This window comes from Salmo salar, chromosome ssa09 (assembly GCF_905237065.1).
Source record: "Salmo salar chromosome ssa09, Ssal_v3.1, whole genome shotgun sequence".
Lineage (NCBI taxonomy): Eukaryota > Metazoa > Chordata > Actinopteri > Salmoniformes > Salmonidae > Salmo > Salmo salar.
In genome coordinates, this window is record NC_059450.1 from 157,058,423 (window position 1) to 157,202,601 (window position 144,179).

Consider the following 144,179-nt stretch of genomic DNA (forward strand, 5'->3'; position numbering starts at 1 on the left):
GCTGAATACAACAGGTGTAGTAGACCTCACAGTGAAATGCTGAATACAACAGGTGTAGTAGACCTCACAGTGAAATGCTGAATACAACAGGTGTAGTAGACCTCACAGTGAAATGCTGAATACAACAGGTGTAGTAGACCTTACAGTGAAATGCTGAATACAACAGGTGTAGTAGACCCCACAGTGAAATGCTGAATACAACAGGTGTAGTAGACCCCACAGTGAAATGCTGAATAAAACAGGTGTAGACCTCACAGTGAAATGCTGAATACAACAGGTGTAGTAGACCTCACAGTGAAATGCTGAATACAACAGGTGTAGTAGACCTCACAGTGAAATGCTGAATACAACAGGTGTAGTAGACCTTACAGTGAAATGCTGAATACAACAGGTGTAGTAGACCTTACAGTCAAATGCTGAATACAACAGATGTAGTAGACCTTACAGTGAAATGCTGAATACAACAGGTGTAGTAGACCTTACAGTGAAATGCTGAATACAACAGGTGTAGTAGACCTCACAGTGAAATGCTGAATACAACAGGTGTAGTAGACCTCACAGTGAAATGCTGAATACAACAGGTGTAGACCTCACAGTGAAATGCTGAATACAACAGGTGTAGTAGACCTCACAATGAAATGCTGAATACAACAGGTGTAGTAGACCTCACAGTGAAATGCTGAATACAACAGGTGTAGTAGATCTCACAGTGAAATGCTGAATACAACAGGTGTAGTAGACCTCACAGTGAAATGCTGAATACAACAGGTGTAGTAGACCTCACAGTGAAATGCTGAATACAACAGGTGTAGGTAGACCTTACAGTGAAATGCTGAATACAACAGGTGTAGACCTTACAGTGAAATGCTGAATACAACAGGTGTAGTAGACCTTACAGTGAAATGCTGAATACAACAGGTGTAGTAGACCTCACAGTGAAATGCTGAATACAACAGGTGTAGTAGACCTTACAGTGAAATGCTGAATACAACAGGTGTAGACCTTTACAGTGAAATGTTTACTTACGAGTCCCTAACCAACAATGCAGTTACAAAAAAATACAGATAAGAAATAAAAGTAACAAGTAATTAAAGAGTAGCAGTAAAATAACAATAGCGTACAGAGTCAATGTGGAGGCTATATACAGGGTGTTGTGGTACAGAGTCAATGTGGAGGCTATAATAATAATGTGAAGGCTATATACAGGGTGGTGCGGTACAGAGTCAATGTGGAGGCTATATACAGGGTGTTGTGGTACAGAGTCAATGTGGAGACTATATACAGGGTATTACGGTACAGAGTCAATGTGGAGGCTATATACAGGGTATTACGGTACAGAGTCAATGTGGAGGTTATATACAGGGGGTACCGGTACAGAGTCAATGTGGAGGCTATATACAGGGTATTATGGTACAGAGTCAATGTGGAGGCTATATACAGGGTATTACAGTACAGAGTCAATGTGGAGGCTATATACAGGGTATTACAGTACAGAGTCAATGTGGAGGCTATATACAGGGGGTACCAGTACAGAGTCAATGTGGAGGCTATATACAGGTTATTACGGTACAGAGTCAATGTGGAGGCTATATACAGGATGTTACGGTACAGAGTCAATGTGGAGGCTATATACAGGGTATTATGGTACAGAGTCAATGTGGAGGCTATATACAGGGGGTACCGGTACAGAGTCAATGTGGAGGCTATATACAGGGGGTACCGGTACAAAGTCAATGTGGAGGCTATATACAGGGGGTACCGGTACAGAGTCAATGTGGAGGCTATATACAGGGGGTACCGGTACAAAGTCAATGTGTAGGCTATATACAGGGGGTACCGGTACAGAGTCAATGTGGAGGCTATATACAGGGGGTGCCGGTACAGAGTTAATGTGGAGGCTATATACAGGGGGTACCGGTACAAAGTCAATGTGGAGGCTATATACAGGGTATTACGGTACAGAGTCAATGTGGAGGCTATATACAGGGTATTACGGTACAGAGTCAATGTGGAGGCTATATACAGGGTATTACGGTACAGAGTCAATGTGGAGGCTATATACAGGGGGTACCGGTACAGAGTCAATGTGGAGGCTATATACAGGGTATTACGGTACAGAGTCAATGTGGAGGCTATATACAGGGTATTACGGTACAGAGTCAATGTGGAGGCTATATACAGGGTATTACGGTACAGAGTAACTTCATGCAGTTACTGATAACATGACCCCTATTTTCTCCAGAACACAATACAATATGAGGCAGGATACTTGTCCACATGATTTAGCATTTATTTAATGTTGTAAAAATGACAATTAACTCATTTTCGACCAAATGAGCAGTTACTGCCTTGTTTTTTGCTTGGTAGAGCAGAATACATAGTTGTCTTCGTCACAATGTTCTGCTGTGTCTGGCTCTAGGCATCGCTGCCTTCTACCTGTCTCAAAATGTACGTACACTACATGACCAAAAGTATGTGGACATCTCATTCCAAAATCATGGGCATTAATATGGAGTTGGTCCCCCCCTTTGCTGCTATAACAGCCTCCACTCTTCTGGGAAGGCTTTCCACTAGATGTTGGAACATTGCTGCGGGGGACTTGCTTCCATTCAGCCACAAGAGCATTAGTGAGGTCGGGCACTGATGTTGGGCGATTAGACCTGGCTCGCAGTCGGCGTTCCAATTCATCCCAAAGGTGTTCGATGGGGTTGAGGTCAGGGCTATGTGCAGGCCAGTCAAGTTCTTCCATACCGATCTCGACAAACCATTTCTGTATGGACCTTTGTGCACGGGGGCATTGTCATGCTGAAACAGGAAAGGGCCTTCCCCAAACTGTTGCCACAAAGTTGGGACAGAATTGTCTCGAATGTCATTGTATGCTGTAGCGTTAAGATTTCCCTTCACTGGAACTAAAGGAGCCCGAACCATGAAAAACAGCCCCAGACCATTATTCCTCATCCACCAAACTTTACAGTTGTCACTATGCATCTGGGCAGGTAGCGTTCTCCTGGCATCCGCCAAAATCAGATTTGTCTGAGGTACAGGTACAGACTCTCTCACGTAAATCTCTCCACACAAAACCCCGATGGTTATTGGGTCGATAGTCAGTCTCACTGAAGGACACTAGAACATTCTGTGTGTTTTACTTTGAGCCTTCTCTCTCTCCTCTAGTGTCACGCGGAGTTTAAGAGAAAGGTTGTTACATCTGTGAATTTCCATACTGCGTTTTAGTCACCCAGTGTTCAGGCAGAGTAGAGGACATTACCATCTGGTCACCCAGTGTTCAGACAGAGTAGAGGACATTACCATCTGGTCACCCAGTGTTCAGGCAGAGTAGAGGACATTACCATCTAGTCACCCAGTGTTCAGGCAGAGTAGAGGACATTACCATCTAGTCACCCAGTGTTCAGGCAGAGTAGAGGACATTACCATCTAGTCACCCAGTGTTCAGACAGAGTAGAGGACATTACCATCTAGTCACCCAGTGTTCAGACAGAGTAGAGGACATTACCATCTAGTCACCCAGTGTTCAGGCAGAGTAGAGGACATTACCATCTAGTCACCCAGTGTTCAGACAGAGTAGAGGACATTACCATCTAGTCACCCAGTGTTCAGGCAGAGTAGAGGACATTACCATCTAGTCACCCAGTGTTCAGGCAGAGTAGAGGACATTACCATCTAGTCACCCAGTGTTCAGACAGAGTAGAGGACATTACCATCTAGTCACCCGGGGTCAGTGTTCAGACAGAGTAGAGGACATTACCATCTGGTCACCCAGTGTTCAGGCAGAGTAGAGGACATTACCATCTAGTCACCCAGTGTTCAGGCAGAGTAGAGGACATTACCATCTGGTCACCCAGTGTTCAGACAGAGTAGAGGACATTACCATCTGGTCACCCAGTGTTCAGGCAGAGTAGAGGACATTACCATCTAGTCACCCAGTGTTCAGGCAGAGTAGAGGACATTACCATCTAGTCACCCAGTGTTCAGACAGAGTAGAGGACATTACCATCTAGTCACCCAGTGTTCAGACAGAGTAGAGGACATTACCATCTAGTCACCCAGTGTTCAGGCAGAGTAGAGGACATTACCATCTAGTCACCCAGTGTTCAGACAGAGTAGAGGACATTACCATCTAGTCACCCAGTGTTCAGGCAGAGTAGAGGACATTACCATCTAGTCACCCAGTGTTCAGGCAGAGTAGAGGACATTACCATCTAGTCACCCAGTGTTCAGACAGAGTAGAGGACATTACCATCTAGTCACCCAGTGTTCAGACAGAGTAGAGGACATTACCATCTGGTCACCCAGTGTTCAGACAGAGTAGAGGACATTACCATCTGGTCACCCAGTGTTCAGGCAGAGTAGAGGACATTACCATCTAGTCACCCAGTGTTCAGGCAGAGTAGAGGACATTACCATCTGGTCACCCAGTGTTCAGACAGAGTAGAGGACATTACCATCTGGTCACCCAGTGTTCAGGCAGAGTAGAGGACATTACCATCTGGTCACCCAGTGTTCAGACAGAGTAGAGGACATTACCATCTAGTCACCCAGTGTTCAGGCAGAGTAGAGGACATTACCATCTGGTCACCCAGTGTTCAGGCAGAGTAGAGGACATTACCATCTGGTCACCCAGTGTTCAGGCAGAGTAGAGGACATTACCATCTAGTCACCCAGTGTTCAGACAGAGTAGAGGACATTACCATCTAGTCACCCAGTGTTCAGGCAGAGTAGAGGACATTACCATCTAGTCACCCAGTGTTCAGACAGAGTAGAGGACATTACCATCTGGTCACCCAGTGTTCAGGCAGAGTAGAGGACATTACCATCTGGTCACCCAGTGTTCAGGCAGAGTAGAGGACATTACCATCTAGTCACCCAGTGTTCAGACAGAGTAGAGGACATTACCATCTAGTCACCCAGTGTTCAGGCAGAGTAGAGGACATTACCATCTAGTCACCCAGTGTTCAGGCAGAGTAGAGGACATTACCATCTGGTCACCCAGTGTTCAGGCAGAGTAGAGGACATTACCATCTGGTCACCCAGTGTTCAGACAGAGTAGAGGACATTACCATCTGGTCACCCAGTGTTCAGGCAGAGTAGAGGACATTACCATCTAGTCACCCAGTGTTCAGGCAGAGTAGAGGACATTACCATCTAGTCACCCAGTGTTCAGACAGAGTAGAGGACATTACCATCTAGTCACCCAGTGTTCAGACAGAGTAGAGGACATTACCATCTAGTCACCCAGTGTTCAGGCAGAGTAGAGGACATTACCATCTAGTCACCCAGTGTTCAGACAGAGTAGAGGACATTACCATCTAGTCACCCAGTGTTCAGGCAGAGTAGAGGACATTACCATCTGGTCACCCAGTGTTCAGACAGAGTAGAGGACATTACCATCTGGTCACCCAGTGTTCAGACAGAGTAGAGGACATTACCATCTAGTCACCCAGTGTTCAGGCAGAGTAGAGGACATTACCATCTAGTCACCCAGTGTTCAGACAGAGTAGAGGACATTACCATCTAGTCACCCAGTGTTCAGGCAGAGTAGAGGACATTACCATCTAGTCACCCAGTGTTCAGACAGAGTAGAGGACATTACCATCTAGTCACCCAGTGTTCAGACAGAGTAGAGGACATTACCATCTGGTCACCCAGTGTTCAGACAGAGTAGAGGACATTACCATCTAGTCACCCAGTGTTCAGACAGAGTAGAGGACATTACCATCTGGTCACCCAGTGTTCAGACAGAGTAGAGGACATTACCATCTGGTCACCCAGTGTTCAGGCAGAGTAGAGGACATTACCATCTGGTCACCCAGTGTTCAGGCAGAGTAGAGGACATTACCATCTAGTCACCCAGTGTTCAGACAGAGTAGAGGACATTACCATCTAGTCACCCAGTGTTCAGGCAGAGTAGAGGACATTACCATCTAGTCACCCAGTGTTCAGGCAGAGTAGAGGACATTACCATCTAGTCACCCAGTGTTCAGACAGAGTAGAGGACATTACCATCTAGTCACCCGGGGTCAGTGTTCAGACAGAGTAGAGGACATTACCATCTGGTCACCCAGTGTTCAGGCAGAGTAGAGGACATTACCATCTAGTCACCCAGTGTTCAGGCAGAGTAGAGGACATTACCATCTAGTCACCCAGTGTTCAGACAGGGTAGAGGACATTACCATCTGGTCACCCGGGCAGTGTTCAGGCAGAGTAGAGGACATTACCATCTAGTCACCCAGTGTTCAGGCAGAGTAGAGGACATTACCATCTGGTCACCCAGTGTTCAGACAGAGTAGAGGACATTACCATCTAGTCACCCAGTGTTCAGGCAGAGTAGAGGACATTACCATCTGGTCACCCAGTGTTCAGACAGAGTAGAGGACATTACCATCTAGTCACCCAGTGTTCAGGCAGAGTAGAGGACATTACCATCTAGTCACCCAGTGTTCAGGCAGAGTAGAAGATCCATCTAGTCAGCGTTAACTAACCATTGAGCAGGGTTCTACACCCCACCTTGACTTGGGCCTTTAACTTTGAAGTGTTATTCACCATTAGCGCGGTGTGTGTGTGTGTGTGTGTGTGTGTGTGTGTGTGTGTGTGTGTGTGTGTGTGTGTGTGATTCTGTGTGTGTGTGTGAGAGAGTGTGTGTGATTCTGTGTGTGTGTGTGTGTGTGTGTGTGTGTGTGTGTGTGTGTGATTTTGTGTGTGTGTGTGTGTGTGTGTGAGAGAGTGTGTGTGATTCTGTGTGTGTGTGTGTGTGTGTGTGTGTGTGGCGCGCGTGCATGTGTGTGTGTGTGTGTGTGTGAGAGCGTGTGTGATTCTGTTGTGTGTGTGTGTGTGTGTGTGTGTGTGTGTGTTAGAGCTAACCAGCAGCGAGGCTCAGGCAGTGCACCGATCAATGGCCTTCATTAGGCTTTCATTACACTCATAACAAGCAGCCCATGCACATAGATTTCCAATAGTGTTGAGAGCATACCTGGAATGGGGGTCACTGGGGAAGGGCTCTGGATGGAGGAGGAGGAGGAGGAGGAGGAGGGGGGCTCTGGATGGAGGAGGAGGAGGAGGAGGAGGATGAGGAGGGTAGTAGGAGAGGGGGAGGAGGAGGAGGAGGAGGGTAGTAGGAGAGGGGGAGGAGGAGGGGGAGGAGGGGGGAGGGGGGAGGGGGGCTCTGGATGGAGGAGGAGGAGGAGGAGGGAGGGGATGAGGAGGAGGAGGAGGAGGAGGGGGCTCTGGATGGAGGAGGAGGAGGAGGGGGGAGGGCTCTGGATGGAGGAGGAGGAGGAGGAGGAGGAGGGGGCTCTGGATGGAGGAGGAGGAGGAGGAGTGGGGAAGGGCTCTGGATGGAGGGATGGGGAGGAGGGGGGAAGGGCTCTGGATGGAGCGATGGGGAGGAGGGGGAGGGGAAGAGAAGAAACAGAATGTGATGAATGAGCCATGAGCAGTGGGAGTGTCAGAGAAAAGAGATGAATCCAGCGTGTGAATAGTCATCCTGCATCCTGTGTATCAGTCACGTTGTGTTTGTTCAATACAGGGTAGGATAAAATAAAAGACCAAATATTATATATTTTTACATTTTGTAATTGCATAACAGTATGATTGAAAATTGAAGGACTGGATGCAGGGAGAGAGGACAGAGAGAGAAAGAGAGAGAGAGAGAGACAGACAGACAGACAGACAGACGACAGACAGACAGACAGACAGACAGACAGACAGACAGACAGACAGACAGACAGAGCGAGAAAGAGAGAGAGAGGACAGACAGAGAGCGAGACGAGAGAGAGAGGACAGACAGAGAGCGAGAAAGAGAGAGAGAGGACAGACAGACAGACAGACAGACAGACAGACAGACAGACAGACAGACAGACAGACAGACAGACAGACAGACAGACAGACAGACAGACAGACAGACAGACAGAGAGCGAGAAAGAGAGAGAGAGGACAGAGAGACAGGGATAGTGTACATGTTTTTCTCTTTTCTATTCTGACCATCTCTCTGTTCTCTGTCCCTCTCTTCTCTCTGTGTTTTCAGACCAACAAGGCGTCGGCTCAGGGGGACTTCCAGGGAGCGAGTGCAGCTTCCCGCCAAGCCCTGTGGCTCTCGGTCCTTTCAATGGTGTTTGGGATCATCACGTACATCTGTGCTATCGCTGCTCTCATCTCCTATCTGTCTGGGAAACCACCGTAGTCCCTGGCTGGACACACACACACACACACACACACACACACACAAATACACACACACACACACACACACACAAATAGTATATACATACTTTTAGACAAGGGTGGCTCTAATCCTTGACACTGATTGGTTAAAAGCGCATTCCAGCCGGTGTTTATTCCACAGTTTACCACCGGTTAAATCTATGACGTTAAAATGCCTATTTACTCTGTTCCATCTGACTGCTGCAATCCACCGTCTCATCAGCCCAGCCAGGCAATTTATAAACTTGATCTCCACTATAAAAAGCATTTCAGACGTTATTTCACATTTGTTTTAGACTAACAACTACAGTTGAAGTCAGAAGTTTCCAAAAACCTTAGCCAAATACATTTAAACTCAGTTTTTCACAATTCCTGACATTTAGTCCTAGTAAAAACTCTGTTTCATTTAGGTCAGTTAGGATCACCACTTTATTTTAAGAATGTGAAATGTCAGAATAATAGTAGAGAGAATTATTTATTTCAGCTTTTATTTCTTTCATCACATTCCCAGTGGGTCAGAAGTTTACATACACTCAATTAGCTTTTGGTAGCATTGCCTTTAAATTGTTTAACTTGGGTCAAATGTTTTGGGTAGCCTTCCACAAGCTTCCCACAATAAGTTGGGTGAATTTTGGCCCATTCCTCCTGACAGAGCTGGTGTAACTGAGTCAGGTTTGTAGGCCTCCTTGCTTGCACACACGTTTTCAGTTCTGCCCACAAATGTTCTATAGGATTGAGGTCAGGGCTTTGTGATGGCCGTTCCAATACCTTGACTTTGTTGTCCTTAAGCCATTTTACCACAACTGTGGAAGTATGCTTGGGGTCATTGTCCATTTGGAAGACCCATTTGCGACCAAGCTTTAACTTCCTGACTGATGTGGCTTCAATATATCCACATAATTGTCCTGCTTCATGATGCCATCTATTTTGTGAAGTGCACCAGTCCCTCCTGCAGCAAAGCACCCACACAACATGATGCTGCCTCCTCCGTGCTTCGCGGTTGGGATGGTTCTTCAGCTAGCAAGCATCCCCCTTTTTCCTCCAAACATAACGATGGTCATTATGGCCAAACAGTTCTATTTTTGTTTAATCAGACCAGAGGACATTTCTCCAAAAGTACGATCTTTGTCCCCATGTGCAGTTGCAAACCGTAGTCTGGCTTTTTAATGGCGGTTTTGGAGCAGTGGCTTCTTCCTTGCTGAGCGGCCTTTCAGGTTATGTCGATATAGGACTCGTTTTACTGTGGATATAGATACTTTTGTACCTGTTGTTTCCTCCAGCATCTTTACAAGGTCCTTTGCTGTTGTTCTGGGATTGATTTGCACTTTTCACACCAAAGTACGTTCATCTCTAGGAGACAGAACTCGTCTCCTTCCTGAGCGGTATGATGACCGCGTGGTCCCATGGTGTTTATACTTGCGTACTATTGTTTGTACCGATGACCGTGGTACCTTCAGGCATTTGGAAATTGCTCCCAAGGATGAACCAGACTTGTGGAGGTCTACAATTTCTTTTGATTTTCCCATGATGTCAAGCAAAGAGGCACTGAGTTTGAAGGTAGGCCTTGAAATACATCCACAGGTACACCTCCAATTGACTCAAATTATGTCAATTAGCCTATCAGAAGCTTCTAAAGCCATGACTTCATTTTCTTGAATTTTGTAAGCTTTTTAAAAAGGTACAGTCAACTTAGTGCATTTAAACTTCAGGAATTGTGACAGAGTGAATTATAAGTGAAATAATCTGTCTGTAAACAATTGTTAGAAAAATTACTTGTGTCATGCACAAAGTAGATGTCCTAACCGACTTGCAAAAACTATAGTTTGTTAACAAGAAATTTGTGGAGTGGTTGAAAAACGAGTATGTCAATTAGATGATGTCAATTAGCCTATCAGAAGCTTCTAAAGCCATGACATCATTTTCGGGAATTTTCCAAGCTGTTTAAAGGCACAGTCAACTGAGTGTATGTAAACTTCTGACACAGTGAATTATAAGTGAAATAATCTGTCTGTAAACAATTGTTGGAAAAATTACTTGTGTAGATGTCCTAATCGACTTGCCAAAACTATAGCTTGTTAACAAGAAATTTGTTTTAATGAGTTTTAATGACTCCAACCTAAGTGTATGTAAACTTCAACTGTAGTTTTTAACAGCGGAGATTTGTATAAACCTTGCTGTCTGTCTCGCCGACATTTACAACATTGTTTCAATATTTAAATTAGATCGCCAGCTGTCTCATAATAATGTGTATGGGTCGGGCGTCGGGACGAGACCGGCAGGCAGCGAGTCAGACCGGCAGGCAGGCAGCGAGTCAGACCGGCAGGCAGGCAGCGAGTCAGACCGACAGGCAGGCAGCGAGTCAGACCGACAGGCAGGCAGCGAGTCAGACCGACAGGCAGGCAGCGAGTCAGACCGGCAGGCATGCAGCGAGTCAGACCGGCAGGCAGGCAGCGAGTCAGACCGGCAGGCAGGCAGCAAGTCAGACCGGCAGGCAGGCAGCGAGTCAGACTGGCAGGCAGCGAGTCAGACCGGCAGGCGTCAGACCGGCAGGCAGCGAGTCAGACCGGCAGGCAGCGAGTCAGACCAGCAGGCGTCAGACCGGCAGGCAGCGAGTCAGACCGGCAGGCAGCGAGTCTCAGCCAGTTGGAATCAGCTGGCATCATTTTTATGGATATCTACAAAAAAAATGTAAATTGAAATAATTTCTAATGAAACAGAGTGCAGCTAGTTAGTCTTTCCAGCTTCAGTTTGAAGTGATTGTGTTAGCTGTGTTGTTAGCTGTGTTGTTGGCTAGCTCCTCTGAACAACAATGTCCTGATGAGTGAGCACATTTTTCTACACCAGGTGAAAAGCTACTTCTGGCTGCACTTTTTGATGTGACAGTAAGTTCGCCCTAGTTGGCTAGGCTAGCAAGCAACTAGCAAGCAAGGGATAAGAACATTACCAGCCATTATGGCAGTGGAACACTTAGATTAAAACGACTGGGTCGCGTCCATTGATACAGAACAAAAAGACTGAACGACTGGGTCGCGTCCATTGATACAGAACTAAAAGACTGAACGACTGGGTCGCGTCCATAGATAGAGAACCAAAAGACTGAACGACTGGGTCGCGTCCATTGATACAGAACCAAAAGACTGAACGACTGGGTCGTCCATTGATACAGAACCAAAAGACTGAACGACTGGGTTGCGTCTCTGCAACCGAACCGATAGAACGAACGATCATCCGGCTTCGGTAGAAACCATAGATTTGTATCAGGACCATATCTTGTGGAAGGATGAAATAGTATCAATAATAAATTAATCTTAACAACGTTTTTAATATAAATACAGTACCAGTAAAAATGTTGGACACATCTACTCATTCCAGGGTTTTCCCTTATTTTTGTTATTTTCTACATTGTAGAATAATAGTGAAGACATCAAAACTATAATATAACACATATGGAATCATGTAGTAACCAAAAAAGTGTTAAACAAATCAAAACATAATTGAGATTCTTCAAAGTAGCCACCCTTTCTTTGCCTTGATGATAGCTTTGCACACTCTTGGCATTCTCGCAACCAGTTCATGAGGAATGCTTTTCCAACAGTCTTGAAGGAGTTCCCACATATGCTGAGCACTTGTTGGCTGCTTTTCCTTCACTCTGCGGTCCAACTCATCCCAAACCATCTCAATTGGGTTGAAGCCGGGTGATTGTGGAGGCCAGGTCATCTGATGCAGCACTCCATCACTCTCCTTCTTGGTCAAATAGCCCTTACACAGCCTGGATGTGTGTTGGGTCATTGTCCTGTTGAAAACAAATGGATAGTCCCACTAAGCACAAACCAGATGGGATGGCGTATCGCTGCAGAATGCTGTGGTAGCCATGCTGGTTAAGTGAGCCTTGAAATCTAAATAAATCACTGACAGTGTCACCAACAAAGGACCCCCACACCACAACACCTCCTCCTCCATGCTTCACGGTGGGAAATACACATGTGGAGATCAGCCGTTCACCTACTCTGCATCTCACAAAGACACAGTGGTTGGAACCAAAAATCTCAAATTTGGACTCATCAGAACAAGGACAGATTGCCACCGGTCTAACGTCCATTGCTCGTGTTTCTTGACCCAAGCAAGTCTCTTCTTCTTATTGGTGTCCTTTAGTAGTGGTTTCTTTGCAGCAGTTTGACCATGAAGGCCTGATTCACGCAGTCTCACCTGAACAGTTGATGTTGAGATGTGTCTGTTGCTTGAACTCTGTGATTTATTTGGGCTGCAATTTCTGAGGCTGGTAACTCTGGGTCTTCCTTTCCCGTAGCGGTCCTCATGAGAGCCAGTTTCATCATAGCGCTTGATGGTTTTTGTGACTGCACTTGAAGAAACGTTCAAAGTTCTTGAAATTTTCCAGATTCACTGACCTTCATGTCTTAAAGTAACGATGGACTGTCGTTTCTCTGTTCTTGCCATAATTATGGACTTGGTCTTTTGGCTATCTTCTGTATACCACCCCTACCTTGTCACAACACAACTGATTGGCTCAAACGCATTAAGAAGGAAAGTTAACAAATTAACAAGGCACACCTGTTAATTGAAATGCATTCCAGGTGACTACCTCATGAAGCTGGTTGAGAGAATGCCAAGAGTGTGCAAAGCTGTCATCAATGCAAAGAAAGGGTGGCTACTCTGAAAAATCAAAAATATATTTTGATTTGTTTATTAACACTTTTTTGGTTACTACATGACTCCATATGTGTTATTTCATAGTTTTGATGTCTTCACTATTATTCTACAATGTAGAAAATAGTAAAAATAAAGAAAAACCCTTGAATAAGTAGGTGTGTCCAAACTTTTGACTGGTACTGTACATATGAACACACACACACACACACACCTGGATTTACGTTGGAAATCAGTCACCCTCTGACCTTAGCATGAAGGAGCGATCATAGACATGATGACTGAGGAAACGTCACATTATGTAAATATCACCATGGTGACTGAGGAAACATCACATTATGTACAATATCACCATGGTGACTGAGGAAACATCACGTTATGTACAATATCACCATGGTGACTGAGGAAACATCACATTATGTAAATATCACCATGGTGACTGAGGAAACATCACATTATGTAAATATCACCATGGTGACTGAGGAAACATCACATTATGTAAAGAATATTCATCACAGAAAAGTACAATATATTTCTGTTACGTACACTACACTACACATTTGTTCACGAGAGATGACATGGGGACATACTGTAGAGTAGCCTGTCTATGGCACTCTCTGTGGTCCTCTGGGTGGGATGGTCTGGGAGTGACCCGACAGGGGGGACGGAGTCCCGTAGAGTCCGTGTGAAGGTCGTGACAAGGACACGAAAGGGAGGTAGTAGGAATCCTAACGGCCATGACAGACTGTAGGGGACAACGCAGGAGCAGGAGAGACTGTAGGGGACAACGCAGGAGCAGGACAGGCTGTAGGGGACAACACAGGAGCAGGACAGGCTGTAGGGGACAACGCAGGAGCAGGACAGACTGTAGGGGACAACACAGGAGCAGGACAGGCTGTAGGGGACAACACAGGAGCAGGACAGGCTGTAGGGGACAACACAGGAGCAGGACAGACTGTAGGGGACAACACAGGAGCAGGACAGACTGTAGGGGACAACACAGGAGCAGGACAGGCTGTAGGGGACAACGCAGGAGCAGGACAGGCTGTAGGGGACAACACAGGAGCAGGACAGGCTGTAGGGGACAACACAGGAGCAGGACAGGCTGTAGGGGACAACACAGGAGCAGGACAGGCTGTAGGGGACAACACAGGAGCAGGACAGACTGTAGGGGACAACACAGGAGCAGGACAGGCTGTAGGGGACAACACAGGAGCAGGACAGACTGTAGGGGACAACACAGGAGCAGGACAGGCTGCAGGGGACAACACAGGAGCAGGACAGGCCAAGAGACATTCACAATTACAGGACGCCTACAGAGCAGTGCTGCCTCCAATGCAGATACACCAATCAGAGTCAATCCCTGTCCTCTGGATGTATCCATCAATCTAAACTACAGCAGCCCTACCTTCAGAGAGGGACGGCTGCTCTCTCTGGGGATCTAACTACAGCAGCCTTACCTTCAGAGAGGGACGGCTGCTCTCTCTGGGGATCTAACTACAGCAGCTTGCCTTCAGAGAGGGACGGCTGCTCTCTCTGGGGATCTAACTACAGCAGCCCTACCTTCAGAGAGGGACGGCTGCTCTCTCTGGGGATCTAACTACAGCAGCCCTACCTTCAGAGAGGGACGGCTGCTCTCTCTGGGAATCTAACTACAGCAGCTTGCCTTCAGAGAGGGACGGCTGCTCTCTCTGGGGATCTAACTACAGCAGCCCTACCTTCAGAGAGGGACGGCTGCTCTCTCTGGGGATCTAACTACAGCAGCCCTACCTTCAGAGAGGGACGGCTGCTCTCTCTGGGGATCTAACTACAGCAGCTCTACCTTCAGAGAGGGACGGCTGCTCTCTCTGGGGATCTAACTACAGCAGCCCTACCTTCAGAGAGGGACGGCTGCTCTCTCTGGGAATCTAACTACAGCAGCTCTACCTTCAGAGAGGGACGGCTGCTCTCTCTGGGGATCTAACTACAGCAGCCCTACCTTCAGAGAGGGACGGCTGCTCTCTCTGGGGATCTAACTACAGCAGCTTGCCTTCACAGAGGGACGGCTGCTCTCTCTGGGGATCTAACTACAGCAGCTTGCCTTCACAGAGGGACGGCTGCTCAATCTGGGGATCTAACTACAGCAGCTTGCCTTCACAGAGGGACGGCTGCTCTCTCTGGGGATCTAATAGAAATGGCACAGAAAGAAAAGAGAAATGGAGAGTCACTCATAAAAGAGGGGTGTAGAGAGATAGAGAGGGATGTAGAGAGGTGTAGAGAGGGTGAGAGTGGTGTAGAGAGGATGAGGGGTGTAGAGAGGTGTAGAGAGAGAGGGGAGAGGTGTAGAGAGATAGAGAGGGATGTAGAGAGGTGTAGAGAGGGTGAGAGTGGTGTAGAGAGGATGAGGGGTGTAGAGAGGTGTAGAGAGAGAGGGGAGAGGTGTAGAGAGATAGAGAGGGATGTAGAGGGGTGTAGAGAGGGTGAGAGTGGTGTAGAGAGGATGAGGGGTGTAGAGAGGTGTAGAGAGAGAGGAGATAGGTGTAGAGAGATAGAGAGGGATGTAGAGGGGTGTAGAGAGGGTGAGAGTGGTGTAGAGAGGATGAGGGGTGTAGAGAGGTGTAGAGAGAGAGGGGAGAGGTGTAGAGAGGGTGAGGGGTGTAAAGGGGGTGAGAGGCAGCAGAGAGGGGTGTAGAGAGGGTGAGAGGGGTATAGAGAGGGGTGTAGAGAGAGAGAGGCGTGTAGAGAGGGAGAGAGGGGTGTAGAAAGGGGTGTGGAGAGGGTGAGAGTGGTGTAGAGGAAGAGAGGGAGAGAGGGGTGTAGAGAGATAGAGAGGGGTGTAGAGGGGGTGAGAGGGGTGTAGAGGGGTGAGAGGGGTGTAGAGAGGGAGAGAGGGGTGTAGAGAGGGGAGAGAGGGGTGTAGAGAGGGAGAGAGGGGTGTAGAGATAGAGAGGGAGAGAGGGGTGTAGAGAGATAGAGAGGGGTGTAGAGGGGGTGAGAGGGGTGTAGAGGGTGAGAGGGGTGTAGAGAGGGAGAGAGGGGTGTAGAGAGGGAGAGAGGGGTGTAGAGAGGGAGAGAGGGGTGTAGCGAGAGAGAGAGGGGTGTAGAGTGAGAGGGGGTGAGAGGGGTGTAGAGAGGGAGAGAGGGGTGTAGAGAGGGAGAGAGGGGTGTAGAGAGGGAGAGAGGGGTGTAGAGAGATAGAGAGGGGTGTAGAGGGGGTGAGAGGGGTGTAGAGAGGGAGAGAGTGGTGTAGAGGGGGAGAGAGGGGTGTAGAGAGATAGAGAGGGGTGTAGAGAGGGAGAGAGGGGTGTAGAGAGGGAGAGAGGGGTGTAGAGAGGGAGAGAGTGGTGTAGAGAGGGAGAGAGGGGTGTAGAGAGGGAGAGAGTGGTGTAGAGAGGGAGAGCGGAGTGTAGAGAGGGTGAAGAGAGGGTGAGAGAGGGGCTAGACCCTGCTGCCTGCGTGGCAGCGATGACTCATCCCACTAAGAGAAGCTACTCCTGCAGGACACCGTCCGCTCCCCGTTGACCAAATATAGACAGGCTATTTTCTCCTCCGTCTGCAGCCACTTAGGGGGATTGCCATGTACCTACGAGACTCTCTCTCTCTCTCATAGACAGGATGGGAATGTTTAAACAACCATGCCATCATAACATAAAGCAATTCTTCATTGAAAGCGGTGACGGACTCCATATTCAGCCGATGTCACCATTTGTCCTTTCGTGTTGGGAGAGAAAGCTGAAGGGTATATACAGTCTGTTACAAACCACAACATGTCACAGCAACCTGGTATGTGCTGTTATGGACATTCTGATCTACATGCTGAGACAGGAATACCGGGCACCGCCTGCTGTTATGGACATTCTGATCTACATGCTGAGACAGGAATACCGGGCACCGCCTGCTGTCATGGACATTCTGATCTACATGCTGAGACAGGAATACTGGGCACCGCCTGCTGTTATGGACATTCTGATCTACATGCTGAGACAGGAATACCGGGCACCGCCTGCTGTTATGGACATTCTGATCTACATGCTGAGACAGGAATACCGGGCACCGCCTGCTGTCATGGACATTCTGATCTACATGCTGAGACAGGAATACCGGGCACCGCCTGCTGTTATGGACATTCTGATCTACATGCTGAGACAGGAATACCGGGCACCGCCTGCTGTTATGGACATTCTGATCTACATGCTGAGACAGGAATACCGGGCACCGCCTGCTGTCATGGACATTCTGATCTACATGCTGAGACAGGAATACCGGGCACCGCCTGCTGTTATGGACATTCTGATCTACATGCTGAGACAGGAATACCGGGCACCGCCTGCTGTTATACTAACTAACTCAATGCCAAGTATGCATCTTTTCCTTCTTTACTTAAAAAGGTAGACTCAGCGATATGACGTAGAAAGTAAACAGCGAGTCAATTTCCACAACAACTAAGAGCCTTGAAGTGCGAGTCTCAACTTCTCAGCCGTTTTGGTTCCGTGACTTCCACGCTGTAAACACGGTCCCGTGGCTTCCACGCTGTAAACACGGTCCCGTGGCTACCACGCTGTAAACACGGTCCCGTGGCTTCCACGCTGTAAAAACGGTCCCGTGGCTTCCACGCTGTAAACACGGTCCCGTGGCTTCCACGCTATAAACACGGTCCCGTGGCTACCACGCTGTAAACACGGTCCCGTGGCTTCCACGCTGTAAACACGGTCCCGTGACTTCCACGCTGTAAAAACGGTCCCGTGGCTACCACGCTGTAAAAACGGTCCCGTGGCTACCACGCTGTAAACACGGTCCTGTGGCTACCACGCTGTAAACACGGTCCCGTGGCTACCACGCTGTAAAAACGGTCCCGTGGCTACCACGCTGTAAACACGGTCCCGTGGCTACCACGCTGTAAACACGGTCCCGTGGCTACCACGCGTTAAAATGTATGAAGCAAACCATTGAACAGATACCGTCTGACAGTGTACATTTTTTTTTGCAACTGCTGATCGCAACTACGTCGTTTTTGCGGAGTCAACCTGCATGGTGAATTAGCACTTTGACATGTTTCTCTTGCTCAGTTCTTCAATACCCCTCTCTCTCTGTCTGGAATGATCCTAACAATGACAAAATGTCTAGCTACTTCAGTGCTCAGTTCTTCAGGAGCTCAGTGTGCCATAAGGGAAACTGCTGGGTCGATTTAAAAAGAGAGAGTTTGTGAAACAATGAAGAGACAGACTAAACATACTGATATTTTGTAATTACATATTTAGGTTTTCGAGATCAAGTCGGTTGTTCCTTTCGAACGAAAGGATTGGTTTTTCAGAGAATCAGTGTTGTATCAAGACTGAGTTTGATTTAATGAAGAACACCGGAATAATACTTGAAGAAAAGCACTTCAGAAACCATAACTAAATGTGACTGCCAGTACTGGTGTTATACTACGGCACTAAATATGACACCTGTACAGACCACACGCTACTGAGGTCCGTCGACACGCTGACGAGGACCGTCGACACGCTACTGACGAGGTCCGTCGACACGCTACTGACAAGGTCCGTCGACACGCTACTGACGAGGACCGTCCACACGCTACTGACGAGGTCCGTCGACACACTACTGAGGTCCGTCGACACGCTACTGAGAGGGTCCGTCGACACGCTACTGACGAGGTCCGTCGACACGCTACTGACGAGGTCCGTCGACACGCTACTGACGAGGTCCGTCGACACGCTACTGACGAGGTCCGTCGACACGCTACGACGAGGTCCGTCGACACGCTACTGACGAGGTCCGTCGACACGCGACTGACGAGGACCGTCGACACACTACTGAGGTCCGTCGACACGCTACTGACGAGGTCCGTCGACACGCTACTGAGAAGGACCGTCGACACGCTACTGAGAAGGACCGTCGACACGCTACTGACGAGGTCTGTCAACACTGGCCGGGGTTAGACGGAGAAAACAAAGTACTTTTGAGATTCAGCCCATGTGTTGATCACTCAGTCTAGTCTGAGGTGAAAGGTCAGGTGAACGAGCGTGAGCTGATCAGGTGTACCTGTACTGTTCACAACCCCTTGTGTTATGATGAAATGTACATAGAAAGAGGCCACCAATGTAATAAAAAGACACATGACTTAAACATGTCGCTTTACTTTCCATGTTTGACAATATCATTCATATTCCGCTTCATTTTGTGGTGTTCGTTTCATTAAGCCAATATCAAAAAAAAAATAAAAATATTATATATATATACACACACATATATATACACACATATATATACACACACACATATATACATATTTTTTTTTAAACCAATTCCAAATATTTTATAAAAAAACAACAATGGTTTGGTCTGTAAATTATTTATTTTTTTAAAACAAAAGATGCAACAAAAAAGGATAATCAGAGCGTCTTGGATAATCAGAGCGTCTTGGATAATCAGAGCGTCTTGGATAATCAGAGCGTCTTGGAATATCTTCGTCTGACAGAATCTCTGTAGAACTGGAAAATCTTGTCTGATGCTTTCTGACTGACAGCTATGCACTGCTGCAGCTGTAGGGACAAAGACAGGGGTACAGTCATTGGGGACAAAGACACAGGGGTACAGTCATTGGGGACACACAGACAGGGGTACAGTCATTGGGGACAAAGACAGGGGTACAGTCATTGGGGACACACAGACAGGGGAACAGTCATTGGGGACACACAGACAGGGGAACAGTCATTGGGGACACACAGACAGGGGAACAGTCATTGGGGACACACAGACAGGGGAACAGTCATTGGGGACACAAGACAGGGGAACCAGTCATTGGGGACACACAGACAGGAGAACAGTCATTGGGGACACACAGACAGGGGTACAGTCATTGGGGACAAAGACAGGGGTACAGTCATTGGGGACACACAGACAGGGGAACAGTCATTGGGGACACACAGACAGGAGAACAGTCATTGGGGACACACAGACAGGAGAACAGTCATTGGGGACACACAGACAGGGGAACAGTCATTGGGGACACAAAGACAGGGGAACAGTCATTGGGGACACACAGACAGGAGAACAGTCATTGGGGACACAGACAGGGGAACAGTCATTGGGGACACACAGACAGGAGAACAGTCATTGGGGACACAAAGACAGGGAGAACAGTCATTGGGGACACAAAGACAGGGGTACAGGGGAATAGTCATTGGCTATTGATATTTGTAGTACACTTTTAAGGGAGCTCCAGCATTCCACTGCCCCGTTTATACCTGCTGAAAAACTGTGTAGCCCACATAAAAATAAATACTAGTTTACTACGGGATATTATAGTATTCTGTAGTAAACTGCAGAATGCCATACTGCACACTGTAATATCGTGTAGCGCTTACTATCTAATTTTGTAGTATACTGTAGAATGCTATACACTAGTATCCCTCGATCATGTATTTCTTACTATAGAATTGTGTAGTATACTATACTCCACACTATAGTATCCTTTGATAACGGTGTGCTTATTTTAGAATGTTGTAGTATACTGAATAATTCTATAATACACTTTGTAGTATCCCTCAATCGTGTGTAGTATACTATAGAATATTAAAATAAAGTATTATACCCCCCCAAAAAAACAGTATTGTCTGCAAAAATATTACAGTAATTAGTATAGTATATACTACTTTTTACTACAGTATTTAGTATATAGTAGTTTTTACTACAGTATTTAGTATATAGTAGTTTTTTACTACAGTATTTAGTATATACTACTTTTTACTACACTAATTAGTATAGTATATACTACTTTTTACTACAGTATATAGTTAGCATATACTCCACCCATTTCCATATCCCTGTGTGTACCAACCATGAGTGAGAAACGTACATGCCAAGTATAGACCATATATATTGGGTTCCCTACAGGTTATATAGATAAAGAGCAGAAACTCTGAACTTTTCGTTCGGGGTCCAGTCCTGCCTACCTACCTACAGGTTATGGAAAATCTGCTCTTTAGTATTTCTCCAGTAGGTTTCCTCAAGGAGAAAGCCCCAACTTCTATGTCAAAGATGATAAAACACTATAGTAAATACTACAAAACACTACAGTAATTATATACAGTATACTAGTCATGTCCATAAATGTTCAATCTTTTTTTAAATACTACAGTAAATACTACAGTATACTAGTCATGTCCGTAAAAACATACAGTAAATACTACAGTATACTTCCACAAAAAACATTCCAGTGAATACTATAGTATATAAATACTACAGTATTTAGAGCATAGTATACTACAGGATGCATTTCATACAGGAGGTGATGACTAAACTTTGATTTGATCAATAGCATTAATTTAAATGTTTAATTCTATGTGACATCACCATAGGCTAATTCATTTATTATTAATTAAGCGGGTGATTATAGTTATTTATATAGTTGTCCTATTTCACACATGTACAAGTATGTATTAAAACGCATGTGTGAATTGGAAATCCTTTAAAAATATATTTTTATACCCCCCCCTCTCCCTGAGACACCCTCGGAGAGTGGGGTCACAGCCAGGTCAGCCATTATCAACCCCTACTGGCCATTATCAGCCACTATCTGCCACTATCGGCCACTACCGGCCACTACCGGCCACTACTGACCATTATCAACCCCTACTAGCCATTATCAACCACTATCAACCCCTACTAGCCATTATTAACCACTACCAGCCACTACCAGCCACTACCAACCACTACCAACCACTACCAACCACTACCAACCACTACTGGCCATTATCAACCACTATTAGCCATTATCAACCACTATTAGCCATTATCAACCATTATCAACCACTACTTGCCACTATCAGCCACTATCAGCAACTAATGACCATTATCAGCCACTATCAACCACTACTAGCCATTATCAACACCTATCGACCCCTATCGACCCCTATCGACTGCGACCCTGGAACAGGGTTAAGTGCTATGGCACATAGACATATTTTTCAGCTCGGGGATTCGAACTAGCGACCTTTCGGTTACTGGCCCAATGCTCTAATGGCTAGGCTACCTGCTGGTTACTGGCCCAATGCTCTAATGGCTAGGCTACCTGCTGGTTACTGGCTCAACGCTCTAATGGCTAGGCTACCTGCTGGTTACTGGCCCAACGCTCTAATGGCTAGAATACCTGCTGGTTACTGGCCCAACGCTCTAATGACTAGAATACCTGCTGGTTACTGGCCCAATGCTCTAATGGCTAGGCTATCTGCTGGTTACTGGCCCAACGCTCTAATGACTAGAATACCTGCTGGTTACTGGCCCAATGCTCTAATGGCTAGGCTACCTGCTGGTTACTGGCCCAACGCTCTAATGACTAGGCTACCTGCTGGTTACTGGCCCAACGCTCTAATGACTAGGCTACCTGCTGGTTACTGGCCCAACGCTCTAATGACTAGGCTACCTGCTGGTTACTGGCCCAACGCTCTAATGACTAGGCTACCTGCCCCTACTGGCCCAATGCTCTAATGGCTAGGCTACCTGCTGGTTACTGGCCCAATGCTCTAATGGCTAGGCTATCTGCTGGTTACTGGCCCAATGCTCTAATGACTAGGCTACCTGCTGGTTACTGGCTCAACGCTCTAATGGCTAGAATACCTGCTGGTTACTGGCCCAACGCTCTAATGGCTAGGCTACCTGCTGGTTACTGGCTCAACGCTCTAAGGGCTAGGCTACCTGCTGGTTACTGGCCCAACGCTCTAATGACTAGGCTACCTGCTGGTTACTGGCTCAACGCTCTAATGGCTAGGCTACCTGCTGGTTACTGGCCCAATGCTCTAATGGCTAGGCTACCTGCTGGTTACTGGCTCAACGCTCTAATGGCTAGGCTACCTGCTGGTTACTGGCCCAATGCTCTAATGGCTAGGCTACCTGCTGGTTACTGGCCCAACGCTCTAATGACTAGGCTACCTGCTGGTTACTGGCCCAACGCTCTAATGACTAGGCTACCTGCTGGTTACTGGCCCAACGCTCTAATGACTAGGCTACCTGCCCCTACTGGCCCAATGCTCTAATGGCTAGGCTACCTGCTGGTTACTGGCCCAATGCTCTAATGACTAGGCTACCTGCTGGTTACTGGCCCAACGCTCTAATGACTAGGCTACCTGCCCCTACTGGCCCAATGCTCTAATGGCTAGGCTACCTGCTGGTTACTGGCCCAATGCTCTAATGGCTAGGCTACCTGCTGGTTACTGGCCCAACGCTCTAATGACTAGGCTACCTGCCCCTACTGGCCCAACGCTCTAATGACTAGGCTACCTGCTGGTTACTGGCTCAACGCTCTAATGGCTAGGCTACCTGCTGGTTACTGGCCCAATGCTCTAATGGCTAGGCTACCTGCTGGTTACTGGCTCAACGCTCTAATGGCTAGGCTACCTGCTGGTTACTGGCCCAATGCTCTAATGGCTAGGCTACCTGCTGGTTACTGGCCCAACGCTCTAATGACTAGGCTACCTGCTGGTTACTGGCCCAACGCTCTAATGACTAGGCTACCTGCTGGTTACTGGCCCAATGCTCTAATGGCTAGGCTCCCTGCTGGTTACTGGCCCAACGCTCTAATGACTAGGCTACCTGCTGGTTACTGGCTCAACGCTCTAATGGCTAGGCTACCTGCTGGTTACTGGCCCAATGCTCTAATGGCTAGGCTACCTGCTGGTTACTGGCTCAACGCTCTAATGGCTAGGCTCCCTGCTGGTTACTGGCCCAACGCTCTAATGACTAGGCTACCTGCTGGTTACTGGCTCAACGCTCTAATGGCTAGGCTACCTGCTGGTTACTGGCCCAACGCTCTAATGGCTAGGCTACCTGCTGGTTACTGGCTCAACGCTCTAATGGCTAGGCTACCTGCTGGTTACTGGCCCAATGCTCTAATGGCTAGGCTACCTGCTGGTTACTGGCTCAACGCTCTAATGGCTAGGCTCCCTGCTGGTTACTGGCCCAACGCTCTAATGACTAGGCTACCTGCTGGTTACTGGCTCAACGCTCTAATGGCTAGGCTACCTGCTGGTTACTGGCCCAATGCTCTAATGGCTAGGCTACCTGCTGGTTACTGGCCCAATGCTCTAATGGCTAGGCTACCTGCTGGTTACTGGCCCAACGCTCTAATGACTAGGCTACCTGCTGGTTACTGGCTCAACGCTCTAATGGCTAGGCTACCTGCTGGTTACTGGCCCAATGCTGTAATGGCTCGAATACCTGCCGGCTTTAGGCAAAGTCACTTTGTTTAGAGCAGTTATCAACACTGCTGGTGCTTCGGTGATTAATACAATTATACCATTCTTCCAAACACCACTGAATAGAAACGTGTGATTTAAGAGGTGGAAATTTACTGACCTCATGAACTGTAAAAGATCCTCTGGTGGATGACATCATCACTCTGCGCTCGGTACTGTCAATAGCGAAGGTCATCAAAGCTCGACTTTCCTGAGAGAGGAAACACAAACCAGTAGGTTCAGGCTCAATTAGGGCGTACTACTTCCCCGATGTGCTGCAGTTCTTAGAACGTGACACATAGCTTTTCTATTCATACCTTTCTATCTTCTAGAATGTGGAATAAAAGGAAATTAATGTAATGTCAAAAGCAAAAAGCTCATTTGAATTTAAAAAAACTGAGTTATCCTGTGTTAATAGCCATGCTTTTCTGCTAGAACAATCATCTACCTTCTCCTGTGCTGCGTTGGGGTCGGTAATAACCTGGCCATCTGTATCGATGGCACAGGTGACCCCAGCGAAGAGACAGCTCATAGGCAGGCCGGCGTCCATCAGGGCCATACAGGCTGAGTTCAGAAAGCAGGACAACAGCTGTGGGTGGGGGGGTAAGGAACAACAATACTGACACACAATAATAATAATAATAATAATAATAATAATACAGCATCTACTGTCCCGTCCTCTGTACCTTCTCCACAGAACTGAAGTCTACGGTCTCTGAATGAATTCTGTTCGCAACCAAACTCCCTCAAAGTAGGACTCCAAGATCCACACACATCCGTCGTGCAAAGACAAAACCAGAAGACTGTCGCTGGGGACTTGACGTAGCTTATTTTTATTTTGGGTCTCTGAACGAGTGTGAATTCAGGGAGTGCAAGGTGTCCCAGGATGTTGTGTGTGAGGGGGACTGAGGAAGCCCACTTCACAGGCTGAAGAAAACACCTGACTGCAGGCTAACACTCAACACACACACTCAACACAGACAGGCATGATATTTCACTAAAGGATACTGAACCGTCATCATGGACCACTTGGAGGACGAGAGTGAGGGAGGAGCGTGGATGAAGGGTGGAGAGAAGAGATGCTTTGCATGTTTCCCTCACACACTGTTCTCTGGCTCGCTCTCTGACAGCTGAGGAAGAATGAAAATGAGGTCTGACACTGCCATCTTGTGGTGTTCTGTGGAAGTGTACTGTGTATGTCCTTTAGGTGTAATATAATAAGTGACTTCGTCTCGGGCCTAACAACACCAGTTCCATTTACCCTCCAAACACCAGCTGCTCTGCCATTATCTCTTAAATATTTGATTCCTCACTCAAAAAGGGAGTGGGATGCTAGTTGTAAGGGGAGGTAATGTTACTGCGTGCATCGGTCAGTAAAGGAAGAGGTGTAGAGTATGGGATGTAGGAGAGAGGAAGTTGTGTAGGGTAGACTACAGTTTGGAATGTCACGTCAGGAAACAGGTCTGTGTGACAAGTGTTTAGTGGAGGAAACGGTAGACCATGTGTTGATATTTTGTGAACTGTATGACGTAGATGAGGAGAGATTATATAAGAGGGTTAGAGAGCCTGGACTGAGTTGGTGTTTGGGTGGTGTAGTGGGGGGAGGAAAGGGAAGTGGTGTCTAGGGCTCTAGAGGGTTAGAGGCTAGAGGGGGTTTGGGTGGTGTAGTGGGGGGAGGAAAGGGAAGTGGTGTCTAGGGCTCTAGAGGGGGTTTGGGTGGTGTAGTGGGGGGAGGAAAGGGAAGTGGTGTCTAGGGCTCTAGAGGGGGTTTGGGTGGTGTAGTGGGGGGAGGAAAGGGAAGTGGTGTCTAGGGCTCTAGAGGGGGTTTGGGTGGTGTAGTGGTGGGAGGAAAGGGAAGTGGTGTCCAGGGCTCTAGAGGGGGTTTGGGTGGTGTAGTGGGGGGAGGAAAGGGAAGTGGTGTCTAGGGCTCTAGAGGGGGTTTGGGTGGTGTAGTGGGGGAGGAAAGGGAAGTGGTGTCTAGGGCTCTAGAGGGGGTTTGGGTGGTGTAGTGGTGGGAGGAAAGGGAAGTGGTGTCTAGGGCTCTAGAGGGGGTTTGGGTGGTGTAGTGGGGGGAGGAAAGGGAAGTGGTGTCCAGGGCTCTAGAGGGGGTTTGGGTGGTGTAGTGGGGGGAGGAAAGGGAAGTGGTGTCTAGGGCTCTATTTCACTCTCTTAGAGGAACAGGACTAATGCAGATCATTTATTGTAGGTAGGCCGTGACCGGCCTCACACTCCAGTACAGTAGGTGGCGGTGTAAGCACCTTAAAAAGTTGCTATCTGCCAACCTAATCCCAAATAAGAAGATTCCTTACTCACTTGGTAGTCCCACTTTGGGCTGCATCACCACCTCCAGGGTAGCTCTGTCATAGATCTCCTTACTGACCTTCACCTCGGCCGGGCCATACACTCCAGCTAACACACTGGTGTCTCCTGCAGGAAAGACAGACCCAATGAAACATACATTAACATAATCCATATCTGAGACAAAGCGATGTAACGCAGCACAGCTTGGATGAGTATAGTTAGGTCACTTCTGTCTTGTTGGTCAATGGGGGGGAGAAGCAACGGTATAGTTCGATACATTTCCTTTCAACGATATCTTGTTCTGATATACTGCTAACATACCTTGGACGAAGGACGACGATCCATCAGGTCGTGATAGTAAATTCTGTTCGCAGCCAAACTCCCTCAAAGTAGGACTCGATGATCCACACACTTCCATCACGATGCCAAGAGAAAACCAGAAGACTGTCGCGGGGAATTGACGTCGCTTATTTTTATTTTGGGCGCTCAGTGATGACGGCATTAACCCCCAGTTAACCCCTGTTTTATCTGTATCGCAGATCTCAAAGAAATTGTTAGGTGTAAGCAATAAAAACCTTAAGCCAGATTAGCGGTTTCAATGGAGCTGCTGAGACCAACACAATCATTTCAGATCTACTAGAGTTGAGGGGAAGTGATTATTGGTTTAAACGCGCTGCTAGCTACTGTAATCTGCAGCTAGCCGAGGTAGCTAACGAGCTAAACAGAGCACAAGATGGCGACGCTAAGCGCTGTTAACAAAATGTCTTGGATCTGTTCTCATGTCATCCGTCAAACCACTGGATTCAGAGCAGCAAAGCTCATTCAGCAGAGGGCGTTCAGAGTCAATGTGAGTTAATAACACATTGTTTTATATAATAGCTAACCCGTTAGTTAAGGTGAGGAATTGTTGCTTGACATTTCACAAGTTAGCTAACGTTACTTGTGGCTAGTATGGCTAACAAGCTAAACGTCATTTAGCGAACATGAATTAATTGAATATATTCAAGGCACATCCATCCAAATGTACATTTCAAATAACATTGTTGTTTTGCATGTTTTCATTACTCTACATAACTAGTAAGTAAACTAGCCAACTTGGTAACACGTTTGTTTAGCACCCACTGGAACAAATAGTTAGCTAACATGCTAATGTATGATTAACTTGCTAGTCTGGAAACCCTAGTGTTGTCTTCATTATGAATGACTTATCTAACGTTAGTTACTTTGATATTACATACAGGTAGATATCAGTAGAAGATCACTGCTAAATAGTAACGCTTCATTATGAATGACTTATCTAACGTTAGTTACTTTGATATATGTGTTTTGATATTACATACAGATAGATATCAGTAGAAGATCACTGCTAAATAGTAACGCTTCATTATGAATGACTTATCTAACGTTAGTTACTTTGATATATGTATTTGATATTACATACAGGTAGAGATCAGTAGTAGATCACTGCTAAATAGTAACGCTTCATTTCCCTGCATCCTGATTGGTCGATTGTGGGGCGTGGAGAACTGCAGACGTCACTTGTGATCGACGCAAAAGTCGAACTTCTGCGTCACTATCAATACTTTTTGAGTGGTGATGATGATGATGATGATGATCATACACCAATGTTTCAGAAGATAAAGTGAGAGCCTTCTATTTGACCTGTCTAATGTTGCTAGCTGTGTAGAGCGGTGGTCTGATTTTCAAACCTTCACAAAGCAAACACATGACCTCTAGGAACAGCTGGAAGGTCAGTTTAAAAACAGAAGAAGCTCCGGGTAGACTGTGTTGTGTGTTGTGTGTGTAGCTGCGGTTTGTGATACCTGTAGTAAACAGTGCCTAATAACTGTGTCACTAAACCCTTCCTAAGTGACCCGTCAGACTGCAGGCTGTGTGTGTGTGTGTGTGTGTGTGTGTGTGTGTGTGTGTGTGTGTGGTTAAATAAAGGTATATTTTTTTATATTGCCAAAGCAACAATGTATACAATATAGATTGTAATAAAATAATGAAGAATAATAATACAAAATGGTAGTAAATATTAATTCAAATCAATAAATAATATAAATAAAATTGTAACAGTCAATAGATGAAATATAATACATATAAAAGGCTTAACATAGAAAATGAAACTATATGTAACTGTCACCCTGACCATTACATCAGTACTACAGATACCACCATCATTACTACAAATACCATCATCATTACTACTACCATTATTACTACCATCAGTACTACAGATACCACCATCATTACTACTACCATCATTACTACAAATACCACCATCATTACTACTACCATCATTACTACAGATACCATCATCATTACTACCACTACCATCAGTACTACCATCATCATTACTACCACTACCATCAGTACTACCATTATTACTACTACCACCACCAGTACTACAAATACCATCATCAGTACTACTACCATCATTACTACAGATACCACCATCATTTCTACTACCATCATTACTACAGATACCACCATCATTTCTACTACCATCAGTACTACACATACCATCATCATTACTACTACCATCATCATTACTACCACTACCATCAGTACTACCATCATTACTACCACTACCATCAGTACTACCATCATCATTACTACTACCATTATTACTACCATCAGTACTACAGATACCACCATCATTACTACTACCATCATTACTACAAATACCACCATCATTATTACTACCATCAGTACTACAGATACCATCATCATTACTACCACCACCATCAGTACTACCATCATCATTACTACCACTACCATCATTACTACCACCAGTACTACCATCATTACTACTACCACCACCAGTACTACAAATACCATCATCAGTACTACTACCATCATTACTACCATCAGTACTACAAATACCATCATCATTACTACTACCATCATTACTACTACTATTACCATCAGTACCACCATCATTACTACCATCATCATTACTACTACTACTACCATCAGTACTACAAATACCATCATCATCAATATTCAATTGTTATAATTACCATCACCCCATACCACTACTATTTAGAATAATAATCACAATAATAATAGCAATAATAGTAATAATAAGTAAGTTACTGTTTACTATGCAGATGTTATTATCAGTGTCCCTCAGGCTGTGGAAGGCAAATACATATTTGGCTGCAAGAGGAGCCATTGCTCCTTCGCCCATGAGTATTTTAGTTTTTCCTCTGGGTTTAATAAGTAGAAATTTGGAATAAGTGTAGTAATTTCTGTGAATAATGAATCTCTTGCTGAGGAATATTTCTCACAGTAAAGGAGAAAGTGCATCTCTGTCTCTACCTGTCGTGCAGTGACCACATACATGCTCCTCTTTGGGTAGCCATGTCTTTTTATGTCTGCTGGTTTCTATTGCCAATTGATGGTCACTCAGCCTGTACTTGGTAAGGATCTGTCTCTGCTTCGTATCTCTGATAGAGTAGAGATAATCAGCCAATTCATTTTTATTGCATACAATGCTCTGCGGGCTTTTTTCTTTGAGTGCATTCACAGCCATATTAAAGTTTCCCGATGCAGATATGGTCAGACCAAGGTATAAGGCATTTCTACTGTGTTCAATTATGGTGTTGTTCAATGTGAAATTATATTTGTGTTTCTGACATCTGGGTTTTCTCTCTCTCTCTTCCTTCCTTCCTTCCTTCCTTCCTTCCTTCCTTCCTTCCTTCCTTCCTTCTCTCTCTGTCTCTCTCTTTCTCTGTCTCTCTCCCCCCGTCTCTCTCTCTCTCTTGTCTCTCTCTGTCACTCTCTGTCACTCTGTCTCCCTGATCTGTCTCTCTCCCTGATCTGTCTCTCTGTCTCTCTCCCTGATCTGTCTCTCTGTCTCTCCCCCTGATCTGTCTCTCCCCCTGATCTGTCTCTCTGTCTCTCTCCCTGATCTGTCTCTCTCCCTGATCTGTCTCTCTGTCTCTCTCCCTGATCTGTCTCTCCTCTGTCTCTCTCTCTCCCTGATCTGTCTCTCTCTCTCCCTGATCTGTCTCTCTGTCTGTCTCTCTCCCTGATCTGTCTCTCTGTCTGTCTCTCTCCCTGATCTGTCTCTCTCTCTGTCTCTCTCCCTGATCTGTCTCTCTCTCTGTCTCTCTCCCTGATCTGTCTCTCTCTCTGTCTCTCGCCCTGATCTGTCTCTCTCTCTGTCTCTCTCCCTGATCTGTCTCTCTCTCTGTCTCTCTCCCTGATCTGTCTCTCTCTCTGTCTCTCTCCCTGATCTGTCTCTCTCTCTGTCTCTCTCCCTGATCTGTCTCTCTCTCTCTCTCTCTCTCTCTGTCTCTCTCTCTGTCTCTCTCTGTCTCTCTCTCTCTCTCCGTCTCTCTCTCTCTCTCGTCTCTCTCTCTCTCTCTGTCTCTCTCTGTCTCTCTCTCTCTCTCCGTCTCTCTCTCTCTCCGTCTCTCTCTCTCTCTCTGTGTCTCTCTCTCTCTCTGTCTCTCTCTCTCTCCGTCTCTCTCTCTCTCCGTCTCTCTCTCTCTCTCTGTCTCTCTCTCTCTCCGTCTCTCTCTCTCTCCGTCTCTCTCTCTCTCCGTCTCTCTCCCCCTGTCTCTCTCTCCGTCTCTCTCTCTCTCTCTCTCTCTCTCTCTCCCTCTCTCTCTCTCTCTCTCTCTCTCTCTCTCTCTCTCTCTCTCTCTCTCTCTCTCTCTCTCTCTCTCTCTCTCTCTCTCTCTCTCTCTCTCTCTCTCTCTCTCTCTCTCTCTCTCCGTCTCTCTCTCTCTCTCTCTCTCTCCGTCTCTCTCTCTCTCCGTCTCTCTCTCTCTCTCTCTCTCTCTCTCTCTCTCTCTCTCCGTCTCTCTCTCTCCGTCTCTCTCTCTCTCCCGTCTCTCTCTCTCTCTCCCCCGTCTCTCTCTCTCCGTCTCTCTCTCTCCCCGTCTCTCTCGCTCTCCGTCTCTCTCCCCCTGTCTCTCTCTCTCTCTCTCTCTCTCTCCGTCTCTCCCCCTCTCTCTCTCTCTCCGTCTCTCCCCCCGTCTCTCTCTCTCTCCGTCTCTCCCCCGTCTCTCTCTCTCTCCGTCTCTCTCCCCCCCGTCTCTCTCTCTCTGTCTCTCTCTCCCCCGTCTCTCCCTCCGTCTCTCTCTCTCCGTCTCTCTCTCCCCCCGTCTCTCTCTCTCTCTCTCTCTCCGTCTCTCCCCCCGTCTCTCTCTCTCTCCGTCTCTCTCTCTCCCCGTCTCTCTCCCCCTGTCTCTCTCTCTCTCCGTCTCTCCCCGTCTCTCTCTCTCTCCGTCTCTCTCTCTCTCTCTCCGTCTCTCTCCCTCTGTCTCTCTCTCTCTCCGTCTCTCCCCCCGTCTCTCTCTCTCCGTCTCTCCCCGTCTCTCTCTCTCTCCGTCTCTCCCCCCGTCTCTCTCTCTCCGTCTCTCCCCCCGTCTCTCTCTCTCTCCGTCTCTCTCTCCCCCCGTCTCTCTCTCTCTGTCTCTCTCTCCCCGTCTCTCCCTCCGTCTCTCTCTCTCTCCGTCTCTCTCTCTCCCCCGTCTCTCTCTCTCTGTCCTCTCTCCCCCCGTCTCTCCCTCCGTCTCTCTCTCTCTCCGTCTCTCTCTCTCCCCGTCTCTCTCTCTCTCTCTCTCTCCGTCTCTCCCCCGTCTCTCTCTCTCTCTCCGTCTCTCTCTCTCCCCCGTCTCTCTCTCTCTCTCAGGGAGCTGTCAGGCAGCAGCCGTTTGACTCCTCAGAGGAGAAGCCCCAGTTTCCGGGAGCATCAGCGGAGTTTATTGATCACCTGGAGTTCATCCAACCTAACGTGATCTCTGGCATCCCCGTCTACAGGGTTATGGACCGGGCCGGGCAGATCATTAACCCCTCAGAGGACCCACAGGTACACACTTTACTAGTTCATACTTCACAGGTCATTAACCCCTCAGAGGACCCACAGGCTACCACTGCAGGTGGCAGTACAGTATACAACATAATACCCAAGGTGTACACAGTTTACAGCACCTTGTCCAAGGGCCCAGATAATCTCTATCTCTACTACGGTATTATACAGCACCTTGTCCAATAGAGTTAGAATCTCTACCACAGTATTATACAGCACCTTGTCCAATAGAGTTAGAATCTCTATCTCTACCACAGTATTATACAGCACCTTGTCCAATAGAGTTAGAATCTCTACCACAGTATTATACAGCACCTTGTCCAATAGAGTTAGAATCTCTATCTCTACCACAGTATTATACAGCACCTTGTCCAATAGAGTTAGAATTCATCTCTACCACAGTATTATACAGCACCTTGTCCAATAGAGTTAGAATCTCTACCACAGTATTATACAGCACCTTGTCCAATAGAGTTAGAATCTCTATCTCTACCACAGTATTATACAGCACCTTGTCCAATAGAGTTAGAATCTCTATCTCTACCACAGTATTATACAGCACCTTGTCCAAGGGCCCAGATAATCTCTATCTCTACTACAGTATTATACAGCACCTTGTCCAATAGAGTTAGAATCTCTACCACAGTATTATACAGCACCTTGTCCAATGGAGTTAGAATCTCTATCTCTACCACAGTATTATACAGCACCTTGTCCAATAGAGTTAGAATCTCTATCTCTACCACAGTATTATACAGCACCTTGTCCAATAGAGTTAGAATCTCTACCACAGTATTATACAGCACCTTGTCCAATAGAGTTAGAATTTCTCTACCACAGTATTATACAGCACCTTGTCCAATAGAGTTATAATCTCTATCTCTACCACAGTATTATACAGCACCTTGTCCAATAGAGTTAGAATATCTCTACCACAGTATTATACAGCACCTTGTCCAATAGAGTTAGAATCTCTACTACAGTATTATACAGCACCTTGTCCAATAGAGTTAGAATCTCTATCTCTACCACAGTATTATACAGCACCTTGTCCAATAGAGTTAGAATCTCTATCTCTACCACAGTATTATACAGCACCTTGTCCAATAGAGTTAGACATCTCTACCACAGTATTATACAGCACCTTGTCCAATAGAGTTAGAATCTCTATCTCTACCACAGTATTATACAGCACCTTGTCCAATAGAGTTAGAATCTCTATCTCTACCACAGTATTATACAGCACCTTGTCCAATAGAGTTAGATCATCTCTACCACAGTATTATACAGCACCTTGTCCAATAGAGTTAGACATCTCTACCACAGTATTATACAGCACCTTGTCCAATAGAGTTAGAATCTCTATCTCTACCACAGTATTATACAGCACCTTGTCCAATAGAGTTAGGTAATCTCTATCTCTACCACAGTATTATACAGCACCTTGTCCAATAGAGTTATAATCTCTATCTCTACCACAGTATTATACAGCACCTTGTCCAATAGAGTTAGAATCTCTATCTCTACCACAGTATTATACAGCACCTTGTCCAATAGAGTTAGAATTCTCTACCACAGTATTATACAGCACCTTGTCCAATAGCGTTAGAATCTCTATCTCTACCACAGTATTATACAGCACCTTGTCCAATAGAGTTAGAATCTCTACTACAGTATTATACAGCACCTTGTCCAATAGAGTTAGAATCTCTACTACAGTATTATACAGCACCTTGTCCAATAGAGTTAGAATCTCTATCTCTACCACAGTATTATACAGCACCTTGTCCAATAGAGTTAGAATCTCTATCTCTACCACAGTATTATACAGCACCTTGTCCAATAGAGTTAGAATCTCTACCACAGTATTATACAGCACCTTGTCCAATAGAGTTAGAATCTCTACTACAGTATTATACAGCACCTTGTCCAATAGAGTTAGAATCTCTATCTCTACCACAGTATTATACAGCACCTTGTCCAATAGAGTTAGAATCTCTATCTCTACTACAGTATTATACAGCACCTTGTCCAATAGAGTTAGAATCTCTACCACAGTATTATACAGCACCTTGTCCAATAGAGTTAGAATCTCTATCTCTACCACAGTATTATACAGCACCTTGTCCAATAGAGTTAAAATCTCTATCTCTACCACAGTATTATACAGCACCTTGTCCAATAGAGTTATAATCTCTATCTCTACCACAGTATTATACAGCACCTTGTCCAATAGAGTTAGAATCTCTCTCTACCACAGTATTATACAGCACCTTGTCCAATAGCGTTAGAATCTCTATCTCTACTACAGTATTATACAGCACCTTGTCCAATAGAGTTAGAATCTCTACCACAGTATTATACAGCACCTTGTCCAATAGAGTTAGAATCTCTACTACAGTATTATACAGCACCTTGTCCAATAGAGTTAGAATCTCTACCACAGTATTATACAGCACCTTGTCCAATAGAGTTAGAATCTCTATCTCTACCACAGTATTATACAGCACCTTGTCCAATAGAGTTATAATCTCTATCTCTACCACAGTATTATACAGCACCTTGTCCAATAGAGTTAGAATCTCTCTCTACCACAGTATTATACAGCACCTTGTCCAATAGCGTTAGAATCTCTATCTCTACCACAGTATTATACAGCACCTTGTCCAATGGAGTTAGAATCTCTATCTCTACCACAGTATTATACAGCACCTTGTCCAATAGAGTTAGAATCTCTATCTCTACCACAGTATTATACAGCACCTTGTCCAATAGAGTTAGAATATTAAATGTAAATGTAAATGTAATGTAATCTCTATCTCTACTACAGTATTATACAGCACCTTGTCCAATAGAGTTAGAATCTCTATCTCTACCACAGTATTATACAGCACCTTGTCCAATAGAGTTAGAATCTCTATCTCTACCACAGTATTATACAGCACCTTGTCCAATAGAGTTATAATCTCTATCTCTACCACAGTATTATACAGCACCTTGTCCAATAGCGTTAGAATCTCTACTACAGTATTATACAGCACCTTGTCCAATAGAGTTAGAATCTCTACTACAGTATTATACAGCACCTTGTCCAATAGAGTTAGAATCTCTATCTCTACCACAGTATTATACAGCACCTTGTCCAATAGAGTTAGAATCTCTACTACAGTATTATACAGCACCTTGTCCAATAGAGTTAGAATCTCTATCTCTACCACAGTATTATACAGCACCTTGTCCAATAGAGTTAGAATCTCTATCTCTACCACAGTATTATACAGCACCTTGTCCAATAGAGTTAGAATCTCTATCTCTACCACAGTATTATACAGCACCTTGTCCAATAGAGTTAGAATCTCTATCTCTACCACAGTATTATACAGCACCTTGTCCAATAGAGTTAGAATCTCTACCACAGTATTATACAGCACCTTGTCCAATAGAGTTAGAATCTCTATCTCTACCACAGTATTATACAGCACCTTGTCCAATAGAGTTAGAATCTCTCTCTACCACAGTATTATACAGCACCTTGTCCAATAGCGTTAGAATCTCTATCTCTACCACAGTATTATACAGCACCTTGTCCAATAGAGTTAGAATCTCTACCACAGTATTATACAGCACCTTGTCCAATAGAGTTAGAATCTCTATCTCACAGTATTATACAGCACCTTGTCCAATAGAGTTAGAATCTCTACCACAGTATTATACAGCACCTTGTCCAATAGAGTTAGAATCTCTATCTCTACCACAGTATTATACAGCACCTTGTCCAATAGAGTTAGAATCTCTATCTCTACCACAGTATTATACAGCACCTTGTCCAATAGAGTTATAATCTCTATCTCTACCACAGTATTATACAGCACCTTGTCCAATAGAGTTAGAATCTCTATCTCTACCACAGTATTATACAGCACCTTGTCCAATAGAGTTAGAATCTCTATCTCTACCACAGTATTATACAGCACCTTGTCCAATAGAGTTAGAATCTCTACCACAGTATTATACAGCACCTTGTCCAATAGAGTTAGAATCTCTATCTCTACCACAGTATTATACAGCACCTTGTCCAATAGAGTTAGAATCTCTATCTCTACCACAGTATTATACAGCACCTTGTCCAATAGAGTTAGAATCTCTACTACAGTATTATACAGCACCTTGTCCAATAGAGTTAGAATCTCTACTACAGTATTATACAGCACCTTGTCCAATAGAGTTAGAATCTCTATCTCTACCACAGTATTATACAGCACCTTGTCCAATAGAGTTAGAATCTCTCTCTACCACAGTATTATACAGCACCTTGTCCAATAGAGTTAGAATCTCTATCTCTACTACAGTATTATACAGCACCTTGTCCAATAGAGTTAGAACATCTCTACCACAGTATTATACAGCACCTTGTCCAATAGAGTTATAATCTCTATCTCTACCACAGTATTATACAGCACCTTGTCCAATAGAGTTAGAATTCTCTACCACAGTATTATACAGCACCTTGTCCAATAGAGTTAGAATCTCTATCTCTACCACAGTATTATACAGCACCTTGTCCAATAGAGTTAGAATCTCTACCACAGTATTATACAGCACCTTGTCCAATAGAGTTAGAATCTCTACTACAGTATTATACAGCACCTTGTCCAATAGAGTTAGAATCTCTATCTCTACCACAGTATTATACAGCACCTTGTCCAATAGAGTTAGAATCTCTACCACAGTATTATACAGCACCTTGTCCAATAGAGTTAGAATCTCTATCTCTACCACAGTATTATACAGCACCTTGTCCAATAGAGTTAGAATCTCTACCACAGTATTATACAGCACCTTGTCCAATAGAGTTAGAATCTCTACTACAGTATTATACAGCACCTTGTCCAATAGAGTTAGAATCTCTATCTCTACCACAGTATTATACAGCACCTTGTCCAATAGAGTTAGAATCTCTATCTCTACCACAGTATTATACAGCACCTTGTCCAATAGAGTTATAATCTCTATCTCTACCACAGTATTATACAGCACCTTGTCCAATAGCGTTAGAATCTCTACTACAGTATTATACAGCACCTTGTCCAATAGAGTTAGAATCTCTACTACAGTATTATACAGCACCTTGTCCAATAGAGTTAGAATCTCTATCTCTACCACAGTATTATACAGCACCTTGTCCAATAGAGTTAGAATCTCTACCACAGTATTATACAGCACCTTGTCCAATAGAGTTATAATCTCTATCTCTACTACAGTATTATACAGCACCTTGTCCAATAGAGTTAGAATCTCTACTACAGTATTATACAGCACCTTGTCCAATAGAGTTAGAATCTCTCTCTACCACAGTATTATACAGCACCTTGTCCAATAGAGTTAGAATCTCTATCTCTACTACAGTATTATACAGCACCTTGTCCAATAGAGTTAGAATCTCTACCACAGTATTATACAGCACCTTGTCCAATAGAGTTAGAATCTCTACCACAGTATTATACAGCACCTTGTCCAATAGAGTTAGAATCTCTATCTCTACCACAGTATTATACAGCACCTTGTCCAATAGAGTTAGAATCTCTACCACAGTATTATACAGCACCTTGTCCAATAGAGTTAGAATCTCTACTACAGTATTATACAGCACCTTGTCCAATAGAGTTAGAATCTCTACCACAGTATTATACAGCACCTTGTCCAATAGCGTTAGGATCTCTATCTCTGTGACTGCCCTCCCTGTCTGATTGGCTGATTGTGTTTGCCCTTCCTTCCTCAGCTCTCCAAGGAACAAGTGTTGAACTTCTACCAGAAGATGACCCTTCTGAACACAATGGACCGCATCCTCTATGAGTCTCAGAGACAGGTGAGAGAGAGAGAGAGAGCTACCACCTGGGTCCGTCGTGAGGTCTGCCTACCAAATGGCACCCTATTCCCTACAGGGCAGTACTTGGACCAGGGCCCTATGGCACCCTATTCCCTACAGGGCAGTACTTGGACCAGGGCCCATAGGCAATAGGGTGGTACGACTCTAGACAGGACTCTAATGACGTGTGTGTGTGTGTGTGTGTGTGTGTGTGTGTGTGTGTGTGTGTGTGTGTGTGTGTGTGTGTGTGTGTGTGTGTGTGTTTTAGGGTCGTATATCCTTCTACATGACTAACTATGGAGAAGAGGGAACCCATATCGGCAGCGCTGCGGCTCTCGACCCAAGGGACTTGGTCTTCGGCCAGTACAGAGAAGCAGGTGAAGGAGGAGGAAGACCTGTTGACATCTCACCTCTGTTTTAAGGATCTTCTGAGTCGACATTCATGTAATAAACGAGGAATTCCCCTCGACCAATCCCCACAAAAACGAGGGAAAACAAACATTCTTTCCATTCACCCCTAGTGTAGAAGAGCCAACTTTGTCAGAAATAACAAAACGTAACAAAAACAAAAAGCTGCTGTATGTAAGTAGGTCAACAACAAACAAAAAATCGCGATTTTATGGTTCACAATGCCTCCACGGTGGGGAAAAAGAGCTTGCCAGAAGAGCCCTGTGGCTTCAGGCTTCAGGCTACGCCGCGTGGGGAAATCGTGGGGTTACATGTAACTAGAGCAAGGTGTGTCACAGGTAAGACATTTCACTTGTTTAGTAATAGTTCGTTTTATAACTCTGTTCCCTACTTGTAGCTCTATAGTCCAGTTTATAACTCTGTTCCCTACTTGTAGCTCTATAGTCCAGTGTATAACTCTGTTCCCTACTTGTAGCTCTATAGTCCAGTTTATAACTCTGTTCTCTACTTGTAGCTCTATAGTCCAGTTTATAACTCTGTTCCCTACTTGTAGCTCTGTAGTCAGTGTATAACTCTGTTCCCTACTTGTAGCTCTGTAGTCAGTGTATAACTCTGTTCCCTACTTGTAGCTCTGTAGTCCGTTTTATAACTCTGTTCCCTACTTGTAGCTCTGTAGTCAGTGTATAACTCTGTTCCCTACTTGTAGCTCTGTAGTCAGTTTATAACTCTGTTCCCTACTTGTAGCTCTATAGTCAGTTTATAACTCTGTTCCCTACTTGTAGCTCTATAGTCAGTTTATAACTCTGTTCCCTACTTGTAGCTCTATAGTCCAGTTTATAACTCTGTTCCCTACTTGTAGCTCTATAGTCCAGTTTATAACTCTGTTCCCTACTTGTAGCTCTGTAGTCAGTTTATAACTCTGTTCCCTACTTGTAGCTCTGTAGTCAGTTTATAACTCTGTTCCCTACTTGTAGCTCTATAGTCCATTTTATAACTCTGTTCCCTACTTGTAGCTCTATAGTCCAGTTTATAACTCTGTTCCCTACTTGTAGCTCTATAGTCCAGTTTATAACTCTGTTCCCTACTTGTAGCTCTATAGTCCATTTTATAACTCTGTTCCCTACTTGTAGCTCTATAGTCCAGTGTATAACTCTGTTCCCTACTTGTAGCTCTATAGTCAGTGTATAACTCTGTTCCCTACTTGTAGCTCTATAGTCCAGTTTATAACTCTGTTCCCTACTTGTAGCTCTGTAGTCCAGTTTATAACTCTGTTCCCTACTTGTAGCTCTGTAGTCAGTGTATAACTCTGTTCCCTACTTGTAGCTCTGTAGTCAGTGTATAACTCTGTTCCCTACTTGTAGCTCTGTAGTCAGTGTATAACTCTGTTCACTACTTGTAGCTCTGTAGTCAGTTTATAACTCTGTTCTCTACTTGTAGCTCTGTAGTCAGTTTATAACTCTGTTCACTACTTGTAGCTCTGTAGTCAGTTTATAACTCTGTTCTCTACTTGTAGCTCTGTAGTCAGTTTATAACTCTGTTCCCTACTTGTAGCTCTGTAGTCAGTTTATAACTCTGTTCCCTACTTGTAGCTCTGTAGTCAGTTTATAACTCTGTTCCCTACTTGTAGCTCTGTAGTCAGTTTATAACTCTGTTCACTACTTGTAGCTGTATCGTCTATAGTTTGTTTGTGTTGTTGGTCTTGGCTAGCTTAATGTTGCTGTCGTTAGCTAGCTAGCACTCACTCACGTGGCTGCCAGCATCGTCATGAGAAGAGGCACGAGGGAAGCCCTACAATATGCCATGTTTTTTAAGTAGTGAGAACGCCCTGGCAGTGTTGAAAAGTCACCTTTAGACATGTACTTCTCTTAAATGTAGTTTTGTAATTGACTTTTAAAGGTCAAGTGTTTGCTGTGAGCCAATGTGGTAACCTGGGTAACCACGTGTTGTTTTCCCCGCGGGCGGGCGTGCGGGCGGCCGGACCGGTCTATCTAATACCGACTGGGACTATTCAGCGGGGTTTAGTGAGAGAACAAACCGTTTCACATCTCATCACCGTTCCGCCTCACTGGTTGGACTGTAATTTGATAGTTTTGCTTCAAAGCGAAGTGAAACACTGATGAAACTAAATAATGCATTAACTCAGCCAATAACAAACCATTCATTAGAGGTAATCCCTCCCCGTTTAAATCCTTTTTTTATTCTGATGTCCCGTCTGTCTAGTGAATACGACCACATCATCAAAGTATTCATTAACAGATGGTGCTAATTCTGATTCTTAATAAAACATTGACTCTCATTCAATGTTTAACAACCCATTGTGTCCTATAGAGGTTAACAGTCCCTCTGTGTGTCTGTAGGTAGGAGTGCTGATGTCCTATAGAGGTTAACAGCCCCTCTGTGTGTCTGTAGGTAGGAGTGCTGATGTCCTATAGAGGTTAACAGTCCCTCTGTGTGTCTGTAGGTAGGAGTGCTGATGTCCTATAGAGGTTAACAGCCCCTCTGTGTGTCTGTAGGTAGGAGTGCTGATGTCCTATAGAGGTTAACAGTCCCTCTGTGTGTCTGTCGGTAGGAGTGCTGATGTCCTATAGAGGTTAACAGTCCCTCTGTGTGTCTGTAGGTAGGAGTGCTGATGTCCTATAGAGGTTAACAGCCCCTCTGTGTGTCTGTAGGTAGGAGTGCTGATGTCCTATAGAGGTTAACAGTCCCTCTGTGTGTCTGTAGGTAGGAGTGCTGATGTCCTATAGAGGTTAACAGTCCCTCTGTGTGTCTGTAGGTAGGAGTGCTGATGTCCTATAGAGGTTAACAGCCCCTCTGTGTGTCTGTCGGTAGGAGTGCTGATGTCCTATAGAGGTTAACGGTCCCTCTGTGTGTCTGTAGGTAGGAGTGCTGATGTCCTATAGAGGTTAACAGTCCCTCTGTGTGTCTGTAGGTAGGAGTGCTGATGTCCTATAGAGGTTAACAGCCCCTCTGTGTGTCTGTAGGTAGGAGTGCTGATGTCCTATAGAGGTTAACAGCCCCTCTGTGTGTCTGTCGGTAGGAGTGCTGATGTCCTATAGAGGTTAACAGTCCCTCTGTGTGTCTGTAGGTAGGAGTGCTGATGTCCTATAGAGGTTAACAGCCCCTCTGTGTGTCTGTCGGTAGGAGTGCGGATGTCCTATAGAGGTTAACGGTCCCTCTGTGTGTCTGTAGGTAGGAGTGCTGATGTCCTATAGAGGTTAACAGTCCTCTGTGTGTCTGTAGGTAGGAGTGCTGATGTCCTATAGAGGTTAACAGCCCCTCTGTGTGTCTGTAGGTAGGAGTGCTGATGTCCTATAGAGGTTAACAGCCCCTCTGTGTGTCTGTAGGTAGGAGTGCTGATGTCCTATAGAGGTTAACAGTCCTCTGTGTGTCTGTAGGTAGGAGTGCTGATGTCCTATAGAGGTTAACAGTCCTCTGTGTGTCTGTAGGTAGGAGTGCTGATGTCCTATAGAGGTTAACAGCCCCTCTGTGTGTCTGTAGGTAGGAGTGCTGATGTCCTATAGAGGTTAACAGTCCCTCTGTGTGTCTGTAGGTAGGAGTGCTGATGTCCTATAGAGGTTAACAGTCCCTCTGTGTGTCTGTAGGTAGGAGTGCTGATGTCCTATAGAGGTTAACAGTCCCTCTGTGTGTCTGTAGGTAGGAGTGCTGATGTCCTATAGAGGTTAACAGTCCCTCTGTGTGTCTGTCTTTAGGAGTGCTGATGTCCTATAGAGGTTAACAGTCCCTCTGTGTGTTTTGTCGGTAGGAGTGCTGATGTCCTATAGAGGTTAACAGCCCCTCTGTGTGTCTGTAGGTAGGAGTGCTGATGTCCTATAGAGGTTAACAGTCCCTCTGTGTGTCTGTAGGTAGGAGTGCTGATGTCCTATAGAGGTTAACAGCCCCTCTGTGTGTTTTGTCGGTAGGAGTGCTGATGTCCTATAGAGGTTAACAGCCCCTCTGTGTGTTTTGTCGGTAGGAGTGCTGATGTACCGTGGCTTCCCCCTGGACCTGTTCATGGCACAGTGCTATGCCAACGTTGATGACCTGGGAAAAGGTCGCCAGATGCCCGTTCACTACGGCAGCAAAGACCTCAACTTCGTCACCATCTCCTCTCCTCTGGCCACTCAGATCCCACAAGGTCAGCCCCTTTTCTCAGATCATGGTTGGGATTAACTCGCATATCGATTCCAGTCGATTCAGAATGTAAACCAAATTCTAAATTCAAATGTTCCTGATTTTTTTTTAATTTATTTTTTAAACGGTTTAGAGAATTTAAATTCCAATCTCGGTCTTTGTGAGTTGAAACCCTTCTCCTGAGCATGTGACCTAGCTAGGAAACACTCCGGGCCCCATTTAGCTACTGGCTATAACTGGGCCCAGAGTTTGTTCCTAAAGTGGCTTGCGAAAGTATTCACCCTCCTTGCCAGTTTTCCTATTTTGTTGCCTTACAACCTGGAATAAAATGTTTTTTTGGTGGTTTGTATCATTTGATTTACACAACATGCCTACCACTTTGAAGATGCAAAAAATAAGACCAAAAAAACAGAGAACTTGAGCGTCCATAACTATTCACCCCCCCCCCCAAAGTCAATACTTTATAGAGCCACCTTTTGCAGCATTTACAGCTGCAAGTCTCTTGGGGTATGTCTCTATAAACTTGGCACATCTAGCCACTGGGATTTTTGCCCATTCTTCAAGACAATACTGCTCCAGCTCCTTCAAGTTGGATGTGTTCCGCTGGTGTACAGCAGTCTTTAAGTCATACCACAGATTCTCAATTGGATTGAGGTCTGGGCTTTGACTAGGCCATTCCAAGACATTTAAATGTTTCCCCTTAAACCACTCGAGGGTTGCTTTAGCAGTATGCTTAGGGTCATTGTCCTGCTGGAAGGTGAACCTCCGTCCCAGTCTCAAATCTCTGAAAGACTGAAACAGGTTTCCCTCAAGAATTTCCCTGTATTTAGTACCATTCATCATTCCTTCAATTCTGATCAGTCTCCCAGTCCCTGCTGATGAAAAACAAACCCACAGCATGATGCTGCCACCACCATGCTTCACTGTGGGGATGGTGTTCTCAGGGTGATGAGAGGTGTTGGGTTTGCGCCAGACATAACGTTTTCCTTGATGGCCAAAAAGCTCAATTTTAGTCTCATCTGACCAGAGTACCTTCTTCCATATGTTTGGAGAGTCTCCCACATGCCTTTTGACGAACACTAAACATGTATGCTAATTTAAATACATATCCACGCACCACTTTTCCGTTTTGAATTTTTTGAAACAAGTTATATTTTTTTCATTTCACTTCACCAATTTGGACTATTTTGTGTATGTCCATTACATGAAATCCAAATAAAAATCCATTTTAAATTACAGGTTGTGATGCAACAAAATAGGGGGAAAAAACGCCAAGGGAAATGAATACTTTTGCAAGGCACTGTATTTAGCTACTGGCTATAACTGGGCCCAGAGTTTGTTCCTGGTCTACTTCCTGATTTTTCAGTCCATTTAACTTTACTGGCCCTTATTCAGAAACTGGTCTCGAATCTTAAGCTCTAGAGTTAAGACATTTTATAGATTACACTGGTATTAATGATACATCTGGGACCTGGTAGTGCTTACTTCAGTATATACTAACCCCGCCATCGATAAGAAACAATACTGTCTGTCTGTCTGTCTGTCTGTCTGTCTGTCTGTCTGTCTGTCTGTCTGTCTGTCTGTCTGTCTGTCTGTCTGTGTACTAACCCCTGTCTGTCTGTCTGTCTGTGTACTAACCCCTGTCTGTCTGTCTGTCTGTCTGTCTGTCTGTCTGTCTGTGTACTAACCCCTGTCTGTCTGTCTGTCTGTGTACTAACCCCTGTCTGTCTGTCTGTCTGTCTGTCTGTCTGTCTGTCTGTCTGTCTGTCTGTCTGTCTGTCTGTCTGTCTGTCTGTCTGTCTGTCTGTCTGTCTGTCTGTCTGTGTACTAACTCCTCCTCTGTGTACTAACTCCTCCTCTGTGTACTAACTCCTCCTCTGTGTACTAACCCCTCCTCTGTGTACTAACCCCTCCTCCTCTGTGTACTAACCCCTCCTCCTCTGTGTACTAACCCCTCCTCCTCTGTGTACTAACCCCTCCTCCTCTGTGTACTAACCCCTCCTCCTCTGTGTACTAACTCCCCCTCCTCTGTGTACTAACTCCCCCTCCTCTGTGTACTAACTCCCCCTCCTCTGTGTACTAACTCCCCCTCCTCTGTGTACTAACTCCCCCTCCTCTGTGTACTAACTCCCCCTCCTCTGTGTACTAACTCCCCCTCCTCTGTGTACTAACTCCCCCTCCTCTGTGTACTAACTCCCCCTCCTCTGTGTACTAACTCCCCCTCCTCTGTGTACTAACTCCCCCTCCTCTGTGTACTAACTCCCCCCTCCTCTGTGTACTAACCCCTCCTCTGTGTACTAACCCCCTCCTCTGTGTACTAACCCCCTCCTCTGTGTACTAACCCCTCCTCCTCTGTGTACTAACCCCTCCTCCTCTGCGTACTAAACCCCTCCTCTGCGTACTAACCCCTCCTCTGCGTACTACCCCCCCTCCTCTGCGTACTACCCCCCCTCCTCTGCGTACTACCCCCCCTCCTCTGCGTACTAACCCCCCCTCTGCGTACTAACTCCCTCCTCTGTGTACTAACTCCCTCCTCTGTGTACTAACTCCCTCCTCTGTGTACTAACTCCCTCCTCTGTGTACTAACTCCCTCCTCTGTGTACTAACTCCCTCCTCTGTGTACTACACTCCCTCCTCTGTGTACTAACTCCCTCCTCTGTGTACTAACTCCCCCTCCTCTGTGTACTAACTCCCCTCCTCTGTGTACTAACTCCCCCTCCTCTGTGTACTAACTCCCCCTCCTCTGTGTACTAACTCCCTCCTCTGTGTACTAACCCCTCCTCCTCTGTGTACTAACCCCTCCTCCTCTGTGTACTAACTCCCCTCCTCTGTGTACTAACTCCCCCTCCTCTGTGTACTAACTCCCCCTCCTCTGTGTACTAACTCCCCCTCCTCTGTGTACTAACTCCCCCTCCTCTGTGTACTAACTCCCCTCCTCTGTGTACTAACTCCCCCTCCTCTGTGTACTAACTCCCCCTCCTCTGTGTACTAACTCCCCCTCCTCTGTGTACTAACTCCCCCTCCTCTGTGTACTAACTCCCCCTCCTCTGTGTACTAACTCCCCCTCCTCTGTGTACTAACTCCCCTCCTCTGTGTACTAACTCCCCCTCCTCTGTGTACTAACTCCCCCCTCCTCTGTGTACTAACCCCCCTCCTCTGTGTACTAACCCCCTCCTCTGTGTACTAACCCCCTCCTCTGTGTACTAACCCCTCCTCCTCTGCGTACTAAACCCCTCCTCTGCGTACTAACCCCTCCTCTGCGTACTACCCCCCCCTCCTCTGCGTACTACCCCCCCTCCTCTGCGTACTAACCCCCTCTGTGTACTAACTCCCTCCTCTGTGTACTAACTCCCCCTCCTCTGTGTACTAACTCCCCTCCTCTGTGTACTAACCCCTCCTCTGTGTACTAACCCCTCCTCCTCTGTGTACTAACCCCTCCTCCTCTGTGTACTAACCCCTCCTCCTCTGTGTACTAACTCCCCCTCCTCTGTGTACTAACTCCCCCTCCTCTGTGTACTAACTCCCCCTCCTCTGTGTACTAACTCCCCCTCCTCTGTGTACTAACTCCCCCTCCTCTGCGTACTAACTCCCCCTCCTCTGCGTACTAACTCCCCCTCCTCTGCGTACTAACCCCCCTCCTCTGCGTACTACCCCCCCTCCTCTGCGTACTACCCCCCCTCCTCTGCGTACTAACCCCCCCTCTGTGTACTAACTCCCTCCTCTGTGTACTAACTCCCTCCTCTGTGTACTAACTCCCTCCTCTGTGTACTAACTCCCTCCTCTGTGTACTACACTCCCTCCTCTGTGTACTAACTCCCTCCTCTGTGTACTAACTCCCCTCCTCTGTGTACTAACTCCCCCCCTCTGTGTACTAACTCCCCCCCTCTGTGTACTAACTCCCCCCCTCTGTGTACTAACTCCCCCCCTCTGTGTACTAACTCCCCCTCCTCTGTGTACTAACTCCCTCCTCTGTGTACTAACTCCCCCTCCTCTGTGTACTAACTCCCCCTCCTCTGTGTACTAACTCCCCTCCTCTGTGTACTAACTCCCCCTCCTCTGTGTACTAACTCCCCCTCCTCTGTGTACTAACTCCCCTCCTCTGTGTACTAACTCCCCCTCCTCTGTGTACTAACTCCCCCTCCTCTGTGTACTAACTCCCCCTCCTCTGTGTACTAACTCCCCCTCCTCTGTGTACTAACTCCCCCTCCTCTGTGTACTAACCCCCTCCTCTGTGTACTAACCCCCTCCTCTGTGTACTAACCCCCCTCCTCTGCGTACTAACCCCTCCTCCTCTGCGTACTAAACCCCTCCTCTGCGTACTAACCCTCCTCCTCTGCGTACTACCCCCCCTCCTCTGCGTACTACCCCCCCCTCCTCTGCGTACTACCCCCCTCCTCTGTGTACTAACTCCCTCCTCTGCGTACTAACTCCCTCCTCTGTGTACTAACTCCCTCCTCTGTGTACTAACTCCCTCCTCTGTGTACTAACTCCCTCCTCTGTGTACTAACTCCCTCCTCTGTGTACTAACTCCCTCCTCTGTGTACTAACTCCCTCCTCTGTGTACTAACTCCCCCCTCTGTGTACTAACTCCCCCCCTCTGTGTACTAACTCCCCTCCTCTGTGTACTAACTCCCCCCCCTCTGTGTACTAACTCCCCCCCCTCTGTGTACTAACTCCCCCTCCTCTGTGTACTAACTCCCCCTCCTCTGTGTACTAACTCCCCTCCTCTGTGTACTACCCCTCCTCTGTGTACTAACTACCCCTCCTCTGTGTACTAACTACCCCTCCTCTGTGTACTAACTACCCCTCCTCTGTGTACTAACTACCCCTCCTCTGTGTACTAAACCCCCTCCTCTGTGTACTAAACCCCCTCCTCTGTGTACTAACCCCCTCCTCTGTGTACTAACCCTCCTCCTCTGTGTACTAACCCCCTCCTCTGTGTACTAACCCCTCCTCCTCTGTGTACTAACCCCCTCCTCTGCGTACTAACCCCCTCCTCTGCGTACTACCCCCTCCTCTGTGTACTACCCCCCCTCCTCTGTGTACTAACTCCCCCTCCTCTGTGTACTAACTCCCCTCCTCTGTGTACTAACTCCCTCCTCTGTGTACTAACTCCCTCCTCTGTGTACTAACTCCCTCCTCTGTGTACTAACTCCCTCCTCTGTGTACTAACTCCCTCCTCTGTGTACTAACTCCCTCCTCTGTGTACTAGCTGCGGGGGCAGCGTACGCAGCCAAGAGAGAGAACACCAACCGTGCTGTGATCTGTTACTTCGGAGAGGGCGCGGCCAGCGAGGGCGACGCTCACGCCGGATTCAACTTCTCTGCGACCCTGGAGTGCCCGCTCATCTTCTTCTGCCGTAACAACGGCTACGCCATCTCCACGCCGACCAACGAGCAGTACCGGGGAGACGGGATCGGTAAGACGGGCAGCACGTTGTTCTGTTTGTGTTCCAGGCAGCATGTTGTTCTGTTTGTGTTCCAGGCAGCACGTTGTTCTGTTTGTGTTCCAGGCAGCACGTTGTTCTGTTTGTGTTCCAGGCAGCATGTTGTTCTGTTTGTGTTCCAGGCAGCACGTTGTTCTGTTTGTGTTCCAGGCAGCACGTTGTTCTGTTTGTGTTCCAGGCAGCATGTTGTTCTGTTTGTGTTCCAGGCAGCACGTTGTTCTGTTTGTGTTCCAGGCAGCACGTTGTTCTGTTTGTGTTCCAGGCAGCATGTTGTTCTGTTTGTGTTCCAGGCAGCACGTTGTTCTGTTTGTGTTCCAGGCAGCACGTTGTTCTGTTTGTGTTCCAGGCAGCATGTTGTTCTGTTTGTGTTCCAGGCAGCACGTTGTTCTGTTTGTGTTCCAGGCAGCACGTTGTTCTGTTTGTGTTCCAGGCAGCACGTTGTTCTGTTTGTGTTCCAGGCAGCATGTTGTTCTGTTTGTGTTCCAGGCAGCACGTTGTTCTGTTTGTGTTCCAGGCAGCACGTTGTTCTGTTTGTGTTCCAGGCAGCATGTTGTTCTGTTTGTGTTCCAGGCAGCACGTTGTTCTGTTTGTGTTCCAGGCAGCATGTTGTTCTGTTTGTGTTCCAGGCAGCACGTTGTTCTGTTTGTGTTCCAGGCAGCACGTTGTTCTGTTTGTGTTCCAGGCAGCACGTTGTTCTGTTTGTGTTCCAGGCAGCACGTTGTTCTGTTTGTGTTCCAGGCAGCATGTTGTTTAACTTGAACAACAGCTAGTCTTCCTGAGGTCTAGTACAAAACAGACACAGAGACGACAAGATATTCGATGTCTGAAGAAGGTTTTACTGTAATATGTGGTTGTCTTATTGTAAGTGGTTCTGGATCAGAGAGTCTGCTAAATGACTCACTACTGTAGTGGATCAGAGAGTCTGCTAAATGACTCCCTACTGTAGTGGATCAGAGAGTCTGCTAAATGACTCCCTACTGTAGTGGATCAGAGAGTCTGCTAAATGACTCCCCACTGTAGTGGATCAGAGAGTCTGCTAAATGACTCACTACTGTAGTGGATCAGAGAGTCTGCTAAATGGCTCCCTACTGTAGTGGATCAGAGAGTCTGCTAAATGGCTCCCCACTGTAGTGGATCAGAGAGTCTGCTAAATGACTCCCTACTGTAGTGGATCAGAGAGTCTGCTAAATGACTCCCTACTGTAGTGGTTCTGGATCAGAGAGTCTGCTAAATGACTCCCTACTATAGTGGATCAGAGAGTCTGCTAAATGGCTCCCTACTGTAGTGGATCAGAGAGTCTGCTAAATGACTCCCCACTGTAGTGGATCAGAGAGTCTGCTAAATGACTCACTACTGTAGTGGATCAGAGAGTCTGCTAAATGACTCCCTACTGTAGTGGATCAGAGAGTCTGCTAAATGACTCCCTACTGTAGTGGATCAGAGAGTCTGCTAAATGGCTCCCTACTGTAGTGGATCAGAGAGTCTGCTAAATGACTCCCTACTGTAGTGGATCAGAGAGTCTGCTAAATGACTCCCCACTGTAGTGGATCAGAGAGTCTGCTAAATGACTCCCCACTGTAGTGGATCAGAGAGTCTGCTAAATGACTCCCCACTGTAGTGGATCAGAGAGTCTGCTAAATGACTCCCTACTGTAGTGGATCAGAGAGTCTGCTAAATGACTCCCTACTGTAGTGGATCAGAGAGTCTGCTAAATGGCTCCCCACTGTAGTGGATCAGAGAGTCTGCTAAATGACTCCCTACTGTAGTGGATCAGAGAGTCTGCTAAATGACTCCCTACTGTAGTGGCTCTGGATCAGAGAGTCTGCTAAATGACTCACTACTGTAGTGGATCAGAGAGTCTGCTAAATGACTCCCCACTGTAGTGGATCAGAGAGTCTGCTAAATGACTCTCTACTGTAGTGGATCAGAGAGTCTGCTAAATGACTCACTACTGTAGTGGATCAGAGAGTCTGCAAAATGACTCCCCACTGTAGTGGATCAGAGAGTCTGCTAAATGACTCACTACTGTAGTGGATCAGAGAGTCTGCTAAATGACTCCCTACTGTAGTGGATCAGAGAGTCTGCTAAATGGCTCCCCACTGTAGTGGATCAGAGAGTCTGCTAAATGACTCCCTACTGTAGTGGATCAGAGAGTCTGCTAAATGACTCCCCACTGTAGTGGATCAGAGAGTCTGCTAAATGACTCCCCACTGTAGTGGTTCTGGATCAGAGAGTCTGCTAAATGACTCCCTACTGTAGTGGATCAGAGAGTCTGCTAAATGACTCCCTACTGTAGTGGATCAGAGAGTCTGCTAAATGGCTCCCCACTGTAGTGGATCAGAGAGTCTGCTAAATGACTCCCTACTGTAGTGGATCAGAGAGTCTGCTAAATGACTCCCTACTGTAGTGGATCAGAGAGTCTGCTAAATGACTCCCTACTGTAGTGGATCAGAGAGTCTGCTAAATGACTCCCTACTGTAGTGGATCAGAGAGTCTGCTAAATGACTCCCTACTGTAGTGGATCAGAGAGTCTGCTAAATGACTCCCTACTGTAGTGGCTCTGGATCAGAGAGTCTGCTAAATGACTCCCCACTGTAGTGGTTCTGGATCAGAGAGTCTGCTAAATGACTCCCTACTGTAGTGGATCAGAGAGTCTGCTAAATGACTCCCCACTGTAGTGGATCAGAGAGTCTGCTAAATGACTCCCCTACTGTAGTGGATCAGAGAGTCTGCTAAATGACTCCCCTACTGTAGTGGATCAGAGAGTCTGCTAAATGACTCCCTACTGTAGTGGATCAGAGAGTCTGCTAAATGACTCCCTACTGTAGTGGATCAGAGAGTCTGCTAAATGACTCCCTACTGTAGTGGATCAGAGAGTCTGCTAAATGACTCCCCACTGTAGTGGATCAGAGAGTCTGCTAAATGACTCCCTACTGTAGTGGATCAGAGAGTCTGCTAAATGACTCCCTACTGTAGTGGATCAGAGAGTCTGCTAAATGACTCCCTACTGTAGTGGATCAGAGAGTCTGCTAAATGACTCCCTACTGTAGTGGATCAGAGAGTCTGCTAAATGACTCCCCACTGTAGTGGATCAGAGAGTCTGCTAAATGACTCCCTACTGTAGTGGATCAGAGAGTCTGCTAAATGACTCCCTACTGTAGTGGATCAGAGAGTCTGCTAAATGACTCCCCACTGTAGTGGATCAGAGAGTCTGCTAAATGACTCACTACTGTAGTGGATCAGAGAGTCTGCTAAATGACTCCCTACTGTAGTGGATCAGAGAGTCTGCTAAATGACTCCCTACTGTAGTGGATCAGAGAGTCTGCTAAATGACTCCCTACTGTAGTGGATCAGAGAGTCTGCTAAATGGAGAAAGGTTTACTGTTTGTTGATGATTTTCTTTCCAGTTATGAGTATCTGTGTGTCATGTTGTGTACAGTGAACCAATACTGTGTTGTTCTGGTCCTCCCAGCCGCCCGCGGTCCAGGCTACGGTATGATGTCCATCAGAGTGGACGGTAACGATGTGTTCGCTGTGTACAACGCTACCAAGGAAGCTCGCCGTAGGGCCGTGGCCGAGAACCAGCCCTTCCTCATCGAGGCCATGACCTACAGGTACACTACCTGTCTGTACCTGTACACTACCTGTCTGTACCTGTCTGTACCTGTACACTACCTGTCTGTACCTGTACACTACCTGTCTGTACCTGTACACTACCTGTACACTACCTGTCTGTACCTGTACACTACCTGTCTGTACCTGTACACTACCTGTCTGTACCTGTACACTACCTGTCTGTACCTGTACACTACCTATCACTACCTGTACACTACCCATCAGCACCTGTACACTACCTATCACTACCTATCACTACCTATCACTACCTGTACACTACCTGTACACTACCTATCACTACCTGTACACTACCCATCAGCACCTGTACACTACCTATCACTACCTGTACACTACCTATCGCTACCTGTACACTACCTATCGCTACCTGTACACTACCTATCGCTACCTGTACACTACCTATCACTACCTGTACACTACCTATCGCTACCTGTAGACTACCTATGGCTACCTGTACACTACCTGTACACTACCTGTACAATACCTATCACTACCTGTACACTACCTGTACACTACCTGTACACTACCTATCACTACCTGTACACTACCTATCGCTACCTGTACACTACCTATCGCTACCTGTACACTACCTATCGCTACCTGTACACTACCTATCGCTACCTGTACACTACCTATCGCTACCTGTAGACTACCTATGACTACCTGTATACTACCTGTACACTACCTGTACAATACCTATCACTACCTATCACTACCTGTACACTACCTGTAGACTACCTATCACTACCTGTATACTACCTATCACTACCTGTATACTACCTATCACTACCTGTAGACTACCTATCACTACCTGTACACTACCTGTACACTACCTATCACTACCTGTAGACTACCTATCACTGCCTGTCTGTACCTGTACACTACCTGTACACTACCTGTACACTACCTATCACTACCTGTACACTACCTATTACTACCTGTACACTACCTATCACTACCTGTACACTACCTATCACTACCTGTACACTACCTATCACTACCTGTACACTACCTATCACTACCTGTACACTACCTATCGCTACCTGTACACTACCTATCGCTACCTGCACACTACCTGTCGCTACCTGTACACTACCTGTAGACTACCTGTACACTACCTATCACTACCTGTACACTACCTATCACTACCTGTACACTACCTATCACTACCTGTACACTACCTATCACTACCTGTACACTACCTGTACACTACCTATCACTACCTGTACACTACCTATCACTACCTGTACACTACCTATCACTACCTGTACACTACCTGTAGACTACCTATCACTACCTATCTGTACCTGTACACTACCTATCACTACCTGTACACCACCTATCACTACCTGTACACTACCTATCACTACCTGTACACTACCCTATCGCTACCTGTACACTACCCTATCGCTACCTGTACACTACCTATCGCTACCTGTACACTACCTATCGCTACCTGTACACTACCTATCGCTACCTGTACACTACCTATCGCTACCTGTACACTACCTGTCGCTACCTGTACACTACCTGTAGACTACCTGTAGACTACCTATCACTACCTGTACACTACCTATCGCTACCTATCGCTACCTGTAGACTACCTGTAGACTACCTGTACACTACCTATCGCTACCTGTACACTACCTATCGCTACCTGTACACTACCTATCGCTACCTGTAGACTACCTATCACTACCTGTACACTACCTATCACTACCTGTATACTACCTGTACACTACCTGTACAATACCTATCACTACCTATCACTACCTGTACACTACCTATCACTACCTGTATACTACCTATCACTACCTGTATACTACCTATCACTACCTGTATACTACCTGTACACTACCTGTACAATACCTATCACTACCTGTACACTACCTATCACTACCTGTACACTACCTATCACTACCTGTATACTACCTATCACTACCTGTACACTACCTGTATACTACCTATCACTACCTGTACACTACCTATCACTACCTGTACACTACCTATCGCTACCTGTCACTACCTGTAGACTACCTATCACTACCTGTACACTACCTGTAGACTACCTATCACTACCTATCACTGCCTGTCTGTACCTGTACACTACCTATCACTACCTGTACACTACCTGTACACTACCTATCACTACCTGTCTGTACCTGTACACTACCTATCACTACCTGTACACTACCTATCACTACCTGTACACTACCTATCACTACCTGTACACTACCTATCACTACCTGTACACTACCTATCGCTACCTGTACACTACCTATCGCTACCTGTACACTACCTATCGCTACCTGTACACTACCTATCGCTACCTGTACACTACCTGTCGCTACCTATCACTACCTGTACACTACCTGTAGACTACCTTACACTACCTATCACTACCTGTACACTACCTATCACTACCTGTACACTACCTATCACTACCTGTACACTACCTATCACTACCTGTACACTACCTGTAGACTACCCTGTACACTACCTGTAGACTACCCATCACTACCTATCACTACCTGTACACTACCTATCACTACCTGTACACCACCCATCACTACCCGTACACTACCTATCACTACCTGTACACTACCTATCGCTACCTGTACACTACCTGTCACTACCTATCACTACCTGTACACTACCTATCGCTACCTGTACACTACCTGTCACTACCTGTACACTACCTGTACACTACCTATCACTACCTGTACACTACCTATCACTACCTGTACACTACCTGTACACTACCTATCACTACCTGTACACTACCTATCACTACCTGTACACTACCTGTACACTACCTATCACTACCTGTACACTACCTATCACTACCTGTACACTACCTATCGCTACCTGTACACTACCTATCACTACCTGTACACTACCTATCACTACCTGTACACTACCTATCGCTACCTGTACACTACCTATCGCTACCTGCACACTACCTGTCGCTACCTGTACACTACCTGTAGACTACCTGTACACTACCTATCACTACCTGTACACTACCTGTAGACTACCTATCACTACCTATCTGTACCTGTACACTACCTATCACTACCTGTACACTACCTATCACTACCTGTACACTACCTATCACTACCTGTACACTACCTATCGCTACCTGTACACTACCTATCGCTACCTGTACACTACCTATCGCTACCTGTACACTACCTATCGCTACCTGTACACTACCTATCGCTACCTGTACACTACCTATCGCTACCTGTACACTACCTGTAGACTACCTGTAGACTACCTATCACTACCTGTACACTACCTATCGCTACCTATCGCTACCTGTAGACTACCTGTAGACTACCTGTACACTACCTATCGCTACCTGTACACTACCTATCGCTACCTGTACACTACCTATCGCTACCTGTACACTACCTATCGCTACCTGTAGACTACCTATCACTACCTGTACACTACCTATCACTACCTGTATACTACCTGTACACTACCTGTACAATACCTATCACTACCTATCACTACCTGTAGACTACCTATCACTACCTGTACACTACCTATCACTACCTGTATACTACCTATCACTACCTGTATACTACCTATCACTACCTGTATACTACCTGTACACTACCTGTACAATACCTATCACTACCTATCACTACCTGTACACTACCTATCACTACCTGTACACTACCTATCACTACCTGTACACTACCTATCGCTACCTGTAGACTACCTATCACTACCTGTACACTACCTATCACTACCTGTACACTACCTATCGCTACCTGTACACTACCTATCGCTACCTGTAGACTACCTATCACTACCTGTACACTACCTATCACTACCTGTACACTACCTATCACTACCTGTACACTACCTATCACTACCTGTATACTACCTATCACTACCTGTACACTACCTGTATACTACCTATCACTACCTGTACACTACCTATCACTACCTGTACACTACCTATCGCTACCTGTCACTACCTGTAGACTACCTATCACTACCTTCACACTACCTGTACACTACCTATCACTACCTATCACTGCCTGTCTGTACCTGTACACTACCTATCACTACCTGTACACTACCTGTACACTACCTATCACTACCTGTCTGTACCTGTACACTACCTATCACTACCTGTACACTACCTATCACTACATGTACACTACCTATCACTACCTGTACACTACCTATCACTACATGTACACTACCTATCACTACCTGTACACTACCTATCACTACCTGTACACTACCTATCACTACCTGTACACTACCTATCGCTACCTGTACACTACCTATCGCTACCTGTACACTACCTATCGCTACCTGTACACTACCTATCGCTACCTGTACACTACCTGTCGCTACCTATCACTACCTGTACACTACCTATCACTACCTGTACACTACCTGTAGACTACCTTACACTACCTATCACTACCTGTACACTACCTATCACTACCTGTACACTACCTATCACTACCTGTACACTACCTATCACTACCTGTACACTACCTGTAGACTACCTGTACACTACCTGTAGACTACCTATCACTACCTTACACTACCTATCTGTACCTGTACACTACCTATCACTACCTGTACACTACCTATCACTACCTGTACACCACCTATCACTACCTGTACACCACCTATCACTACCTGTACACTACCCATCGCTACCTGTACACTACCTGTCACTACCTATCACTACCTGTACACTACCTATCACTACCTGTACACTACCTGTACACTACCTATCACTACCTGTACACTACCTATCACTACCTGTACACCACCTATCACTACCTGTACACTACCTATCACTACCTGTACACTACCCATCACTACCTGTACACCACCTATCACTACCTGTACACTACCTGTACACTACCTATCACTACCTGTAGACTACCTATCACTACCTATCTGTACCTGTACACTACCATCACTACCTGTACACTACCTATCGCTACCTGTACACTACCTATCGCTACCTGTACACTACCTATCGCTACCTGTACACTACCCTATCGCTACCTGTACACTACCTATCGCTACCTGTACACTACCTGTCGCTACCTGCACACTACCTGTCGCTACCTGTACACCACCCATCGCTACCTGTACACTACCTATCGCTACCTGTACACTACCTATCGCTACCTGTACACTCCCTATCGCTACCTGTACACTACCCTATCGCTACCTGTACACTACCTATCGCTACCTGTAGACTACCATCGCTACCTGTAGACTACCTATCGCTACCTGTACACTACCCATCGCTACCTGTACACCACCCTATCGCTACCTGTACACTACCTGTCGCCACCTATCACTACCTGTACACTACCTATCACTACCTGTACACTACCTGTAGACTACCTTACACTACCTTACACTACCTGTACACTACCTATCACTCCCTGTACACTACCTGTACACTACCTATCACTACCTGTACACTACCTATCACTACCTGTACACTACCTATCACTACCTGTACACTACCTGTAGACTACCTGTACACTACCTGTAGACTACCCATCACTACCTATCTGTACCTGTACACTACCTATCACTACCTGTACACTACCTATCACTACCTGTACACTACCTATCGCTACCTGTACACTACCTATCGCTACCTGTACACTACCTGTCACTACCTATCACTACCTGTACACTACCTGTAGACTACCTACACCACCTATCACTACCTGTACACCACCCATCACTACCTGTACACTACCTATCACTACCTGTACACTACCCATCACTACCTGTACACTACCTGTAGACTACCTGTACACTACCTGTAGACTACCTATCACCACCTGTACACTACCTATCTGTACCTGTACACTACCTATCACTACCTGTACACTACCCTATCACTACCTGTACACTACCTATCACTACCTGTACACTACCTATCGCTACCTGTACACTACCTGTCACTACCTATCACTACCTGTACACTACCTATCACTACCTGTACACTACCTGTACACTACCTATCACTACCTGTACACTACCTATCACTACCTGTACACCACCTGTACACTACCTATCACTACCTGTAGACTACCTATCACTACCTATCTGTACCTGTACACTACCTATCACTACCTGTACACTACCTATCGCTACCTGTACACTACCTATCGCTACCTGTACACTACCTATCGCTACCTGTACACTACCTATCGCTACCTGTACACTACCTATCGCTACCTGTACACTACCTGTCGCTACCCTGCACACTACCTGTCGCTACCTGTACACTACCCATCGCTACCTGTACACTACCTATCGCTACCTGTACACCACCTATCGCTACCTGTACACTACCCATCGCTACCTGTACACTACCTATCGCTACCTGTACACTACCCTATCGCTACCTGTAGACTACCTATCGCTACCTGTAGACTACCCTATCGCTACCTGTATACTACCTATCGCTACCTGTACACTACCTATCGCTACCTGTACACTACCTGTCGCTACCTATCACTACCTGTACACTACCTATCACTACCTGTACACTACCTGTAGACTCACCTTACACTACCTGTACACTACCTATCACTACCTGTACACTACCTGTACACCACCCATCACTACCTATCACTACCTGTACACTACCTATCACTACCTGTACACTACCTGTAGACTACCTGTACACTACCTGTAGACTACCTATCACTACCTATCTGTACCTGTACACTACCTATCACTACCTGTACACTACCTATCACTACCTGTACACTACCTATCACTACCTGTACACTACCCATCGCTACCTGTACACCACCTGTCACTACCTGTACACTACCTGTACACCACCTATCACTACCCGTACACTACCTATCACTACCTGTACACTACCTGTACACTACCTATCACTACCTGTACACTACCTATCACTACCTGTACACTACCTATCACTACCTGTACACTACCCTGTACACTACCTGTACACTACCTATCACTACCTGTACACTACCTGTACACTACCTATCACTACCTGTAGACTACCTATCACTACCTATCTGTACCTGTACACTACCTATCGCTACCTGTACACTACCTATCGCTACCTGTACACTACCTATCGCTACCTGTACACTACCTATCGCTACCTGTACACTACCTATCGCTACCTGTACACTACCTATCGCTACCTGTACACTACCTGTCGCTACCTGCACACTACCCTGTCGCCACCTGTACACTACCTGTCGCTACCTGTACACTACCTATCGCTACCTGTACACTACCTATCGCCACCTGTACACTACCTATCGCTACCTGTACACTACCATCGCTACCTGTACACCACCCATCGCTACCTGTAGACTACCTATCGCTACCTGTAGACCACCTATCGCTACCTGTATACTACCTATCGCTACCTGTATACTACCTATCGCTACCTGTACACTACCTATCGCTACCTGTACACTACCTATCGCTACCTGTACACTACCTATCGCTACCTGTACACTACCTATCGCTACCTGTACACTACCTATCGCTACCTGTACACTACCTATCGCTACCTGTACACTACCTATCGCTACCTGTACACTACCTGTCGCTACCTGTACACTACCTGTCGCTACCTGTACACTACCTATCGCTACCTGTACACTACCTATCGCTACCTGTACACTACCTATCGACTACCTGTACACTACCTATCGCTACCTGTACACTACCTATCGCTACCTGTACACTACCTATCGCTACCTGTAGACTACCTATCGCTACCTGTAGACTACCTATCGCTACCTGTACACTACCTATCGCTACCTGTACACTACCTATCGCTACCTGTACACTACCTGTCGCTACCTATCACTACCTGTACACTACCTATCACTACCTGTACACTACCTGTAGACTACCTTACACTACCTTACACTACCTGTACACTACCTATCACTCCCTGTACACTACCTGTACACTACCTATCACTACCTGTACACTACCTATCACTACCTGTACACTACCTATCACTACCTGTACACTACCTGTAGACTACCTGTACACTACCTGTAGACTACCTATCACTACCTATCTGTACCTGTACACTACCTATCACTACCTGTACACTACCTATCACTACCTGTACACTACCTATCGCTACCTGTACACTACCTATCGCTACCTGTACACTACCTGTCACTACCTATCACTACCTGTACACTACCTGTAGACTACCTTACACTACCTATCACTACCTGTACACTACCTATCACTACCTGTACACTACCTATCACTACCTGTACACTACCTATCACTACCTGTACACTACCTGTAGACTACCTGTACACTACCTGTAGACTACCTATCACTACCTTACACTACCTATCTGTACCTGTACACTACCTATCACTACCTGTACACTACCTATCACTACCTGTACACTACCTATCACTACCTGTACACTACCTATCGCTACCTGTACACTACCTGTCACTACCTATCACTACCTGTACACTACCTATCACTACCTGTACACTACCTGTACACTACCTATCACTACCTGTACACTACCTATCACTACCTGTACACTACCTGTACACTACCTATCACTACCTGTAGACTACCTATCACTACCTATCTGTACCTGTACACTACCTATCACTACCTGTACACTACCTATCGCTACCTGTACACTACCTATCGCTACCTGTACACTACCTATCGCTACCTGTACACTACCTATCGCTACCTGTACACTACCTATCGCTACCTGTACACTACCTGTCGCTACCTGCACACTACCTGTCGCTACCTGTACACTACCTATCGCTACCTGTACACTACCTATCGCTACCTGTACACTACCTATCGCTACCTGTACACTACCTATCGCTACCTGTACACTACCTATCGCTACCTGTACACTACCTATCGCTACCTGTAGACTACCTATCGCTACCTGTAGACTACCTATCGCTACCTGTATACTACCTATCGCTACCTGTACACTACCTATCGCTACCTGTACACTACCTGTCGCTACCTATCACTACCTGTACACTACCTATCACTACCTGTACACTACCTGTAGACTACCTTACACTACCTGTACACTACCTATCACTACCTGTACACTACCTGTACACTACCTATCACTACCTATCACTACCTGTACACTACCTATCACTACCTGTACACTACCTGTAGACTACCTGTACACTACCTGTAGACTACCTATCACTACCTATCTGTACCTGTACACTACCTATCACTACCTGTACACTACCTATCACTACCTGTACACTACCTATCACTACCTGTACACTACCTATCGCTACCTGTACACTACCTGTCACTACCTGTACACTACCTGTACACTACCTATCACTACCTGTACACTACCTATCACTACCTGTACACTACCTGTACACTACCTATCACTACCTGTACACTACCTATCACTACCTGTACACTACCTATCACTACCTGTACACTACCTGTACACTACCTGTACACTACCTATCACTACCTGTACACTACCTGTACACTACCTATCACTACCTGTAGACTACCTATCACTACCTATCTGTACCTGTACACTACCTATCGCTACCTGTACACTACCTATCGCTACCTGTACACTACCTATCGCTACCTGTACACTACCTATCGCTACCTGTACACTACCTATCGCTACCTGTACACTACCTATCGCTACCTGTACACTACCTGTCGCTACCTGCACACTACCTGTCGCTACCTGTACACTACCTGTCGCTACCTGTACACTACCTATCGCTACCTGTACACTACCTATCGCTACCTGTACACTACCTATCGCTACCTGTACACTACCTATCGCTACCTGTACACTACCTATCGCTACCTGTAGACTACCTATCGCTACCTGTAGACTACCTATCGCTACCTGTATACTACCTATCGCTACCTGTATACTACCTATCGCTACCTGTACACTACCTATCGCTACCTGTAGACTACCTATCGCTACCTGTAGACTACCTATCGCTACCTGTAGACTACCTATCGCTACCTGTACACTACCTATCGCTACCTGTATACTACCTATCACTACCTATAGACTACCTATCGCTACCTGTACACTACCTATCGCTACCTTTCGGCTGACCAGCGTGAGATTAATACCGTTTTAACTAGACCTGCCAAGACACTGTCCTCTCCTCCACGTGTTCTGATGAATGTGTTATGTGTTGAATACAATAGTAGTTGAACTGAAACCATAAAATCAGCAGCATTCAAGGACCAGAAGGCGTGTTCGATGGAAACATTTACCTGACCCTAACCCTTTCCCACTGACATTCTCCTTCCGTCCTATCCCCTCAGGATTGGGCACCACAGCACCAGTGACGACAGCTCGGCCTACCGTTCCGTAGATGAGGTGAACTACTGGGACAAACAGGACCACCCAATCTCTCGGCTGCGTCACTACATGACGGCCCGCTCCTGGTGGTCCGAGGAAGACGAGAGGAGCTGGAGGAAACAGAGCCGTAAGATGGTGATGGAAGCTTTTGAGAAGGCTGAGAAGAGACACAAACCCCACCCTGATTTGATGTTCTCTGACGTGTATGAAGAGATGACCCCTAACCTGGTCAAGCAGAAGGAAGCCATGTGGAGACACATCCAGCAGTATAAAGAGCACTACCCCCTGGATGCTTACGCCAAGTAAACACTACAAAGCAGGATCAAATGAGTTAGCCGGCTGGCTAGTTAGCTGGCTAGTTAGCTGGCTAGTTAGCTGGCTAGTTAGCTGGCTAGTTAGCTGGGTTACTCGTTGGTCCTGCTGGTATTATAGTATTGCCTTTCGGTTCTGGCAGAGTACCACATGGTTACCAATTCCCTACTCTAGATGGCACCCTATTCCCTACTCTAGATGGCACCCTATTCCCTACTCTAGATGGCACCCTATTCCCTACTCTAGATGGCACCCTATTCCCTACTCTAGATGGCACCCTATTTCCTACTCTAGATGGCACCCTATTCCCTACTCTAGATGGCACCCTATTCCCTACTCTAGATGGCACCCTATTCCCTACTCTAGATGGCACCCTATTCCCTACTCTAGATGGCACCCTATTCCCTACTCTAGATGGCACCCTATTCCCTACTCTAGATGGCACCCTATTCCCTACTCTAGATGGCACCCTATTCCCTACTCTAGATGGCACTCTATTCCCTACTCTAGATGGAACCCTATTCCCTACTCTAGATGGCACCCTATTCCCTACTCTAGATGGCACCCTATTCCCTACTCTAGATGGCACCCTATTCCCTACTCTAGATGGCACCCTATTCCCTACTCTAGATGGCACCCTATTCCCTACTCTAGATGGCACCCTATTCCCTACTCTAGATGGCACCCTATTCCCTACTCTAGATGGCACCCTATTCCCTACTCTAGATGGCACCCTATTCCCTACTCTAGATGGCACCCTATTCCCTACTCTAGATGGCACCCTATTCCCTACTCTAGATGGCACCCTATTCCCTACTCTAGATGGCACCCTATTCCCTACTCTAGGCTCTGGACAGAAGTAGTGCAGTCTATATGGAATAGGGTGCCATTTGGTGTGTACACTCAGTCTGCATGGAAACACTGTACAGTGTTGCAGGTAGAAATGTCACAAATAGAACTGACTCGAATCCTTTTGCTTCATGTCAGAGAGGCATGTTTGTTCTATATAAAATATTTCTATCTGAACGTTCCGCAACATTGTGTCATGTTGAATGTGGCCTAGGCTGGAGCAGGGTCGAGAGGAGAGGAGAGAGGGTTAGATGGGACTGTTGCTGTACACTTTGTATTCTACTGTTCTGCATAGAGTTATAGTTCTGGTATTCTGACCAGGCTAGAATTCACTTTCTGGTATTCTGACCAGGCTAGAATGTACTTTCTGGTATTCTGGCGACACCCAGCCTTTATCAGCCTATCTTAACTATTCCAGAGCTAACAAACAGACATGATTACCAAGCCCTTGATAAGGTGAGGCCGTGAGCTAGTCCAGGGCTATAACAGCATCTGGGTGTCCCAGGGGAGAGGTCGATTCTAGTAGGCAGAGCGTATTTAAACAAAACACCTGTGTTAAGATTTTCCTGTTCGCTCAACAACTGAGTAGTTGAATAATCTTCATGACTCTTTATCAGTCTATAGGAGTCCACCCCAATGAGCCAAAAGGCATTAAAACCAGTTTTGCTCACTGGTTAGTCATACATGAGTGAAATAAGACTGAAAATGACGTAACCAGCTACCTATAAGTGGTGTTGTCATGCGTACCTAGGACTCCTCCTTTCTCAAAAGGTTATTAGGTTAGACTTGAACTCGTTTCGTATGCATAGTTTTCTAGCTGTTTGGTATCGGGGGGGGGAGGTTCTATGGCTGAGGTGTTTTAGAGTTTCTTTGTTTGAGTTTATTAAAAGTACACTCCTAAAACGTGTCCAGGTTTGTGTGTGTTACTGAATAAAACATCTAGAAATCAGATGACTGATCATTTTTTTTTTGTGTGGGGGGGGGGGGTTGATTCCAACCTGCTGTGGAGACGAGCAGTTTGACAATACATGGTGGTGCTGTATAGTATACCTGTATAAAAACCCTGCCATGGTGGTGCTGTATAGTATACGTGTATAAAAACCCAGCCATGGTGGTGCTGTATAGTATACCTGTATAAAAACCCAGCCATGGTGGTGCTGTATAGTATACCTGTAAAACCCAGCCATGGTGGTGCTGTATAGTATACCTGTATAAAAACCCAGCCATGGTGGTGCTGTATAGTATACCTGTATAAAAACCCAGCCATGGTGGTGCTGTATAGTATACCTGTATAAAAACCCAGCCATGGTGGTGCTGTATAGTATATCTGTATAAAAACCCAGCCATGGTGGTGCTGTATAGTATACCTGTATAAAAACCCAGCCATGGTGGTGCTGTATAGTATACCTGTAAAACCCAGCCATGGTGGTGCTGTATAGTATACCTGTATAAAAACCCAGCCATGGTGGTGCTGTATAGTATACCTGTATAAAAACCCAGCCATGGTGGTGCTGTATAGTATACCTGTAAAACCCAGCCATGGTGGTGCTGTATAGTATACCTGTATAAAAACCCAGCCATGGTGGTGCTGTATAGTATACCTGTATAAAAAACCCAGCCATGGTGGTGCTGTATAGTATATCTGTATAAAAAACCCAGCCATGGTGGTGCTGTATAGTATACCTGTATAAAAACCCAGCCATGGTGGTGCTGTATAGTATACCTGTATAAAAACCCAGCCATGGTGGTGCTGTATAGTATACCTGTAAAACCCAGCCATGGTGGTGCTGTATAGTATACCTGTATAAAAACCCAGCCATGGTGGTGCTGTATAGTATACCTGTATAAAAAACCCAGCCATGGTGGTGCTGTATAGTATACCTGTATAAAAAACCCAGCCATGGTGGTGCTGTATAGTATACCTGTATAAAAACCCAGCCATGGTGGTGCTGTATAGTATACCTGTATAAAAACCCAGCCATGGTGGTGCTGTATAGTATACCTGTATAAAAACCCAGCCATGGTGGTGCTGTATAAAAACCCAGCCACGAACCTCAATCTGGCATCGTGATTTAATTTGAAACTTTCTTGTGAATTTTAACCACCTTTTTCCTCCCTAAGTGATAGTTACGATCCAGTTTTTTTTATTTTTTTTATAAAAAACGCTGCACTCGTGCATATGATCCGCTCAGTTTATTACATCCTAGTTAAATAAATCGCCTCCCCCGTCGCCTCCCCCGTAACACACAATGAAAAGTTTCAAATTAAATGACTGCAAGATATATATTTTTTTTTTGCCACATTCAAGACAACTGAACTCGAACGCTCATGAAGTCAGATTTCCAAGACCACTGGAAAAAATATTTTAAAGTCATTTCACTTGGGGGGGGGGGGAATTCATTCTAGAGCTCCGACCTGAAGATCACTGACATTTGACCTAGTTGTTTTGAAAGCATCAATGAGTTTAACAGTATTTTATTACATTTTTGCACAATGAAAAAGAACAGTCCTAATCCCCTGAGGAGAATAACAAGACGATCTGTTACATCTTTACGTAATGTCACTTTTTATCCACCTCCCCACAAAAAAAAAAAAGTTAACATCTATTTTAATAATTTACAACACAAAGTATGCAACATTTTATTGTCCTCAGTCACTAAGTCTGAACCTCAGGCAGAATAGGCAGCAGGCAATAAAACACATCCTGGATGCAATTTAGAACAGCGGTTTCCCCAGCTCCAGTCCTCAAGTACACCCCCCCACCTGATTAGTTGAGTCAGGTGTGCTTGTCCGGGGCTACAACAACAAAAGGTGTGCAGGTGAAGTTACTCGAGGGCTTGAGTTGGGGGATAAACTATCTAGAACAGTATGCAGACACACAAATTCACCAATAACAGATCAACAGGTACTTAATGGAAAACCTTTTATATCCTGTGAATTCAGTTAAAAAAAAAAAAAATGAAACTACAAAAAAATGAAAATCACCTCAAGCATTGTCCAACATATTTACATATAAACCTTTTAACTGGTAATCCAGTATGGCTGCAGAAACGGAAGGGTTGAGCACGTCTGCAGAAACAGTTCCAGTACATCGTTGTTCAGCCAGAGTGTCGCGCCTCGGGCTGCAAAAAATCCCCTTGTTCCTAGAAACAAGGAGCGAATAAAACAGGAAATCTGGAATCCTCCAACCAGGATTTCTAGAAAAACATTTACATTTTGGGAAAGTTCATGGATTTTTGCAACCGTCGTCGTGGAAAACATCCCTGAGTGAGTGAAGCTAAAAAAAGGTAGACATGGCCCTCGGATCAGATCTTAACCATTAGGGGGTGGAAAGACATCTGGCTCAAATCAGGCCATTCAGCATATGAACAGGGCTTGTGTGGTCAGCTGCAAAAATCCAGTTGCCAAAACCTAAATAAATTCCCTGGTTTTCAAGGAATCCCAGTTTAGCAGATTACCGCAAACCAGGAAGGAATAAGCAGGAAATCCAGGGACCCTCCAACCAGGTTCTGGAAAACGAGGGAATTTGAGAGTTCCCAAAAATGTGCAGCCATAGTTCAGCATATGAATAGAGGAAATTGGTTATTCAACATCTAGGACCCTGTGTCAGTGGTGAAGGGGGGGTCAACATCTACCAGCAAGGCTTAGTGAGACCCTAGCCCTTCAACATATGAGCACGGGGTTGTGTATGCTCCTCCACAGACGAATGATCTGCCGAGGGCTCCGTCGGTGCACCAGCAGTAGATCCTTATGAACGCACGGGTTCTCCCGGTCCTGCTCACGAATGTCAAACGTCTGAAAGCCATTGTGTGCCTCTGGAAGTATTCCTAGTGCGTTGAAGCACATCCCAGAGTAAACGTCGTCGATGGGGTAGAAAGGGAGGAACTTGGAGACGCCGTAAAGCCGTCTGATCAACGACCCCGAGAAGAGGTAGCCTCCTCCCCCGGCGTACGCAGGGTAAGGCCCGTCGTAGAAGGTCGGTGGGATGTAGTACTTGCTCTTAGAGTCGCGGAGGGGACTAGCAGTGGAGATGATCTGGCCCAGGTAGAGCGTCGAGGTCTTGCTAGGCGCCAGGGACTGCAGGTAGCCCAGTATGGCCTCCGTGTTGGCCAAGACGTCGTCGTCCCCTTTAAAGACAAAGGAGACTTTAGGACAGCGGCTCAGGACCCACCTGTAAAACACATGCTCCTTCAGTGTGAGGTTGAAGAACGAGTCGTGGAAGTCCCATTGGAGGAGGTCGCCGTGGTGACGCGCCTCAAACACCAGTTGCTGGCTCAGGTCGGGCTCGTCCAATGATGAGGATCCCAGCAGGAACACTATACGAACTCTGACCCCTCCTCCATACACCGCTTCTCGACCCCACGTCTCCCGTACCACCTGTCTCTGCTCAAAGTTCCCCGGGGTCGACTTGATGGCGAAGAGGAGGAATGTTTCTCCATCTTCCGAGGTGCACTTCTCTGGTTGGTCAATCAGTATAGGAGGGTTTCTACACTCCATCCCAAGCAGGAAGTCCTGGTGGAGTTCCGGATAGGAAGTAAAGTCATGAATGTTTGTCCGCAGCTGCTCGAGGTTGTGTCGGCAACGGGACCAGTCCAGTCCTTCGTTTCTTGTTGAGTTCCCCCCCTTTTCCAGTCGTCCAATGCCAGAGTAAAAAACGCGGTTCCAATAAGCTGTGTTCTGAGGTATAGCCTTCTTGATGGCGGCAAAGACAGCAGCTTGGTGGAGATCGGGAGGAGGCGTAACAGTGAACTGAATAGGAACACTTTTTATACCGTCCTCAGTGGAGGTCAGTCTGGGGTAAGTTGGGACCTGCTTGGTGGACAGTGTTTCAAAGCTGACCTCACGCCTGGAGTCGTCTGAGACCTCCAGTAGAGCTCTGTGTCTGTGGGCCAGATGGAGATTGAGTGAGGAGTACAAGAAGATGAGGCAGAGGCTGCACAGGAAGGCCATGACCATGAGGGCCTGGACACGTCTCATTGTCTGGGTCCTGGATGGGGTTCGCCTGCAGTACGGAATGGGAGGTTTCTAGAATGGAGGCAGGGTTCTAGGAACAGAACCATCCAGATATTCCAGACAATCCTGTTTGTGATCATCCAGTTTGATTCTTCAGTGCCTGCTATCTTGTGTTTGCCTGGTGACGAGAAAGAAAACAAATCTTTAAAAAAAAAGGTCAGTGTTCCTTTTGTCTAGTTGTAGAGGCACTCATATTTCACAGCTTAGTAAAGAATCCAAACTATCTGCCATCGAACTGTCTTTTAAAAAGTATTCTATTCCTCTGTTTGGCTATAGGCTAGTCTCAGTCCTATGTTCCAAAGCCTTAGCTGGCTACAATGACTTCTGTCAAAGGGAAAAGCGGTGGACACAAAAAGGAAAACTAAAATGAGTTGGCTGATTTGCAGAAACTAAAGTCGAACAGGAAGACAGTCAAGTGGAGAGTGTAGAGGTTTTCCTGTGGTTTGTACTGTGGTCTAAATGTGTCATGAGAGAGAACTGCTGTGTGCTGATAAAGACTAAAACAAATCCAACATAATAACCCAGAAAGTGTTGAACGTGAGGACAGTAGAGGTTTAAGATGAGGCTTGTCAATTATGGAGTAATACTTAATCTGGAATAGGGGGGAGCTCAAACTGGACAGTTAACATTTTATTGGCACAAATATACTTATTTGCGTAGGAGATTCCAATTCCATTTTCAAAATGTAACCAGCAAGCCACACTGGACAGGCCGCTGGAGAGAGAGCAAAATGTAACCAGCAAGCCACACTGGACAGGCCGCTGGAGAGAGGGCAAAATGTAACCAGCAAGCCACACTGGACAGGCCGCTGGAGAGAGGGCAAAATGTAACCAGCAAGCCACACTGGACAGGCCGCTGGAGAGAGGGCAAAATGTTACCGGCAAGCCACACTGGACAGGCCGCTGGAGAGAGGGCAAAATGTAACCAGCAAGCCACACTGGACAGGCCGCTGGAGAGAGAGCAAAATGTAACCAGCAAGCCACACTGGACAGGCCGCTGGAGAGAGAGCAAAATGTTACCGGCAAGCCACACTGGACAGGCCGCTGGAGAGAGGGCAAAATGTAACCAGCAAGCCACACTGGACAGGCCGCTGGAGAGAGGGAAAAATGTACAGTGCATTCGGAAAGTATTCAGGCCCCTTCCCTTTGCCACATTACAGCCTTATTCTAAAATGTATACACTTTTTTATAAATTTGTCAATCTTGCAACATGCATACATACCCAAGATGTTGACAAACATCCCTGTTGGGTTCTGAGAATATGAAATGTACTGTAATGACCCTGGGTATATAATACTTTACATACTTATGTCACTGAGGGAGAGAGGGTAATGTACAGTTGAAGTCGGAAGTTTAAATACACCTTAGCCAAATACATTTAAAAACGCAGTTCCTGACATTTAATCCTACTTAAAATTCCCTGTCTTAGGTCAGTTAGGATCACCACTTTATTGTAAGAATGTGAAATGTCAGAATAATAGTAGAGAATTATTTCTTTCATCACATTCCCAGTGGGTCAGAAGTTTACATGCACTCAATTAGCATTTGGTAGCATTGCCTTTAAATTGTTTAACTTGAGTCAAATGTTTTGAGTAGCCTTCCACAAGCTTCCCACAATATGTTGGGTGGATTTTGGCTCATTCCTCCTGACAGAGCTGGAGTAACTGAGTCAGGTTTGTAGGCCTTCTTGATCACACACGCTTTTTCAGGTCTGCCCACAAATTTATTGGATTGAGGTCAGGGCTTTGATGGCCACTCCAATACCTTGACTTTGTTGTCCTTAAGCCATTTTGCCACAACTTTGGAAGTATGCTTGGGGTCATTGTCCATTTGGAAGACCCATTTGCGACCAAGCTTTAACTTCCTGACTGATGTGGCTTCAATATATCCACATAATTGTCCTGCTTCATGATGCCATCTATTTTGTGAAGTGCACCAGTCCCTCCTGCAGCAAAGCACCCCCACAACATGATGCTGCCACCCCCGTGCTTCACGGTTGGGATGGTGTTCTTCAGCTAGCAAGCCTCCCCCTTTTTCCTCCAAACATAACGATGGTCATTATGGCCAAACAGTTCTATTTTTGTTTCATCAGACCAGAGGACATTTCTCCAAAAGTACGATCTTTGTCCCCATGTGCAGTTGCAAACCGTAGTCTGGCTTTTTTATGGCGGTTTGGAGCAGTGGCTTCTTCCTTGCTGAGCGGCCTTTCAGGTTATGTCGATATAGGACTCGTTTTACTGTGGATATAGATACTTTTGTACCTGTTTCCTCCAGCATCTTTACAAGGTCCTTTGCTGTTGTTCTGGGATGGATTTGCACTTTTTGCACCAAAGTACGTTCATCTCTAGGAGACAGAACGCATCTCCTTCCTGAGCGGTATGACGGCTGCGTGGTCCCATGGTGTTTACACTTGCGTACTAGATACCTGAAACCCCACCTCTTTAAGGAATACCTGGGATAGGATAAAGTAATCCTTCTAACCCCCCCCTAAAAAGATATAGATGTACTATTGTAAAGTGGTTGTTCCACTGGATATCATAAGGTGAATGCACCAATTTGTAAGTCGATCTGGATAAGAGCGTCTGCTAAATGACTTAAATGTAAATGTTGTACAGATGACCGTGGTACCTTCAGGCATTTTGGAAATTGCTCCCAAGGATGAACCAGACTTGTGGAGGTCTACAATTTATTTTCTGAGGTCTTGGCTGATTTCTTTTGATTTTCCCATGATGTCAAGCAAAGAGGCACTGAGTTTGAAGGTAGGCCTTGAAATACATCCACGGGTACACCTCCAATTGACTCAAATTATGTCAATTAGCCTATCAGAAGCTTCTAAAGCCATGACTTCATTTTCTTGAATTTTGTAAGCTTTTTAAAAAGGTACAGTCAACTTAGTGCATTTAAACTTCAGGAATTGTGATTGAATTATAAGTGAAATAATCTGTCTGTAAACAATTGTTAGAAAAATTACTTGTGTCATGCACAAAGTAGATGTCCTAACCGACTTGCCAAAACTATAGTTTGTTAACAAGAAATTTGTGGAGTGGTTGAAAAACGAGTTTTAATGACTCCAACCTAAAGTGTATGTAAACTTCCTGACTTCAACTGTATACAACATCTCAGAGTGCTGTCTATTCCTATACTAATGATATAGCATGGTCCAGAGGGTTTTCAGACCTCTCCCTGGGGACCCCCCTTAGCCCTTCCCACTTCAACTGTATAACATTTACGTTACGTCAGGATATTTTATTGTTAGCCATTAAGGATCCCATGAGAGGGATCCTCTGGGAGGAGAAGAGACACAGTCTAGGTACCAGTCACCATGACAGCCGTGAGTTGGGGAGGAGTGAGCACTTTGGGGCAGAGAAGTCAGGTTAGATGAAGTGAGGAAGAACAGATATCATTAAGGTTCTGTCTAGCAACAGAGATGCATTTGGCTGTTCGGATGTGGAGGAGGAGACTCAGGAGAAAAAATATCAGTGCTTGTGTGAATATCGATTCAGCTGCTCGAATCCTTTGGAAGAATAAAAGTTTAAGCGTTGAGTTCTTACTCTAATAATTAGAACCTATTAAGCCCATAATGACATAAACGAAAACAGGTTTTTATAAATGTATTCAGACCCTTTCGCTATGAGACTCAAAATAGAGCTCAGGTTCATCCTGTTTCCATTGATCATCTTTGAGATGTTTCTACAACTTGGATTGGAGTCCACCTGTGGTAAATTCAATTGATTTGGACATGATTTGGAAAGGCACACACCTGTCTATATAAAAGTCCCACAGTTGACAGTGCATGTCAGAGCAAAAAACTAGCCATGAGGTCGAAGGAATTGTCCGTAGAGCTCCGAGACAGGATTGTGTCGAGACACAGATCTGGGGAATGGTACCAAAACATTTCTGCAGCATTGAAGGTCCCCAAGATCTGACGCTCGTCGGATGTGGCAGAGCTTGCAAACCATCACAGACCACAAAGGGAAGCACAGCCGACAGCTGCCCAGTGACACGAGCCTACCAGACGAGCTAAACTACTTCTATGCTCGCTTCGAGGCAAGACTGATCACGCTCTCTGCAGAAGATGTGAGTAAGACCTTTAAACAGGTCAACATTCACAAGGCCGCAGGGCCAGACGGATAACCAGGACGTGTGCTCCGGGCATGTGCTGACCAACTGGCAGATGTCTTCACTGACATTTTCAAGATGTAATACAGAATGAGTCTGTAATACCAACATGTTTCAAGCAGACCACCGTAGTGCCTGTCACCAAGAACACTAAGGTAACCTGCCTAATCGACTACCGACCCGTAGCACTCACATCTGTAGCCATGAAGTGCTTTGAAAGGCTGGTCATGGCTCACATCAACACCATTATCCTAGAAACCCTAGACCCACTCCAATTTGCATACCGCCCAAACAGGTCCACAGATGACGCAATCTCTATTGCACTCCACACTGCCCTTTCCCACCTGGACAAAAGGAACACCTATGTGAGAATGCTATTCATTGACTACAGCTTAGCGTTCAACACCATAGTGCCCTCAAAGCTCATCAATTAGCTAAGGACCCTGGGACTAAACACCTCCCTCTGCAACTGGATCCTGGACTTCCTGACGGGCCGCCCCCCAGGTGGTGAGGGTAGGTAACAACACATCCGCCACGCTGATCCTCAACACGGGGCCCCTCAGGGGTGCGTGCTCAGCCCCCTCCTGTACTCCCTGTTCACCCACGACTGCGTGGCCAGGCACGACTCCAACACCATCATTAAGTTTGCCGATGACACAACACTGGTAGGCCTGATCACCGACAACAACGAGCAGCCTATAGGGAGGAGGTCAGAGACCTGGCCGTGTGGTGCCAGGACAGCAACCTCCCTCAACGTGATCAAGACAAAGGAGATGATTGTGGACTACAGGAAAATGAGGACCGAGCACGCCCCCCATTCTCATCGACGGGGCTGTAGTGGAGCAGGTTGAGAGCTTCAAGTTCCTTGGTGTCCATATCAACAACAAACTAGAACGGTCCAAACACACCAAGACAGTCGTGAAGAGGGCACGACAAAACTTATTCCCCCTCAGGAGTCTGGAAAGATTTGTCATGGGTCCTCAGATCCTCAAAAGGTTCTACAGCTGCAACATCGAGAGCATCCTGACTGGTTGCATCACTGCCTGGTATGTCAACTGCTCAGCCTCCGACCGCAAGGCACTACAGAGGGTAGTGCGAACGGCCCAGTACATCAGTGGGGCTAAGCTGCCTGCCATCCAGGACCTCTATACCAGGCGGTGTCAGAGGAAGGCCCTAAAAATCGTCAAAGACCCCAGCAACCCCAGTCATAGACTGTTCTCTCTGCTACCGCACGGCAAGCGGTACCAGAGCACCAAGTCTAGGACCAAGAGGTTTCTAAACAGCTTCTACCCCCCCCCAAGCCATAAGACTCCTGAACATCTAATCAAATGGCTACCCAGACTATTTGCATTGCCCCCCCCACCCCTCTTTTATACTGCTGCTACTCTGTTGTAATCATCTATGCATAGTCACTTTAATAACTCTACCTACATGTACATATTACCTCAACTAACCGGTACCCCCACACATTGACTCTGTACCGTAATACCCTGTATATAGCCTCCACATTGACTCTGTACCGTAATACCCTGTATATAGCCTCCACATTGACTCTGTACCGTAATAACCTGTATATAGCCTCCACATTGACTCTATAGAGGGGGGGTACCAGTACATAGCCTCTATCGTTATTTTACTGTTACTTGTTACTTTTATTTCTTATTTATATTTTTTCAAACTGCATTGTTGGTTAGGGGCTCGTAAGTAAGCATTTAACTTAAAGGTCTACACCTGTTGTATTCAGCACATGTGACTAATACAATTTGATTTGAACACAGTGGCCTCCATCATTCATAAAATGGAAGAAGTTTGGAACCAGCAAGACTCTTCCTAGAGCTGGCCGCCCGGCCAAACTGAGCAATCGGGGGACAAGGGCCTTGGTCAGGGAGGTGACCAAGAACCCGATGGTCACTCTGACAGAGTTCCTCTGGAGATGGGAGAACCTTCCAGAAGGACAACCATCTCTGCAGCACTCCACCAATAAGGCCTTTATGGTAGAGTGGCCAGATGGAAGCCACTCCTCAGTGAAAGGCACATAACAGCCCACTTGGAGTTTGCCAAAAGACTCTCAGACCATGAGAAACAAGATTCTCTGGTCTGATGAAACCAAGATTGAACTCTTTGGTCTGAATGCCAAGCCTGGAGGAAACCAGGCACCATCCCAATTGTGAAGCATGGTGGGTGGCAGCATCATACTGTGGGGATGTTTTTCAGCAGCAGGGACTGGGAGACTAGTCGGGATCGAGGGAAAGATGAACGAAGCAAAGTACAGAGAAATCCTTGATGAAAACCTGCTCCAGAGCACTCAGGACCTCAGACTGGGGTGAAGGTTTACCTTCCAACAGGACAATGACCCTAAGCACACAGCCAAGACAACACAGGAGTGGCTTCGAGACAAGTCTCTGAATGTCTCGAGTGGCCCAGCCAGAGCCCGGACTTGAATCCGATCTAACATCTCTGGAGAGACCTGAAAATAGCTGTGCAGCGACGCTCCCCATCCAACCTGACAGAGCTTGAGAGGATCTACAGAGAAGAATGGGAGAAACTCCCCAAATACAGGTATGCCAAGCTTGTAGCATCATACCCAAGAAGACTCCAGGCTGTAATCGCTGCCAAAGGTGCTTCAACAAAGTACTGAGTAAAGGGTCTGAATACTTATGCAAATATGATATTTTAAAAAATGTAAAAAGTGAATTGCTTTGTCATTATGGGGTATTGTGTGTAGATTGATGAGGGGAGAAAAACAATTATCAATTTTAGATTAAGGCTGTAACATAAAATGTGGAAAAAAATAAAAGGTGTGTGAATACTTTCCAAATGCACCGTAAATATCAAGAATTTATTCATGTAAATTAAAAAAAGGTGGTTAAACAGTTAGAATATCTAGAGAGGACTGCACCATGGGTAGTCTACACTCACCTGTGATTCATTAGGAATATCTAGAGAGAACTGCACCATGGGTAGTCTACACTCACCTGTGATTCATTAGGAATATCTGGAGAGAACTGCACCATGGGTAGTCTACACTCACCTGTGATTCATTAGGAATATCTAGAGAGGACTGCACCATGGGTAGTCTACACTCACCTGTGATTCATTAGGAATATCTGGAGAGAACTGCACCATGGGTAGTCTACACTCACCTGTGATTCATTAGGAATATCTGGAGAGAACTGCACCATGGGTAGTCTACACTCACCTGTGATTCATTAGGAATATCTGGAGAGAACTGCACCATGGGTAGTCTACACTCACCTGTGATTCATTAGGAATATCTGGAGAGAACTGCACCATGGGTAGTCTACACTCACCTGTGATTCATTAGGAATATCTAGAGAGAACTGCACCATGGGTAGTCTACACTCACCTGTGATTCATTAGGAACGACTACAGGCAGAGCGAGGGGCCAGCTAGAGTCAACACCTAGAGAACATGGTAGGCTTGCATCCTACATGGCACCCTATTCCCTACACGAATGCACTACCTGGCACCCTATTTAGTGCACTACTTTTGACCAGGGTTTTGGGACGCATCCAGGACCTTGTTTGTTATTGTGAAAGAGGAGGAGGAGGAGGAGGGAATACCTCGTGACTGTCATTAAGGGAAATGCACTACCCACTTGACCAGATTAAAAAGATTTGGATATGTAAAATGTGGATAATGATAGTTGTATAGCATCCATATAACACAGATTTAAAAAAACAAATAACCCACTGCCAGGCACATATAATGACACAGATCAAACTAACTCACTGCCAACACAGGTGTGCTACAACAGGTGCCACTGCCAGGCAGAGTGAGACATTGGACCGACAAAACGAAGAACTTTTCTCTAAAGGGGTTTACTTCTGGCTTTTCTTCAGGGTAACTGTGAGTTGTATTTTAATTCAGTCTTTATAAAAATAGCTTATTGATGTGATTGGTTAAATTATTAACCAATATTTCCTCCAAGGGGAGTGGCAAAATAAAGAAACAGCATTTCATCAAAGTCCTACCGACAATAACCTCGTTTAAAAAAAATAATCATCTCAAAAGTTGGCTAAATGACCGAACAGTGAAACACTGGTTTTGTAACTGTACATGTAAACTAGGAACCGTGCACTGAAATAAGTGAAATCTCGGTCACGTTTTTAAAAGGAAAGTATGTAGGACTGTGAATATGTCAGTCCGCCCGAGCGACCAATCGTAGACGAATCCGTCTTTGTAACCTTGAATTAAATATGTTAGAATTTAAAAAGATTTTATGGGGGGGGAATGGATTGAAATTGTTCACTAGCCCCAACTTGATTATAATGGTGTTTTTTGCGATAAATGTGTTTAGTCCTAATAGTTGATTGCATAGTTAAAATGTAATATTTTATAATAATTCTATAACATAATTAGTATACAACGGTTACAATTCACAGAAAGGTGGGTTGGAAAAAAAAACGTTACTTACGGTACGGGAACTTTTCCTCGAGCTCCTTCCTTTGCAGTGTCGGCTAATTACTCAGACGATCATGTTCTTACGGTGTCACAAACGTTTTATCAACTGCAGGACTGACAAGCAAAGAAGACTAACCATAATTATCTCAAGGAGTGGCAACAGCATATTTCCCGGCAAGCTCACACAGGCACAGAAGCCGCGACCTGCCCATAGAGAATGATAGAGGCCTCTAGTGGCCTAAAAGCTATTTTACCATGGGCACTGCCATTGAGGGCTTTTCACCATGCTGCAGCTATTTTAAAGTAGTCAAGTTAGTGGGAATTCCTATGTGTTGTAGCCTCAGTGGCGCTGCCCATGCTGTCACAGATGCTATAGTGGCACAGATGTAAAGATGAGTCTTCTATCTACCTCTACGGCGCTGCCCTCTGCAGTGTGTGGGATCTTACTGGGCGGGGTGGCTACATTAATTAACATGTCCAAACAACTGCCTATCACACTGAAAGGATCTCAATTGCCTACTCCTCAAAACCCATTTGAGGCACAGGCTAGAGGGACAGACCTCTGTCTTTCCCATCCAATGGGTTGAGGAGAGAGGACACCAGGAGTACGAAATTGAAATTCTCCTATTGAATATTCAGCAATGGAGGCTGGTGGGAGGAGCTATAGGAGGACAGGTGTAACAGTTTAGCTTCCGTCCCTCTCCTCACCCCTACCTGGGCTCGAACCAGGTACACATCGACAACAGACACCACCTCGAAGCATCGTTACCCATCGCTCCACAAAAGGGGGAACAACTACTTCAAGGTCTCAGAGCGAGTGACGTCACCCGATTGAAACGCTATTAGCCGCGCACCACCGCTAACCCAGCTAGCCATTTCACACCGGTTACACAGGCTCATTGTAATGTCTGGAATGGAATAGATGGAACGGAGTCAAACGCGTGGTTTCCATATGTTCGATATGTTCCATTTAATCCATTCCAGCCATTACAATGAGCCCCGTCCTCCTATAGCTCCTCCCACCAGCCCCCTCTGATATTGCAGGTAACCAACGGATACAGACACTCCTCGACTTCCACGATCTGCCGCTCTTGCTCTCTCACTTTCGTACATTTTAAGTAGCCTATAGAATAACATTGGTATGAGTCATAATACCCATAAAACCTAGCGGTCAAAAGAGGGAAATGATTCCATCCATTTTTCCCATAGGTTTTTTTTTTAGAAACACTTCAAAATAAGGGCTGTGTAGTCGCTCTGGATAAGAGCGTCTGCTAAATGACGTAAATGTAAAATGTGATTTACCCAGGAATGTTGTTTTGATAACCGTGTACATTTCTCCAGGAAATGGGGATTAAAAATAATTTCCATTTGACCGCAAGGTGTTATGGGTATTATGACACCTCCACTGTGGGACTCCATTAAATTTGCACAAATAAATTGCAGAAGAGGAAGTTTTTTATTTATTTATTTCACCTTTATTTAACTAGGTAGGCTAGTTGAGAACTAGTACTCATTTGCAACTGCAACCTGGCCAAGATAAAGCAAAGCAGTTCGACACAAACAACAACACAGAGTTACACATGGAGTAAAACATGTGCAAATGAGGTAGGATAAGAGAGGTAAGGCAATAAATATGCCATGGTGGCAAAGTAATTACATTATAGCAAATAAACACTGTAATGGTTGGATGTGCTGAAGATGAATGTGCAAGTAGAGATACTGGGGTGCAAAGGAGCAAGATAAATAAATAAATACAGTATGGGGATGAGGTAGTTGGTGAGGCGTGTGCTGCGGGTGGGTGCTGCTATGGTGACCAGTGAGCTGAGGTAAGGCGGGGCTTCACCTAGTAGAGACTTGTAGATGACCTGGAGCCAGTGGGTTTGGTGACGAGTATGAAGCGAGGGCCAGCCAACACAGAAGTCAAGACACTCCACTCGTAAGATGTTTTGGTGCGGGCCGCGATTGAGTCTGTAATACCAACATGTTTCAAGCAGACCACCATAGTCCCTGTGCCCAAGAACACAAAGGTAACCTGCCTAAATGACTACCGACCCGTAGCACTCACGTCTGTAGCCATGAAGTGCTTTGAAAGGCTGGTCATGGCTCACATCGACACCATTATCCCAGAAACCCTAGACCCACTCCAATTTCCATACCGCCCGAACAGGTCCACAGATTATGCATCTCTATTGCACCAAGACAGTCGTGAAGAGGGCACGACAAAGCCTAGTCCCCCTCAGGAAACTAAAAAGATTTGGCATGGGTCCTCAGATCCTCAAAAGGTTCTACAGCTGCAACACCGAAAGCATTCTGACTGGTTGCATCACTGCCTGGTACGGCAACTGCTCGGCCTTCCGACCGCAAGGCACTACAGAGGGTAGTGCGAACGGCCCAGTACATCACTGGGGCTAAGCTGCCTGCCATCCAGGACCTCTACACCAGGCGGTGTCAGAGGAAGGCCCTAAAAATCGTCAAAGACCCCAGCAACCCCAGTCATAGACTGTTCTTTCTACTACCGCAGAGCGGTACCAGAGTGCCAAGTCTAGGACAAAAAGGCTTCTCAACATTTTTTACCCCCAAGCCATAAGACTCCTGAACAGGTAATCAAATGGCTACCTGGACTATTTGCATTGTGTGCCCCCCCCCCCCAACCCCTATTTTACACTGCTGCTACTCTCTGATTATCATATATGCATAGTCACTATAACTATACATTCATGTACATACTACCTCAATTGGGCCGACCAACCAGTGCCCCCGCACATTGGCTAACCGGGCTATCTGCATTATGTCCCACCACCCACCAACCCCTCTTTTACTCTACTGCTACTCTCTGTTCATCATATAACAAGTGTCTCCCGTCCCCTCCTGTCTCAGCCTCCAGTATTTATGCTGCAGTAGTTTATGTGTCGGGGGGCTAGGGTCAGTCTGTTACATCTGGAGTATTTCTCCTGTCTTATCCGGTGTCCTGTGTGAATTTATGTATGCTCTCTCTAATTCTCTCTTGCTTTCTTTCTCTCTCTCGGAGGACCTGAGCCCTAGGACCATGCCTCAAGACTACCTGGCATGATGACTCCTTGCTGTCCCCAGTCCACCTGGCCATGCTGCTGCTCCAGTTTCAACTATTCTGCCTGCGGCTATGGAACCCTGATCTGTTCACCGGACGTGCTACCTGTCCCAGACCTGCTGTTTTCAACTCTCTAGAGACAGCAGGAGCGGTAGAGATACTCTGAATGATCGGCTATGAAAAAGCCAACTGACACTTACTCTTGTGTTACTGACTTGTTGCACCCTCGACAACTACTGTGATTATTATTATTTGACCCTGCTGGTCATTTATGAACATTTTAACATCTTGACCATGTTCTGTTATATCCACCCTGCACAGCCAGAAGAGGACTGGCCACCCCTCATAGCCTGGTTCCTCTCTAGGTTTCTTCCTAGGTTTTGGCCTTTCTAGGGAGTTTTTCCTAGCCACCGTGCTTCTACACCTGCATTGCTTGCTGTTTGGGGTTTTAGGCTGGGTTTCTGTACAGCACTTTGAGATATCAGCTGATCTAAGAAGGGCTATATAAATACATTTGATTTGATATATGCATAGTCACTTTAACCATATCTACATGTACATACTACCTCAATCAGCCTGACTAACTGGTGTCTGTATATAGCCTCTCTACTGTATATAGCCTCTCTACAGTATATAGCCTCTTTACTGTATATATCCTCTCTACTGTATATAGCCTCTCTACTGTATATAACCTCTCTACAGTATATAGCCTCTCTACTGTATATAGCCTGTCTACTGTATATAGCCTGTCTACTGTATATAGCCTCTCTACTGTATATAGCCTCTCTACTGTATATAACCTCTCTACTGTATATAGCCTCACTACTGTATATAGCCTCTCTACTGTATATAGCCTCTCTACTGTATATAACCTGTCTACTGTATATAGCCTGTCTACTGTATATAGCCTCTCTACTGCATATAGCCTCTCTACTGTATATAGCCTCACTACTGTATATAGCCTGTCTACTGTATATAACCTCTCTACTGTATATAGCCTGTCTTTTTACTGTTTTATTTCTTTACTTACCTATTGTTCACCTAATACCTTTTTTGCACTATTGGTTAGAGCCTGTAAGTAAGCATTTCACTGTGAGGTCTACTACACCTGCTGTATTCAGCATTTCACTGTGAGGTCTACTACACCTGTTGTATTCAGCATTTCACTGTAAGGTCTACACCTGTTGTATTCAGCATTTCACTGTGAGGTCTACACCTGTTGTATTCAGCATTTCACTGTGAGGTCTACTACACCTGCTGTATTCAGCATTTCACTGTAAGGTCTACACCTGTTGTATTCAGCATTTCACTGTGAGGTCTACACCTGTTGTATTCAGCATTTCACTGAGGTCTACTACACCTGTTGTATTCAGCATTTCACCGTGAGGTCTACTACACCTGTTGTATTCAGCATTTCACCGTGAGGTCTACTACACCTGTTGTATTCAGCATTTCACTGTGAGGTCTACTACACCTGTTGTATTCAGCATTTCACTAAGGTCTACTACACCTGTTGTATTCAGCATTTCACTGTAAGGTCTACTACACCTGTTGTATTCAGCATTTCACTGTAAGGTCTACAACACCTGTTGTATTCAGCATTTCACTGTAAGGTCTACTACACCTGTTGTATTCAGCATTTCACTGTGAGGTCTACTACACCTGTTGTATTCAGCATTTCACTGTAAGGTCTACTACACCTGTTGTATTCAGCATTTCACTGTAAGGTCTACTACACCTGTTGTATTCAGCATTTCACTGTGAGGTCTACACCTGTTGTATTCAGCATTTCACTGTGAGGTCGACTACACCAATTGTAGTCAGCATTTCACTGTGAGGTCTACTACACCTGTTGTATTCAGCATTTCACTGTGAGGTCTACTACACCTGTTGTATTCAGCATTTCACTGTGAGGTCTACTACACCTGTTGTATTCAGCATTTCACTGTGAGGTCTACCTACACCTGTTGTATTCAGCATTTCACTGTGAGGTCTACTACACCTGTTGTATTCAGCATTTCACTGTAAGGTCTACACCTGTTGTATTCAGCATTTCACTGTGAGGTCTACTACACCTGTTGTATTCAGCATTTCACTGTGAGGTCTACTACACCTGTTGTATTCAGCATTTCACTGTGAGGTCTACTACACCTGTTGTATTCAGCATTTCACTGTGAGGTCTACTACACCTGTTGTATTCAGCATTTCACTGTAAGGTCTACACCTGTTGTATTCAGCATTTCACTGTGAGGTCTACTACACCTGTTGTATTCAGCATTTCACTGTGAGGTCTACTACACCTGTTGTATTCAGCATTTCACTGTGAGGTCTACTACACCTGTTGTATTCAGCATTTCACTGTGAGGTCTACTACACCTGCTGTATTCAGCATTTCACTGTGAGGTCTACTACACCTGTTGTATTCAGCATTTCACTGTAAGGTCTACTACACCTGTTGTATTCAGCATTTCACTGTGAGGTCTACTACACCTGTTGTATTCAGCATTTCACTGTGAGGTCTACACCTGTTGTATTCAGCATTTCACTGTGAGGTCTACACCTGTTGTATTCAGCATTTCACTGTAAGGTCTACTACACCTGTTGTATTCAGCATTTCACTGTGAGGTCTACTACACCTGTTGTATTCAGCATTTCACTGTGAGGTCTACTACACCTGTTGTATTCAGCATTTCACTGTAAGGTCTACTACACCTGTTGTATTCAGCATTTCACTGTAAAGGTCTACTACACCTGTTGTATTCAGCATTTCACTGTAAGGTCTACCTACACCTGTTGTATTCAGCATTTCACTGTGAGGTCTACTACACCTGTTGTATTCAGCATTTCACTGTGAGGTCTACTACACCTGTTGTATTCAGCATTTCACTGTGAGGTCTACTACACCTGTTGTATTCAGCATTTCACTGTAAGGTCTACACCTGTTGTATTCAGCATTTCACTGTGAGGTCTACTACACCTGTTGTATTCAGCATTTCACTGTGAGGTCTACTACACCTGTTGTATTCAGCATTTCACTGTGAGGTCTACTACACCTGTTGTATTCAGCATTTCACTGTGAGGTCTACTACACCTGCTGTATTCAGCATTTCACTGTGAGGTCTACTACACCTGTTGTATTCAGCATTTCACTGTAAGGTCTACTACACCTGTTGTATTCAGCATTTCACTGTGAGGTCTACTACACCTGTTGTATTCAGCATTTCACTGTGAGGTCTACTACACCTGTTGTATTCAGCATTTCACTGTGAGGTCTACACCTGTTGTATTCAGCATTTCACTGTGAGGTCTACACCTGTTGTATTCAGCATTTCACTGTAAGGTCTACTACACCTGTTGTATTCAGCATTTCACTGTAAGGTCTACTACACCTGTTGTATTCAGCATTTCACTGTGAGGTCTACTACACCTGTTGTATTCAGCATTTCACTGTGAGGTCTACTACACCTGTTGTATTCAGCATTTCACTGTAAGGTCTACTACACCTGTTGTATTCAGCATTTCACTGTAAAGGTCTACTACACCTGTTGTATTCAGCATTTCACTGTAAGGTCTACCTACACCTGTTGTATTCAGCATTTCACTGTAACCTGTTGTATTCAGCATTTCACTGTAAGGTCTACTACACCTGTTGTATTCAGCATTTCACTGTGAGGTCTACTACACCTGTTGTATTCAGCATTTCACTGTAAAGGTCTACTACACCTGTTGTATTCAGCATTTCACTGTAACCTGTTGTATTCGGTCTGCTTATTATCCCCGCCCCACAGAGGTTCCTTTGCCAACATGAGGAGGACGTTACATGTTGTCATGGCAACAGAACCACCTTCGGCAGGGCGGGGGGCAATAAGCAGACCAGATCGCAGCCCCACCTCACCATCATTGGCTCAAGTAGACCCCCCCCCCCCCAATTGCTAAAGGCCTGTATGAACTCTGCATAGAGAATGATAGAGGCCTGTATGAACTCTGCATAGAGAATGATAGAGGCCTGTATGAACTCTGCATAGAGAATGATAGAGGCCTGTATGAACTCTGCATAGAGAATGATAGAGGCCTGTATGAACTATGCATAGAGAATGATAGAGGCCTGTATGAACTATGCATAGAGAATGATAGAGGCCTGTATGAACTATGCATAGAGAATGATAGAGGCCTGTATGAACTATGCATAGAGAATGATAGAGGCCTGTATGAACTATGCATAGAGAATGATAGAGGCCTGTATGAACTATGCATAGAGAATGATAGAGGCCTGTATGAACTATGCATAGAGAATGATAGAGGCCTGTATGAACTATGCATAGAGAATGATAGAGGCCTGTATGAACTATGCATAGAGAATGATAGAGGCCTGTATGAACTATGCATAGAGAATGATAGAGGCCTGTATGAACTATGCATAGAGAATGATAGAGGCCTGTATGAACTATGCATAGAGAATGATAGAAGCCTGTATGAACTATGCATAGAGAATGATAGAGGCCTGTATGAACTATGCATAGAGAATGATAGAGGCCTGTATGAACTATGCATAGAGAATGATAGAGGCCTGTATGAACTATGCATAGAGAATGATAGAGGCCTGTATGAACTATGCATAGAGAATGATAGAGGCCTGTATGAACTATGCATAGAGAATGATAGAAGCCTCTAGTGGCCAAAAGCATGGGCAGTGCCATTGAGGGCTTCCACCATTTTTAATGTAGTCAACTGGGTGGGATTTCCAACTTCATTGGCTGATCCCTCCTGGTGGCCATGTTGGAGTCATGTCCAACCGAGTCATCAGGAGGGATCAGCCAATCGTAAAGAAGAACATGTACAACTTCAAAATGGAGATAGAGAGCCTCAATGACACTGCCCATGCTGTCACAGACTCTATGACGGCACAGCTACAAAGATAGCCCCATAGAGATAGGGTGATTCTGTATTTATCTGATCTATTTGTTATTAATGGTTAACAATTAATATTGAACTAATAGTAAGACATTTCTGTCCTACTAGTGTCTGTGTTTGTTAAGGTCTCCACTCTAGTTCCCTGCAGCTAATCTGGACATATGGTCACCAGAGATGGCTTGAGCTGACAAAATGAGTTAAAGACTGAATTACATAGACAAGAATGTGTTTTACTAGAGATAGTTTAGGGGGTAGAACAATCCCTCATTGTCTCTAAAATCGTCCTTGCATCTGGGAAACTAAGCCAGGGTGGGGTTAAGACAACCCAGGTAAAGATAGGATGAACCCAGAGTGGATTATGATGCTTCTTGGTCTCCATGACTAAGCATTCTTAGTGTCAGCTATATAAAGAACTCTGCATTTGTGTAAAGGTTAGGTTACTCGGTCCAACACTCAAGGGTTATTATTATTGCAATAATTAATCAATATGAAATAAACAGATGATTGAAGAAATGACTGACTCTCTCTCTCTGTCTCTGTATGAATTTCCATGACAATAGCGAATAGCGAACTCATTTTCCTTATCCACCATCTTTATAAGCTGCATATGTTGCTTAGCTACCCATAGTCCTCGCTTCCGGTCAAACGCTACACCCTCTGACATTAGTTTCTTAAGGGTCAACGCTATTTACAATTCTTCAGATGTCTTTACCCTAAACCCCTACTGCTTAACTAAACCTTTTTACATTTCAACTTCAAATGGGGGTAAGATACATTGATATAGCACGGACGGTTTAGCACGGACGGTTTAGATAAGAGCAGCTGAAGAATTCACTTTGTCGTCGTCAAACAACATGATCATACGTTTTATTTTCCACAACAATTTAATAATTTTCTTCTAATTACAGAGAGTCACAACCTTCTCTCTGTACAGGTTCATTAATCTTTGCTCGTCTGTAGGGAAGAGAAAGAGTCAGAATCCTTACACACGGACTAAAACAACATCCTTTATATCAAAATCAAAAGCTTGTCCATCTTTACATGTCAAAAGAAGTTGAAATCAACAGCTTTCCAATAAAAATAAGCTTTTTTTTTTTATTTACGTGTAGTAAGCTAGTATAGAGGAGTAACACAAAGTAGAGAGGAGGTGAGTGGACATAAAACACAAGCATCATTGAAGGAAAATAAAAGAATTGGAATAGAATGTAACACTGCAAAAAAAAAAATCATTTAAAACCTTAACTAGGTTTATATCTGTATGGGCAATTTATTCATTTATAAATCATTGCTATGGTGCTTCTCTGTAATCTTGTCTTAAAATACTTTATAAATTACATTTTATTATCAATATTAGGTCTTTCCAAGGCCACTGTGTGAATAAATGTATTTCTAAAATCGGATTCAGCAGTCCAGCGTTCCTGAGGTGTCCCAAAGCAGGAAGAGTACAGAGTTTAAATCAAGGATATTCACCTTCCGATTGGCTCTGCACTTCGTAGTGTGCAGTCCACAGAACATTATGATTGGCTGGTTTCATTCTGAAGGCACTCTGCAGTAACTCTCCCACTACGGTACAAGTTAGTGTTCATTAGCGTCTGCAGTGGAACAGATCACCACAGATATCACTGCCGGTGGTACAGTTTTGCACCACGTTCAGCAGAACAGGAGAGGCTAGCTCTGTAAAACACCGACGGTGGACTAGCGTTGATGACTGATCAACACCGGGGTGACGAGAGGAGATACACTGCAAAGGCGAGATGAGCTTTCTGCTGTAAAAAAAAAAGGCACAAGAGTAAGGAGAAGAGCAGAAGCCAGGGTGTAGGGCCTGAGGCTACCAGGGTGTAGGGCCTGAGGCTACCAGGGTGCAGGGCCTGAGGCTACCAGGGTGCAGGGCCTGAGGCTACCAGGGTGTAGGGCCTGAGGCTACCGGGCCTGAGGCAACCAGGGTGTAGGGCCTGAGGCTACCAGGGTGCAGGGCCTGAGGCTACCAGGGTGCAGGGCCTGAGGCTACCGGGCCTGAGGCAACCAGGGTGTAGGGCCTGAGGCTGCCGGGCCTGAGGCAACCAGGGTGTAGGGCCTGAGGCTGCCGGGCCTGAGGCTACCAGGGTGAAGGGCCTGAGGCTACCAGGGTATAGGGCCTGAGGCAACCAGGGTGTAGGGCCTGAGGCTACCAGGGTGCAGGGCCTGAGGCTACCAGGGTGCCGGGCCTGAGCCAACCAGGGTGCCGGGCCTGAGCCAACCAGGGTGCCGGGCCTGAGCCAACCAGGGTGCCGGGCCTGAGCCAACCAGGGTGCCGGGCCTGAGCCAACCAGGGTGCCGGGCCTGAGCCAACCAGGCCCTGACACTAAACAGCACATTCAAAATATTTAAAGCTGAATGCTTAGTTTGTTATTTAAAAAATAAATAAAAAAATCAGCTGTGTAGTGTGAAAAACCAAAACATGCACCCCTTGTGGTCCAGAGGACTGAGTTTGGGAAACCCTGGGGAAGGGCTGTGACGGGTGGTACATTTTGTCAACTGGTAACTGTCATGGAAATAACTGCGGGTCTCACGCTAAACTGAGCGTTAATGAACATGAACACACTAAGCATCTCCGGGCCGACACGCCACTGAACCAGGACCATCGTTGTCGTGCTTCTATTGGAACGTCCACGTTTTAAAAAGTCTCATAAATCCGTTTAATATAATTTTTATATAATAATAATTATTATTATTTTGATATCATTCCCAAGTGATAATATTTTCACACATCAGACTATTTTCCGTTTAATTTGGTCTTTACAAATACTAAATAACGTGTGTGAAATGAGTTCTGATTTTTAGAATGGGCCGTTATCAGAATGGGCCGTTATCATAGCCCATTCATCGTCTGAACGGGCAATTTTTGTTTAATAAAAAAAAAAGTCATCTGTATGCATGTATTCAACGGCGAATGGAGGACGCTTTTCCCTTTTCATGACAGCCAGGTACGCTACTCTGGTTGTAAGGCAAAGCAATGTGCTTAAATATTAGGAAAGTTGAGAAATAAATATAGTAGGCCTCGCCTATAGAAAGTTGATAGGATCCTCCTCTTTTTAATAGAGGCCATCAAAACGGTTTTCTCACGCAATTGCATAGCTTAGGCTGTAGAAATGTTGCCCCAACAGAGCACATATTTAACTCCATGCATCAATCAGCTATGAGGAGCTGGCTCTCGCTGGCTCTAGCTGGCTCTCGCTGGCTCTAGCTGGCTCTCGCTGGCTCTAGCTGGCTCTCGCTGGCTCTAGCTGGCTCTCGCTGGCTCTAGCTGGCTCTCGCTGGCTCTAGCTGGCTCTCGCTGCTCAACAGGTGATCCTATTAAGCTCAAACTCTGAATGCCAGGGCTCTCAGGAAGTGTTTGATTTGATTCTCCACTGTATTTGCATTGAGTGATTACAGGGACAATAGAGCGCCGAGCACCAATTACCTCGACTCATGTGGGATTTGACTGCTGGGGAGGTGGTAATACACAGTCGCCTTAACAGCCCTAGGTGTGGATGAGGTTTGGGTCTGAGGGGGGGTTTAGGGGGTCTGAGGGGGGTATGGGGGTATAGGGGGTCTGAGGGGGGTCTGAGGGGGGATATAGGGGGTCTGAGGGGGGGTTTAGGGGGTCTGAGGGGGGGTTTAGGGGGTCTGAGGGGGGGTTTAGGGGGTGTTTAGGGGGTCTGGGGGGGGGTCTAGTGACATCAAGACCATTAACGCAGGTCACTCTCATCTTCCTCTATGGTCTTCTTGATGCGGAGGAGCATAGTTGTCAGCCACTGGTCCAACCTGGAGATAGTGTCATATTCCTTCACCTGAGAGAGAGATGGAGGAGGAGGGGAGATGGAGACAGATAGACAGAGAGGAAGAGTGATGAGAAGACGGATGGGGAGGGAGAGAGGCGAGACGGATGGGGAGGGAGAGAGGCGGAGACGGATGGGGAGGGAGAGAGGCGGAGACGGATGGGGAGGGAGAGAGGCGAGACGGATGGGGAGGGAGAGAGGCGAGACGGATGGGGAGGGAGAGAGGCGGAGACGGATGGGGAGGGAGAGAGACGAGACGGATGGGGAGGGAGAGAGGCGGAGACGGATGGGGAGGGAGAGAGGCGGAGACGGATGGGGAGGGAGAGAGGCGGAGACGGATGGGGAGGGAGAGAGGCGGAGACGGATGGGGAGGGAGAGAGGCGAGACGGATGGGGAGGGAGAGCGGCGAGACGGATGGGGAGGGAGAGAGACGGAGACGGATGGGGAGGGAGAGAGGCGGAGACGGATGGGGAGGGAGAGAGGCGGAGACGGATGGGGAGGGAGAGAGGCGGAGACGGATGGGGAGGGAGAGAGGCGGAGACGGATGGGGAGGGAGAGAGGCGGAGACGGATGGGGAGGGAGAGAGGTGAGACGGATGGGGAGGGAGAGAGGCGGAGACGGATGGGGAGGGAGAGAGGCGGAGACGGATGGGGAGGGAGAGAGGCGGAGACGGATGGGGAGGGAGAGAGGCGGAGACGGATGGGGAGGGAGAGAGGCGAGACGGATGGGGAGGGAGAGAGACGAGACGGATGGGGAGGGAGAGAGGCGGAGACGGATGGGGAGGGAGAGAGGCGGAGACGGATGGGGAGGGAGAGAGGCGGAGACGGATGGGGAGGGAGAGAGGCGAGACGGATGGGGAGGGAGAGAGGCGAGACGGATGGGGAGGGAGAGAGGCGAGACGGATGGGGAGGGAGAGAGGCGAGACGGATGGGGAGGGAGAGAGACGAGACGGATGGGGAGGGAGAGAGGCGGAGACGGATGGGGGAGGGAGAGAGGCGGAGACGGATGGGGAGGGAGAGAGGCGGAGACGGATGGGGAGGGAGAGAGGCGAGACGGATGGGGAGGGAGAGAGGTGAGACGGATGGGGAGGGAGAGAGGTGAGACGGATGGGGAGGGAGAGAGGCGAGACGGATGGGGAGGGAGAGAGGCGAGACGGATGGGGAGGGAGAGAGGCGAGACGGATGGGGAGGGAGAGAGGTGAGACGGATGGGGAGGGAGAGAGGCGAGACGGATGGGGAGGGAGAGAGGTGAGACGGATGGGGAGGGAGAGAGGCGAGACGGATGGGGAGGGAGAGAGGTGAGACGGATGGGGAGGGAGAGAGGCGAGACGGATGGGGAGGGAGAGAGGCGGAGACGGATGGGGAGGGAGAGAGGTGAGACGGATGGGGAGGGAGAGAGGTGAGACGGATGGGGAGGGAGAGAGGCGAGACAAGAAAACAAGTTAACTTCCAGTTTCTAGTAATTGATATCAGTTTCTTGTTCAAAATGATTCCAGTTTTAGCTCATGTCGGACTTCCTCTGTGAGTTCCAGTTTTAGCTCATGTCAGACTTCCTCTGTGAGTTCCAGTTTTAGCTCATGTCGGACTTCCTCTGTGAGTTCCAGTTTTAGCTCATGTCGGACTTCCTTAGTGACGGTTCAGCGTTTGCTATCTTTTCATGACATCAGTAAAATGACTTCCTCATTCACAAATAAAGACAAAACAAGACTTTGAGAGTACTACTCACCGCATCAGTATATACATCAACATTCTGTTCCTCACACGCATCTAGAAGTTTCTGCAGAGAATTAAAGACATTTATTGTATTAGAAAACATATATTTTGGAGTTGAAAGGCTTAGAGAAAAGAGAAAAAAGTTGAATCCGCTTGGTAAAGATGAAGGGGTTAGAAAAGACTAAGCGGAGGCCATATCAGAAACAACCTACTTCCTTACCTTCAGCAGTTTACATTCACGAGAATCTGAGAAGGCAGGGAACATTTCTTCATACTTCTGCAAGGCCAGCTAGATAGCAGGAGATAGAGCAGTTTAGTCAGACAGGAAACCTAGAAACCTCATGGAGGATTTCAAAACAGACAGAAGTCAGTTTTAGGGCTTACTTTGGCATTGAGCATGTCCACACAGAAATGGCAGAGAGCTGCCTTGAAGAAGTAGTCCTTAGCGCTGTACTTTAGCAGTGTGCTGTCCATCGCATTGGTCCCAACCTTAAAAAAAAATAAAAATAACACACACACACAGACCGAAACAGGATTGTTAACAGTCGATAACAATTACAAGGAACTGCCTCCTGCAACAGTGTTTAGTCAGCCGTCACCTGTTCATAGATCTCTATGGCCTTCTGGTACTGCTCCAGCTGAGCTGCATAGACAGCCACCTTCAGAAGGCACTTGTTGGCAGAGCTGAGAGGACAAGAGAGAGAGAGAGAGAGAGAGAGAGAGAGAGAGAGAGAGAGAGAGAGAGAGACAGAGACAGAGAGAGAGAGAGAGGACAAGAGAGAGAGAGAGAGAGAGAGAGGACAAGAGAGAGAGAGAGAGAGAGAGAGGACAAGAGAGAGAGAGAGAGAGGACAAGAGAGAGAGAGAGAGAAAGGACAAGAGAGAGAGAGAGAGAAAGGACAAGAGAGAGAGAGAAAGGACAAGAGAGAGAGAGAGAGAGAGAGAGAGAGAGAGAGAAAGGACAAGAGAGAGAAAGGACAAGAGAGAGAGAGAGAGAGAGAAAGAGAGAGAAAGGACAAGAGAGAGAAAGGACAAGAGAGAGAGAGAGAGAGAGAAATTATGACAACCAGTCACAAAAAAAATACTGTCAAATCAAACAGGGTCTGATTCAGCAGGACAGAACCCAAATCAAACAGGGTCTCAATAAACTCACGTGGGCTCGCAGTAAGGGGTCATGTGGGGTCACGTGGGCTCGCAGTAAGGGGTCACGCCGGCTCGCAGTAAGGGGTCACGCCGGCTCGCAGTAAGGGGTCACGCCGGCTCGCAGTAAGGGGTCACATTAAGGGGTCACATTAAGGGGCCACAGTAAGGGGTCACGCCGGCTCGCAGTAAGGGGTCACGCCGGCTCGCAGTAAGGGGTCACGCCGGCTCGCAGTAAGGGGTCACGCCGGCTCGCAGTAAGGGGTCACAGTAAGGGGCCACAGTAAGGGGTCACAGTAAGGGGCCACAGTAAGGGGTCACAGGGTCACGCCGGCTCTATTCATTACATTTCTGTCTCCATAGCTCCCACCATAGATATAAACCCCATAGAGCTGATGTTTGGACCAGCGGTAGAAGCCGCTGACCCCGGGACACGTATGTCAGAGTGGGTTGGAATCCGGGCCACTGCCCTTTGACCCCACCAACACTATTCCAGCTCTTTAATGAAGCCAGCCGGTTAAGGAGTGGTAATGCACTACTCACCAGAAAATGGATATATTGTCTACGGTTCCTACCTTGTGGACTCTTCTCCTTTGTAGTAGTCTGCCGCCTGTTCATAGTGAGCTATAGCCTGCAGACAGACACAACATTTAGACACACCTGACCTTCACACTCCCCCCCTCACGCCTGACCCTCACAGTCACCACCCCTTCACACCTGACCCTCACAGCCCCCCCTCACAGTCCCCCCCCTCTCACAGTCCCCCCCCCACACGCCTGACCCTCACAGTCACCACCCCTTCACACCTGACCCTCACAGCCCCCCCTCTCACAGTCCCCCTCCCCCACCACACGCCTGACCCTCACAGTCCCCCCCACACGCCTGACCCTCACAGTCCCCCCTCACAGTCCCCACCCTCACCCTCACAGTCCCCCCCACACGCCTGACCCTCACAGTCCCCACCCTCACGCCTGACCCTCACAGTCCCCCCCACAGTCCCCACCCTCACGCCTGACCCTCACAGTCCCCCCCACACGCCTGACCCTCACAGTCCCCCCCACACAGTCCCCACCCTCACGCCTGACCCTCACAGTCCCCCCCCACACGCCTGACCCTCACAGTCCCCCCCCACACAGTCCCCACCCTCACGCCTGACCCTCACAGTCCCCCCACAGTCCCCACCCTCACGCCTGACCCTCACAGTCCCCCCCACACGCCTGACCCTCACAGTCCCCCCCACACAGTCCCCACCCTCACGCCTGACCCTCACAGTTCCCCCCCCCAACACAACATTCAGATACACCCGACCAACGGTTTAATAATCAATTTGAATTGAATCACTTTTAGACAGCATCCTTACATTACATTACATTACTTACAAACAGGGTTCTTTTTATTAATATTTTTTTTAAATATATTTTCTTTTACCTTTAACGTCAGTTATGTAAAACAACGTTTAAACTTTTGATTTTTTTCAGATTCACATGTTATATAGCTTAGCCCCTACTTTTTTTTTACATAATCTGAGGTTTTTTGTGTTGTACCTCCATTGGTTGAAACACAACATGCTCTTGATTACAGAGTGGGAATCATTTCATTAATAAAAACTACCACTTTGTGTCATTAGCAAATATAATGGTGTTGGAGCAGTCATGGATCAACAAGGAGTATAGGGGGGGACGAAGTACGCACCCCTGAGGGCCCCCCGTTGGACTGTGAGGGTCAGGTGTGAGGGGGGGACTGTGAGGGTCAGGTGTGAGGGGGGGACTGTGAGGGTCAGGTGTGAGGGGGGACTGTGAGGGTCAGGTGTGAGGGGGGACTGTGAGGGTCAGGTGTGAGGGGGGGACTGTGAGGGTCAGGTGTGAGGGGGGGACTGTGGGTCAGGTGTGAGGGGGGACTGTGAGGGGGGGACTGTGAGGGTCAGGTGTGAGGGGGGGACTGTGAGGGTCAGGTGTGAGGGGGGACTGTGAGGGTCAGGTGTGAGGGGGGACTGTGAGGGTCAGGTGTGAGGGGGGGACTGTGAGGGGGGACTGTGAGGGTCAGGTGTGAGGGGGGGACTGTGAGGGTCAGGTGTGAGGGGGGGGGGACTGTGAGGGTCAGGTGTGAGGGGGGGACTGTGAGGGGGGGACTGTGAGGGTCAGGTGTGAGGGGGGGGCTGTGAGGGTCATGTTGAGGACCAACGTGGCAGAGGTGTTGCCTACCCTCACCACCTGGGGTTGCGGCCCGTCAGGAAGTCCAGGATCCAGTTGTATAATATGTATGGAAGATTTAATTCAAATTAAAAAAATAAAACGGTGCTGTGAAAAAGTGAAGTCACCCTCAGACAAGCATCTGGAAAGATACATCTGAACCAGACGAGTTCTTCCTGGTACACCCGGCTATGGATGCAAATGTGCTTTTATATCTGACCACATGAACCACAGCTTTATTCATAGGGGGTTGATTCTCCCAGTCTAGTTCAGAGCTATACAGGACAGTAGTGACTATCCCAGGCTAGCTGGAGGACTGATACAGGCCGTGTCCTCCTCAATCCCTAAATAAATGCCCTACTTTAGACCAGGGCCCATAGGTCTGACCGTATCGATGTCCACCAGCTCCGTCTCGTAGATCTCTGCGATGGAGATGTGATGTTTGGCTGCGATGGTGAACCGTCCCTAATGGGGGGACGGGGGGGGGGGGGAACAGAGGAAGCAGAAAGAGGAGGGGGCAAACAGGAAGTAGAAAGAGGAGCAGGAAAACAGGAAGTAGAAAGAGGAGCAGGAAAACAGGGGAAGCAGAAAGAGGAGCAGGAAAACAGGAAGTAGAAAGAGAGCAGGAAAACAGAGGAAGCAGAAAGAGGAGCAGGAAAACAGGGGAAGCAGAAAGAGGAGGGAGAAAACAGGAAGTAGAAAGAGGAGCAGGAAAACAGGAAGTAGAAAGAGGAGCAGGGAAACAGAGGAAGCAGAAAGAGGAGCAGGAAAACAGAGGAAGCAGAAAGAGGAGCAGGAAAACAGGAAGTAGAAAGAGGAGCAGGCAAACAGGAAGTAGAAAGAGGAGCAGGGAAACAGAGGAAGCAGAAAGAGGAGGGGGAAAACAGGAAGTAGAAAGAGGAGCAGGCAAACAGGAAGTAGAAAGAGGAGCAGGGAAACAGAGGAAGCAGAAAGAGGAGCAGGAAAACAGGAAGTAGAAAGAGGAGCAGGAAAACAGAGGAAGCAGAAAGAGGAGCAGGAAAACAGGAAGTAGAAAGAGGAGCAGGAAAACAGAGGAAGTAGAAAGAGGAGCAGGAAAACAGGAAGTAGAAAGAGGAGCAGGAAAACAGAGGAAGCAGAAAGAGGAGCAGGAAAACAGGAAGCAGAAAGAGGAGCAGGAAAACAGAGGAAGCAGAAAGAGGAGCAGGAAAACAGGGGAAGCAGAAAGAGGAGCAGGAAAACAGGGGAAGCAGAAAGAGGAGCAGGAAAACAGGAAGTAGAAAGAGGAGCAGGAAAACAGGAAGTAGAAAGAGGAGCAGGAAAACAGGAAGCAGAAAGAGGAGCAGGAAAACAGAGGAAGCAGAAAGAGGAGCAGGAAAACAGGAAGCAGAAAGAGGAGCAGGAAAACAGGAAGTAGAAAGAGGAGCAGGAAAACAGGAAGTAGAAAGAGGAGCAGGAAAACAGGAAGTAGAAAGGGGAAAACAAAAAGAAGGATGAGAGAAGCAACAGAACACCAGACAAGCTCATATCAGCTCTCTGTTACTGGTGAAATACTTCAGATACACGCTGCCCATTGTTTTAGTGTGTTGAACCAATAGGTACAGTCGAAGAGGAGGGTATCAGGCCTCTATCCATACGAACACTTCTCACCATGTCTGTGTAGATCTCGATGGCTCGGTTCAGACAGTTGATAGCCTCTGTAGAGAGGATACAAATCAGATGCATTAACAACTCACAGAGACCCTTTAAATTCACTCTGATCTGCAGGAAAATACCAAGGTAATGTTTCACTTCTTTGGAGAAACATTACCTGTTATTTTTAGCGTTTGGTTGAGTGTCTACAGTGGTAGGAGGATGGGGGATAATGTTTAATTTGTTGGGGGGGGGAACATTAACCAAACGCTGAAAGAACAGTTGAGTGTCAACAGTGGTCGGGTAAAGACAGCTCTAATATGGGAGGAGGCAATGGTTGTAAAGTCCATGGTGAGATACAGAGACAGAGACACAGAGAGACAGAGACACAGAGAGAGAGACAGAGAGAGAGAGAGACAGAGAGAGAGACAGAGACAGAGAGACAGAGAGACAGAGAGACAGAGAGAGAGAGACAGAGAGAGAGAGAGAGACAGAGAGACAGAGAGACAGAGAGACAGAGAGACAGAGATACAGAGAGAGACAGAGAGAGACAGAGAGAGACAGAGAGAGACAGAGAGAGACAGAGAGAGACAGAGAGATACAGAGAGATACAGAGAGACAGAGAGAGACAGAGAGAGACAGAGATACAGAGAGAGACAGAGAGAGACAGAGATACAGAGAGAGACAGAGAGAGACAGAGATACAGAGAGAGAGACAGACAGGAACAGAGAGAGAGACAGAGAGAGAGAGAGAGAGGGGAATACCTTGTGGGTCAGCTTTTTTGAAGGCGTTTCCAGCGTCTATGAAGTTTGTAGCAGCATCGTGTTTACTCTGCATCTGCAGGTGGAGCCGGGCCGCCTGGGAGAACGCATTACCTGCAGCTGAAAAGACAGCCGTATTATCCATCTATCACAATACAGCCCTATTACCCTACTATCACAACCATCTATCACAATACAGCCCTATTACCCTACTATCACAACCAACTATCACAATACAGCCATATTATCCATCTATCACAATACAGCCGTATTATCCACCTATCACAATACAGCCATATTATCCATCTATCACAACACAGCCGTATTATCCATCTATCACAATACAGCCGTATTATCCATCTATCACAACCAACTATCACAATACAGCCGTATTATCCATCTATCACAACCAACTATCACAATACAGCCATATTATCCATCTATCAGAATACAGCCGTATTATCCATCTATCACAATACAGCCGTATTATCCATCTATCACAACCAACTATCACAATACAGCCCTATTACCCTACTATCACAACCAACTATCACAATACAGCCATATTATCCATCTATCACAATACAGCCGTATTATCCACCTATCACAATACAGCCATATTATCCATCTATCACAATACAGCCATATTATCCATCTATCAGAATACAGCCGTATTATCCATCTATCACAATACAGCCGTATTATCCATCTATCACAATACAGCCGTATTATCCATCTATCACAACCAACTATCACAATACAGCCATATTATCCATCTATCACAACCAACTATCACAATACAGCCATATTATCCATCTATCAGAATACAGCCGTATTATCCATCTATCACAATACAGCCGTATTATCCACCTATCACAATACAGCCATATTATCCATCTATCACAACACAGCCGTATTATCCATCTATCACAATACAGCCGTATTATCCATCTATCACAACCAACTATCACAATACAGCCATATTATCCATCTATCACAACCAACTATCACAATACAGCCATATTATCCATCTATCAGAATACAGCCGTATTATCCATCTATCACAATACAGCCATATTATCCATCTATCACAACCAACTATCGCAATACAGCCATATTATCCATCTATCGCAATACAGCCATATTATCCATCTATCACAATACAGCCATATTATCCATCTATCACAACCAACTATCGCAATACAGCCATAGTATCCTACTATCGCAATACAGCCATAGTATCCTACTATCGCAATACAGCCATAGTATCCTACTATCGCAATACAGCCATAGTATCCTACTATCGCAATACAGCCATAGTATCCTACTATCGCAATACAGCCATAGTATCCTACTATCGCAATACAGCCATAGTATCCTACTATCGCAATACAGCCATAGTATCCTACTATCGCAATACAGCCATAGTATCCTACTATCGCAATACAGCCATAGTATCCTACTATCACAATACAGCCATAGTATCCTACTATCGCAATACAGCCATATTATCCTACTATCACAACCAACTATCACAATACAGCCATATTATCCTACTATCACAATACAGACATATTATCCATCTATCGCAATACAGCCATATTATCCTACTATCACAATACAGCCATATTATCCTACTATCACAACCAACTATCACAATACAGCCATATTATCCTACTATCACAATACAGCCATATTATCCATCTATCACAATACAAGCCGTATTATCCTACTATCACAATACAGACAAAGTGCATTCGGAAAGTATTCACACCACTTGACTTTTTTCCACATTTTGTTACATTACAACCTTATATAACGAATTAAAACTAAATTCCTCATCAATCTACACACAATAATGACAAAGTGAAAACAGGTTTAGAAATGTATTACAAATAAAAAAATACCTTATTTACATAAGTATTCAGACCCTTTGCTATGAGACTCAAAATTGATCTCAGGTGCATCATGTTTCCATTGATCATCCTTGAGATGTTTCTACAACTTGATTGGAGTCCACCTGTGGTAAATTCAATTGATTGGACATGATTTAAAAAGGTACACACCTGTCTATATAAGGTCCCACAGTTGACAGTGCATGTCGACGCAAAAACCAAGCCATGAGGTCGAAGGAATTGTCCGTAGAGCTTCGATACAGGATTGTGTCGAGGCACAGATCTGGGGAAGGGTACCAAAACATTTCTGCAGCATTGAAGGTCCCCAAGAACACAGTGGCCTCCATCATTATTAAATGGAAGAAGTTTGGAACAACCAAGACTCTTCCTAGAGCTGGCCGCCCGGCCAAACTGAGCAATCAGGGGAGAAGGGCCTTGGTCAGGGAGGTGACCAAGAACCCGATGGTCACTCTGACAGAGTTCCTCTGGAGATGGGAGAACCTTCCAGAAGGACAACCATCTCTGCAGCACTCCACCAACCAGGCCTTTATGGTAGAGTGGCCAGACGGAAGCCACTCCTCAGTAAAAGGCACCTAAAAGACTCTCAGACCATGAGAAACAAGATTCTCTGGTCTGATGAAACCAAGATTGAACTATTTGGCCTGAATGCCAAGCATCACGTCTGGAGGAAACCTGGTAGCATCATGTTGTGGGGATGTTTTTCCAAAGGTAGGGACTGGGAGACAAGTCAGATCGAGGCAAAGATGAACAGAGAACACAGCCAAGACAACGCAAGGGTGGCTTCAGGACAAGTCTCTGAATGTCCTTGAGTGGCCCAGCCAGAGCCTGGACCTGAACCTGATCCAACATCTCTAGAGAGACCTGAAAATAGCTGTACAGCGACGCCCCCCATCCAACCTGACAGAGCTTGAGAGGATCTGCAGAGAAGAATGGGAGAAACTCCCCAAATACAGGTGTTGCCAAGCTTGTAGCGTCATACCCAAGAAGACTCAAGGCTGTAATCGCTGCCAAAGGTTCTTCAACAAAGTACGGAGTAAAGGGTCTGAATACTTACGTAAAAATTATGGGGTATTGTGTGTAGATTGAGGGGGGGGGGAAAAACAATTCAATCAATTTTAGAATTAGGCTGCAATGTAACAAATTTGGGAAAAGCCAAGGGGTCTGAATACTTTGAATGCACTGTATCCACTATCACAACGCAGCCATAACACTGAAAACGTGCTAAAATACTGCCATACCACTTGAAGATCCTTCTTTGGCACCAAAATCGACGTTGTCGTTAAAACTAGCAGCACTCACACATTCTGCACTACGACGGAGCTACGGCGAGGCGACGCCCGTTCTCTCCTCACCAGCATCTCTTATCCGAATTCAAATCGTGCAGCCCCCTAGAAGTAGTTCATTTTCAAGTTTAGAAGAAGTGACTGCTAAAAACGCTAACTCCTTTTCGTATAAAGTGGTAGCATAGCTAGCATAAATAAATAAAATTGGGGTGGTGGTAGTCAGTCATTTTTAACTGCAGTTGATTGGTGACGATGACACCCATACATGCATTATATTCTGATTGGTACCTCAACACAGTGTATTTTACACTGAGACAATAACCTAAATGTAGGCTAATTTTGCTGGCGGCGGCGGGGGATGGCAGTGAGGAGATTCCTAATCTTTCCAACACGCGTTTCATTCCCGTTGTTTTGGTGGAATTCCATTGGCCTCATTACAGCATCTATATGGATAAAAGAAAAGCTGTGTTCTCACCAAAAGGGTTTTATATGGATGCAGTCTATCACAGTGCCATCCGTTTTGTCACCAACGCCCCCATATACTACCCACCACTGCGACCTGTTATGCTCTCGTTGGCTGGCCCTCGCTTCATATTCGTCGCCAAACCCACTGGCTCCAGGTCATCTACAAGTATTTGCTAGGTAAAGCCCCGCCCCGCCTTGTCTCAGCTCACTGGTCACCATAGCAGCACCCACCCGTAGCACGCGCTCCAGCAGGTATATCTCACTGGTCACCATAGCAGCACCCACCCGTAGCACGCGCTCCAGCAGGTATATCTCACTGGTCACCATAGCAGCACCCACCCGTAGCACGCGCTCCAGCAGGTATATCTCACTGGTCACCATAGCAGCACCCACCCGTAGCACGCGCTCCAGCAGGTATATCTCACTGGTCACCATAGCAGCACCCACCCGTAGCACGCGCTCCAGCAGGTATATCTCACTGGTCACCATAGCAGCACCCACCCGTAGCACGCGCTCCAGCAGGTATATCTCACTGGTCACCATAGCAGCACCCACCCGTAGCACGCGCTCCAGCAGGTATATCTCACTGGTCACCATAGCAGCACCCACCCGTAGCACGCGCTCCAGCAGGTATATCTCACTGGTCACCATAGCAGCACCCACCCGTAGCACGCGCTCCAGCAGGTATATCTCACTGGTCACCATAGCAGCACCCACCCGTAGCACGCGCTCCAGCAGGTATATCTCACTGGTCACCATAGCAGCACCCACCCGTAGCACGCGCTCCAGCAGGTATATCTCACTGGTCACCATAGCAGCACCCACCCGTAGCACGCGCTCCAGCAGGTATATCTCACTGGTCACCATAGCAGCACCCACCCGTAGCACGCGCTCCAGCAGGTATATCTCACTGGTCACCATAGCAGCACCCACCCGTAGCACGCGCTCCAGCAGGTATATCTCACTGGTCACCATAGCAGCACCCACCCGTAGCACGCGCTCCAGCAGGTATATCTCACTGGTCACCATAGCAGCACCCACCCGTAGCACGCGCTCCAGCAGGTATATCTCACTGGTCACCATAGCAGCACCCACCCGTAGCACGCGCTCCAGCAGGTATATCTCACTGGTCACCATAGCAGCACCCACCCGTAGCACGCGCTCCAGCAGGTATATCTCACTGGTCACCATAGCAGCACCCACCCGTAGCACGCGCTCCAGCAGGTATATCTCACTGGTCACCATAGCAGCACCCACCCGTAGCACGCGCTCCAGCAGGTCTGGCCACCTTTCCTTCCTGTTCAGTATGCAAATCTACCTAAAAAATGACCCATTTAAATTCTAGTTGTGCTGTGTGTGCGTGTTTGGTCGTTGAACTTGGTGACATGGAAACCCCACCCCCTTGATCCTGCTACAAAGGCTACAAGACAGTGTTCTCCATGGCTACAAGACAGTGTTCTCCATGGCTACAAGACAGTGTTCTCCATGGCTACAAGACAGTGTTCTCCATGGCTACAAGACAGTGTTCTCCATGGCTACAAGACAGTGTTCTCCATGGCTACAAGACAGTGTTCTCCATGGCTACAAGACAGTGTTCTCCATGGCTACAAGACAGTGTTCTCCATGGCTACAAGACAGTGTTCTCCATGGCTACAAGACAGTGTTCTCCATGGCTACAAGACAGTGTTCTCCATGGCTACAAGACAGTGTTCTCCATGGTTACAAGACAGTGTTCTCCATGGTTACAAGACAGTGTTCTCCATGGTTACAAGACAGTGTTCTCCATGGTTACAAGACAGTGTTCTCCATGGTTACAAGACAGTGTTCTCCATGGTTACAAGACAGTGTTCCCCCCACACCTGTTCTCCATGGTTACAAGACAGTGTTCTATATGGTTACAAGACAGTGTTCTCACCACACCAGTTCTATATGGTTACAAGACAGTGTTCTCCATGGTTACAAGACAGTGTTCTCCATGGTTACAAGACAGTGTTCTATATGGTTACAAGACAGTGTTCCCCCCACACCTGTTCTCCATGGTTACAAGACAGTGTTCTATATGGTTACAAGACAGTGTTCTCACCACACCTGTTCTATATGGTTACAAGACAGTGTTCTATATGGTTACAAGACAGTGTTCTCACCACACCAGTTCTATATGGTTACAAGACAGTGTTCTCACCACACCAGTTCTATATGGTTACAAGACAGTGTTCTCACCACACCAGTTCTATATGGTTACAAGACAGTGTTCTCACCACACCTGTTCTATATGGTTACAAGACAGTGTTCCCCCCACACCTGTTCTATATGGTTACAAGACAGTGTTCTATATGGTTACAAGACAGTGTTCTCACCACACCAGTTCTATATGGTTACAAGACAGTGTTCTATATGGTTACAAGACAGTGTTCTCACCACACCAGTTCTTTGCCATCTTGTACATGTTGGCTGCCCTGGCGTACATATCACAGGCCTCCTCCATCTTGGATGAGCCACTGCATCAACAGAAGAAGAGTAGCAGTGAGCCAGTGGCACTAAACAGGTGCTATCATCAGGACTAGTAACACAAGTGTAGGCTTTAAAATATTTAAAATATTGTCAAGTATATCACTGACTGTATTGGCACAAACAAAAAAAAAACTACTGTCAGAATAGCAGATGAAATGTGTGCATGAGATGAGACAATTACCATTAGACCTGTTAACTAAATCAACCCGTGGCAGTCACATGATTGAGAAACGTGACGGAGTAAACAGTCAGCGTTGCTGTTTACAATAAAGTGTGAAGACAAAATGGCGTTCAGTAGTGAATCGGGGAACAGAATGTAACAACCAGACCGTAACATAGACAGACATTTTGAAATCAGCTGATGATGGACAGGCTGTGAAGTTATTTAACGATAGTAGAATATTATGCTGGCTGCACAAATCGGAGACTATTTTATTTATTTATTTTCGTTTCAAAATAAAAAAAAAAGAGTCCACATGTAAAGACTTCCTAACTTTGGGAATATCACATATTTTTGCAGTGTAGCACTGGGGGGGGGGGGGGGGGGGGTAATTTAATGCCTTTTTGTTTTGCATATTGTATTATTACATTTTACATATTTTTTTATTTTTTTTTAGTCATTTAGCAGACGCTCTTATCCAGAGCGACTTACAGTAGTGAATGCATACATTTCATACAATTTCATACATTTTTTTTGCTGGCCCCCCGTGGGAATCGAACCCACAACCCTGGCGTTGCAAACACCATGCTCTACCACCTGAGCTACAGGGAAGGCTATTCATACCAGCGTTTCTTTGAAAGTTTACACAAATACTGGTATGCTGAAAGCTAATTGTGTAGGACAGGCTATATTGAAAATAAATGTACATTTTATTTTAAATTACTCAATAGAGTCTGCAAAACTTAAATGGGTCTCTTGAGCTGGGCAACTGGTTTAATACAGAGTACTGATGACTCCTTATTCCACCCACTGCACTGCAATACAGGGTACATGGGAAACGTATTGGCTTGTAGAGAGAACATTTCTACCCGTCTCAGCTAAAGTGGGGTGGGAAATACTCAGTAGGGTCTCTACTAACCAAGTATGGATCGTTTTGGAGAGGGACTGTGTCGCACGGCTTGCTGCTGGCTTTTCACTCCACCCTCTCCATAACCCCCCTCATGCAATACACTGTACATGGGACAGCCATCATGGGACAGCCATCATGGGACAGCCATCATGGGACAGCCATCATATTGGCTTGTAGAGCGAGAACCTTTAGTTCTGGGCACATTTGGTGTAACCTCTCTGCTGTCACAAAACAGACTATGTAATTCCTGACTCTCCAAAAAAATAACAAATAATAATACACAAGGGACATTAACAGACTATTCCTTAAGGATGTACTGTTCCACCGTTTCTTCTGGTAAAAATACCAGATAGAAAGACTTCTTCAGAAGTTATTGGAACCGTCTAAGGTAAAGCCCAGACTTGATTTTGATACTTGAGTGCAGTCGATATAGCAGAGCTTGTCATGTAGTGTGTTCGATATCAATTAATGAGCAATTAACTGAAAATGCAATAATACTAGAGAATTCTAAAGATGTGTTTGTTATATCTGCAGGATAGATTCTACCTCTTCTTTAAACAGCCCTCTGCTGGCCTGTCTACTGTACCTTCACAAGTAATATAAGGAACATGGATTACATTAAAGCTTGACAACTGAAAGCTATTAGCAGTATTACATGTTTTACAAATCTACTTGTTTTCTTGTGATGCTTGCAGTGTGAAATTAATGATTTGACGCCTCTTTCTCAAATATGACTTGTTTCAACACTTCGTTTTATATTACCCTGGTTATACATGGCTTTCCTGCAACGACTGCAATTTGGGGAGTTTAAAGTGTAAATGTGGAGGAGAACATTGGATAATAAAATGTTCAGGTAGCGTTTCCTTCACAAAATAATTTATAATGTCACACATATCGCTGTGTTGAGGAAATGGCTGTGTAGTCTGTCCTGTTTTCACTGCATGCCAACTGTGGAATGACTTTGCTGAATTGCTGATTTGGACTCGTACGTTTTTTTTTTTGCTTTAAGTAATCTTCTGTGACATTCTTTGAAAAGTGGATATTTTCTTCAGAAATGTCAAAAACAGGAAAGGCTTTACCCTCAAGATGATTGGGGAAATAGTTACATGTTGGAATACCGGAACTCATTACATTTTTTTCATAAAACTATATAACTCCTGCTGGGTCCTCAATGTTTGTAGGTGATATAGAGATGATGGTTATCAGCCGTAATAATTAAGAGTCAAATATAAGACGGGTTCACTGGTGTCCTTTTTTTTGCTGTTTATCCCTGAATGACAGATTCCTGAGCTCAATCAGTAGGTCAACCTCTCATTGCCAACTGCTGGAAGATCATTAAAGTGAGATGGGGATACAGGATTTCACATTACAATGGTGACTTTTCATCTTCCACGAGAAACAGGAAGTTCAAGAATATCTGGAGATCTGGTCCAAATGGTTGGTCTGCTGAGCACTGCTGCACATTTACTGCTTGTCACTTTGTAATAATTTGCTTTAAAATAACATCAAGCCTTTTATGTTTAGAAGTGGAACGCTAAACATTGACGTTTCTAAAAGGACAAGTAATAATCACTTGTATTTTCTCACAAATTACAATTTGGAGAGATGGGCTGCGCGGCAGCGTAGCCTAGTGGTTAGAGCGTTGGACTAGTAACCAAAAGGTTGCAAGATCGAACCCCCGAGTTGACAAGGTACAAAATCTGTTGTTCTGCCCCTGAACAAGGCAGTTTAACCCGCTGTTCCTAGGCCGTCATTGTGAATAAGAATTTGTTCTTAACTGACTTGCTTGGTTTAAATAAAAGGTTTTTAAAAAAGATAAATCCATGAATCAATCCAAGAGGCCAACTTTTGGATTAAATTGTGACCAAGCTGTGTTTAAGAAAGTTGTTGGAAGGCTATGTATAATTAGGGTGATATAAACCTATAGCGGGGAAGAAATTGTATGAAATGTATGCATTCACTACTGTAAGTCGCTCTGGATAAGAGCGTCTGCTAAATGACTAAAATGTAAAATGTAAATAGCAACATGATTTTACGAGGATACTAGCTCAACAATTTTCTTTGTGGGTCAGACCACTAGCTCAACAAATTTCTTTGTGGGTCAGACCATGCAATTGACCTGATGCATTTTTTGGGCACATGTCAAGGCTGGCCTTGTGAACAAGTATAGATCATCATCATTATGTTAATCTAGGTTAACAGGTATGCCAGTGCATCATTGTGTCTTTTGTTGACATCTCTCTACAAGCCAATATGAGGGTTATCCCATGTACAGTGTATTGCATTAGGAGCTATGTAGGTCGTGGAGAACAACATGCTGCTGGGTGACAGTCCCCCCCCTCCAAAACTAACCCTATTTGGTTAGTAGAGACCCTGCTGAGTATTTCCAACCCACTTCAGCTGAGACAGGTAGAAATGTTCTCTACAGTCCAATATTCCAGTATCACTGTCTTTAAAAAAAAAAATTAGCCTTAGAAGAAATCTAAGCATCTTTCCTATTTGTTTTCATAAAAAAAAATACTTAAGATTTTCCTCTTTTTTTTTTGCACGATAAAAGTGGATATTGATTAAAATTCCAATATCTTTTTGAACGAGTTATCCACAATGCAGAGTTTTATTTTAAACATGTCGTCATTACCGTACCAACGGTGACGTCATCGTTCGTACTGCTAGGCAGAATACCAGTAAACAAGGAGCCAAATAATAAAATAGAAATAAATATACGTTTGCTTTACTTTTTACTCTCATGTGTTACCAGCTAATATAGAAATAAAACTTAGTCCACGTCAACAAAAAAAAAAAACGCCTAATTTCAACAGTTTGAGTATTTTTTTTGTTGTTTTGTCCAACAGGCTAAAGTTAGCTAGTTAAATTACTTTGTTGACTTGTTGACTAGCTAAGCTAACTGCTGTTAGCTGGATGAGGAAATTGCACTTAACGTTAGTAGACCAATACTAGATTACTTTTTTTTCTTCGACAAAAACAAACGTTAAATTGTAGTTGGTAACTAATAGCTAACAGTTAAGATAATTAGCAAACAGTACCTATAACTTTACTCACTGTACCATTTGCGATTATTAGCTTAAGTACCGGGGCTAGCTAGCTAGCTAGCTGGAATGCTCACCCAAACAACGCCCCAAAAAACGACTGAGACGATTTCAGTTTCTTTTCAGCCTCAGCAATCAGAGCCGAGGCTTCCTTCTCTTTTCCAGAGTTGTCCATGTTTGTAACAACTAGGTAGGTATACTTTAGATATTTAGTAAAACAGCAGTTCTCTTCTTTTTTTTTTCTTCTTCGTATTCTTCTTCTGTGGATAGTTTTTTTTTTTATGGTAGTAGGAAACCAACTTTAAGGTGTAGCACCGCCACCAACTGGACTGGGGTGTAGACCAGAGACAGGGACGGTTTAACTCCTAAACAATATTCTTGTCTCGCTAAGGAAACGAAATACATAATTAAATACTACATTCCCTGGTGATTTCTACCAGCAGTTCACTTAATCCGAGGCTGTTAAGTTTACTCTCATTACTCCACAAATCTAATAACAATCGCTCCCTTTCCCTCACATATTTCTGGCGCTGAAATAGAACTTGTTCCACTGTCTCCATCTCCTCCTGACAATGATCACGCCTCCCAGTCGGATGTTTCACCACCAATTTAACTGTACTATTGAGCTTTGTGTGTCACAGTTTCAACCTTGTGATTACACTTTCCTTCCTTCTCTCTCGGCTTGATGACCGCCCGACCCCCAACCTTTTCCTGAATCTTATTAAGGTGTCTTCCTTTTGCCTCCCTGTTCCACAACTCTTGCTGTTTGTTTTTAACCACTGTAACCTAATGATGACGATCCATACTTGTTAACAGCGACACAGAGTTACACATGGAATAAACAAGCGTACAGTCAATAACACAATAGGAAAAAAGAAAGTCTATATACAGTGTGTGCAAATGGCGTGAGGATGTAAGGCAATAAATAGGCCATAGTAGCGAAGTAATTACAATTCAGCAAATTAACACTGGAGTGATAGATGAGCAGATGATGATGTGCAAGTAGAAATACTGGTGTGCAAAAAGAGCAGAAAAGTAAATAAAAACAGTATGGGGATGAGGTAGGTAGATTGGGTGGGCTATTTACAGATGGGCTATGTACAGCTGCAGCGATCGGTTAGCTGCTCAGATAGCTGATGTTTAAAGTTAGTGAAGGAAATTTAAGTCTCCAGCTTCAGCGATATTTGCAATTTGTTCCAGTCATTGGCAGTATGAATATAGGTCTATAACAGTTTGGGTCTAGAGTGTCCCCCCCCTTTGAAGAGGGGGATGACCGCGGCAGCTTTCCAATCTTTTGGGATCTCAGACGATACGAAAGAGAGGTTGAACAGACTGGTAATAGGTGTTGCAACAATGGCAGCGGATAATTTTAGAAAGAGAGGGTCCAGATTGTCTAGCCCAGCTGATTTGTATGGGTCCAGGTTTTGCAGCTCTTTCAGAACATCTGCTGTCTGGATTTGAATGAAGGAGAAGCTGGGGGAGGCTTGGGCAAGTAGCAGCGGGGGGTGCGGAGCTGTTGGCCGGAGTTGGGGTAGTCAGGAGGAAAGCATGGCCAGCCGTAGAGAAATGCTTGTTGAAATTCTCGATTATCGTGGATTTATCGGTGGTGACAGTGTTACCTATCCTCAGAGCAGTGGGCAGCTGGGAGGAGGTGTTCAAGTTCTCCATGGACTTTACAGTGTCCCAAAACGTTTTGGAGTTAGAGCTACAGGATGCAAATTTCTGTTTGAAAAAGCTAGCCTTTGCTTTCCTGACTGACTGCTTGTATTGGTTCCTGACTTCCCTGAAAAGTTGCATATCGCGGGGACTATTCGATGCTGGTGCTGGTCCGCCACAGGATCTGTCCTGCATATATAACAAACACGTCTTAGAATTCTGTGGTATTATAGAATTTTCATATAATTACATTTGTGATATCGTACACACTACATGACAAGTTCTGGTATATCGACTGCACTCAAGTATCAAAATATTACTTACCTTTATTTCAACAGGGAAGTCACATTCAAATCAAATCAAATGTATTTATAAAGCCCTTCTTACATCAGCTGATATTTCAAAGTGCTATACAGAAACCCAGCCTAAAACCGCAAACAACAAGCAATGCAGGTGTAGAAGCACGGTGGCTAGGAAAAACTCCCAAGAAAGGCCAAAACCTAGGAAGAAACCTAGAGAGGAACCAGGCTATGAGGGGTGGCCAGTCCTCTTCTGGCTGTGCCAGGTGGAGATTATAACAGAACATGGCCAAGATGTTCAAATGTTTATAAATGACCAGCAGGGTCAAATAATAATAATTACAGTGGTTGTCGAGGGTGCAACAGGTCAGCACCTCAGGAGTAAATGTCAGTTGGCTTTTTCATAGCCGATCATTCAGAGTATCTCTACTGCTCCTGCTGTCTCTAGAGAGTTGAAAACAGCAGGTCTGGGACAGGTAGCACGTCCGGTGAACAGGTCAGGGTTCCATAGCCGCAGGCAGAACAGTTGAAACTGGAGCAGCAGCATGGCCAGGTGGACTGGGGACAGCAAGGAGTCATCATGCCAGGTAGTCCTGAGGCCTGGTCCTAGGGCTCAGGTCCTCCGAGAGAGAGAGAGAAAGAAAGAAAGAAAGAAAGAAAGAAAGAGAGGAAGAGAATTAGAGAGAGCATACTTAAATTCACACAGGACACCGGATAAGACAGGAGAAATACTCCAGATATAACAGACTGACCCTAGCCCCCCGACACATAAACTACTGCAGCATAAATACTGGAGGCTGAGACAGGAGGGGTCAGGAGACACTGTGGCCCCATCCGACGATACCCCCAGACAGGGCCAAACAGGCAAGATATAACCCCACCCACTTTGCCAAAGCACAGCCCCCACACCACTAGAGGGATATCTTCAACCACCAACTTACCATCCTGAGACAAGGCCTGAGACAAGGCCGAGTATAGCCCACAAAGATCTCTGCCACGGCACAACCCAAGGGGGTGCGCCAACCCAGACAGAAAGACCACGTCAGTGACTCAACCCACTCAATTGACGCACCCCTCCTAGGGACGGCATGGAAGAACACCAGTAAGCCAGTGACTCAGCCCCTGTAATAAGGTTAGAGGCAGAGAATCCCAGTGGAGAGAGGGGAACCGGCCAGGCAGAGACAGCAAGGGCGGTTCGTTGCTCCAGAGCCTTTCCGTTCACCTTCACACTCCTTAGGCCAGACTACACTCAATCATATGACCTATTGAAGATATTGAGACTAAAGTCTTTTTTTTACAAATGAGCCCAGCCCAGCACAATACAAAAACAAGCACATATACAACAGGCAAGTATAGATAAACATAAATATAGACAATATACACATTAAGATACAAAACAGTCAATTAAAACAAACACAGTCTTCATGATAAAAAAAAATCCTCTTTCAGCTGTATGAATTGCCCTAGGGTCTTCAAAGCATCCAATTAAAACATATTTTGTAGATTTTTCAATCACGACTCAGGATATGACCCAGATGCAGATAGTACAGTTCTCAGATGATTAATTAGAAACACGGGGCAGGCAAAGGACAGGTCGAGGACAGGCAGAGGTTCGTAATCGGGGCAGAGTCAGTCAGGTACAGGACGACAGACAGGCTCGGGGTCAGGGTCAGGGCAGGCAGAATGGTCAGAACCGGGAAAAACTAGGAAACAGAACTAGAGAAACAGGAAAGCGGGAAAGAACGCTAATAAGACCTGACAAAGACGAACTGGCAACAGACAAACAGAGAACACAGGTATAAATACACAGGGGATAATGGGGAAGATGGGCGACACCTGGAGCGGGGTGGAGACAAGCACAAAGACACTTGAAACAGATCAGGGTGTGACGTAATCCAAACATAGGGTGCAAGGGAGTTAGCCTAACTCTGTAGACGCCAAAGGAGTTTTCAACTTTAACCTGTGAACGGGTTTGATAACATGTTAAATCTTAACAATGATGTTAGGTAAGTCTATAAGTCCTGCTTATGGAGCAGGGCTTTGTAAACAAACATAATGTAATGATGTGATTGATCTGCATGACTTTAAAAGAGGTAGGTAAAGAATGCAGTCATAAAACTGTCTCCTGTGATAAAACGAAGGGAGCTCATAAACGGCATCCAGGGGTTTAAGACTATGTATTACCATAATCAAGAACAGATAGAAAGGTTGACTGCACAATGTGCTTCCTGCTGACTAGAGAGAGGCAAGATCTTTCTATTAAAAAAAAAAGGCTACTTAGCGTCTTAACAAGTTAAATCATTGTCAATCCAAACACTAAAATGTTATGAGGTCACAGTCCACTTCCCAGAGCTCCGTACTAAAAAGAGTCTGACAGCAATATTCAGGAATTTCACAGGATCAAGGTCAATGTGTAATTCAATTGTTAAAATGCTTAGTATATGATATAACGACGAACAACAGTATCATCAATGCAAGGAAAGAAAGACAGCGTTTTATGTCACACGATATTTTCCAAATCTGTGAAGACTCCAAGCACGAGAAAGGCTTTAAACACAGGTTTTGATTCGACTCATTAATTATATTGAATGTATCTATGTTCCCCCTTTAACATCTTACTCTTCTACATTTGCACACACTGTATATAGACTTTCTCTATTGTGTTATTGACTGTACGTTTGTTTATTCCATGTGTAACCCTGTGTTGTTGTTTGTGTCGAACTGCTTTGCTTTATCTTGGCCAGGTCGCAGTTGTAAATGATAACTTTTTCTCAGCTGGCCTACCTGGTTAAATAAAGGTGAAATATATATTTTTATTAAATAAAAATGATGAACTACTGTTACTGTAATTGTTTAGCTGACAGATATAGCCTAGCTACCTAGCTAACCATAATCATCTTATGAAATGATGATACACAGCAAAAACCAACACTATACATTTTAGTCATTTAGCAGACGCTCTTATCCAGTGAATGCATACATTTCATACATCTTTTTTTCCCCCCGTACTGGTCCCCCGTGGGAATCGAACCCACAACCCTGGCGTTGCAAACACCATGCTCTACCAACTGAGCCACACTAGATTAGAGATATGCCCTAGCTATAGAGTACGACAGTATGAGTCATAATACCCATAACATCTAGCAGTCAAACAAGGAAATGGTTCCAATAGTTTTTCCACCATTCATTTCTGTCCCATAGGGGAATTTGGAAGTGCTTAAAATAATGGCTGTGTTGTGTGTAGGCTTACCGTGGCACGACGTTTTGATAACCTTGTAAATCTCGTTAGGACAAGGTGACTTTCATCAATATATTTAGATGTATTTATTTACCTCCCCCCTCGAAAATGTGATGCTAATTAGCTGCTAATGTGGCTATCATAAAGAACTACAAATACCAAGATGATCTGGACGAAACTGCCGAATCGAGACAAAGGTAAGAATCTCTGGATTAACTATCTAATGTTAGCTCAATGTAGTAATGAATAAATTGGCTATGTTTCTTTAAATTTACAATTCTGTGAACTGTCTTGTGCACGTTTTAAATTGACACAATACCTGTTAGCGAAGGTGTCAGCTAGAGATCAGGTGCAGGAGCATGCTGGGATTTGTAGTTTTACACGATGTCTACTTTGACGCTAATTACCATGTTTCATATCTGAGAGTAAATAGAGCCGAATATATTGACAAAAATCACCTTGTCCTCCAGAGATTTACATGGTTATCAAAATGTCAGACCAGGGTAACCCAGGGTAAGCCTACACGAAACACAGCTCTTATTTTAAGCGTTTCTAAAACTGGGGAAAAAATCATGGTGGGAAAATGATTGGAACCATTTCCCTTTTTGACCACTAGGTTTTTATCGGCATTATGACACCTCCACTACGGGGCTCTATGGTTAGCCAGTGGTTGCACATCTAACTAGCTGGAAAGAAGCAAGGGTGTGAATAGTAGACATGTAAATTTAGCCATTCACTGTTTACAGCAGGTCTCCAGCTACCCAGACCTGTCTGATCAGCCTGATAGGGTGTTGTAGCTGTGTCCTGTGAAAATCTATGTGTGTGTGTATAGCAATGGAATGAAGGGTTGTGGGGTCCTGTCCAGAAACAACCCCTAGCCCCTACTGTCCAGAAACAACCCCTAGCCCCTACTGTCCAGAAACAACCCCTAGCCCCTACTGTCCAGAAACAACCCCTAGCCCCTACTGTCCAGAAACAACCCCTAGCCCCTACTGTCCAGAAACAACCCCTAGCCCCTACTGTCCAGAAACAACCCCTAGCCCCTACTGTCCAGAAACAACCCCTAGCCCTTACTGTCCAGAAACAACCCCTAGCCCCTACTGTCCAGAAACAACCCCTAGCCCTTACTGTCCAGAAACAACCCCTAGCCCTTACTGTCCAGAAACAACCCCTAGCCCTTACTGTCCAGAAACAACCCCTAGCCCCTACTGTCCAGAAACAACCCCTAGCCCCTACTGTCCAGAAACAACCCTTAATCCCTGACCCCTAGACACTTGTGGAGATCTGAGAGACTTAGACAGGTGTATAGCAATACTGCCAAAATTCCCCCAAGCCTATCAGAGGGTAAGGTGGAGCTCTCACCATGTCACCACCCATCAATCCCTCACAGATCTCAACAAGTGTCTAGACTCTGGACAGCAAGGGCTAGGGGTTGTTTCTGGACAGTAGGGGCTAGGGGTTGTTTCTGGACAGTAGGGGCTAGGGGTTGTTTCTGGTCAGTAGGGGCCAGGGGTTGTTTCTGGACAGTAAGGGCTAGGGGTTGTTTCTGGACAGTAAGGGCTAGGGGTTGTTTCTGGACAGTAGGGGCTAGGGGTTGTTTCTGGACAGTAAGGGCTAGGGGTTGTTTCTGGACAGTAGGGGCTAGGGTTGTTTCTGGACAGTAGGGGCTGGGGGTGTTTCTGGACAGCAGGGGCTAGGGTTTTTCTGGACAGTAAGGGCTAGGGGTTGTTTCTGGACAGCAGGGGCTAGGGGTTGTTTCTGGACAGTAGGGGCTAGGGGTTGTTTCTGGACAGTAGGGGATAGGGGTTGTTTCTGGACAGTAGGGGCTAGGGGTTGTTTCTGGACAGTAGGGACTAGGTGTTGTTTCTGGACAGTAGGGGCTGGGGTTGTTTCTGGACAGTAGGGGCTAGGGGTTGTTTCTGGACAGTAGGAGCTGGGGGTTGTTTCTGGACAGTAGGGGCTGGGGGTTGTTTCTGGACAGGCCATGGGGCTAGGGGTTGTTTCTGGACAGTAGGGACTAGGGGTTGTTTCTGGACAGTAGGGGCTAGGGGTTGTTTCTGGACAGTAGGGACTAGGGGTTGTTTCTGGACAGTAGGGGCTAGGGGTTGTTTCTGGACAGTAGGGGCTAGGGGTTGTTTCTGGACAGTAGGGGCTGGGGTTGTTTCTGGACAGTAGGGGCTGGGGGTTGTTTCTGGACAGTAGGGGCTAGGGGTTGTTTCTGGACAGTAGGGGCTAGGGGTTGTTTCTGGACAGTAGGGGCTAGGGGTTGTTTCTGGACAGTAAGGGCTAGGGGTTGTTTCTGGACAGTAGGGGCTGGGGGTTGTTTCTGGACAGTAGGGGCTAGGGGTTGTTTCTGGACAGTAGGGGCTAGGGGTTGTTTCTGGACAGTAGAGACTAGGTGTTGTTTCTGGACAGTAGGGGCAGGGGTTGTTTCTGGACAGTAGGGGCTAGGGGTTGTTTCTGGACAGTAGGAGCTGGGGGTTGTTTCTGGACAGTAGGGGTTGGGGGTTGATTCTGGACAGGCCATGGGGCTAGGGGTTGTTTCTGGACAGTAAAGGCTAGGGGTTGGTTCTGGACAGTAAGTGCTAGGGGTTGTTTCTGGACAGTAAGGGCTAAGGGTTGTTTCTGAACAGTAAGGGCTAGGGGTTGTTTCTGGACAGTAGGTGCTAGGGGTTGTTTCTGGACAGTAGGGGCTAGGGGTTGTTTCTGGACAGTAGGGCTAGGGGTTGTTTCTGGACAGTAGGGGCTAGGGGTTGTTTCTGGAGAGTAGGGGTAGAGGTTGTTTCTGGACAGTAGGGTCTAGGGGTTGTTTCTGGACAGTAGGGGCTAGGGGTTGTTTCTGGACAGTAGGGGCTGGGGGTTGTTTCTGGACAGTAAGGGCTAGGGGTTGTTTCTGGACAGTAAGGGCTAGGGTTTTTTTCTGGACAGTAAGAGCTAGGGGTTGTTTCTGGACAGGCCATGGGGCTAGGGGTTGTTTCTGGACAGTAGGGACTAGGGGTTGTTTCTGGACAGTAGGGGCTAGGGGTTGTTTCTGGACAGTAGGGACTAGGGGTTGTTTCTGGACAGTAGGGACTAGGGGTTGTTTCTGGACAGTAGGGGCTAGGGGTTGTTTCTGGACAGTAGGGACTAGGTGTTGTTTCTGGACAGTAGGTGCTAGGGGTTGTTTCTGGACAGTAGGGGCTGGGGTTGTTTCTGGACAGTAGGGGCTGGGGGTTGTTTCTGGACAGTAGGGGCTAGGGGTTGTTTCTGGACAGTAGGGTCTAGGGGTTGTTTCTGGACAGTAGGGGCTAGGGGTTGTTTCTGGACAGTAGGGGCTGAGGGTTGTTTCTGGACAGTAAGGGCTAGGGGTTGTTTCTGGACAGTAGGGGCTGGGGGTTGTTTCTGGACAGTAAGGGCTAGGGGTTGTTTCTGGACAGTAGGGGCTGGGGGTTGTTTCTGGACAGTAGGGGCTAGGGGTTGTTTCTGGACAGTAGGGGCTAGAGGTTGTTTCTGGACAGTAGGGACTAGGTGTTGTTTCTGGACAGTAGGGGCTGGGGTTGTTTCTGGACAGTAGGGGCTAGGGGTTGTTTCTGGACAGTAGGAGCTGGGGGTTGTTTCTGGACAGTAGGGGCTGGGGGTTGTTTCTGGACAGGCCATGGGGCTAGGGGTTGTTTCTGGACAGTAAAGGCTAGGGGTTGGTTCTGGACAGTAAGTGCTAGGGGTTGTTTCTGGACAGTAGGGGCTAGGGGTTGTTTCTGAACAGTAAGGGCTAGGGGTTGTTTCTGGAAAGTAGGTGCTAGGGGTTGTTTCTGGAGAGTAGGGGTAGAGGTTGTTTCTGGACAGCAGGGTCTAGGGGTTGTTTCTGGACAGTAGGGGCTAGGGGTTGTTTCTGGACAGTAGGGGCTGAGGGTTGTTTCTGGACAGTAAGGGCTAGGGGTTGTTTCTGGACAGTAGGGGCTGGGGGTTGTTTCTGGACAGTAAGGGCTAGGGGTTGTTTCTGGACAGTAAGGGCTAGGGTTTTTTTCTGGACAGTAAGGGCTAGGGGTTGTTTCTGGACAGTCGGGGCTAGGGGTTGTTTCTGGACAGTAGGGGCTAGGGGTTGTTTCTGGACAGTAGGGGCTAGGGGTTGTTTCTGGACAGTAGGGGCTAGGGGTTGTTTCTGGACAGTAGGGGCTAGGGGTTGTTTCTGGACAGTAGGGACTAGGTGTTGTTTCTGGACAGTAGGTGCTAGGGGTTGTTTCTGGACAGTAGGGGCTGGGGTTGTTTCTGGACAGTAGGGGCTGGGGGTTGTTTCTGGACAGTAGGGGCTAGGGGTTGTTTCTGGACAGTAGGGGCTAGAGGTTGTTTCTGGACAGTAGGGACTAGGTGTTGTTTCTGGACAGTAGGGGCTGGGGTTGTTTCTGGACAGTAGGGACTAGGTGTTGTTTCTGGACAGTAGGAGCTGGGGGTTGTTTCTGGACAGTAGGGGCTGGGGGTTGTTTCTGGACAGGCCATGGGGCTAGGGGTTGTTTCTGGACAGTAAAGGCTAGGGGTTGGTTCTGGACAGTAAGTGCTAGGGGTTGTTTCTGGACAGTAGGGGCTAGGGGTTGTTTCTGAACAGTAAGGGCTAGGGGTTGTTTCTGGAAAGTAGGTGCTAGGGGTTGTTTCTGGAGAGTAGGGGTAGAGGTTGTTTCTGGACAGCAGGGTCTAGGGGTTGTTTCTGGACAGTAGGGGCTAGGGGTTGTTTCTGGACAGTAGGGGCTGAGGGTTGTTTCTGGACAGTAAGGGCTAGGGGTTGTTTCTGGACAGTAGGGGCTGGGGGTTGTTTCTGGACAGTAAGGGCTAGGGGTTGTTTCTGGACAGTAAGGGCTAGGGTTTTTTTCTGGACAGTAAGGGCTAGGGGTTGTTTCTGGACAGTCGGGGCTAGGGGTTGTTTCTGGACAGTAGGGGCTAGGGGTTGTTTCTGGACAGTAGGGGCTAGGGGTTGTTTCTGGACAGTAAGGGCTAGGGTTTTTTTCTGGACAGTACAGACTAGGTGTTGTTTCTGGACAGTAGGGGCAGGGGTTGTTTCTGGACAGTAGGGGCTAGGGGTTGTTTCTGGACAGTAGGAGCTGGGGGTTGTTTCTGGACAGTAGGGGCTGGGGGTTGTTTCTGGACAGGCCATGGGGCTAGGGGTTGTTTCTGGACAGTAAAGGCTAGGGGTTGGTTCTGGACAGTAAGTGCTAGGGGTTGTTTCTGGACAGTAAGGGCTAGGGGTTGTTTCTGAACAGTAAGGGCTAGGGGTTGTTTCTGGACAGTAGGTGCTAGGGGTTGTTTCTGGACAGTAGGGGCTAGGGGTTGTTTCTGGACAGTAGGGCTAGGGGTTGTTTCTGGACAGTAGGGGCTAGGGGTTGTTTCTGGAGAGTAGGGGTAGAGGTTGTTTCTGGACAGTAGGGTCTAGGGGTTGTTTCTGGACAGTAGGGGCTAGGGGTTGTTTCTGGACAGTAGGGGCTGGGGGTTGTTTCTGGACAGTAAGGGCTAGGGGTTGTTTCTGGACAGTAAGGGCTAGGGTTTTTTTCTGGACAGTAAGGGCTAGGGGTTGTTTCTGGACAGGCCATGGGGCTAGGGGTTGTTTCTGGACAGTAGGGACTAGGGGTTGTTTCTGGACAGTAGGGGCTAGGGGTTGTTTCTGGACAGTAGGGACTAGGGGTTGTTTCTGGACAGTAGGGGCTAGGGGTTGTTTCTGGACAGTAGGGACTAGGTGTTGTTTCTGGACAGTAGGGGCTAGGGGTTGTTTCTGGACAGTAGGGGCTGGGGTTGTTTCTGGACAGTAGGGGCTGGGGGTTGTTTCTGGACAGTAGGGGCTAGGGGTTGTTTCTGGACAGTAGGAGCTGGGGGTTGTTTCTGGACAGTAGGGGCTAGGGGTTGTTTCTGGACAGTAAGGGCTAGGGGTTGTTTCTGGACAGTAGGGGCTGGGGGTTGTTTCTGGACAGTAGGGGCTAGGGGTTGTTTCTGGACAGTAGGGGCTAGGGGTTGTTTCTGGACAGTAGGGACTAGGTGTTGTTTCTGGACAGTAGGGGCTGGGGTTGTTTCTGGACAGTAGGGGCTAGGGGTTGTTTCTGGACAGTAGGAGCTGGGGGTTGTTTCTAGACAGTAGGGGCTGGGGGTTGTTTCTGGACAGGCCATGGGGCTAGGGGTTGTTTCTGGACAGTAAAGGCTAGGGGTTGGTTCTGGACAGTAAGTGCTAGGGGTTGTTTCTGGACAGTAGGGGCTAGGGGTTGTTTCTGAACAGTAAGGGCTAGGGGTTGTTTCTGGACAGTAGGTGCTAGGGGTTGTTTCTGGACAGTAGGGGCTAGGGGTTGTTTCTGGACAGTAGGGCTAGGGGTTGTTTCTGGACAGTAGGGGCTAGGGGTTGTTTCTGGAGAGTAGGGGTAGAGGTTGTTTCTGGACAGTAGGGTCTAGGGGTTGTTTCTGGACAGTAGGGGCTAGGGGTTGTTTCTGGACAGTAGGGGCTGAGGGTTGTTTCTGGACAGTAAGGGCTAGGGGTTGTTTCTGGACAGTAGGGGCTGGGGGTTGTTTCTGGACAGTAAGGGCTAGGGGTTGTTTCTGGACAGTAGGGGCTGGGGGTTGTTTCTGGACAGTAGGGGCTAGGGGTTGTTTCTGGACAGTAGGGGCTAGGGGTTGTTTCTGGACAGTAGGGACTAGGTGTTGTTTCTGGACAGTAGGGGCTGGGGTTGTTTCTGGACAGTAGGGGCTAGGGGTTGTTTCTGGACAGTAGGAGCTGGGGGTTGTTTCTGGACAGTAGGGGCTGGGGGTTGTTTCTGGACAGGCCATGGGGCTAAGGGTTGTTTCTGGACAGTAAAGGCTAGGGGTTGGTTCTGGACAGTAAGTGCTAGGGGTTGTTTCTGGACAGTAGGGGCTAGGGGTTGTTTCTGAACAGTAAGGGCTAGGGGTTGTTTCTGGACAGTAGGTGCTAGGGGTTGTTTCTGGACAGTAGGGGCTAGGGGTTGTTTCTGGACAGTAGGGCTAGGGGTTGTTTCTGGACAGTAGGGGCTAGGGGTTGTTTCTGGAGAGTAGGGGTAGAGGTTGTTTCTGGACAGCAGGGTCTAGGGGTTGTTTCTGGACAGTAGGGGCTAGGGGTTGTTTCTGGACAGTAGGGGCTGAGGGTTGTTTCTGGACAGTAAGGGCTAGGGGTTGTTTCTGGACAGTAGGGGCTGGGGGTTGTTTCTGGACAGTAAGGGCTAGGGGTTGTTTCTGGACAGTAAGGGCTAGGGTTTTTTTCTGGACAGTAAGGGCTAGGGGTTGTTTCTGGACAGTCGGGGCTAGGGGTTGTTTCTGGACAGTAGGGGCTAGGGGTTGTTTCTGGACAGTAGGGGCTAGGGGTTGTTTCTGGACAGTAGGAGCTGGGGGATGTTTCTGGACAGTAGGGGCTGGGTGTTGTTTCTGGACAGGCCATGGGGCTAGGGGTTGTTTCTGGACAGTAGGGACTAGGGGTTGTTTCTGGACAGTAGGGGCTAGGGGTTGTTTCTGGACAGTAGGGACTATGGGTTGTTTCTGGACAGTAAGGGCTAGGGGTTGTTTCTGGACAGTAAGGGCTGGGGGTTGTTTCTGGACAGTAGGGGCTAGGGGTTGTTTCTGGACAGTAGGGGCTGGGGGTTGTTTCTGGACAGTAGGGGCTAGGGGTTGTTTCTGGACAGTAGGGGCTAGGGGTTGTTTCTGGACAGTAAGGGCTAGGGGTTGTTTCTGGACAGTAGCGGCTGGGGGTTGTTTCTGGACAGTAAGGGCTGGGGGTTGTTTCTGGACAGTAGGGGCTAGGGGTTGTTTCTGGACAGTAGGGGCTAGGGGTTGTTTCTGGACAGTAGGGACTAGGGGTTGTTTCTGGACAGTAAGGGCGAGGGGTTGTTTCTGGACAGTAGGGGCTAGGGGTTGTTTCTGGACAGTAGGGGCTAGGGGTTGTTTCTGGACAGTAAGTGCTGGGGGTTGTTTCTGGACAGTAGGGGCTAGGGGTTGTTTCTGGACAGTAAGGGCTAGGGGTTGTTTCTGGACAGTAGGGGCTAGGGGTTGTTTCTGGACAGTAGGGGCTAGGGGTTGTTTCTGGACAGTAGGGGCTAGGGGTTGTTTCTGGACAGTAGGGGCTGGGGGTTGTTTCTGGACAGTAGGGGCTAGGGGTTGTTTCTGGACAGTAGGGGCTAGGGGTTGTTTCTGGACAGTAGGGGCTGGGGGTTGTTTCTGGACAGTAGGGGCTAGGGGTTGTTTCTGGACAGTAAGGGCTGGGGGTTGTTTCTGGACAGTAGGGGCTAGGGGTTGTTTCTGGACAGTAAGGGCTAGGGGTTGTTTCTGGACAGTAGGGGCTAGGGGTTGTTTCTGGACAGTAGGGGCTAGGGGTTGTTTCTGGACAGTAGGGGCTAGGGGTTGTTTCTGGACAGTAGGGGCTAGGGGTTGTTTATGGACAGTAGGGGCTAGGGGTTGTTTCTGGACAGTAGGGGCTAGGGGTTGTTTCTGGACAGTAGGGGCTAGGGGTTGTTTCTGGACAGTAGGGTTTAGGGGTTGTGTCTGGACAGTAGGGGCTAGGGGTTGTTTCTGGACAGTAAGGGCTAGGGGTTGTTTCTGGACAGTAGGGGCTAGGGGTTGTTTCTGGACAGTAGGAGCTGGGGGATGTTTCTGGACAGTAGGGGCTGGGTGTTGTTTCTGGACAGGCCATGGGGCTAGGGGTTGTTTCTGGACAGTAGGGACTAGGGGTTGTTTCTGGACAGTAGGGGCTAGGGGTTGTTTCTGGACAGTAGGGACTATGGGTTGTTTCTGGACAGTAAGGGCTAGGGGTTGTTTCTGGACAGTAAGGGCTGGGGGTTGTTTCTGGACAGTAGGGGCTAGGGGTTGTTTCTGGACAGTAGGGGCTGGGGGTTGTTTCTGGACAGTAGGGGCTAGGGGTTGTTTCTGGACAGTAGGGGCTAGGGGTTGTTTCTGGACAGTAAGGGCTAGGGGTTGTTTCTGGACAGTAGCGGCTGGGGGTTGTTTCTGGACAGTAAGGGCTGGGGGTTGTTTCTGGACAGTAGGGGCTAGGGGTTGTTTCTGGACAGTAGGGGCTAGGGGTTGTTTCTGGACAGTAGGGACTAGGGGTTGTTTCTGGACAGTAAGGGCGAGGGGTTGTTTCTGGACAGTAGGGGCTAGGGGTTGTTTCTGGACAGTAGGGGCTAGGGGTTGTTTCTGGACAGTAAGTGCTGGGGGTTGTTTCTGGACAGTAGGGGCTAGGGGTTGTTTCTGGACAGTAAGGGCTAGGGGTTGTTTCTGGACAGTAGGGGCTAGGGGTTGTTTCTGGACAGTAGGGGCTAGGGGTTGTTTCTGGACAGTAGGGGCTAGGGGTTGTTTCTGGACAGTAGGGGCTGGGGGTTGTTTCTGGACAGTAGGGGCTAGGGGTTGTTTCTGGACAGTAGGGGCTAGGGGTTGTTTCTGGACAGTAGGGGCTGGGGGTTGTTTCTGGACAGTAGGGGCTAGGGGTTGTTTCTGGACAGTAAGGGCTGGGGGTTGTTTCTGGACAGTAGGGGCTAGGGGTTGTTTCTGGACAGTAAGGGCTAGGGGTTGTTTCTGGACAGTAGGGGCTAGGGGTTGTTTCTGGACAGTAGGGGCTAGGGGTTGTTTCTGGACAGTAGGGGCTAGGGGTTGTTTCTGGACAGTAGGGGCTAGGGGTTGTTTCTGGACAGTAGGGGCTAGGGGTTGTTTCTGGACAGTAGGGGCTAGGGGTTGTTTCTGGACAGTAGGGGCTAGGGGTTGTTTCTGGACAGTAGGGTTTAGGGGTTGTGTCTGGACAGTAGGGGCTAGGGGTTGTTTCTGGACAGTAAGGGCTAGGGGTTGTTTCTGGACAGTAGGGGCTAGGGGTTGTTTCTGGACAGTAAGGGCTAGGGGTTGTTTCTGGACAGTAAGGGCTAGGGGTTGTTTCTGGACAGTAGGGGATAGGGGTTGTTTCTGGACAGTAAGGGCTAGGGGTTGTTTCTGGACAGTAGGGGCTGGGGGTTGTTTCTGGACAGTAGGGGCTAGGGGTTGTTTCTGGACAGTAGGGGCTAGGGGTTGTTTCTGGACAGTAGGGACTAGGTGTTGTTTCTGGACAGTAGGGGCTGGGGTTGTTTCTGGACAGTAGGGGCTAGGGGTTGTTTCTGGACAGTAGGAGCTGGGGGTTGTTTCTGGACAGTAGGGGCTGGGGGTTGTTTCTGGACAGGCCATGGGGCTAAGGGTTGTTTCTGGACAGTAAAGGCTAGGGGTTGGTTCTGGACAGTAAGTGCTAGGGGTTGTTTCTGGACAGTAGGGGCTAGGGGTTGTTTCTGAACAGTAAGGGCTAGGGGTTGTTTCTGGACAGTAGGTGCTAGGGGTTGTTTCTGGACAGTAGGGGCTAGGGGTTGTTTCTGGACAGTAGGGCTAGGGGTTGTTTCTGGACAGTAGGGGCTAGGGGTTGTTTCTGGAGAGTAGGGGTAGAGGTTGTTTCTGGACAGCAGGGTCTAGGGGTTGTTTCTGGACAGTAGGGGCTAGGGGTTGTTTCTGGACAGTAGGGGCTGAGGGTTGTTTCTGGACAGTAAGGGCTAGGGGTTGTTTCTGGACAGTAGGGGCTGGGGGTTGTTTCTGGACAGTAAGGGCTAGGGGTTGTTTCTGGACAGTAAGGGCTAGGGTTTTTTTCTGGACAGTAAGGGCTAGGGGTTGTTTCTGGACAGTCGGGGCTAGGGGTTGTTTCTGGACAGTAGGGGCTAGGGGTTGTTTCTGGACAGTAGGGGCTAGGGGTTGTTTCTGGACAGTAGGAGCTGGGGGATGTTTCTGGACAGTAGGGGCTGGGTGTTGTTTCTGGACAGGCCATGGGGCTAGGGGTTGTTTCTGGACAGTAGGGACTAGGGGTTGTTTCTGGACAGTAGGGGCTAGGGGTTGTTTCTGGACAGTAGGGACTATGGGTTGTTTCTGGACAGTAAGGGCTAGGGGTTGTTTCTGGACAGTAAGGGCTGGGGGTTGTTTCTGGACAGTAGGGGCTAGGGGTTGTTTCTGGACAGTAGGGGCTGGGGGTTGTTTCTGGACAGTAGGGGCTAGGGGTTGTTTCTGGACAGTAGGGGCTAGGGGTTGTTTCTGGACAGTAAGGGCTAGGGGTTGTTTCTGGACAGTAGCGGCTGGGGGTTGTTTCTGGACAGTAAGGGCTGGGGGTTGTTTCTGGACAGTAGGGGCTAGGGGTTGTTTCTGGACAGTAGGGGCTAGGGGTTGTTTCTGGACAGTAGGGACTAGGGGTTGTTTCTGGACAGTAAGAGCTAGGGGTTGTTTCTGGACAGTAGGGGCTAGGGGTTGTTTCTGGACAGTAGGGGCTAGGGGTTGTTTCTGGACAGTAAGTGCTGGGGGTTGTTTCTGGACAGTAGGGGCTAGGGGTTGTTTCTGGACAGTAAGGGCTAGGGGTTGTTTCTGGACAGTAGGGGCTAGGGGTTGTTTCTGGACAGTAGGGGCTAGGGGTTGTTTCTGGACAGTAGGGGCTAGGGGTTGTTTCTGGACAGTAGGGGCTGGGGGTTGTTTCTGGACAGTAGGGGCTAGGGGTTGTTTCTGGACAGTAGGGGCTAGGGGTTGTTTCTGGACAGTAGGGGCTGGGGGTTGTTTCTGGACAGTAGGGGCTAGGGGTTGTTTCTGGACAGTAAGGGCTGGGGGTTGTTTCTGGACAGTAGGGGCTAGGGGTTGTTTCTGGACAGTAAGGGCTAGGGGTTGTTTCTGGACAGTAGGGGCTAGGGGTTGTTTCTGGACAGTAGGGGCTAGGGGTTGTTTCTGGACAGTAGGGGCTAGGGGTTGTTTCTGGACAGTAGGGGCTAGGGGTTGTTTCTGGACAGTAGGGGCTAGGGGTTGTTTCTGGACAGTAGGGGCTAGGGGTTGTTTCTGGACAGTAGGGGCTAGGGGTTGTTTCTGGACAGTAGGGTTTAGGGGTTGTGTCTGGACAGTAGGGGCTAGGGGTTGTTTCTGGACAGTAAGGGCTAGGGGTTGTTTCTGGACAGTAGGGGCTAGGGGTTGTTTCTGGACAGTAAGGGCTAGGGGTTGTTTCTGGACAGTAAGGGCTAGGGGTTGTTTCTGGACAGTAGGGGATAGGGGTTGTTTCTGGACAGTAAGGGCTAGGGGTTGTTTCTGGACAGTAGGGGATAGGGGTTGTTTCTGGACAGTAGGACTAGGTGTTGTTTCTGGACAGTAGGGGCTAGGGGTTGTTTCTGGACAGTAGGACTAGGTGTTGTTTCTGGACAGTAGGGGCTGGGGGTTGCTTCTGGACAGTAGGGGCTAGGGGTTGTTTCTGGACAGTAGGGGCTAGGGGTTGTTTCTGGACAGTAGGACTAGGTGTTGTTTCTGGACAGTAGGGGCTGGGGGTTGTTTCTGGACAGTAGGGGCTAGGGGTTGTTTCTGGACAGTAGGGGCTAGGGGTTGTTTCTGGACAGTAAGGGCTAGGGGTTGTTTCTGGACAGTAAGGGCTAGGGGTTGTTTCTGGACAGTAGGGGCTAGGGGTTGTTTCTGGACAGTAGGGGCTAGGGGTTGTTTCTGGACAGTAAGGGCTAGGGGTTGTTTCTGGACAGTAAGTGCTAGGGGTTGTTTCTGGACAGTAAGGGCTAGGGGTTGTTTCTGGACAGTAGGGATTAGGGGTTGTTTCTGGACAGTAAGGGCTAGGGGTTGTTTCTGGACAGTAAGGGCTAGGGGTTGTTTCTGGACAGTAGGGATTAGGGGTTGTTTCTGGACAGTAGGGGCTAGGGGTTGTTTCTGGACAGTAGGGGCTAGGGGTTGTTTCTGGACAGTAAGGGCTAGGGGTTGTTTCTGGACAGGCCATGGGTATTATAGTAGCTCAGTCAGTTATGGTAGCTATCAAATACTTCCTTCCACTGTCCAGGGGAGAATCTCAATTGCCTTTCCTTTATTCGCTGCTTCCTCTCGACTCCTTCTCAAAATCCATTGGATGAGAAGGTCAAAGGTCCCTCCCCTCTCACCTTCTTATCCAATGAGTTTTTGAGAATGAGGTGAGGAGAGAGGACCTGAGGAATCAAGGAAATGCAATTGAGATTCTCCCCTGGTTTCCTCCATTCCTCACCTCCTTCTCAAAAGCTCATTGGGGGAGAGGGGGGAAGGTTCCTCCCCTCAGGCTTCTATGCACATTCAAGGAGAGGCAAGGAGTGGAGGAAACAAGGACAGAGGAAGACAGAATGTGATGTCGAGTTTTCAGAGACACACACCTTTCTAGGGAGTTTTTCCTAGTCCACTGTGCTTCTACACCTGCATTGTTTGCTGTTTGGGGTTTTAGGCTGGGTTTCTGTACAGCACTTTGAGACATCAGGTGATGTAAGAAGGGCTTTATAAATACATTTGATTGATTGATTGAAGTGTTTACTGATCATAAGGATTTCATTATTGGTTATTATTATTGTCATTGATTTAGTTGACAAGAACCCATTGTATTATATTACTGTATTATATTACATCAACTATTAAAATATATAGAAATGCTGTTGTTTATCTTTTTCCTTCCTCTGGAAGGTTTAGCATGGCTATGAATGATAAAGAAGGTGACTAAAGCACAAACAGACCTGGTTACTTGGCACGACAAAGAAACATGCAGCGTCCATGTTTCATGTGACATTTATGAATGACATGTAGATATTTTTGTTGTCGCTAGGAGTTATGGTCTCACTGTCCCTATCTAGACTCTTATTCCTGTAACTACACATGTGAAGCTACAAGAAAATCCTATTTTTAACCATTTTTAAATGTTGATTCTGATGTCACACATTGTCCCCCTTTTTTTTATTTATAGAAAGACCCATAAAACACAAAATCACTTCCTTATTAACAAACTTTCTTCACAACAACTCTGGTCTGCTCAGGGAAACGCAAGGAGTATGAATGCCCTGACTTCTGCAGAGGCCTCATCGCAGTAAACACTTTACGGCCATAAATCGTGTTTTTAAGGTAGGGGTAAGGTTAGGTTAAAGGTAGGGACATCCCAAGGATACCGGATAGTACTAAACATGCTTTGATGCAAGCTGAATTTCTCTCAATTATGGCAAATGATGATTATCATTTTGGCATACCTTTTTTTTATTGATTGTTAGCTACACAATCATCCAGTTGATGTGTATTGCTTCCAGAAGCAGATTGTGGGCAGGACCACATAATAATACTGATATGGGACACACTTATTTCACGCTACCGCGATACGAAGTGATTTTCGTAGCAGGTAAAGAGAGAGCATTATATCGCTAACCCAAACCCTTTTCCTAACCTAAACCTCAGTCTCCAAACCTGCTACGAAAAGTAGCGTTGGTATCAAAGTAGCATGAAAAGAGTGTTTGTCAAATTGATATAACTACTGTAGCACAGCTCTGCTGATAACAGGCATGAAGGCTCTGGTCTGGAAAATATAATTTACTACCTGTACTTGAAAATGCTGCAGAAATCAATCGGTTTGCGCCCTCTAGTGGAGAATGGATGTAAAATAGAGGTGCAGAAGAGCTGAGGACATCATCTGTGTATGTTAAATTTATAACCGTAAGTTTCTAAATGCTTGGTTAAAAGTGGCGATTTTTAGCACGTACATTTTAGTGGGGCAAACAAAAATTGGGGGATGTATGCCAACAAAAGCCACTGCACAACACTAAACTCTGTCAATCACCGTATTCTTATGGGCAGACTCAATAGCCTTGGTTTCTCAAATGACTGCCTCGCCTGGTTCAACTACTTCGCAGATAGAGTTCAGTGTGTCAAATCGGAGGGCCTGTTGGCAGTCTCTATGGGGGTACCACAGGGTTCAATTCTCGGACCGACTCTTTTCTCTGTATATATCAACGATGTCGCTCTTGCTGCGGGTGATTCTCTGATCCACCTCTATGCAGACGACACCATTCTGTATACTTCTGGCCCTTCTTTGGACACTGTGTTAACTAACCTCCAGACGAGCTTCAATGCCATACAACAGTCCTTCCGTGGCCTCCAACTGCTCTTAAATGCTAGCAAAACCAAATGCATGCTCTTCAACCGATCACTGCCCGCACCTGTCTGCCAGTCCAGCATCACTACTCTGGACGGTTCTGACCTAGAATACGTGGACAACTACAAATACCTGGGTGTCTGGTTAGACTGTAAACTCTCCTTCCAGACTCATATCAAACATCTCCAATCCAAAATCAAATCTAGAATCGGCTTCCTATTTCACAACAAAGCATCCTTCACTCATGCCGCCAAACTTACCCTCGTAAAACTGACTATCCTACCGATCCTTGACTTCGGCGATGTCATCTACAAATTAGCTTCCAATACTCTACTCAGCAAATTGGATGCAGTCTATCACAGTGCCATCTGTTTTGTCACCAAAGCCCCATATACCACCCACCACTGCAACCTGTATGCTCTAGTCGGCTGGCCCTCGCTACATATTCATCGCCAGACCCACTGGCTCCAGGTCATCTACAAGTCTATGCTAGGTAAAGCTCCGCCTTATCTCAGATCACTGGTCATGATAACAGCACCCACCCGTAGCACGCGCTCCAGCAGGTATATCTCACTGGTCGTCCCCAAAGCCAACACCTCCTTTGGCCGCCTTTCCTTCCAGTTCTCTGCTGCCAGTGACTGGAACGATTTGCAAAAATCGCTGAATCTGGACTTACATTCCCCTTACTAACTTTAAACATCAGCTATCTAGGCAGCTAACCGATCTCTGCAGCTGTACATAGTCCATCTGTAAATAACCCACCCAATCTACCTACCTCATCCCCATATTGTTTTTATTTACTTTGCTGCTCTTTTGCACACCAGTATCACTACTTACACACCATCATCTGCTCATCTATCACTCCAGTGTTAATCTGCTAAACTGTAATTACTTCACTACTATGGCCTATTTATTGCCTTACCACCTCATGCCATTTGCACACACTGTATATAGACTTTATTTTTTTCCTATTGTGTTATTGAATGTACGCTTGTTTATTCCATGTGTAACTCTGTGTTGTTTCTGTCACACTGCTTTGCTTTATCTTGGCCAGGTCGCAGTTGTAAATGAGAACTTGTTCTCAACTGGCCAACCTGGTTAAATAAAAGTGTAATAAATTTTTTTACAATTAATTCATTGCACTATAACGGTGACAAACTGTGACCACAAACTGTTAGGGCCTACATAAATCAGTCCCAACAGCAGAGTCCCAACACCTTACCACTGCTACACCTGGCTATCAGCGGAGCCTTGTCTGGCAGCGAAACAGTTCATTCAGCCTCATTTACTGCTTTAAAAAAAAACATAGCTGATATGACTGACTTGCTTAAACAAATGTGGTTTCTACTAACAATTGAGATGTACAAACTATGGCATAAGGGGACGATGAGCGGATAAGAGGCAATCCGTAATTTCAATTAAGACACAAATGAGCGAGCTAAGATGGACATAGTCAATATAACAATTTGTTCAGCACTTTTGAAATGTACAGCGACAGAATTTAGAACATGGGCCGTTCTTACAGTGTTCTCCCTGTACACCAAGTCAGAACCGTAAGATAAAAAAAGGGGGCATATAAGCAGACAATGAAAGCTCTTACAATATTCAATGATTACATTTCTCTAAAACAGGCTATAGGCTACATGTGCACCACCAAGTCAGAACAGTAGGTGAAATTAAGAGGTGTAATAGGCCAAATTATTAGGGTGAGGCACATGGGTTACTAACAGCTTACTACACAACATACACTTAGTATTACTTTCTTAGCTACAGTATACGTATCTCCGTGGCATATTACATCATTTATGCAGCAGCATACAATACATTTTTGCACTCACCTGTGCTCACTTGAACAGGACGGTGGTGCGGCAGTCTTTCGTGGGCAAATTTTGTCATCAAAGTCTGTCATTCTCTGTATTTATTGTGCTTTCAAGACAACTGGGAACTCTGGGGGAAAAAAAACAAGGTCGAATCATGATGATGTCAGTGATCTTCAGGTCGTAGCTCTAGAAAGAGACCCGAGTTCCCGATTTACAATTCCAAGTTGGATGACCGTTCAAAACATATTTTACCAGTCGGAGCTCGGTTTTTTCCAGAGTTCCCAGTTGTCTTGAACTCACTGAAGTCAAATTTCCCAGTTCTGAGTTAACAGTTGTTTTGAGCACGGCAGAATATCATGCTGGATTGACAGCATGGCCAATGTTGGATGTTTATCATTTTAAGCTTGGAAAAGAGACCCTTAAACCCAGAATTGGGACCACACACCTACTCCCCTGAATAACAGGCTAGTGATTGTTTTGCAATGCTTGCAGTTAGCCACTGATTCCTTCCAACCCACTCATTGTTGAATTTGCGATTTCCAACTTGTTGTGTGATGTTTATGTCCAATGGCCGATGAGCACCGATACGTTTTATCTATAATTTATCTTCATCTGAGAAGGATTAAAAAGGATTTGCCAGTAGTTTGTCGACTTGATTCATGATGATGAGTATTTGTCTAGCTAGCTAGCTAGCTAAGATTTTGAAAGTATGATGTTGACATGATCAGTCTAATCAAAGCTACGGTAGATATAACGTGATTTGACGTCATTTTATCTGTGGCCAATGACCTTGAGCCTTCTTGGATGGGCACTTCTAATGTAACTCTATGGCAGCACTCAAGGGGCTTGAATTTTCAAGCTCTACCCTTAGATTTTGCGGTGACGTAGTGTCCCCATGAGTGACAGAACACTGAGCCAATCACGGCGCAACTAGAGAACTTTACCAACCCCTGTGCTCTGTATCTTCCGCTGGCTGCCCCTCCACCACAGAAAGCACTGAGCTAGGCTGAAACACCTGCATTTTGGATCTGCTTTACTTAAGAAACAAACATGGTCTCTTTTTTGTTATGTGGCTTTATTAACTCAATGAATTTTTTTTACATTGTTTGCAAACTGATATGTGACACGTATTAATGTCAAAATAACATTCAAAACAGGCAAACCCCTGAAGGATGGGTCACGACTGATGGTTAAACATGCATGGATATCAAGGAAATAGCTCGCAAAATACCTTTGCTAGTAATAGTATGCTGAGTGATATGACCTTTCTCAGAGTTGGCCACAGGCCAGTGGTCGGATATTCTAAATGTCCTCTAAATGCATACTGCATTCACAAATGACATGTTTCATTCAACACCATGGCTATATGATTTTTATGAAAAAGGCCAATGTGTGTACATTTTCATGATATATGATTTCAGTGTAGCGTCAAAATCAACTATAGAAGAACATTCTGTAACCACACCCAAATGGACAAATGATCTCTAGTCCTCATTCAAATTCAACCAATCACTGAGTGTAAACAACAACCCAAACCACGCCCCCAGGAAATATAGCTCTTTAAACTGCCAATAATTTTCCCTGTATGTAAATGACCTAACATCTTTTGTAGTCATGATTTAACTGATCATGCCCTTTTTTTTGTTTGTTGATATTGGCCAATCACATAACAAGATATATTTAGTCACAAATAAAATTGCTTTGTCACTAATGCAGCTGTGAGGCAGAGGTGGATAGCCGTGTATTTACTTCAGGACACATACCTACTGGTATTTCAATGCAATGGACAAAAACATTAAGAACACCTGCTCTTTCCATGACATGGACTGACCAGGTGAAAGCTATGATCACTTGTTAAGTCCACTTCAGTCTAGGTCAGGGTTCCCCAACTAGCATCTCACAGGTGATTTTTATTTGGCCCACTCAAGTTTTTTCGGAGCAAAAAAAAAAAACATTTATTTATTTTCATGGTTAGACATAAAAGACTGTAAAAACTTAAGGAAATTAGCTCCAAGTTTTTTTTTTTACATTTTACAAATCTGTTCCCTAGTATTCTCACACATAATAGAGACACGTGATTGTATACAAATGTAAACAAGGTTTGAAATTATTATGTTTTAGTGAAATATTATATATGTTTGGGCTTCTTGCATTCAATTTGCAGTCTACAAATTATTTGTAATTATATTCGTATATTTCTGACCATCCGCTCAAGAAAAAAACGTCCTGCAGCTGTAAATGAAGGGGGGAAGACAGGTTAAACAAGGAGTTTTAAGCCTTGAGACATGGATTGGTTATTACATCAATCTCAGATATAAAATGCTAATAGCATAACCTCAAACCAGTTGAATTATGATGGTAAATACAAGTGATAATGTCTCTTATTAGTTTCTAACAGTGGATATACGCTTAAAGCTATTACAAAACTGCACATTGTTTAAATATGTTTTGTTTATTGACAGTAAAAAAGGTTTGCAGCCATATAATTATCTGTATGACAGAGATGTTTTTTTTTTTTACTTGGTTCATTGGCTGTTTTACTATGATAGATAAACTGGCGCTCAAGGTTCATGAAAGGTTGAGGGATTTATTATAATTTTTAGTTCTATTGAATGGCACACAAAACACTGATTTTTTTTAAACAGGCGAACTCATCGGTCCTCTATTTCCTGCCTGTAGCTGGGTCCTGTATGGAAACCCGTGCAAGGCTGTCCCGGAGACCCCGCGCTGCCTGCACCTCTATCGTCTCGGGTGAGTTTGTTACAATGTAGCAATTTCTCTATTAATCTCAATAACTATATTAAAGCTACAACATTTGCGTACTGCAAGCGAATTGCATACCTCGCATCTGCCTTGATCTAAATGCCGTAGTCCTGCACGGCGAGGCAAAGCGTTTTCATTTTCCAACCAATTCCCAAGCATACCCCCCTGGTCCAAGACTATTCCAACATTAACTCAGGTTTTTGCTTGCAAAGGAGAGCTGGCTACGCAATTACATTTTTATTAAAGCAAACCAAATAATGCATCGGGGAAGCTAAGATGCAACTCTACCGTGCATTACAAGTGTTTCGATAGTAGTGAACCCGCTTGTGATGTTTTACATTGTCAAATGTAAACCAAAAAGTCTGAATCTGTTTTTATCACCAGAATGTTGATAGGATGTTAGCCACCTAGCAGCTAATGCTAACGAAATGAAAGCTATGCATCAAAAGGTTGAAAAATAGCTAACAGATTCAGACAAATAGACATCGAACGAACACGCGAATTGTTTTTTTTAGAGGAAACAACAAGGCAAAAAAAACCAATGTATATGATCATGTAAACTACATTGGAGGTATATACAACGTTAAGTGGAAACCACCAAAGCTAGCTTAGCTTAGCCGCTCGCAGTTATCCCTCCATTCATATGCTGCGCACCGCTCTTCTCCTCTGCTGGCTGTGCAATGGCTTAGCTACCAACCAGCATTATGGAGAGCGGCAAATGGACAGTTGTCCTCTCTATATAAATATATATATATATATCCAACACTGTGTTTTTTTTCCGTTTTTCGGCGCAAATCCTCCGCTCGTCTCCGCCTACCTAATGTCAGATGTTCTCCGCTGGTTTCTCTGGAGAGGTTTAAAACACCGCTCGTTTCATCTCCGCACTGTGTACTAGTAACATCAACACTCGGCCTCAATCAATTCAGATCTTATTCTGCTCTCTACTTGTATAGAAAATACATGTAACAAAAAAAAAATCTGAACATTGAATGATAAGGGAGTGAGTGGAAAAACGCGCGTTTTTAACCCAGAAGGTGGTTTGTTCAAGGAAGAGCATCACATTTTATTGTTATGGTGATATTCAAGCCGAGGTGTTATGTTCATGCATGCTTAACTTTGCCTATAAATATAACTTTTTATTGTCATGCTCACATTTTTTTGGAGGGGCGGGGGGGGTTTTAATAGAAAGATACAAAATATATTCAAGAGCATGAATTAAGATTTCAGATCACTGATAATCAATAGGCTATGTATGTCTTTAGTCCTGACGTTCTGGGTGAGACAAGTTAAATACATCTGGAAAGTTTTTAATTTTTTTCCCTGTCCTATTAATATTTCAAGCTGGTTGTTGTCTGTTGGTTTTAGTATGTTGTTAAAACGCTTTGTTCTGCTCAGATCTGTGACCAGTAGCTCGTTAGATCTTGACACCATCAGGTGTTTTGACTGGTGTCACGTTTATGCTAATATTTACTAGTAAGCAAACGTCAACCAACTGTAACGATGTATTTGAGAGACAAGTACTCATTGTGCAACTTTTATTTTTTATGTTTTCAATAAACATTGGAGATGATAAAAATAGTTTCCATGTTAACAGCAACCTAAGCCAACACCATGTGTTTTACCCCAACCCCAAAACAGACAGGTTTGGCTTAGGTTGTTGACAACACTTAAACTCAATTTAGTCTCCAAATGTTTATTAAAACATAAATAGATTTGCGCATGTATCTCAAATACATTGTTAGTTGTTGGTTAGCTTGCTAGCGAATTTGAGCCGTTATTAGCATAGACGTGACCTCAGTCAAAACACCTCAAAACAAGATGTGGTATCAACAACAAGACACAACTAGCGGAAAGAACCACCTATGACTCCCCACTTAGCAGCGATCTACTGGTCCCCCCGTGGGAATCGAACCCACAAACACCATGCTCTACTAACTGAGCCACACGGGACCCCCACTTAGCAGCGATCTACTGGTCCCCCCGTGGGAATCGAACCCACAAACACCATGCTCTACTAACTGAGCCACACGGGACCCCCACTTAGCAGCGATCTACTGGTCCCCCCGTGGGAATCGAACCCACAAACACCATGCTCTACTAACTGAGCCACACGGGACCCCCACTTAGCAGCGATCTACTGGTCCCCCCGTGGGAATCGAACCCACAAACACCATGCTCTACTAACTGAGCCACACGGGACCCCCACTTAGCAGCGATCTACTGGTCCCCCCGTGGGAATCGAACCCACAAACACCATGCTCTACTAACTGAGCCACACGGGACCCCCACTTAGCAGCGATCTACTGGTCCCCCCGTGGGAATCGAACCCACAAACACCATGCTCTACTAACTGAGCCACACGGGACCCCCACTTAGCAGCGATCTACTGGTCCCCCCGTGGGAATCGAACCCACAAACACCATGCTCTACTAACTGAGCCACACGGGACCCCCACTTAGCAGCTTCTTGTCATTGTTGCTAACTATCTGACCATTTCAGAATCACAACAATGAAAGCCTTCCGGACACATCAATACACTGGCATCATTTTGGTGATGTTTTCTTTTTTGGGGGGGAAAATCAAGTATCGTGGAATCACAATGCTTTGTTTTAGGTTCAGAACCTTGTAACTAACGTGTACTGTAGCCTAGGACCTCGGTGGAAGTCTTTTATTTATTTATTTATTCCACCTTTATTTAACCAGGTAGGCCAGTTGAGAACAAGTTCTCATTTACAATTGCGACCTGGCCAAGATAAAGCAAAGCAGTTCGACAACATACAACAACACAGAGTTACACATGGAGTAAAACAAACATACAGTCAATAATACAGTAGAAAAATAAGTCTATATTCAAAGTAAGCAAATGAGGTGAGATAAGGGAGGTAAAGGCAATAAATAGGCCATGGTGGCGATGTAAATACAATATAGCAATTAAAACACTGGAATTTTATATCGACCAGAACAGAAAATGTAGAAAATACAACTTCCCCCTAAAAACGGTTATCAGACTTTGCCTGCAGCCAAGTTGGAAGGACAAATTTCAGTTTTCCTACAATTAGACAGAGAACCTCCTCACAGCACTTCCTGGATGGTTGGATTCTGGGAACTTATAAAAACCCTTTTTTTTTTTTAAAGAGATACACGTTCGAAATGAATATTCATGCAATAATGATGCAGTTAGTGTTTGTTTGCATAGTATCTTAAACATAGGCTACACCTTGTTGATAGTATGTTGATTTACCAAAAAGGATTACACAAGCTCTGTTTTGATATAGCCTACGACTTTACACTTTAAGTGCCCCAACAGACAAGGCAGTATTGTTGTCAGTTTGGTAGCAGCTTGTCTGAATAGAAAATCTGAAGGATATTGTTTGTAAACCTCTATTTATACTGGAGTGGTGGATGTAATGATTGATGTATTGAACTAAATATTGTTGGTGGGGGGTGTGTGTGTGTTTTCAGTTGACATGGACGATGAAGATGGCAGGTGCCTGCTAGATGTCATTTGGTGAGTTCATATATCCAAACTATTAATTCTCATTAAACTGTATTGATTTATATTCTACTATCGTACACAACATCTAGTATACCTGACCAAGACATTGGTTCAGTCTATGTAGTACATTTTAGTCGTTTAGCAGACACTCTTATCCAGAGCAGAGCGACTTACAGTAGTGAATGCATACATTTCATACATTTTTTTTTTTTCTGTGCTGGCCCCCCGTGGGAATTGAACCCACAACCCTGGCGTTGCAAACACCATGCTCTACCAACTGAGCTACAGGGATGGCTGAGCTAGTAGGCTTGGGCGGTATACTACCCTATACCTGGGGGGTATTTCTAAAATAGACACAGGATGTTTTTTTTCAATACCGTCACAGGGTTCGACGTTTAACGTCAAGTAAAACAGATCACTGTATCCATTACTCAGATCATAGAGACTAACAGTGTAAATAATATTTCAATCTGTTTTTACGAGTCTTTAGAAAGTAAGGGATCAGTAAGGATTTCCTACACTGGACAACTTGTTACAGCTGTTGATAAGGTCATTGAATAATAATCTACAAATTATTTTCATGTAATAACATTAAGATATATAAGGGGGGAACATGGGTATATTCGATAAAATTCACGAGTTGATTTTAAAACCTATGTTTAACTCTTTATTGTGGTTGGTTTCTTGACGGATTTATCCAAAATGGTGTGACATAAAACATTTACTTTTCTGTCCTTGCATTTATGGCAGTGTAAGTTGTCCTTATATCATAGATGAATCGGTTAAATAAGACATTGAAATTGAACCCTGTAAGAATCCTGGATCTAGCTTTCGGACAGTTCTCAGAAATGCATCGTTAACTACCTAACATTTACAGTCTCCTTATGATACGGAGTGAAAACAGTTTTCATTGGCTCACAAATCCCCCCCCCAAAAAAATGTACATAATTGTAAAATCGAAAGACTCACCTTTACCTTGATACTTAAAACCCAAATTCGATAGTGTCATTAACGTGGCAGAATACCTATTGGATGCGCATTTGCCAGACGGATTACCAGGACGTGTACTCAGAGCATGTGCTGACCAACTGGCATGTGTCTTCACTGACATTTTCAACCTCTCCCTGACCCAGTCTGTAATACCAACATGTATCAAACAGACCACCATAGTCCCTGTGCCCAAGAACACTAAGGTAACCTGCCTAAACGACTACCGACCCGTAGCACTCACGTCTGTAGCCATGAAGTGCTTTGAAAGGCTGGTCATGGCTCACATCAACACCGTTATCCCAGAAACCCTAGACCCACTCCAATTTGCATACCGCCCCAACAGGTCCACAGATGACGCAATCTCTATTGCACTCCACACTGCCCTTTCCCACCTGGACAAAAGGAACACCTGTGTGAGAATGCTATTCATTGACTACAGCTCAGAGTTCAACACCATAGTGCCCTCAAAGCTCAACACTAAGCTAAGGATCCTGGGACTAAACACCTCCCTCTGCAACTGGATCCTGGACTTCCTGACGGGCTGCCCCCAGGTGGTAAGGGTAGGTAACAACACATCTGCCACGCTGATTCTCAACACAGGGGCCCCTCAGGGGTGCGTGCTCAGTCCCCTCCTGTACTCCCTCTTCACCCATGACTGCAACATCATTAAGTTTGCTGACAACACAACAGTGGTAGGCCTGATCACCAACAACGATGAGACAGCCTATAGGGAGGAGTGGTGACAACAACCCCCCCCCCCTCAACGTGATCAAGACAAAGGAGATGATTGTGGACTACAGGAAAAAGCGGACAGAGCACACCCCCCATTCTCATCGACGGGGCTGTAGTGGAGCAGGTTGAGAGCTTCAAGTTCCTTGGTGTCCACATCACCAACAAACTATCATGGTCCAAACACACCGAGACGGTCGTGAAGAGGGCACGACAAAGCCTTTTCCCCCCCTTCAGGAGACTGAAAAGATTTGGCATGGGTCCCCAAGATCCTCAATAAGTTCTACAGCTGCACCATCGAGAGCATCCTGACTGGTTGCATCACCGCCTGGTATGGCAGCTGCTCGGCATCCGACCGTAAGGAGCTACAGAGGGTAGTGCGTACGGCCCAGTACATCACTGGAGCAGGGCTTCCTGACATCCAGGACCTCTATACCAGGCGGTGTCAGAGGAAGACCCAAAAAATTGTCAAAGACTCCAGCCACCATAGTCAGACTGTTCTCTCTGCTACCACACGACAAGTGGGACCAGAGTGCCAAGTCTAGGACCAAAAGACTCCTTAACAGTTTCTAATCCCAATCCATAAGACTAATTATCAATTAATCAAATGGCCACCCGGACTATTTACATTGACACCCCCCCCCCTTTTTGTTTTTACACTGCTACTACTTGCTGTTTTGTTATCTATGCCTAGTCACTTTACCCCTACCTACATGTACAAATTACCTCAACTAACCTGTACCTCTGCACATTGACTCTGTACCTGGTACCCCCTGTATATAGCCTCCACATTGACTCTGTACCGGTACCCCTGTATATAGCCTCCACATTGACTCTGTACCGATACCTGTATATAGCCTCCACATTGACTCTGTACCGTAACACCCTGTATATAGCCTCCACATTGACTCTGTACCGTAATACCCTGTATATAGTCTCCACATTGACTCTGTACCGTAACACCCTGTATATAGCCTCCACATTGACTCTGTACCGTAACACCCTGTATATAGCCTCCACATTGACTCTGTACCGTAACACCCTGTATATACCCTCGTTATTTTATTGTTACTTTTTAGTTTTTACTTTGTCTTTTTAAATAAATAGTTAGTAAATATGTTCTTAACTGCCTTGTTGGTTAAGGCCGTTTCACGGTAAGGTCTAACACTTGTATTCCGCACAAATACGACAAATACGATTTTTGATATCGAGCTGTTTTTAATTAAGTTGCGATATTTTCACACATCATCTGAACCATTTTAAGGATGTTGTTGTTGTTGTTGTTGAATGACGGTCAACAGTGACAAGCTGTAGTGACAGTGCATCCAGTGCAACAACAGCCCATATGAACCAGAAAGTGTCTGAGAGGAATATCCATTTAAAAAATGTTGCAGTCTCAGTTGTTATGCGGTGAAGACGTTGGGTCTAATATCCCTAGTGAATTGATGTTGATAATCTGTTGCTGTCTGCTTCATTTGCAGCAGGGTCTCGTTAGATTTAACAGAGAAGGCATCAAGGGAATATTTTCATATGTTTATTTTTTTTGTGTGTGCCTCGGATTGGACACGGAGCCTTCTGTGCGCAATTATTTAGGAAACACTATTGCGCAACACCCAACACTATTCCTATTAATTATTCTGTATATAATGACAACAAATTACAGCCTAGTGGGGCTACTCAATATGATCTGCTAATGAAAATATCATGACAAATACATTTTTGTTTCCAGCTACAACAAAAAATTCAATACCAAGGGGCTTGAAGTAGTCTACTTTCAGGGATCCAAACTAGCCACCTTTAGGCGAAATTCGCGTTTTAATTTCCAAAATAGGTGGCCTATAGTGAATCGTGTAGATCAGATGGGAAGATGTTTTTTGAGCGGGGGCTTGGATCACTACTGGCTGTAAGCGAACGAGTGGACGCGCGGTTTGTAAGCGATACTGGCTGTATCCAAGGCTCAACCAATCATTCCCATATCAACAGAATGCAGCAGGAGACTGGAGAGAGACAAGAGACAAACAATTGACTAGTTACAGCATCAAAAAGACAGCAGTTTGTCACTTTAATTTACAGCAGCGCGTCCCTGGACGATAACGAAGAGGTAGGCGAGAATACGGACCACGGAGACCGGGGGGGAGGAGAGAGAGAAGGTGATGAAACCTACTTCATGAGCTGTTACCGGAAAAACAACGGGCTTCTGGAAAGTTTGAGATGAGGGGGAAAGTGTGGTGGTGAAACAAGTATTTGTTAGCGTTGTTATTAAGTATCTTGTTAACTTTAGTAGCTGGATCCAATTCTCCGTTAGCTAGTCGAAGAAATTTTGAGCAACATTAGCCAATTTTAGCCGATCAAATAATTGAGTTGGTTTGAGAATTAGCTGGCTAATAAAGTCAGACAGCCAGCTAGTTAATGTTACAACATCAGATAAGCTAAGCTAACGGTGGTAACCTAACCAATGCGCTAATAGTGTTAACTAGTAACTAGTGTTAACTAGTAACTAGTGTTAACTAGTAACTAGTATTAACAAGTACTGTATAAGACTCCTTGCCTTGTTGTGCCTGCGCACACACTCAGTTCTTCATTGCTGCAACTTGCTTGTTAGTTAAGATTTCTGCTCAGTTTAAACCTTCATATCACTGAGTTTTAGTAGCAGAAAGCTATTTTTATTTTATTTGTGTCCTTCAAGGCAGCTGTCAATGATCACGTTAGGCTGCGTTTCATTTAAAACATTTTTTTTTTTTATGGCGGTTTGATCGTGGGGAAGGCACTAGTAATGTTTGCGGTTTTAGTGTTTGGCTATTTGTTTCAAGTTTATTAGTCTATAAATAAATCTCTTTTGCCAAAATTCGTAATCTCTCCCATGTCTTATTCCCACTAGTAGATGTTGTGAAATGTTTATTGCTTGCCTGCATTTCACTCCCTCCCTCTGTAACACACATTAATTACCCTTCTTCTATCTTGGGACCGCAAGACCTGGCACACTTCAGAATCATTTTTGGTACCTCATGTTGAGGTGCCACAAAAAGTATTTATTTGACTCTAGCCACACAATTAAGGAAATTAGAAGGGGGGGGGGGGCCCCTCTAATTTTCTTAATTTTGTGGCTAGAGTCAAATGGCCATGCCGAATTCTGGCAGGGGGGAGATTTTAGGCACCACACTTCCTCGAGTTATAACGCATTAGTTGCTTACTGGACCCTGGCAATTTGTGTGAAATGTTAACTAGCAAAACAAACTAACTATCTGTGAACTGATGTTTTCCCTCTACAGTATGTGGTTTAATTTTCAGAATGAGAGAATTAGGATGAAAATGAGGCGTTGCTTGTTAAACAAGTGGATTCAGGGGTCAAGTGTAGCTGGAGTTGTGGCCCTGGCTTAAACTGGATGCCTCTATAGAGGTGAAAGAAACACCACAACACTTTCCCTTTTTCAATACAGTGGATAAAAAAAAAGGGGTTATGCCAGGTGTACTCTCTGCCTGAAAGACAAAGAGATCAATTATATCAACAAAAGGGTCTCATGCTCTGCTGGCATATCGTAGAACTGATGTCCACAGGCAGAAAGCGTACAGTGTAATAATGTGCAGTGTAACCCAAAGAGTGTTTTTGTTGTGTTGAACTTGACAGTAACTGTGTGTGTGTGTGAGTGAGTGAGGGGGGGGGGGGGAATTATGTAAATTGTTTTACTGAGTGAACTTTATTTTTGCACACATGTAGCCTTGTACACTTGATCGATGTCTACTACAGTGGCCACAGCAAAAAATAGAATGGCTGTTTGTTTCATTCTATTTCAACTTTATGATGTTTTTTTCCCCCTAAATGCAATATTTAGATGTGTGTGTGTGTGTGTGTGTGTGTGGTCATACACATTCTATTATAAAGGCTGTCGTGGCTAACTGCAATATTAGTGTATTGTTTCTTTTTTCTTCTCAAAACTTGAGTGTCATTTGCAGCAAAGTCTTGGTCAACAAATAACATTGGATTTGCTTTTTAAAAAAAAAAAAAATGTTTAGCTGCTGTGTGTGTTAGGTTCACATGAACCACTTTTTATTTTACACACAGAGACTCGTCATGTAGATTTATATTCTTTGTTGTTTAATTAGTTAAAACCTGCATTTTGTTTCAGTGCAACACAAAAAAAATGGTCACCTTTTTTGGGGCCTCACCAGTTTGCAGTTGAATTTGGAGTTTGAAATGTCCTTGTAATTATTCTAGCCAATTTATAAGTTCTTTTGTTCCCTTATTTGTTTTTTGAGAGATGTTGCGCTACTCTGTTGCGGTAAAACCATATATGTAAAGCCCTATATATACCATTTATAATATACATTATACAATTGTATAACATTGTCTTTCAAAATTACAATTTAAGTGCTTAAAAAAAGTCCCTGAAAGTCATTGAATTTCACTTGCCAATATCTGTACGAGCCCTACTTAACATGTTTTATAGTCCTATGTTTTCGTGTCAGTGGAGTAATGGGTGCATATACCTCTTATTAAGTACACATAAGGAACTGCATAAATATGATTTTGTGTATTTTTTTTTTGTTTCAATCCATTTTGAAATTTTGATTCCAATGTCAAACATTGGTCCCATTTTCCGAGTTCCAAACTGCCTCTGGAAGCAACGTCAGCACAAGAACTGTTTGTCGGGAGCTTCATGAAAATGGGTTTCCGTGGCCGAGCAGCCGCACACAAGCCTAAGATCACCATGCGCAATGCCAAGCTTCGGCGGGAGTGGTGTAAAGCTCGCCGCCATTGGCAGACCCTTCAGGATGTATTTATACCCCTTGACCTCTTCCACATTTTGTTGCGTTAAATTCACAAATTTCAAAATGGATTTCTCGCCCGACACACAATACCCCATAATGACACAGTGACATGTTTTTAGAAATGACTGCTAATTTATTGAAATTATTATTATTTTTATTTATTTATTTTTTGATCTGATAAACTCCCCAATCCTTAACAATTACAAGCATACCCATAACATGATGCAGCCACCACTATGCTTGAAAACATGGAGAGTGGTACTTTATGTGTTTTATTGGATTTTCCCCAAACAGAACATTTTGTATTCAGGATAAAAAGTGAATTGCTTTCCAGTATTGCTTCAGTGCCTTGTTGCAAACCCGCTGCACGTTTGGGAATATTATTGTTCTTTACGGGCTTTGTTCTTTTCACTCTGTCATTTAGGTTAGTATTATGGCGTAACTGCAATGTTGTTGAAAACTATCACAGCCGTTAAACTCTGTTTTCAAGTCAGTTAAGAACTTGGAGTTTTTTCAGAACAAAAACCGAAAGGGAATGGAGTTAAGCACAGGCAAAATCCCAGAGGAAAACCTGCTTTCCACCAGACGCTGGGAGAAGAATTCACCTTCCAGCAGGACAATAACCTAAAACACCAGGCCAAATCTACACTGGAGTTGATTACCAAGAAGACAGGAAATGTTCCCAGAGTGGCCGAGTTACAGTTTTGACTTAAATCTACTTGAAAATCTGGCAAAACCATAAAATTGTTGTCTGGCAATGATCAACAACCAACTTGAAGAATTAAAAAAAAAAAAAAGAATAATGGGCAAATGTTGCACAATCCACGTGTGGAAAGCTCTTAGAGACTTACTCAGACTCACAGCTATAATCGCTTCCAAAGCTTCTACAAAGTATTGACTCGGGTGTGAATACTTATGTGAATGAGATTTCTGTATTTTCAATAAATTTGCAAAAATGTCTAAACCTGTTTTCACTTTAGTCATTATGGGGTATTGTGATGTCATTATGGGGTATTGTGATGTCATTATGGGGGTATTGTGATGTCATTATGGGGGTATTGTGATGTCATTATGGGGTATTGTGATGTCATTATGGGGTATTGTGATGTCATTATGGGGGTATTGTGATGTCATTATGGGGGTATTGTGATGTCATTATGGGGGTATTGTGATGTCATTATGGGGTATTGTGATGTCATTATGGGGTATTGTGATGTCATTATGGGGTATTGTGTCAAGATGGGGAGGGGAACTATTTAATATGTTTTTTTAATTTGGGCTGTAACACAACAAAATGTGGAATTAGTCAGGCTAAACGCCAGTCATGTTTGACTAATATAATGATGGATAATTACCATTTAACATCCTAAAGACTTGATTCTGTGGACGGATCGTTCTGATCAAATTAAGGCATGGATCGTTCTGATCAAATGGTCATCACACCTAAGAGTAAAGGGCCGTGCCTACTTTGCACCGCGCGTTACCCACCTTGAATCAGAGCAGAGGCGGTCAGCATTTGGAAACAATTTAACTATAAACTTAATTGTTTTAAAACCTGGATGTTTTTATGTAATTTTATGAAGCATGTCTGTCTTAGTTTCAAACTATCCGAGCTGAAACCAGCAGTTCTCTCATGTTCTATTTTCAAAATCGACTTTCATTTATTGTCCAGCAGCCAAAGGCTTAATCCCGGTTTTATTAATCCTGGTCTTATTGATGCATCTTTCAAATCTCCTCTCTTAATTTCTAATTAATATTTTCATCTCTGTCACATGAAACAGCCTGTGGTGTGCTTTTGTGTTTATCCGCTAATTTCATTTTGGAATATTCGCGCTTAGGCTACCAAGTGTGTTTATTTAGTTGTAATTGTAATATTTTGATTGGCTACCAAGGGTGGCGAACCATCCTCCAGGATAAACGTAAAGGGGCAGTGTTGTATTTTGAGACTGGCTTGAATATGGAGAGAAGCCAATGGGCAGTGTGTAGCCTCCATTTTGTTTGATTCTCTATGTTAAAAAAAATATGGTGGTAATTTTTATATTGTAAAGTGGTTCCTCGCATCATACAGTAAGGTAAAAAATGGTTTTACATACCTTTTTGGGGGGGGGGGCAGGGACACAAGTGACGAGCTTGTCCAAAGTTAATGTTAAAACAATTTCTTTGAAGTTTTTCAATAAATTTGAATATTTATAGCTACTTTTAAAGTAAATACCTGCAGTCAACTTGTGCAATACTTTAGGAGATAAAGCAGATTGCATTTTTCATTTCACCCGTCACATTATTTTACATTATGGAGCTCACTGTAGTTCCCCAGAACAGTTGAGCCAGTCACCTGTTTTTTGTTGTTAATGGCACAACGGGAGAATGCAGGAGCTGGTGAATCCAGATGTGTAACTTGCTAGTTATCTCCGTAAAGTAGCTGAATTAATAAGGAGACGGGGCATCGTGTAACAGGAGGTTGGTGGCACCTTAATTAGGGAGGACCGGCTCGTGGAAATGGCTGGAGCAGAAATAGGTGGAATGGTATCAAATACATCAAACATGGTTTCCATGTGCTTGATGCCATTCCATTCGCTCCGTTCCAGACATTATTAGGAGGTCGCCTCCACTGGTGAGTATAGTGTTAGATTTTTGTTTTGTTTTGAGAAGTCCTAGGGCTTTGGATGAATTATCTGTACAGCTGCCGCTACGATCTTGATTTCCTTGCGTATTTTCTCCTCTTCGTTCTCTGCCCGAGCAGAGCAGGCAGGCCCGTTTGCCCTCGCGACTTCAGACTCCACACGGACACAGCAGGTGGTACACATGCTGTTCCAGATCCACCACTGTTCTTCCTTCAGACATGCATGCCATTTGTACAATCCCTCTCGTTCATATTCTCTTGTAAATGTCGAAACTCAACAAAAATTGAAATTTGTTAGCTACTACCTAATATAGGCAATCCAGCTCAAGTTATGTCTTTTTGTAATTCGTTTATTTTCATTTTAGCGCTCATTAGCATATTTAGCTAGCAGCCTCTGTGGAAATTTCGTTAGTACTTGTGCCAATTTTGTCCCTCACCTTTTTTTTGAAATTTTTGTTAGCATTCTGATAATAAATGGCCAGTGGGCATTTTTATTTTTATCTAATCAACAACAAAAAAATGGCGCCCCCTTGTGAATTTCGGCAGTAATAGCGTAAATCACAGGATGAGAGAAGGACGGTA

General features: G+C 45.7%; 6 protein-coding genes, 1 long non-coding RNA gene and 1 other non-coding gene across 13 annotated transcripts in view; 5 read left to right on the top strand and 3 right to left on the bottom strand.

The window, feature by feature from the left end:
- tmem91 (transmembrane protein 91) overlaps positions 1 to 8,481 on the top strand; it is a 28,798-nt gene extending 20,317 nt beyond the window's left edge. Inside the window, exon 3 of the mRNA XM_014215531.2 lies at positions 8,039 to 8,481. Coding sequence (XP_014071006.1) covers positions 8,039 to 8,194 — 156 coding nt within the window. The 3' untranslated portion in view covers positions 8,195 to 8,481. The remainder of the gene's footprint in view (positions 1 to 8,038) is intronic.
- Positions 8,482 to 16,198: 7,717 nt separating this feature from the next.
- LOC123744771 (uncharacterized) lies at positions 16,199 to 18,987 on the top strand. Its single transcript, XR_006771254.1, has 2 exons — positions 16,199 to 18,329; positions 18,399 to 18,987. It is a non-coding gene; the product is annotated as an uncharacterized lncRNA (long non-coding RNA).
- A 210-nt stretch (positions 18,988 to 19,197) lies between these two features.
- exosc5 (exosome component 5) lies at positions 19,198 to 26,990 on the bottom strand. 2 transcript variants are annotated; one of them, XM_014215533.2, is made up of 6 exons: positions 26,715 to 26,990; positions 26,406 to 26,519; positions 25,101 to 25,222; positions 24,541 to 24,681; positions 24,214 to 24,303; positions 19,198 to 19,403 (listed from the first exon to the last, which is right to left on the bottom strand). In XM_014215533.2, exons 1-6 carry the CDS (start codon positions 26,893 to 26,895, stop codon positions 19,308 to 19,310), a joined length of 744 nt encoding a protein of 247 aa, XP_014071008.1. In that variant the 5' UTR covers positions 26,896 to 26,990; the 3' UTR covers positions 19,198 to 19,307. The 2 variants fall into 2 exon arrangements, with proteins under 2 accessions (XP_014071008.1, XP_014071009.1); XM_014215534.2 differs by having other exon boundaries at positions 26,406 to 26,516; positions 26,715 to 26,895.
- On the top strand, positions 20,833 to 20,886 carry LOC123724163 (U7 small nuclear RNA). The gene has a single exon (XR_006756843.1). It is a non-coding gene; the product is annotated as a U7 small nuclear RNA (small nuclear RNA).
- Positions 26,956 to 62,446, top strand: bckdha (branched chain keto acid dehydrogenase E1 subunit alpha). The gene is made up of 8 exons (XM_014215532.2): positions 26,956 to 27,240; positions 32,047 to 32,223; positions 38,003 to 38,089; positions 38,358 to 38,466; positions 42,471 to 42,632; positions 47,841 to 48,047; positions 51,547 to 51,688; positions 62,088 to 62,446. The coding sequence occupies exons 1-8, from the start codon at positions 27,127 to 27,129 to the stop codon at positions 62,428 to 62,430; spliced, it is 1,341 nt and encodes a 446-aa protein (XP_014071007.1). The 5' UTR covers positions 26,956 to 27,126; the 3' UTR covers positions 62,431 to 62,446.
- A 3,298-nt stretch (positions 62,447 to 65,744) lies between these two features.
- On the bottom strand, positions 65,745 to 77,025 carry b3gnt2l (UDP-GlcNAc:betaGal beta-1,3-N-acetylglucosaminyltransferase 2, like). The gene is made up of 2 exons (XM_014215565.2): positions 76,855 to 77,025; positions 65,745 to 68,416 (listed from the first exon to the last, which is right to left on the bottom strand). Exon 2 carries the CDS (start codon positions 68,260 to 68,262, stop codon positions 66,949 to 66,951), a length of 1,314 nt encoding a protein of 437 aa, XP_014071040.1. The 5' UTR covers positions 68,263 to 68,416; positions 76,855 to 77,025; the 3' UTR covers positions 65,745 to 66,948.
- An 8,639-nt stretch (positions 77,026 to 85,664) lies between these two features.
- On the bottom strand, positions 85,665 to 106,618 carry napab (N-ethylmaleimide-sensitive factor attachment protein, alpha b). The gene is made up of 11 exons (XM_045724900.1): positions 106,401 to 106,618; positions 102,114 to 102,193; positions 96,035 to 96,151; positions 95,289 to 95,335; positions 94,047 to 94,124; positions 92,046 to 92,101; positions 90,931 to 91,015; positions 90,716 to 90,820; positions 90,552 to 90,620; positions 90,345 to 90,395; positions 85,665 to 88,631 (listed from the first exon to the last, which is right to left on the bottom strand). The coding sequence occupies exons 1-11, from the start codon at positions 106,496 to 106,498 to the stop codon at positions 88,530 to 88,532; spliced, it is 888 nt and encodes a 295-aa protein (XP_045580856.1). The 5' UTR covers positions 106,499 to 106,618; the 3' UTR covers positions 85,665 to 88,529.
- Positions 106,619 to 130,889: 24,271 nt separating this feature from the next.
- Positions 130,890 to 144,179, top strand: part of bicra (BRD4 interacting chromatin remodeling complex associated protein) — a 90,015-nt gene continuing 76,725 nt past the window's right edge. For 2 of the 5 annotated variants that reach the window (XM_045724905.1, XM_045724904.1), the window contains exons 1-2: positions 130,892 to 130,983; positions 134,458 to 134,503. In XM_045724905.1, the coding sequence (XP_045580861.1) occupies positions 130,923 to 130,983; positions 134,458 to 134,503 (107 nt within the window). In that variant the 5' untranslated portion in view covers positions 130,892 to 130,922. Of the gene's footprint in view, positions 130,984 to 134,457; positions 134,504 to 144,179 lie in introns of all 5 variants that reach the window. The other 3 variants (XM_045724903.1, XM_045724901.1, XM_045724906.1) reach the window with 3 other exon arrangements.

Bases quoted from the DNA above. Each gene is read 5' to 3' on its own strand.
- napab (XM_045724900.1), bottom strand. From the start codon at position 106,498: ATGGACAACTCTGGAAAAGAGAAGGAAGCCTCGGCTCTGATTGCTGAG. The intron at 95,336-96,034 runs GTATTCCCCTCT...TCCTCTCTACAG, and splicing joins CAAAAAAGCTGACCCACAAG to AGGCTATCAACTGTCTGAAC. The intron at 90,821-90,930 runs GTGACGGCTGAC...TTTTTTTTTAAG, and splicing joins CCATAGAGATCTATGAACAG to GTTGGGACCAATGCGATGGA.
- exosc5 (XM_014215533.2), bottom strand. From the start codon at position 26,895: ATGCCGTCATCACTGAGCGCCCAAAATAAAAATAAGCGACGTCAATTC. The intron at 25,223-26,405 runs GTGAGTAAGGAA...ATTCTTCCTCAG, and splicing joins GCCCAAAGTGGGACTACCAA to CTGTCAGAGAGCGAGCCAGA. The intron at 19,404-24,213 runs GTCAGTAAATTT...TTGTCCCTACAG, and splicing joins GATCTTTTACAGTTCATGAG to CTGCAGCAGTGCATAGCTGT.
- bckdha (XM_014215532.2), top strand. From the start codon at position 27,127: ATGGCGACGCTAAGCGCTGTTAACAAAATGTCTTGGATCTGTTCTCAT. The intron at 27,241-32,046 runs GTGAGTTAATAA...TCTCTCTCTCAG, and splicing joins AGAGGGCGTTCAGAGTCAAT to GGAGCTGTCAGGCAGCAGCC. The intron at 48,048-51,546 runs GTAAGACGGGCA...TGGTCCTCCCAG, and splicing joins GTACCGGGGAGACGGGATCG to CCGCCCGCGGTCCAGGCTAC.
- b3gnt2l (XM_014215565.2), bottom strand. From the start codon at position 68,262: ATGAGACGTGTCCAGGCCCTCATGGTCATGGCCTTCCTGTGCAGCCTC.